The sequence below is a fragment of the Varroa jacobsoni genome, unplaced genomic scaffold (genome assembly GCF_002532875.2).
Source record: "Varroa jacobsoni isolate VJ856 unplaced genomic scaffold, vjacob_1.0 contig00432, whole genome shotgun sequence".
NCBI classification, from domain to species: domain Eukaryota; kingdom Metazoa; phylum Arthropoda; class Arachnida; order Mesostigmata; family Varroidae; genus Varroa; species Varroa jacobsoni.
In genome coordinates, this window is record NW_019214466.1 from 27,713 (window position 1) to 156,348 (window position 128,636).

The 128,636-nt window shown below is 40.2% G+C and overlaps 3 protein-coding genes and 4 long non-coding RNA genes across 13 annotated transcripts; 3 read left to right on the top strand and 4 right to left on the bottom strand.

The window, feature by feature from the left end:
* Window positions 1-14,592: 14,592 nt before the first annotated feature.
* On the top strand, window positions 14,593-16,182 carry LOC111271227 (uncharacterized). The gene is made up of 3 exons (XR_002686753.2): window positions 14,593-14,684; window positions 14,892-15,100; window positions 15,521-16,182. It is a non-coding gene; the product is annotated as an uncharacterized LOC111271227 (long non-coding RNA).
* A 40,380-nt stretch (window positions 16,183-56,562) lies between these two features.
* LOC111271228 (uncharacterized) lies at window positions 56,563-72,704 on the bottom strand. Of its 3 annotated transcripts, XR_015315241.1 has the most exons (5): window positions 71,781-72,704; window positions 70,900-71,027; window positions 69,063-69,313; window positions 62,863-63,031; window positions 56,563-60,627 (listed from the first exon to the last, which is right to left on the bottom strand). It is a non-coding gene; the product is annotated as an uncharacterized LOC111271228 (long non-coding RNA). The 3 variants fall into 3 exon arrangements; XR_015315240.1 differs by having other exon boundaries at window positions 56,563-63,031; XR_002686754.2 differs by lacking the exons at window positions 56,563-60,627; window positions 62,863-63,031 and having other exon boundaries at window positions 68,462-69,313.
* On the bottom strand, window positions 64,355-67,121 carry LOC111271229 (uncharacterized). The gene is made up of 2 exons (XR_002686755.2): window positions 65,113-67,121; window positions 64,355-64,728 (listed from the first exon to the last, which is right to left on the bottom strand). It is a non-coding gene; the product is annotated as an uncharacterized LOC111271229 (long non-coding RNA).
* Window positions 72,705-78,209: 5,505 nt separating the features above from the next.
* LOC111271224 (large ribosomal subunit protein mL62) lies at window positions 78,210-82,186 on the top strand. Of its 2 annotated transcripts, none has more exons than XM_022851894.2 (6): window positions 78,210-78,441; window positions 79,268-79,313; window positions 79,800-79,859; window positions 80,970-81,052; window positions 81,484-81,648; window positions 81,955-82,186. In XM_022851894.2, the coding sequence occupies exons 1-6, from the start codon at window positions 78,298-78,300 to the stop codon at window positions 82,051-82,053; spliced, it is 597 nt and encodes a 198-aa protein (XP_022707629.1). In that variant the 5' UTR covers window positions 78,210-78,297; the 3' UTR covers window positions 82,054-82,186. The 2 variants fall into 2 exon arrangements, with proteins under 2 accessions (XP_022707629.1, XP_022707630.1); XM_022851895.2 differs by having other exon boundaries at window positions 78,212-78,441; window positions 81,484-81,653.
* A 1,102-nt stretch (window positions 82,187-83,288) lies between these two features.
* On the bottom strand, window positions 83,289-87,862 carry LOC111271225 (tubulin alpha-2 chain). Its single transcript, XM_022851896.2, has 4 exons — window positions 87,506-87,862; window positions 86,035-86,896; window positions 85,189-85,298; window positions 83,289-84,674 (listed from the first exon to the last, which is right to left on the bottom strand). Exons 1-4 carry the CDS (start codon window positions 87,748-87,750, stop codon window positions 84,542-84,544), a joined length of 1,350 nt encoding a protein of 449 aa, XP_022707631.1. The 5' UTR covers window positions 87,751-87,862; the 3' UTR covers window positions 83,289-84,541.
* Window positions 87,863-89,970: 2,108 nt separating this feature from the next.
* Window positions 89,971-98,598, top strand: LOC111271226 (glutamate receptor 2). Of its 4 annotated transcripts, XM_022851901.2 has the most exons (11): window positions 89,971-90,398; window positions 90,664-90,731; window positions 92,182-92,231; window positions 92,400-92,576; window positions 93,070-93,231; window positions 93,761-93,911; window positions 94,953-95,167; window positions 95,282-95,383; window positions 95,667-95,854; window positions 97,010-97,101; window positions 98,469-98,598. In XM_022851901.2, exons 3-11 carry the CDS (start codon window positions 92,217-92,219, stop codon window positions 98,480-98,482), a joined length of 1,116 nt encoding a protein of 371 aa, XP_022707636.1. In that variant the 5' UTR covers window positions 89,971-90,398; window positions 90,664-90,731; window positions 92,182-92,216; the 3' UTR covers window positions 98,483-98,598. The 4 variants fall into 4 exon arrangements, with proteins under 4 accessions (XP_022707636.1, XP_022707632.1, XP_022707634.1 ...); XM_022851897.2 differs by lacking the exon at window positions 98,469-98,598 and having other exon boundaries at window positions 89,989-90,398; window positions 97,010-98,391; XM_022851899.2 differs by lacking the exons at window positions 89,971-90,398; window positions 90,664-90,731; window positions 98,469-98,598 and adding an exon at window positions 90,749-90,967 and having other exon boundaries at window positions 97,010-98,391.
* Window positions 98,599-112,195: 13,597 nt separating this feature from the next.
* LOC147752022 (uncharacterized) lies at window positions 112,196-115,808 on the bottom strand. Its single transcript, XR_015315242.1, has 3 exons — window positions 115,621-115,808; window positions 112,786-113,065; window positions 112,196-112,381 (listed from the first exon to the last, which is right to left on the bottom strand). It is a non-coding gene; the product is annotated as an uncharacterized LOC147752022 (long non-coding RNA).
* Between the last annotated feature and the right edge of the window lie 12,828 nt (window positions 115,809-128,636).

Consider the following 128,636-nt stretch of genomic DNA (forward strand, 5'->3'; position numbering starts at 1 on the left):
ACTTCCGTATTTATTTAATTTCGCTGAAAAGATGATGAGTAGGGCCTTTCGTCATAAAATAATAGTAAGCTTGCTAGCTTCTCAGTCTTAAATTCGTTTACGGGTCAGCCTCATCCAGAGTTCAAACCCCCTCCCCCCTCCCTCCCTCCCTCCAATTTATAGCCATAGTCTTGCCTACCGTTGTGTTCTTCACTTCCCACGTCCGTCTAACTGTCGTTTTTTCTCTGGGAGAAACCTGCCGACTGGCGGAAGACTGTCTCTAACTCTGAACTGCCGTCTGTGGAACGTACACATTCGTGGCCTCATCGCGGCAGTTAGCGTCACCCAGATGGCTGGCTTTGCGTACACAAAGGTACGCACATGAAACAGAATAGGACTATGAACGAAAAGCAACATAGGTCGATTCAGCGGGCCCCAAAGACCGAACGTTACGAAGACGGAAAAGCAGGAATGAATCTCAGCGATAAACAGCACGAAACGCCGGCACGCGACACGTGACCAGCATGAATCTCCTCAAGATCTTTAGCTTTTAGTGAATGTCACACCAAAGAACCCACTTTAGGCAGTTCATTATTATTTTTGTGTTTATATCTGGTTTTCATCTGTTGCTTCTACACTGCCGGGGTACGTAATTGGTTATGTTGGTATACAACGATATGTTTGAGAAGAGCGTAGCATGAGCCAGCCTGTCTCAGGTGGGTCTCGAGCTTCCAGTACGCTCTCCTTAATCATCACAGCCTTCGTATAGAGACGAAAACTACGTCGGAGCCATCGCTACTGTCAGATGGGGGTGATGTTACGTGACGTACGCCGCCAGATGATAAACTGCCATTGGCATTTACTCTCTCCTCCGATTCGGATAGCTCGATCGGCTTCGATACGCTCGTATTTAGCGACGTCTTTTGCGCCGTTTGGTTAGGACCGCCACAAGGCGTTCGCCTGCACTGGCCTGTCCTCTAAGAAGGCCACATTGGAGCTCTTCATAGTTTGCTATATAACTGAATTGGTCTTATAAGACATGCGTGACGAAGTGTCGTCGACCAGCCGCTGTTTGCCGTGGTACCAATCGGAAGCCGTGGACGCTAATTTCGATGCCGTTAAACTCGTTCGCTACAGCATCTGGGGTGCGAGCTAACGGACGTGGGACGACTCAAAACTGAAAGGATATGATTGTCATCGTAAAAATTTTTGGCGTAAATCTACATAAATATAAACACGATAAGTAATTACTCGACGTTTTCGTCTGTTCTTTGAATTAAATAGTCTTCAAGGGCTGGACGATAATATTCGGCAATATCAAATTTTCGATGCAGACATAATGTTGTGTTAATAGTTACAGAGACGCATCGCTATTGATGACTGTGAGGATCTCTAACTGCTAAGGCATATCTTGGGTAGTGAGGCACAGTACTCGATTGCTCTGAAAGTTTGACTAGTTCACTGAGAAATTTGACTTCAACTTACTGTGCAACAACTTACTGCTTACTGTGTACTTACAAAATCAACTTACTGTGCGAAAATAGGATAAAGTTTTAATTGCGTTTAGGCAATCAGTTCGGCATTGAGGATAATTAATAATGACGTGGCAGTCCAAGAATACGCATGAACGGATTTGTACTGCCACAAACCCCTGACAGATTGTGATACCACTTGTAACAACTCCCACACTAAGTTACTGAGAACATCCACTTAACTTCAGCTATTTAAGAAATAGTTGGAAATCTAGCCTCAGTCGCTTCATTAAATCAGAGCACTCGAAACCATTTTCTTCTACGTGAAACAACTATGTTCGCCCATCACAACCTTGAAGCCCATTTCTTGAGAGCCAAACACAACAAAAGTAGGAACCCGTCAAAACAAATGCGAAAGTAACTTCGGGTCAGTCAGAAATAACCTACGGGCTTATTTCGGTTCTAATCCCTAACAGCTCGTATTTGTTCAACAGGCAATAGAGAACACCGTCTCTCTATTATACTAGCATTCTATACGGTGTAGCGTCAGCAGGAGACGATATGATGCCGCGCTATCTGCTTCATTCAGTGACGGCTGCGCCGTCACCCGACGCATCATAAACTGTCAAAGCATACCATAAACTAGTTGAGTAATAAACTTTAACGGTCGACTTCAGCACGCCTTCAAGTTCAACCTCGTCTTAGTATAGCGACAAGTAAGCAACGCTTGAGATTTGTCCGACACAACAAATTTGAACGCTCTTATGTGTAAATAAATGTATGTCTGTGTGTGTGTGTGTGTGTGTGTGTGTGTGTGTGTGTGTGTGTATGTGTGTGTGTGTAGTGTATGGGGCTGATCAGGGAAACGGGTCTAAAGGAGACAGCACAACGGCTCTCGTTGTGGCTGAATCCAGACGAGAACGGCAGGTCTACGCGTGCCTGTCGGCAGACGATATGTCTTGAGTCATCTGAAGAGGATTCATTCTATTGGACGTTATCGTCGTTGCACTTTTACATGAATATAGTTCAGCTTCCAGTGCAGCAACGAAACGCAAAAACGCACGAAAAAAGACAAAATGTCTAACATTTCTTAGAAGTGATTAATATAACTATTTTAGCAAGCCGAATAGTACGTGTCTGGCCTTATGTTTAGATGAGGCTAAATAAATCATGCAAGAAAATCGTTCTAATTTGTTTAGAAAATAGCTGTTATAACGTTTTCTACTTGTCAGCCTGTTGAAATTAAGCATGTAGAAAGCACAAATTGCTATTTGCTTGCACTCATTGACCTTAGAGGGGACGAAGTCGCCCTTTTGCTACTGTAATTATTTCGAATACTATATGGTTCGTATATAGACGTTTTAGGTACGAATGCCGACAGGGAACGACTTCACTTAATCATTTTAGTCTACCTATAGACAAAAATGTTGAATGAATACTGGCAAATGGAACGCTACATCTTTACATATAAGCTAAAGATAAAGTTATCTATCTAACTATGATTTTGGTAAAATTTCGATTATTTTTGTAATATCAGTATAAAATTCAAGTTTAGTCTACGACCTACTGAAAGACGAAGTGACATTACTTAGGAGCGCAATAAGCATTAGTGTACATTGTGAAGCATTTGCCCACCTATTCAATAACAGCCATTAGATTTCATTTTAGTTTTGCTCGTCTATTTATCTATCGCATCCTAACATTTCACACGAGAAAAACGCGCACGACCGGAAAGATGAGCGTAACGGTAATTTTGTCGCGATCATGCGTCTGCATGTGGCTAGCGTGAATGGCCGTCGTCAGTCTGTCAGCTATGTCGCAGTGGCTCATTTAGCTGTTCCTCATAAGAAATGGAAGAAGATACAAGTGATGATCATCAGGATGATGCTGGTGGTGGCAGTGACGATGATGATGATAATAGTAATAATGAAGCCAATAGTAACTCCACTTCCCTGCACTGCAGCAGCAGTCGTAGCTGAAGCAAGCAGTTGCGGCATTCGTTCTCGAGGCAAGTCGTAGTAGGAGTGCCTAATCATTTTTGCAAACATCGTCGTAGTGAGTCACATACGTGCGGTGCTCAGACCGAAGCAAATACTTATAGCCGCATAAATATCGCATACACAGATACACGTCTTCATATTGAATATGCAAAAACACCTTTGCACATTCACTTACAGCTAAAAATCTATCGTTTGCCTTCGCCGCCAAAACCGCCATAAAAAACAGCACGAAACTAAGAACTCTCCAGCCCGACTGTCATCTGTGCTCAGTAACTAACTGACTGTTGTTAGGCCACCCTGTAAGCTATCTTTGGGGGGAGTGGGGGCCCACCGGGTGAGTCGGGGGAATACTAATTCGCTCGCTCTTGGTGTTCTTGCTTTTTTTTTTTTTTCGTTTGCGGCTACCATCGTCGTCGTCGTCATCGTCATTGCTGTTATTCAAGAAGAAACCACCAACGGAATCAAACGGCGAACGGATATGTTGGTGTTGTTGCTATCACAGCATTGCTAGCCTGGCGTACCGCAAGCAAATAGACCAGTCTACGGATATGCGTAACGTACCGCCGCACCAACTACGAATGCTAGTCTTTCTCTAGTGGTACGTTGGCGGTACAACCGACTGCCCCTTTCGTGCGGCTATACCTATAACGGGATGCGATTGTTAAGTATATCATTATTATTACATAGTCGTTCTGTCTATTCGCCGTAGGGGCTGCGAGTAACAGCATGATAATCGTCAAGTACCTATCCGTGTATGTTTATGTGCTTTCGTATGTCCCGTAGTAGCTATTTCGCAGTCAAAATTAAACGGACGGGATCAGTAATAGCAGTCACATCCTTCACTACATACACTATATACACGTGTATATACATACAATGCGGGATGTAGTGGCATCAATGCGATACTAAAAAGATAAGACAATACGAGGACAGGTAGGTGGTGGGCATTGTATTGAATTAAATTTCCATCCACTTGTGCGCAAGGCCTTAATATATTGACCGGCCGCAGGAATTAAAGGGAGCCGGCTTGATTTCGGGCCGCGTAAAGGGTGACCTTTCCGCCATGAATCGGCGAATGCTGCTGGCAGCTGTACAGAGTCTTCTTTACTGTGAGTATTGCTGCTGATGTCATTGGTATGTCTAGCAGCTACAAACGAAGTGCTCGACGGTGGGCATTCGACCAACGATTCTCCTCTTTCTTTACTAACCAGTTGTATAACCATGCTAGCCTTTTTCCGGACCGTTAGCATTTATGCTGGGGATCTATGCAAGTAGATCCGTCGCCAAAATCAGCTATTAACAGGTCAAGCAGAAGGAATCAGTCTGAAAGCCATTAATGAAAGAGATAAATAGTACGCTACTGATGGGAATAACCGCTGTTGTGAATATAGCCCAGCAAAAATTCATTAAGCCTTCTTAGCTTGATAGAGCGGTCGCACCGGCACGAATCATTGTCTTTTGCCTACTGTCCCGTAAATTCGTTGTTTGTGTTTTTAGCTCTAACGTAGCTGGAAGTTGCTATAAACCCGCTTTTTTTTTTGTTGTTCTAGAATTAGCTCCGTGATCGACAAGCTCTTGATCGTTCGCCTACGACGTCAAGTCGTAGCAGTGGTTAGGCTACGGACTAGGCGACGATCTGACAAAGGCGTTAAACAAACCTTCGTTCTGAAGATATATCTAAGTAGATATATGGGTATACTCAGCACAATTCCCTGCTGTGAATGACGTACTCATTCAAACGATATTCAAAGCGCAGAGACTACAGTCGCCGGTAAAGGCCTAGCAAGCTTAGACATTAGCCATCACCAATTTCGACTAACTTATTTGCCTCTGCGCAAGAATAACTGGTCGAAGTTAAGTTCTAAAAATAAAAATAGCAGTGTTTAAAATTCAAGGCGCATAAAAGAATTACGTCCAAATCAATGCTCACGTCTGGTATATCAAGGTCTTCAAAGCCTTCAAATGTGTTTTAACTGACAATGACTTCTGCGAGCACTCTTTATCGTTCTCCCTTGGGGTAGGCTCAGTTGACAGTATTGTTCTATCGGAAATCGGGATCTGCCCGTCATCGGAAGACGCAGCACCGTAAATCTACCACGTAGGCCATAGGAAGAAATTGTAAATATCATAGAACACGTTCTGATCTGCTGCGATGCAATACGTCCATAAAACCGGATCAAGAACGTAAGATAGGCAAGTTACGATACTTAAGCTTTAATGTAATAGTTGTAGTAGCATCAGTAACAACCGTCTAATGAAATGCCTCGCGGCGGTGCCAAATGTAAAATTTAATCAATTTAGTAGCAACATGTTTTAGTTTCGACAACTGCTGCTACATGAATAATATTAAAGTAATCACTTCATTAACATATACGAACAACCAACCTTCTGTACTGTTTTTATGCAAACGTCGGCAAGGCATCTCAAATATGACTGCTTTTCGCTGTTTGCTGCCCACCGTTAAACCTGGGTTCCCGCTCGGCATTTAGATAGAATGGTGCACCAAAACTGCTCCACTCACCCCGAAGTATTGGAATAAACCGAATTGCTACTACTAGCAATTGTACTTTTGTAGTGTAATGTTTAGTTGAGTTCATAATTTCACCCCAGCGCCTCGCCACTGGTTTCCAGGGCTTGAAGACTAGTCCTCGGCCTTCGTCTCAGCTTATATTGTGTTTGCTCCACTTAACTGGTGCACTTATCGCTGTCACCATCCGACATTAGTTCTATCTTCACCATCATGATCATCACCATGACGATCGTCATCACGATCTCAGAGTAATCGTTCGACTCCTTCTCATCTAAATAAGTCGAATTAAAAAAATCTAAGCGAATTTATTTCCGAGCCCGCTCGGCCCTGTCCACTATGCTTTCAGTATGGGTCGCTGCGTAACAGAGATTCAACAGAGACAACCCTGGCGGTGGTTGCGGTGGGAACGCTTCCCACAATTAGCTCGTGCTCGCCAGCGGCAGCTGACTCTACTGACTTTACTTTGGTCACGTCTTCTATTCAGACGCGATAGTCCCGTTCACACTGTTCCCGGTGGGACAGTGCTACCTCCGGTGACAGCAGTGCCACCAGCATCATCAATGCGACTTGGCAGACACCGTGCAACAGTTTAGACAAGATGAAAAGCTAGACCAAGTAGCGAAATCTCGTTCGCATCTCGTGCCAGCTTTGCTCAGAGGTTCGGTGGCCTGACGGGAAACATCGCTTTTTGCATGAGCTTAGAAGGACCGAGGTGCATTTCAGTAGAAATAAACTGCGTCCATTCTTAGCTCTTAACTCTTGAGGTGCTTAAACAATGTGTCTTTGAGCGAAAAAGACGGATAGGACCTGGGACGCGAACTCACTTCGTTTGCAGAAAGAACACTACGTAGTAGACAAGCCCCGTGGCTTCCGTCAAACGTCGAACAGAAAACTAAAAAATAATCTAAATAAAAGAGCAACTAGAGATATTTTGTAACAGTGTTGAAATTTCTAAGTGAAGTCAATCGCAGGCACTACCCTAGCCTTTCTAAGCGCAACATCTTGGAATATACAAATAATTTATAGGGCGGTTCGGAGCAGCGTTCATTATTTCGTTAAACTCTGCGGGGGTGGACAACATGCTTTGCCTTTGCTAGTAATTATTAATAGTAGCCTTGGGTATCGGGTTTATAAACCGCTTTGATTTGTCTCTACGGTCGTCGGCATCAAGCACCCTAAGTTCAAAGCGAACGCGTAAAAATTTTGTGGACCACATATACGTGCTATTACTCAATACGTATATATATATATATATATATATATATATATAGTGATAAACTTTGTTGTTTTGAAACGTCTCTTCCACGGAGCAGGACAAAAAGAAAGGACAGAAAAACGTACGACGTAAACACGAAGTGACACGAGGCAAGCGCAGGGTCATTTATATATCCGAAGCGTTGTCTAAAGGCCATTGAAGAAATTGGCCTCACACTTCGGTCGTTATCGTCTGGTCGGTGGGAACGCTAAGTTTTTGATGCCAATGTCCCGAATTTGCTTCACTTTTCTCTCTTTTGAATCAACGCTTCACCAATTAGCTATACAAGCCTGCCACGGTGATTTTTCGAACAACCGCGGAACTACTCTGAATGGCACCGCATCGCGTCTCTACCGTACGGAACGCATAGCACTGTCTGATGCGTCAACGACAACGATAAAATCGCGTATATTCTGTATTCGATACTTTGCACCACTTGCATACAGTGCAGCAGCGGCAATGAATGTCCTTTGGTTCTGCCATAACTTTATTTTATTTTTGCTACTTTGGATATTGCAGATTCTGTTGTTGAAACAATATAAAGAGGAGACCAGAAAGTGGCGTATTCATACGTTTTGAGTGTCCCCACTGGTTCCCATCATATCGTCGGTCGCCGCTGCTGTAATGGCCGCTAAATCGGGGGTTAAAAGTTCAGAGCACCCAACGACGGCGACGATGACGGCGACGACGACTGCAAAACACAGCAACAATAACAACAAGTCTCAGAGTAGCCATTACACAGGCCGATAGCGTCAACGTCTTTGTCGCAACTGAAGCAGTACAACAGGAGTGGTGGAACCGTAACAAGTGTGGTAGCAGACTTTGACAACATATTCAAATATAGTGGAGCACATGGATAAAGAAGAAACTAGTGAAGATTACGACGTCTGGAAAACTGGACAAATATCGTAGATGTGTGTGAAGCCATGCAGAAAACGAATATTGAAGGTAACAATATTTGTTGAAGTCTCGTTAGACGTTATAGGACCTTGTTTGCTATCATTTGCCAGTGGTAGTCAACGACATGGAACGGCAGATGGTCCGGGAGTGTAGTTAGCGAAATATGTAAAATTCGACTTGGGCTACAAAAAACATGATGGCCTCGTACAGTCGAACAATCACTTCGGAATTATAAATATGGACTAGTTAACATTTAGAGTATAGTCTACAAATGTAGATCGCCTATCGTTTCTGTTGATTCGACATTAATCGGAGAGAAATTATTCTTAATTGTCTTCTAAGCATATATATATATATATAAAAGTATCCTCAAATCAGCCTCTTAACAAGAAGGGAAAGTTGTATCTATGAGCAGTCGATTTAAGGACAGCTAGCCTGATCAATCCTGTAAATACGTTTTTAGAACGAAAATCAACAAAAAATTATCGTTGGTGGCGTACAACTTGTTCGAACTTTACGGAGAACTTCAGCCATAAGTTACTTTGTGATTTTTTTTTCACGTTGTGTACTCTGCTATCGTGAAGAAAAAACTTGGATGGTCCCTCTGACAATGACATGAAAATTCTATAAGCGTTATAGAATATTATAGAATTATTTAAATATATAAAATAGATTTTATTTCCCATTGCTTATTTGCTCACAGCTAGTTAGGTTCATAACGCCTACATTCGACCAGAAAAACGTTCAGCGATTCGCTCATAAGGTTAGGTAGGATACTGCATAACAGTTCATGTCTATGCATTTCCATAATTTATCAATTTCGGTATTGGCCTGTCAACTGGTTGGAGTGGTCAATCAAAGCGTTGAACATGTTCTGTTTTAAAAAGGCCTTGCGACCGCGGAAGTAAAGATTAGGCACCTTTTCTTTTTCGCTAATAGTTTTTTTGTATTATTTTTAACGGCTGGACAGAAATTACGCGTTATTAAGCTCTTGGCGATGTTTCACTGAACATTAAACGTCCATAACTTCCTCTGTTGCAGTAACTAGAATATGGTATTTTGACGGCATACAATAATTTATTTCAACAGCAATCATAGCCACAGTGGTTGACAGAAGCCGTATTTTCGCCGTGAGTACGAGGTATATTTTAAAATATATATATAATTTTTTTAATCCCGTCGGACAGCCAGAAACAAACATTCAATGAATGACTCATAAGGAAAGAAACTCAAGCTATTTCAAACCATTCTTTTTTATCACTGAAGCAAAGCATGTTGAAGTGTCTTGTATGTATGGTATTTTCGCCATTCAGCGAAATCCTGTTTCTGGTGGAAGTCAGCGCGGGATTAACAGTCGTTTGAAAGAGAATTGCGTCAATATTGTATTCCGGTTAATTCTAGCTTTTAGTAACGTATAAAAAACGTTTTTATGAAATTTTCAAATGTCATTTTTATTGACGTTGGGCGCATTTAGGTATCTTCGTATTTAGTATGGATTACACTTTTGATTAATACCAATTACAGACGACGCACTTATTTAATCCGCAAAAAGGACAAACTCGTTTGATCAAAATGTAAAACCTCAATATTAATGGAAACTGTATCTATCATCATCGTGTAGAGATACAAAATAGGACAGCTAAAAAAACAGCCTATTTTAGCAACAACTCGAACATAACACTGACTCGACGAGTAGAAGCGAACTTCTTAGTCTCCAAGTTTGAAAAAAGAACGAGTGCATTTCTAAGCTCAGTCTTGTGTTAAAAGGTAATGGACTTCAGCTGGACACAGCTGTGGCCTGCACTTCCTTGAACTTCCCTTATAGTCCATAAAATAACTTCATAATCATGCCAAGTAAATATATCTAGTTTTATCGGATAAAATGAAGACGTATTGCATCAGGTTATCGACAAGTCGTAAACCTGTAACAAAATAAGGACGTGTGAATCTTTATTATGAACGATACGGACTGCAAAGGCGTTTTCAGGATTTTGTAAAGTTATCAAAAGTATTGGCTTTTTTTTAAGCCAAAATTGAAACAATATTTTTTCTAATTAAGGAAATCTTAATAAACTAATTATGCGCCATTTTAATTGATGGCTTCGTCCCATTTTTCTGGTAACAGCGTAATCCCATTACTGTGAAACTTCTAGTTTCTGGGCAGAAAAAACTAAACTGGCATTGTTAAGGGAATTCTGCAGAGACCGCAACAGACGCCTACTTGATATCCTTGATTTACTCAATAGCCTGATGGTGCACGGTTCGGGCTGTATGGCAAATGCATTAAAATTTCCTATTCAAGCTCTCTTAACGAGCTCTTGTCGGCTAGCTAAAAACGTACGTCGTATGACATTGTCATAATGAAAGACCTTCCCTGCTAACTAGTTCCGGTCAATTTTTTCTAATGGCTTGTTTTTATCCTGTTACCTGTTGATCGTAGAGATTCGAATCAATCGTCGGGCCAAGCGGCAATAGCAGCCCAGCCCACAATGCGCGACTCGTTTCCAATTCCATAGCATTGCGTCAATTCGTATAGCACACAAGTATCGAGCTTCATTTTTTAGTCAGTCGTTTGGCCACTTCAGGGCAACGTACGTGTCGTTTTGTTATAATTTAATTAATTTTTTTCGCCCATTGAAATTTCTAGGATGAAACCGACAGAAGCATGTTTAAGCCATATTTCCCAATCGCGCATCCTGACTGCACGCATTTTGCTATGAACCTGGGTAGCGTCTGCGGCTTTATCGTAGTAAAATTAACACATAGCAAATTTTTGGAGAAAGTTGACCCGTGTTCAAAGCGCAGCTAAGTTTGAATAAAACCGTTCCAACAACATAAGTACGTCTACTAGTGCCGAACCTCAGCTTTCAAATGTTACTAACGCGTACCTGACGCGATCCATATTACCTGAAATACGTGACTTAACGACCCTAGCAAGAGTATTACTTTTCATCAGAGGGTCATTACCTTTCTCACAACCCAATATTAGGTAGAACACCTGTGATGTGCTTGTACGCACTTGTGATTTAGGATAGCGGTTTCCAGTTCTGAATGGAAGACTATGTAAGAAAGTATCTGTTACAATTGAGGGCATGTGATCTTTCAAGGGGTAACCTTTTGAGAACTTGAAAGACTCAAGCGTGTAGTAATTATCTGGCTTTCAATATGCTAATACAAAACTGTCTTTTAACTAAAGAGAAGTGCAAGTTACAACGACAATTACTAGCGTACAATCTTCTTCTAACAAGTTCTGATTTTAAGGACTTACTTTAGATTTTAGGGTTTTATGCTATATATTTCCTTCGGTGAATGTGTTCTGTCAGGCAAATCTACCGTCACGGTTATTCGATGGAAACGTCAATAAACTATCCTTAAAGCTGGACAAATGTCGCGCGACCATCTTAATTTTCACGGGTTTACTTGATCCTCTTCGAATTTAGATAAACTACGATACTCGATAGGTATACAGATGGCAATAAATTATCCGTCCTAAAGATTAGCAGCCCTTAATCGTAGATATAAAAATGGTCGAATGGGCTGTTTATGACGTATACCAGTGAACTCGTGGCAAGGAAGCACGATAGGCCATGCGTAGTCCTATCTTGATACACTTGCTTTTTTGTTTTTGGACTCGTTCCTGACCGCTTCATACTGACCTAACCCTTTTAACTCGATTTCTGCGTGTACTACAGTGAACGATTGAGTTCACCCATCAATTGATTTTTCTTAAGATTAAGTTATGTAGGTCATATTATTAGAAATATGACTTTAGCCCTATTATTACATATAACGGCAGGTCGGAAACACGGAGCGGGTTATTATCGTAATTTTTTAGTGTACGTGTCAGTCCGCGGCCGATATGGAAGCGGTGAAGAAAACATGATCCGCTAGAGGGATTTCTGAAAATGATTTTACCATAGCTTCACCTAATGCCTTTTACGAAATACGCACCGTACAAAAGCCATTAGTTCAAGTTATATCACCAGTCTAGACGCTATATGGACCACGGTAAGGTGGTGTTATATAGGTTTCGAAGAGATATGAAATAGAAGGACATCCAATGCTAATCTTCCAGAGAGAGAGAGAGAGAGAGAGAGAGGGGGGGAGAGAGAGAGAGAGAAATTAAAATCAGTAATTTACGTCTGACTACATTTCGGCCTAGTAGAATATAAAAATATACAGAACGATATTGCCAACAACTGCATCATACGCCTGGTAATTACGATCATAAATCGTTGTGAACAAGGTATTAATACCAAACCCAGGACTAACGAAGATAGTTATACGGGGTTCAGTACTGTCAAACGTACATTGCAGAATAATACGTACATTGTTATAGTACGCTTTGACTTTTTGATTAAAAAAAGTAAGAAAAATGTGAACGATGCGCCACCATTTGGGTCATTTGGATACCGACTTCACACTGCCTACCAAATCTTAATAAGGCGCTGCGGTGGTCGAATGATGACCTCTGAACCAGCTAGCTCGACATTAACCATTATGAAGGACTGCTTCTCTTGATCAAGATTACAGCCTTTTCCAGAAAGGCAAGCGTTTTTTTCTCAGCCTTATCGAATAACTAAGTCCTTAGCACAAAATTACTAGTGGCCCATGTAGCACGACCAGCAGCGCATATAAGCTCCCCTAGGTATAGGAGAAGGTATATCTATCAAAAACATAGTTGTTCTAAATTAAGGATTGAAATGTCGGAAACAAAGCAGCGCCTGCCTTGTTGACCAAAAGATAGAGGAGTTTTTGGTAAACACATTGGTGCGCTTTTTTCCTGTGGCGTAAATGTGGATAGTACATATAATTTTATTATTTCCAATCTTTATGCGACGACCCATATCACCTCCTCAAGATTGGAACGTTTTGGGATTATGTTTTTCTCGTCAGACCAACTACTGCCAACATCACTGGGTTGTAGCTTCTAATCGTCTATTTTCATGCAAATCTCTGTTTGTTCTTGACGCCCAGAGCGATACGATTGTCTTTGCTATTACATTTTGGTGCTCTAGCCAGCGTCTTTGAGCACGGCCTCGTTCGTATCATTAACATTGGCCTGTTCTCTTTTTATGTTCTTGTCTGCTTGTGTGTGTGTGCTCGATGGTATGGTTTTGCTTGAACGTTGTTCCATCTTATCGCCCGCCCGAATGCGGTGGGCGGCGTCAGTCGGCCCAACCCCGGCGAAAGATTACAACCAGGACGCAGTCGTCCAAAGTCAAAGAAACAATAGATTATGAAACTGTCCGCCAATTGACAGTGATCTCTCTCTCTCTCTCGCTCTCGCTCTTGTTACGGCCGCGCGTATCGATACTCGTTAGAGTTGTCAAAAGAGGCTGATGTGTGTGTGTGGTGTCTTTTCCACAGATGCTTTCGCGCGTCACTGTTAAACAAACGGCCCATCGTTATCAGTGGGCAATCAAAACGTAAACTGGTACGGACTGTTTTCTATTGGCAGTGGCACTGGCGGTAGGATAATATGGGACGGCCAATGGAACGACACGACCGGCGCTGGTGTCTTGTCTGTCCGCCCTCGTCGACTGATTTAAATGAGATAGTGGCAACGCGACGTTATCATTTACCGAGAAATTCGACGCTGGGTTGTAGAAGTAATATATATTAGTATAATACATAGACGCCAGTGATATACTGATAAACGTTCAGATCAATATATAACCTATTAATTTTGGGTTGGGTAAGAGTTTGGTACAACACTACCTGAGCAGCCACTCGACTAATAGTGAATGGGTTGTACTTAACCAAAAAGTATCAGATTTTTACCGTACCGTATAGTAGTTGATTGTAGCTAATGGCTTAACAGTACTTTATCATAGCTTGATTTTAAGTTTTGAGCTAAGGGATTTATTGATACAAATCAATTAATTCCTTATCGATTGATTATAATGTGTCCATGTGACAATTATCTATCGTTTCACCTACGGTCACGTCTACACAATGAGATCTCTGTAGGCAAATTATATCTACGCCAATTCCAAGAAGTTTTTCTTTGTACCTATCCAATCAATCTTGTTCAACTGTATTCGTTACTGTTTAAAAGAAACCGCCTAAGAAGATGCTATTTCTACCGATTTTGTCGCATTTTTTTTCTCGAAAAGAGCACATCTTTAACAGTTTGCTTTTCCCTTTTACGCTAGATTCGATCATTTCTCTTCAGATCCGATGCAGAAGGCGTCCATACGAACAGCTGCGCATGCGACGGTTTGCTGAGACGGGCGCTTAACGTTTCGTCGCTAACTCTGCCGCTGTCTCGGCTGCTCCTGCGTTCTGGTCGTCGGCGGCGGTAACAACGGGGAAAGAACAAGCACAAGTAGAGCAGGCAGCCCATCACGGCAAGCGGTTAGTCGCTTGGCTGACGCGCTAGATCGAACGATGGTTGGACTAAAGACGGGCGCCTTTTGGGCGGGCCATATCAGACAGACAGACGGACGGAAGTTGAAACAAGATTCTATTATAACGTCCAGTGTTAATATATTAATTACGAGAAGCACAGATATGCTAAGTGCATGCCCTTCCTGACCTATTACGTAAGTATAAGTTGAATAGAAACGCTGATGGGATGCACGAATTCGGTACGAAACTATTGGAGGCCGTGGTTAAGTTTTCGGAATGCTGATAATAATAACAATCACCGTATACGAAGGTTCACTGTGGACGACTCTGAGCAAACAGAAATGTTGCTTTGTCTACTCAAATACCTATTGCAATCCATAACAAAGATTTTTCTCTTCCAGGTTGTATAAGACGCGCCTAGAGTTGTTGACAGACTGTTTCTGGAAGGAGGTCATCTTAACATCGCCGGTTTCTTTTTTAAAACCATTGAAAAGAGATTCGTAAAATGATGCTAAACATCTTTTTTCATGGAAGACAAGCGCTTAGCGACTGCCTCGATAATTAACCCTCCATTTTGGCCTAAGTACGCTCAGATTCGCATTTGCTTCAGGTAAAAACATCAGATATTGTTTTATATTGCAAGTGAATCTTTATTTGAGCCATGTAGTTTTTGAATTGAACGAAATCAGAGCTGGCTTAATTTCGTAGCTGGCGCGTATTAGCGGCGAGACTTTTTCCTCTGGCTGATCGACAGGTCACCCTAGAATCATATGCTTATTGCTGTTGTTATGTTAGTGACTATGCTTTCTTTTTTGCGCCGATTGTCACAGGACCAGTACTTAAAGCTAGACTCCTGAACCGTTCTATGCGCATTGTGAGTTTATGTGTGGCAACCCGCACGTGCATGGCGATCAGTTTAGATACTGTATTATTCGAATGGGTTACCGAAATGATAACTCGTCAGAATGATCTGAGCACAACAGCCAAAATGGAGTCTTTAAATATTTTCGACTCAAAACCTCACTTTCAGATATCCCGTCCACAGGAACCCGCATACAACATTGCTTCAAGAAGCTGTTAGAGTCGGAAGTGTCTCCTGAAACCGGACCACGTTTACATTCGTCTATTTCATTGTACTCCTCTAAGGTCATGTAGTCGTTGCTGGGGGAGGCTAGTTTCCGCTCAATGACTGGCCGTCCTTGATTGAAGGCCCGCTCCCACTTATTATTAGGGAATAGTAGGACAAAAGTATGGGTAATCTCTTCTCAGTGTGCAAGCATAATAGAAAAGACGAAGGCGGGATATGAGCGATCTTCGTCACTGGCCGAATTTTATCGACCAGTCCCGTTAATCCTATCGTCCGAATTGGTCTGCTTGAAGCCGGACATCGCATCAGCTGGGCGGGTCTCCGACCACTCCCTATAGATTGACTGCAGTAAAGAGGACTGCTTGGGCCACTGGCTTGGAGGCTTGCTTGTTCAGAATGTCTACGTCGTAAATAGTTGTTGTGACATCGTAAACAACGCACTGCCCCGTGTTGTTTATACGTTGCACAGCATCATTATGTAGGTATAAAGAGCATGCCTTTCTATCATACAGGAATCTAACTACTGATGTAGATATGAAAGCTCGGTAACGGTTCTTGGATATCTGCAGAACCTTGTTATATGTCGAATTGAAAACATAGTTATGCCAATAAAGAACATTGTTTTTGCTATCTAGTATTAATCCTGTTCTCATTTTTGAGTTATTATTGGTATTGCAACAACTTAACGTAAATATTATGAGACCACAAATATTCAGAGCTCTTCGATATAGTTAGATATCCTTTGTACTTCATAGAAAGGTTTAAGTATTGTGGGACGATGGCTGTTATTTCACCAACTCACTCTTGCATAAAAATCTTCTGATGCAATGACATTAAAGACTTTTAAAAAGGCCATGGTCGACCAAAAATGGCACTTGAAGCTTGATTTTCGAAGGCATTTTTTTGTAGGTCAATTGTTTAGGAATATTACAAGGTTATTGACAAGGCTCTATTGGATACTGAAGTCGGCCCCTGTAATGTAATGAGGCCTAATGATTTTTGCGAAATGCGCCTTTAAAGAAGCTCATCAGTCAAAGTCAATGATTATCCTTTCATTTTACTAAATGGCCTAAAGGGAACTTCTAGATTTTCTAACCAAGTCCATTCCGTAAAGCATGGGGCGCAAATTAAATTTATTATGTAGCTCCCCCAGTACATATGCAGCATTTTTTTTTTCTAATTACTGGCGTGTATCTCATATATGATATTTCTAATCCAGTATCGCATTAGCGTGAGGAAGTCCTTTGCCAATTGCCCGATCATATTGCCCCGATTACCATGATAATCATAATAAACAAGCAGAATCCATAGATTTCGTTTTTTCGATGATTCGAATAATTACTATTAATTAGGAAACGTTTGATCCGTCGATAGCATCAAACAGAATAAGAATACGTGAAATGTAAGGTATTGAAGAGATGCTGCACGAGAAAGTCAGAACTTGATCGGTACCATACCACCTACTAGGAAGTGATGAACCAAAGATTTTCGTGATAGTGGCCAGCTTTTTTATTTCCAGCTACTACGAGGTTTAGCATAGCTATACTACATTTATTTCTATGAGACGTCTACTTCAAAGGAAAATATCTTTCATTTGCTTCCCACACTTTAAGCATTCACAAGACATAACATGATATTTCTATTTCATGGTAGTTGATAAATTTTAAATAGCCTCAATCTATAATCATCTCTCAAATAATCAAATATCACCAAGCAGTCGAGAAAATCATTCCTGATTCATCTTCACTGGGTATTTATTCAAAGACTATTGTCGCGTAGCAGCGTCGCCCGATTGGTGGGTTCGACACTCTGTACATATACCCCAATTGATCTACCAAGGGAGCGGACCCTATCAACTGCGTGTCCTGCCAACTAAACACCTGGCCTGCACTACAGCGTACGATAGGTTAAGCCAATCGTAATTTTGTGGTATGCGTCTGTAAGCATTTTATGTAGATATTTTGATTCTATTTGCACATGTGTACATGAATAATGATCGGAATTGGCTTATCACAGATTTTGCCTTTTGTATTGCGGCGTTTTAACAGCGTCTTATGTCAAGCAGCGACTAGATATTGATGCGCGCCAAACGCATTTAGAATACCCCTCAGGAAGATCCCTGTGTCTTTGATTCGTTCTGCTTGTTTCAATATTTTCCATTCCTGTTATTTGCTTCCGTCTCTGTCGCTGTCCTCAATTTCTTGTAGGCCTGATGCCAATTGCACAGTAATTATAGTCGTAGACGTAATTTATAATAATTGTTGAATGTTTTTTTCGGTTCCGTAATTTGCCTTGTATTCGTCGATGTCCTCGGTCGGCCGCTACCTCGAGTACCCGAAGTCAAGGAAACGTAGTCGAGCTGAATAGTGACGTTATAAAGCGAATCCTAAGCATGCAGACTGTCTGATACGATGACGCAGACGTCCGAAAATGGAGAGGATAAGTGTGGAGGTCGTCCGCAGGAATTGGCCGTGAGGAATCATCGGGGGCAGAAAAAAAAGACGATTCGTTCTCAAAAAGCGTGTGTTTGTGATGACGAGCGTTGCACGATAGAAAATATTGGTGATTCACCCTAACCACCTGCGACAAAACATTGATTCTATTGCGGTTGTTAGAAACTAGCGACCTAAACAAGGTGGGTAATTGCCAAATCTACCACCGCAATTTATAAAAGTAACGATAGATACTATCATAGTCTAGCCACCTCAGGCAATGCTTAACGGCATTATTGGGTGAAAAGTTCGAAACATTTATCCGTTCATAGAGACCAAAGCATATCGCTAAGGCATAACAACTTCTTACTTTAAAACTACGCGTAGAGATAATCAGATGTGCCTATTGGGTGTTTAGGTTATTCATTGTACTTCTGGGCTCTTCTGGGCTCAACCTTGTTCGCACATCGATTTGCAAAATTTCAAGTAAAAAAAAAGATCATCTTCCTTTTAGAGCCACAGGGCTGCGATCTTCGTTGAAGAAGCTAGGAGATATCACTCGAAAGTCGCCTTGAGGGCATATTTATTTAATCTGTCACTATACGAGATTTAATTTTTCATAATGGTCAAAATGGATTTTGACGATAATTTTATGTATTTAAACATGCGGTTCTGTATCTAGATGGCGCTGCTGGCAAAATTCGAGCATAAGGAACATCCTATCATTATACGAGGTGACTTAACCTAGGTGTTCTAATGGTGGAATAACTCAAGCGTTATCTCTACGACGGTCATGTCAAATGCTTTATAGCATGTAGTTCTACATACGTAAATTATTATTAGGTAGAAATATATATATATATATATATATATATATATATATATACAATCAGCTAGAAGAAAAACTATAAAACGCATTTAAACAATTTTGATTGTTTGGAGTCACGGCATACCCTGGCACTACTACATCGATAGATAATTGCAGCCAAAATATATAAAACTTCCCCGTACCACAGAATTCTCAGCCAGACACATGCTCCGCTACGACTTGGGAATGAATGACTTTTATATGGAAACTCTTATATGGACTCATTATGGAAAGAACGTAAAATACCAATTATTCCTTCATATTGATTTTCGATTAAAACAAGGACTGAAATAAACCAAACAGTCAAACATGGAAATGTCAAGAGCTCAGACAACGTTTTAACTCGATCGAATTTTGGGCGTAACTGTAGGAAGATTATAGAACTCACGCGAGAAGAACGAGGTACATAAACTTAGTATTTCAATTGTGCCAGCAACCTTTCGCTTCTCATCAGGAATCATAAACAGAATTTTAATTGATAATTGTAGATTTAAAAGCCCCTAAGGAATCGACGTTCTAATTCAACTATGAGCACCCATACTCGCCCGAAAAATTGGCAGAACATGCCGAAATATACAGTTAAACGAATAAAGCCTCCTGTCCCCTTTTGGCTCAGCTAAAAGTTTAAGAACGCGAATTGTTTTTTGCGTACGAAACCTGAACAAAATTTCAGACCCGAGCTCAGATGAAAAATATCGCAGCATCAAGCAATGTACAGCCTGGCCGAGTTTATGCTTTGTAAGCAGCATCGTTCGTCTTTTGATATGAAAGCTGTTCGTTGTTTAGCAAAAGTGGATATTTATACTATTACAATGGTCACCAAATATTTATCTGTGTATGTATTGTAGGTTAATATTATTTATCTATTGGGCCATCCTGGGCTGTAAGCGTTCCCTGTTGAAGGTTTTGATAAACCGGACACATGCAAACGTCGATAGGTAGAATGAGATGCGTAAGTGACTGGTATACTGTGGGGTCGTTTCTTCAATTACTTTGATCGAAGTCGAACTGAGGAACGCAAAGAGCGTGACAACACCTAGTTTTCTTCTATTATGCCGTTAGTCTAAAGCATCCGTTTCACGGTCTGCAAAGAAACCAGCAGCTAGAATGAAATGTTTCCTCTATTGAGACACAGATCGGTATTTGCGATGTCCGCGTCACTGTGGTATTCGGAAATCCGAACACCGGCCTCTACCCACTTCAACTTCTCTCTACTAATTCGTAAACTCTATCTAGCTCTGTGCTTCTACAGAAATGATAGCAGACAGATCACAGCATCGTTACTACTAGATGCATTTTCAAGTTGCCAAGTTATCAGTAGAGTCGATACGATAAAGGAAATCTCCATATAAGCAACTACGAACAACGTAGGTAATTACGATAGGTTTAACGTCCGTGACGCTTGTGGCGGCTAGATTGCACGATGCTTCGTTTTTGCCCTTCGTATCGATATATGAAAAAAAAAATATATGGGTGCATCTAAGAAAACTGTTTTACTCTTTCGCTATTTGGGTCTAAATACATACAACCCTTGGTAAATCCAACCGTGTTAAAAAAGAAAAACTCTGACAGAGCATTTCGTTGATTTTTTTTTTTTTGCTACGTCAAAAATAGCGGTTTCTGGTTACGTTCGCGTCATATAATCGTCGCACAGATACATAAATTATGGGTTCTGACTGGGAGAAATTATGGGGTGTACTGTTTTTAGTCAAATTAGAGCTCAAGCGTGACTCAGAAGCACCCTTCAAGTGTCGGTACTGGATTATACCTATCTATCAGTGAGAGACAAAATGATACACATTTGCCCTATTTATCGAATGAAATATATAGAATGCAGCCCTCTTTACTGAGCCTATGCCGCTACCGCTCATTCTGAAAGCTTTTTTCACCCTCATATAGATCGCTTTGTGGTAACCAACTTCTGAATGATTAGAAATATCGTGGCCATCGCATTTCAATATGGAGACAATTTTTAGTGAGTGGTTCGGTTGTTTATTTCAAGTGTGGTCACCTGGAAAAATGTGCGCTAAACATGTACTTAATTGAACCTGTAGCAAACTAATCAACGAGTACAAGATAAGGTGCGTAAACCTTCATCGCAGTAAAATAATTGATGAGTGTGTCTGAGTGTGGAAATCATTTAGATAAATTCACCCTGCCCTTTGGCCGTCAGGTTCAAACTAATCGTTTCGATAAACATAGACAATATCAGTGCTCGATTGCAATTACCATAAATCGATCAGGCCTCAACAGCTGAGCGAGATCTGATAGAGATTTAAATCCTTCACCGATGCTGAGTGTCAGATGCACCGCAGATGTAATGTATATTTATTGAGTATGGATTTCCGCGGTGACTTTAAATCTGGTTGACAGTGATCCAGAAGGTGGTTTCTATCACAGACTTTCATCTACAATGCATTTACATTGTACCCGTTGGATGGAGAGGTTGTGTCAACGAAGAATAAACTATAGAGATGAAGTCGTTCGTTCACAGCTGAATCAATTTGACTTATATAAAGGGAAACTGTGTGCCGCGACAGCTGCTGAAAGCAATAGAAATGCAGCAATATCGAATAGATGTATCCGGAGGTCACGAAACGAAAATCCAAGAAACAGAAAAGCAAATCACTATGACAAAACAGCAAGGACCACAGTGCAACAGTAATGAGTCACATGACACTTGGCCTATTAGGACTCTGGCGCGCGTTCATCTCTGAACCGATGCCATACAGCTAGCGAAACTGTTCGACGCGTTTGAATCCTTTAGACCCAACACTTGAACCTAGGCAATAATACACTCGATATGCAGCGAAAATCGCACTCTATTTTATAATGTTCGTCACGTTCTGCTAACATGCCCTGACTGCACCAGAGGAGTTCTTGACTCGATTCTACTTAGATACATCACAATTAATACAATACCTGAACTATACTTATTTACAGAGGTTTAGCACAATAATCACTTTAGAAACAGACAACATAATTTTTCAACAGAAATCAGCCGTGAGATCCTTTTAGGGCGCAAAGTGCGGTAGCCTTCCACATGTGTGTTTCCACCATTCTTATGCTCGAACCTCGATTGGTTTGCGACCGATCCGCGATATGCTCTTTAATGTCAATGTCTTCTGTGTCCGCTTACGCAAATTGACATATACTCGTTGATTTTCCTCGTTCTCTGTCCTCTCGTCAGTTCGCGTGTCCGGCGTTTGAACACGCTCGTTGTTGTTGCATTAGGCGTAGTACTGACTAGCGACTCATAGTTCCTGTTGCTTGATGATACCGTACACAGCCGCCGTCGTCGTCGTCGTTGCTGCCCGGACCAGAATCAGCCGAGGGTTGGCTGCCAACGCTAGAAAGCAGCTTGGCGCGCTGCCGCTGTCTGGAAAATATACAAGTACTTCCAACGACTACACGAGAAACGGCAGCATCGACGTCGATAGCAGCGACAGGTTGCAACAGAAACGTACAGCAGACACATCGAGCAGTAGAGGTAGCGACGGCATGATCCATGCGCCCATAAGCCATGGCCGACGCGGCCAAGTGTTCGATAGGAAATCAAGCACCGCCCCCGGAGCAGTGGCCCGCCAATAGGGACAGCGCGCAACGGCCCCGGAATCTCCGACGGTTAGCACCATTATTGTAGCCATGGCACCTGCATTGATGTTGGCATCACTTAGACGTATAAAAGATTCACAATGCTTGTACCGGCAGTGCGGCATTTCACAGCGTCTGTGTCGGCAGCAGAAACAGGTGTCGTCGTAAAAGCTGGGACCGATGGACCAACGCATGCTACATACAGGTAGGGTCTGTAGACACCCAAACACGCGATCCAGTCGCTGCAAGAGTCAACCCACTTATTGGCTGTTTAAAAGAGAAATCCTGCCCAGAACACTCAACACATTCGCAGGTACGCTTACCTGCGGCGTGTGTACATCGTATTTAGAGAAACACCAAATTGCCAGAGTTCACTACCTACGGTCCCGCCATTTTGTCGTTGAAAATTATTTTTTTCTTATCGAGCTGCGCTGCTGCTTTCGATGGCAAGCAATCGACTCTATTAACTTAAATTCACTAGTAGTTCCTGAACTACGTCTTAGTTGGTACAAAACGGTGTCCACGCCGATCAAATCGCTACGGATGTTGCAGTTGTCGGAGCACAGCATCTAGTAGGTGGATGCCCTCCTGTGGGGCGCGACAACAGGTATTGAACGGCTGCAGGTAGCCATGATGAGCTGGCAGACACAAAGTCGGCCAACTGAAGACAGAAACGTTCGCCGGTGGCAGTTTGTCTTGTTGGCTGGTCATGGAGGTCATTCGTGAAAGGATGCTGAATCAAGATAGTATTGTTCACTTCATTCACTTCGATCGTAGAATTCATTCGGAACCCAAACCTCTTGTAAATTAGTTTCAAGGAATCCTTCTTTAGGTTGGCGGATAACTTCTAAATCGTCATCGTGAGTAAAACGGTATAAGTATGTACAGGCTTGCAGGTCACAAGCAGGTCAGACACAAGAGAATCTAGCGCATATAATTTTTAGACTAATACTAGGGCAAAAAGTCTTCAAAATCCAAGGCCCGACATGTATTGTCTAATGTCTTCGCTACGGACGAGCTCTTACGTATAGTTTTTTCGTTGCCCTAAAGTACCAGTTGTTGCCACTCTCCATAAGGCTTACGAAGAGTGTTTTATGAGAACATCCGCCATAGAGGTTATGTCAAAAGCTAGGAAATTAATTAAACTAGAGTAAAAGCCATTTAGGATAATCAAAATTTTTGATAACGAACTTCGCAGTTATTTTAGAGACTGGAGTTTATATCGTCTGTCAGGTTCTTTAGATAAACCTCAGCGGTGCTTATACCTTTTGCGCTTCTTGGAATATACATAGGAATACACATGTGGAGATATATATATATCTCCACATGTGTATATATATATATATATGTACTTTGTTATCTGCTACGAAGTATCATAAATACACAATTGCAGTCTTCAAGGTCTTTTGAACACATAACAAGCTAAACGAAAAATCCCCAGCCAGTTACACTAAAAAGATAGGTCGAAAATAATTACTTTTAGCGATACTGACTTTTGATATGTTGCCCGTACTCTGTGAAAGCACATGTATAAATTAGCAACTGACCAATCAGCAAATAACATCTTAGTAATCTGGCTAAGTAATCGAGCCCTAAATTGTTATTGGAACAACGAATGTCTACTACATGAAGAGGCATATATATGGAACGGTACGCATTGGGTTTGACGGTCCACTTACAGCAAGTCGACCGAGTAACTCGTCTTCTGCGTCTAGAACGCATCTCCAAATCGAGACATTGTTTACACACGTCAGGTCCATTTTAATATGTATTTTCTCAGTTGGCAGAACATATACATTGTTAATTAATAGCCCTTGTGCCGAAAGCAAGCAAATATTATACCTTGAAAGGGAATTGTAAACGCTTCCTTTTTCAACATAGGGACGGTTTAATTCCAAGTTCTACTCATATGACAGCGCCGCCGACGCATGTCGCCTATGGGAAAATTTTCAGGGACACAAGATGCAACACTTTCTGGAAATATATATATATACACACACAAGCACGAAGTGGATGAGCGAAACGGCATTTCTTTTTTCTTTCCGCATGAAGAACGGAAGAGTTTCATATACGCAGATAAGCTTTTCTTCAACGTCATGAATGCCGTTCCATACCTTTCAACTAAGAAGAATAAAGTTCCGGTTTGGCATGAAATACTCGATCGCTAAATTCAGCCACAATCAGCCCACCTGAGCAGAACAAAAATTAGCGAAAAAATTCAGATATACAACAGGAGCAATCCAGTGTGTTATATAAACTTGTGCGGTCCTCTTTTCCAAGGCGATATTGAAAAACTATTATTATTAAGACCTAAACCTCCGTAAGTCTTCAGTTGGGGCATACAGGAAACAGCTGTTTTTGCAAACCTAACTCTGCTGCAACAGTTTCCCGTAGTGTAAGAGTAGGTCAAGATGCGACTCACTCATCTTAGACAAACGGTGATGTAAGTAAAGTATGATAAGCCTATGTATTATGCGCATATCACCGCTTGGAAGGGTTGCTTCTTCTGTGGTAGTGTTAGTAGTAACGTAAAAGCTAAAGTCCGTCAAGGAAGGATGGCTCATTATGACGTCCGCTATATTAATAATTCTCTCTCGTTTAGCGCCGCTGGCGACAAGTCCTTCATCTTCCGAAATTCTGGAAATTCTGGTCCCCGCAGCAGCCGTAATCGCCGCCGGCCTCGTCGTCTTTAACCATCCCACTGTTTCTTCCGAAAAAATCAAAAACAAACACATCATTGTAATTGGTGTGTCTAATGTAGGATCGGTAATTGCATTAAACCGGATATATAACTGCGCAGATTATCTAGTTCTGGGTAAGTAGAACATAATGATAAGGAAAATGAAGCGCAACGTTGTTTGCTATATTTGGACCTAGTTTCTATTTTAAGGCTTAGCACTAGAGTGGAACGTTACGGGATCTGCGCTTGGTGGATTATCTCATAGTTTATGCAAAAGTAATCATAGTTACTGCCCGTCATGTGAATGACGTGCTGAAGTCCTTTCCGTGACGGCAATTGTTGGAAACAACAATCGCCGTGTATTCCAATACTTTGTTGTTGGGTCTTTAATAAATCTCTGTCTATTTATTTGTGGTCCCTAAATTATTAGCAATAGTAATAATTTAGCATTTCCGAATTTAGCTCAATACAAGAGATTTCTCGCTGTTTTCGATACACGTTGAGAATCCAGCCCGCCGGAGTAATTAAATGACGTTTCGTCAGTAAATCAGGCTACGGGGACAGCAAACGTGGCATAATAAGCGCTTGCATAAAGAAAGAAGAATCTTTCTGAAATTTCAAAAATTAGCCATAAAACAATACACACCGTGTGACTTTTTCCAAGGGGTCTAGTAAAAGTACTGCGTAAATAATAATTACAAATCTTCACGTAAATGGATCACATTTGCGTATCACCTAGTGGTAGCTTATGTAGATATGCCTGACAAAACCTTTCTCGATTACGCCCAACATCGCGTTCGCGCTTACGAATACTTCAGGCCCTCTTTTCTACGAAATCCCTAAACGTACTTTTAAGGCCATTCTCATGTACACCTAAACAATGTTCTAGAACACAATTAAAGGAAACAACACATATTATCATCCACTGATTGTAAGTGAACTAACAACGTATTGCAATATTCTGCAATACATTCATTGGGCCTCGTTGGCAACGAGTGAACTTATGTGAGTTACGACGACTCGTCATTAAGACATAATATTACAATGCAAGATTTATTCGCTAGTGATAACTGAATCAATATTTGCCTTCGCCATGGTAATGGATATCGTTGTTTATGACGGCTACGAAGAGCTATTTCTATTTGAAGACAAAAAGTTAACAGGCTAGGAATCAGCGCTTCGCTTAACAGCGTGTGCGATTGTCTGAAAATTATACCGCCAGATGAATAGAATTCAAACGGTGGACAACTTCATACTTGAAAGACAGTTAATCCATCATTTGCATTGAAGGAGAGCCATCATAGAGCAAAATTGAAAACATCGCAGTACTGACTATTCACGTGGAGTATTATATATGCGTCAAGGTAGAAATCAACTGTCGATGGATCTATCTAGTATACATGCCACGGCTATTATTTGTATTGTCAATATATGAATACGTATTAAATAATATAGCTAGATAGCTATCAGAATCGTTTTTAGTTTGTTAACAATCGTCGTTTTTGGGGTCGCGTTGGACGTCATCGAAGCCGAAAGTGTAGGGACAGCACTGCAGCTTAAGTCCGGCTTAAATCTGTTGAATATATCTTATGTCTGAGTCATCAAAGCGCGCTTTTCATTAAACAACTACACATAATTTATTGAATAAGGCATTCACTGACAATGTAGTAGAAATATCGCAACATTAGTAGACACGTGTAACCCGTTGAATCATAAGTACGCTATTATCTGGTCACATCGGAAGCATAAACGTGTAGGGCGTCAAATTTATTAATGATTTAAGTTCGAGCCATTGCGTGAATACTCAGCAAGGCGTTTTCTCAGTGAGCCTTGCAAATACTTGCTAACGTGACGTAAAACGAATAAACTTTTAATCTATAATTAATGTTTCCTTTTATCGTTACGTCGTCCTTAAAGATAAGCTTAAGCCGTTTGCATCTGTTACTCCTATCCATTTAGAAATTTCAAACTCGCTTCTAGATCAAATTGACGCCATCGCCAACGTAATCAAATCCGATAGGAACGAAGCATCCGTTGTTCTCGTTGCCTGGTCCGCGTTCCACGAATCAGACGGATTTCATTTATTCGATCTAAAGCCAAACGCGTCGGAGTCGGATAATGCCAAACGTGACGCCTCGAAAATGATGAAAATAATAGCGTACTGCACACCCCCGCTCGATGGCTGTACGCTACCCCTGTGCCGAAACCAGGCGCGTCGGTTAACATGGGTGCCACTACCGATTTCGCTTCAAGAGGATTTTACTCGAATCGTTCGCCTAGTTGTCTCATCGGCGCTCGTTCCCTCTTACCCTCCCGTATTGCAAACGGCTATAAGAATCAACGTCTTATTCTGTCGATGAGAACAAGTGGATTTGTATTGGTCCTGTTTTGTTAACGCTATCGTCGATGATACCGCTATTGCGGTGATGCACTAACTGTACTGTAAAAAAGCGAGCGTTGCGGGACGATCAATGTCCGGTTTAGCTGAGTCGTGATCCGTGTGTCCCCTAGCACATGTCGCAGACCCTCCAGCGTTCTGAAGGCTCTGTAGAATTTTACAAGGAATCATTAGACCGTATTGTAGTAGGAGTGTAGCTGAAGCTACAACACGAGGCACAAAGAAGAACGCTCTGGTCGATACATGCACGCACACATTATCCACTGTACACGGCGCTACTTAAGACGTAATAAAGAAAATCAAGATAGGGTAAAATAGAAAAACGCTGAAACCATTGCCTGGCCGATATTCGCTTCCAGTTGAGCTTGATTCCTGGCGAATCGTCGTGGCCATCGTCGACGTGTCACTGCTACCGTATTTTAGTAAGACAACATCGCGGATCCTGTTGAAAGTGTCGGTGCAGAGTCATACCGATGCGTAGTAGTTAATGCCGGACATCAGGCGCTAGTGTTTTTTTTTGACAGTGTCTTGTCGCGTTTCTTTATGCGAAATACAATGGCGGCGTCCACAGGATGGCAGCAATGTAGCGGCAGCGGCAGCCCCAGTAATAACAATCGCTTTAATCGTAATTGTGTCGGCATTTTTTCGTCGCTCCCCATAGTGAAATCGGCATTACGACCCTTTACTGTTGTCACCCAAGATGAAGGATGATGTCTGTAGGACAGCTAGTCAGTGTCACTTGACCACGAAGGAGAACAAGCAATACAATAACAAAAACTATCGGAACACACAGATAAGTTCGCCAGATCGTTTTTAGCTAAACAGATACATAGTCTTATCTTTAGTCATATCTTTAACCCCGCACTTCCTCCCCCCGCCCCATCGAGTGCAACGGCAGAAATCAAACGATAACAACAAGCAAGCGGACTGGTTCGTGACAAATTGGAGAATATATTGTGGTAATAACGAAAGCAACCTCTACAGATGTAAGTGCAATTACTATGTACACTTAGACAGAAAGCTGTACGTGAACTAGAATATTGAAAGTGAGACAACTCAGATTTTTATTGTTCAGTGACTTGGGCCTGTAGAAGGACGCTGTAGTGCGAGTGACCTATCGTGTTATGCGTTCCAACTATTGCTGTTAATAAACTTTGTTGAACTCCATAGTACCTCCATAGAGAGAAATAGTTATTAATTTATAATATTATTATTTATTTTATTAGGTTATTATACCGTTACCTCTTTGGATTCATTTTCTTTTGGGGGGTTTTTATAGGAACAGATACTTCGTGAATCCGGTTATATAAATATTAGATAGTGAACTTACTTAGAAGTTATTTGAAAAACGTCAACGGCACCAACTAGTATTTTAATTATTTATTTATTTAATGTTTTCATTAACATCACCATATATATGCTGCTGCTTCATCAACGTCTATACAAGCGAAACAAATAAAAAAGAGGACCCATTTCAGGCTACCTGACGGCTGAATGCTTTCAATGGTATATTAGTATCATTAGTAAGTACTGCACTACATAGTAGCTACGGTCACGATCACAATAACTGATATCGAGTCAGGGCACATCGACGGGGGTCAGCGTATCTCAATGCTCTACTCTTAATAAAAATTAATTAAATAAATAAATTCATATCCATATGAGAATGATGACACAGTGCTGTGCAAAAGGGCAACGTGTAAATCATTGTAAGTTCACATCGAATCTAGGTATAGATACATTTGACTGTTACAGGCCGCAATTAAGTCGCGCTAGCCACGCGCAAATAGGTAAACAAGGGCCCTGACGAAAGTTCAAACACGGACAAGCCTAAAAGACGTATGGTGCATATTCTGCAAAGAGAAATGCTCGCGCGCAAAAATCGATCAAACGGGAGTTTAAATAGCAAAAGATTCTGGATATTACTGCATGCTTCTATCGGACGGATTAGATCATCCCATTTAAATTTGTGTGTCATCATGCGTTTGGTGCATGCGAGCAGTGAGCAGTAGTTCGATCTATATATATGTACTACAGATAGGTTTAATTATGTAAATGTGCTGCTTCATAATACATTCTACATTATTCATGATGATTGTTGAATTGATTTCATCAAGGTCGTGTCCGATGATATCACAACAGAGCCGGCGTTTGTTACGTCAGAACAGAGTCGACATACGGTACGATCGAAGAAAGAAAAACTTCCACATAACGAAATCACTGCAGTTACTTAATGGGCGATCTAGGCCAGGATATTTCCGCAGGATTTCATATTTAGCCCAGTTCTCCTACACTGACTGTTTAAGGAAAAACGCAAGCCTTCAAATAGAAGCTGTTTAGGAAAGCTGAACGAGCGGCCCCTATGTGGACAAGGAAACGCGGACTTCGTCTGCGTTTCCTTATCTACGGAGAGGGCACTCCGCAAAAGCAGACTCCGTTCAAAGTGAACGAAACGAGCGTTCCTGTAATAATTCGAGACGTACTGTATGAGAAAATTTCCAATTACATAACGACTATGAACGTATTCAACGAATACGTCCAGCTTAGCTGGACGTATTCGTTGAAGATTGCAAAAAAAGTGCTGACAGCGGAATTACAAATAGCGGTACATTAGTGTATATATATAATAAAGCCTATGTTTCAGCAAACTATTCTTTCAAATGATATCAGCGCAAGACGTACCGGCGATATAAGTCGTACGCGTGCATTATAAGAGACATTTATTTTATTACTTACGGCTGAGCGGTCGAAATAATTATTATGACGATACTGATGACTGAAATTCTGAGCGTATTTTTTTTCTATTTGGCGACGTCGTTTAAAGGCGCATGAGTATCCGTATAGGCAAAGACTGTCACTCAGAAAATTACGTTACGAATATTTCGATTAATACGGAAGAAAAGGAAGAAGGGTTATATTGAACGTCCATTACGCGTCGGTTGATTAAGAGGCCTATTGAGACGGCATAGCACTGACTATGCGTTCAATTCAGATTCCGATAACAACACATGTTACGCACGTAATAACTTCCAACGGGAGCACAGACGTATCTATAAAAGCTCTACTGTTATACGAAATGTATTTGACTGGCCGGCCGGCCGGCCGGCTGGCTGGCTGGCTGGCTGGCTGGATGGCTGGCTGATACGCGGCATCCATTTGGATGAGTTACAACTTTATTAGCATATTAATAAGACGAAAACATCACGTCAGAACATCGAAGTCAAAGTGATTACGATATGATGCACGTATCGGCATCAACGGCATCTCATGCACAAAACGAAAACGTGCACAAATTCGTGCCAGATGGTAGCATATAGGAGACACAAGTAAGTGAAATCTGTCCTATTAACTTCGGTTAGTTATGATTATTAACAGGTCTCCCACTGTCAATTAGACTTCACCCAAGCTCTCGTTGCAACTCGTCATAACAATCAGCAGATGGCGATGTTGGTCCTGTTTGCTATTGTCTAATTCAGACATAGGCACCTTCTAGAATAGTTTGCGTACCAAGTTTTTGCTCTGAAAAGATACCGCGTGCACAGCTAGTAATGGTAGCGCGTTCAGAGGTCCGGCCTGATACAGAAGACGTAATACGTGAACATACGCGAATAATCCCTCTGTAAGCCGTGCTCAAAAAGCCCGCCTCAATTGCGGCTGAGTTTTTTTTACGAGAAAAAGTCATACGGATAGATTTGGGTTTCAAGCGTCCAGTTTCACCTTCAAGCGCTAGTGTTAGGCCCTAAGCCGTCGCTGGCAAGACGCTGGTTCCAAGGCTGTGTAGCTTCCGCTGGTAAGCCAGCGACCCGATCCCGTAGTACATATCGATCGTATTATGAGAACGGTTTTGCTCATGCGTTCGATGAATCTTTCGAAAGCTCACGTACGTCTCACCATGTAAAAACCTAGAACATAGATCTCTTGATTCTATGTTATCGTCGGTACTCTCTAATTGCAAGGTTCATTATCATTACTACAAAGCTTCCGACGCTGTACTCACACCTACAATAGTACAAATACAGTAGATCCCTGTGCAGACTTGGTATAGAACAATGCGGTCTAAAGGAACTCTTACATTTCATCCTCTAAGGGAGTTTCTTCGTATTTTGCATTAAAATTAACCAAGACCATCGGCTACACACTGTCGTTTTCGATAACCGCTCGATCATACAAAACGTTGCACTACGCTTGGTCAAGGCTGAATTTCAACTAACTCATACATACAATGATAGCCTTTTGTATTGCTTTGCCAAGCGAGTGTATTCACCACGTCGACCCACAGGGTAATTGGTGGTTCGTCCTTTTTTTTTTTTTTTTTTTTTAGAAGTCCCGCACGACCTAAGTTCAAAGTGGCCACAGTGATCCGAGCTCGACACTGGAAAGTCAACTTCTGATGAGGCACGCTTGAAAAAAATCAATACCAAACATACTTCGTCTAGCAGCTTGAGGTTATCACCTTGTAACGTATGCGCTGCTGAGGAAGATATTGCCGACGCGATCGACGCGAAGTTCTCTTCCATATAGCTCAAGAGGATGTTTCATAAGCCGTATTCGAAGACAGATTTTATTTTCTCACTTAAAATGAAAGGGTCTATATGACAACAAAAAAGACAAAGACAATTTACGGCTACCAAGCTACCCTTGAAGTGGAAGTAAACCAGCATTTGTTATGTGTTTATTTCACACAATCACACCTGTCGTGTGAACGTTTGTACATTGAGGAGGTCTTCCATTTCAAAATTGGTATAGCATATCTACACGATACGCGCATGCGTGCGAAATGGTCAGCTCTTACAATGTATGTGCGCACAGTAGGTATAGACCTTTATTGTATAATCAGGTTACATTAGGTACGTCGTGAATGTTTATCCTATTGAATCCAGTTCAGTTAGCTCGACGCGCTCTTTTAGTCGTCTGCTTTATTAAGTGCAATGGCATACGTTTAAGTTCACCCACTCTGATTTTGGTAGAACAGCTACGGCGAACATACACTGGGGCACGCCCAGAAGAAAGGAGCATTGACAAATTATCGCAGCGTGACGTTTAACCTCTTGAATAGCTGCCTCTACCAACCCAGTTAGTGTTTCAGATTTACATATGAAGTCTTTGACAATAGCAACAAAATAACGCATGTTCAATATCTAGAACCGTTCTCTAACACTCGATTGATTTTAGCGATTTATCTAGTACATTACAAAGACGCTCGGATAAACGAACCCATCCCAAACTACTCTATATATATATAGATGACTATTCAGTTCGATTGGCTGACCATAAGGCGGAGATGTTAGCAGAATTATAAACGGACAGCTTACCATAATGCCTGTCATCATAAAACTGTGTTGTGCTATAAGAACGGCATAATATTTCAGTAGTGTCTGGTAGCGATAGCGGAATCCTCTGTTCTGCCAGACGCGGCTCACTCTATGAGCCCGTGAAAACCAAGCTTTTCCTAGTGTTAATGCTGGATGGTCATTTTTGGTAAACGAACAGGACGATGATGCTAATACGTGACAATCCTCCAATGAAGCGAGGATCTCTTACTGTTATAACTCGAACAAAAAAGTGAAACTGTTATATCTGCGTTTTACTTTAGACCGATAAAACCAACGTCATTTTTACGAGTTGACCGAGACTGGAGTTGTCAGAATGAGGCACGCCCTATAGCTGAACATTACCCTTTTGCATTTTTTTTTAAGGCTTCCACTCAATAGTCCCACGCATTGAACACAATATGAACATTTACGAACATCTTCAAGAAGGGGCCCACGTGGGCAGAAACTTCAGAGCCTCCTTATATGCTGGTCAGCCTTTACAGAAATTAATTTACTTACAGCACGTTCTTTGGCACGTAAAAGATGTGATCTATTTCGGTTGGTGACTGTGCAAACATTTTCTCGTCGAACACGATCAGTTATCCTGATGGATATATACGCGTAAAGACGCGTATAAACACGCCGTACATCAATCTAAAATACCATGAAATAGCGTGTCACGGACCAAACAGACTTTTAGTTGGGAAATTTAAGCTGCTGAGAAGTTTCAGCTCTATGCAATAAATATTTTATGAATTAAAATGGTTTTGTTCTTTATATGCCTGCCAAAATAGTGATTTATCCAATAATTTTAAGCAGTACTTTTCCGGCCAGTTGATGAACTTGTTCCTTCTCTCTTTGTCTTATAACGAGTCTTTACACCGAAAGGTTTTCAGAAGTTCTCCGAGATTAGCGCCAACGAATCGAGCTACGTCACTCAATAATACTACTACTTGTAACAAGCATCATCAGCCGGTTAGACTCAGCGAGAAGGGATCACCATTACTTGAAATACACACGCGTGCGTTATCCATTCACCCTTCCGCGGCAGTTCCGTTACATAAACGGGTCTTATTGTCTTGTGCGTGGGCAGCTCCCGTTCCACCTATCCGCGCTGACGTAATAAGTTACCGGCGAAATTTATCTACACGATCTGATAATCGTTGGTGAACAGTGATAATAATAACAGCTGTGTTTGATGCTCATCTAAAGATTAACCATACAGGTAGGTAGGTGGGTAGGTAGGTACTCAGTCCGCCGATGCCATCTTTTCTCGTTTGCGTAACAGGGAACACAATTGAACAATTCTTATACTCAAAGGTACCCACGTAGTAATCTGCCTGCCAAAAAAAGAGTAGCCTGCCAAATATGAGATAGATAGATAGATAGATAGATAGAGAAAAACATTTACTCGCTGAAACTTTGCCAACGCGAGAGTAGATCCTTGAACAATTCACATATGTGCCTGTCGTCATATCGCTTTGTTTGTCGAATTAAAGGGCCTTCTATTTAACGAAAAAATCAATACGAACGGGAAAAGAGTGTGCTCGAATACTTGCATGAGGCTCGTATGCACATCTTGTACAATGAAAAATCTCCGTTTACTTAGAAACAGCTAGATAACGACGAAATTAGTGCGACGTTTTCAGCTCTATTTCTAGGTTTTTGATGCTTGCAAACGATTTGCAATTAGCATGAAGTAGGTATGAAAAAAAAACGGCAGCTGTTAACAAGGGACGTATTATCGGTGATGGCAAAATTTTTGTTCCTCGAATGCACCATTACGTACTCTGAACAGCATAATTTTGGAGAAAAATTATTGGCGGGTATCAGTTCCGTCAGGAAGTAAACAGCAAACTCGAGCAGAAGAAAAGTAGAACGTGACAACTTATTTATTTATAATTACGTGCCAGTGCGTCAAATTAAGCCAATCAGCGATAGTTCTCTTTCTTTTCCTCCTTCCCTTTCCCTTAAAAGCGGTATAGGTCGTTAGATATATCTAAATGTATTGATTTTGTCGTAGTGTTTTTTGTTCGTTTTTCACGGCTACATTTTTCCTTGTCAAATATTTATCTTGCTAAACGTGCGTCCATTTTTACCACTGGCTCTTTTTTACGTTGTTTTAAATCGAGATTTTGTCCAGTTAACGAGAATCACGAATTGATTCAGCCGTAGCAGCCGTAACGCGCTTAGTCGATGCGGTCGATTACCATATAAAACATAAAGATGGCATACAGGAATTGTAGATGCGACGATTAACTGACGCTTTACAGTGTTAGCAATAATGATGTCACGTAAAATACGTAACGTGTGACGCTTTCAATATCATACAGAATCATAAAATGTATTACTATAAATCCAATATTTACCCGTGTTTACTGGTCACTTTCGGCTTTTTCACCAAACTTCGTAGTTTTTTTTTTCTCTGCGCAAAAAAATAAGGATCCCAAATTAGCTAGGAAATTGTAGAGATTCTTTAGAAAATGCCGCTAAGGTTATCTTCTACTTGAAAGCGCTATCTCTAAGAAGTCGAGCGCTTCTGACTAAACTAAATTGTACCTTTGTTTATTCAGAACAAGAACTAGAGTTCGGTTCAACATTAATTATCAGATATATAATATATTGTTCTAGTTTTTAGCGTAAATCATATAACCTTATCTATGTAGCAAGTCGAACGAATGTATGCTACACAATAGGAACGTTTCCAAAAAAACTATAGCTAAGCTTTAGCTTTTTTCGAGAATGAATCAGCCGATCGAGATGATGCGCAGATGATAATCGGCTTCCGTCAAAGCTACACAAGTGCAGATATGTGATAATGAAGTAGAGCAGATCACCTGGATCTATCGCAGACGTATGTTGTTTGCTAGCCGCCGCCGCCGCCGCCGCCGCTTCTAGTCCACATAAAAAATTTACAGGAAGGTGTGAATAGCAATGGCAATCCGGCATTGGAAGCCGTCGCTTATATCCGATGGTTACAGTATCGCGAACCTGGAACACAGATATCGATCAATCCGATCGTCAACTCTAAACATATGAGGAAGATGAGAAGTTACACATAGTCTCCCGCCACCTGAAATGTATTCAAAATGTCTCTACCTATAAATCGGTCAGGTGCAGGCAGAAATTACTGCGCGCTTAGTTCACGTCTCGGCCGAGCGGAAAACTTCTGTCTGTCGGAAGTCCGAAGCGCACAGCAGAAGGCCTAGCCTACACGGGGTCCAGTTGGAACAAACTACTACAATGGACGTCTACTCAGTAGTTTCCTACAGCCCTAACTGGTGTCCCTTTAGGCAGCCTTCTTCCTAGCTGTGGCATTGGGGAAAAAGCGAAATGTAGGCTTCCTTTTTAATATGAGATAATGTCAGTTTATGTAGATCTGTCTTTTTTTTATGCCAGTCCAGCTGCCAGAACCAGATAAATTTACTCTACTAGAAAAAAAAGCGTGTTGACCGAAACGACAACACCATTACGACGATATGATATCGATATTGTCTCAGTCAGGGATACGTTTGCTTTGTTTTGCCCAATAACTGACTGTTTGTTTTCTTGCTCCCGATGTTTATGCCATAGCAGTAACTGTGCAATGTCAAGCTTGGAATCATTACGTTAGCCGAAGGCTGCGAGCATTCGAGTCGTTCAACGACTTCACCAGTACCCGTGTTATTTTCAAGCGGCGACTGACCAGTAGCCAATTGACGGGTAATTTATATCTGAGAATCGAGAACATTTTCCTTAAGTGGGGTTGTGTTCGACAGCTACAGTTTTCCTCCGTCGACTTCAGCGCGAAGGACCCAGAGACCTGATACAACACAAGAGCATAATCGGTGAATGATGTTCGATCAGCTCTAGCTTACCATTGAGATGAGAAAGCCATCGAAACGATGATGCTGACAGCGACATACGTCCGCAAATACGTACGTATGCCTGGAGGAAGTGAAAAATCGTTGCTTCGTAGAGAATATTTTACAATGGCTGCTAAAATTAGGGGTGCACCAAATTGGTGGACTGAAAGGACACCATTATTTTGAAGCATGAACACGGAAAGGTTTAGAGAAAAAGAAGAAAAACGCATTTGTATGTGATGGAATAGACCATATATATATACAGACAAGGCTATCGAAATAAATCCCACGTTGAGGCGCTTGTTCCATTGTAGACATACACTATAATATATGAATTGGATTACCGTCGTGATATCCCAATGAAATTGATATATTTTGTCTCACGTATTGTCGTTTTTGTGATGGACGATTGCGTATGATCTCGAGTGCGTCGGCAATATCTTCACCGCTGTGCGGCCGTTGTGACGGCCGTGCGATCAGGCAAAACAGCACCGACCTGTCAAGAAATTACATAGAACATCCGCTTGGAATAGATTCGAGAGCAGCGATACTGCAGAACTGAAATGATCGTGAGGTGAGCGCACCATTACAAGCGATATTTACGAGTAACTACTGTCTACGGCTAAGTATTACTAAAGGCTGAGGGATCGCAAGGCTGGCCTACCGGCGCGTATTGTTTACTATATAGTTAATAGTTCGCACGGTCACTTCCAACGTCTACGTACTTCTATTAACCGTATTTGTATTAGGAACGAAGTAAGTTTCGTTGAGCAGCCATTGAGCAGTTGGCGATTTTACTAGTCGTCCAAGGAGGCAGTCTAAGGAAAGCCACGTGTAGACGATTGTTTGGATGTTCGAACAGCTTTTCGCTATCCACACGGGGCCATGGAAGTAAATTAAACATTTTCGATATACTCCTTATAGACCCTTATCCGTACGCTTTTCATATTGCGGATTCATTCATATTCATGAGGATTGACTATGATTTAAAAATGTGTCAGTTAAATCAATGATCACACACAGCCGCTATGAGGTTTTCAGCTAATCGCTATTATTAACGTCGATCTTTTCGGCCAGCGGTTGAAGTAACGTCAAAATACGTATCGGCATGACGTACAATGTGAGTCAATAGATATTTTTCAGCGCGTGATCTAGAATATTCACTTTCGAAGCATGATAGAAACTGCCGTTCATTGCACATATGGGACTTTTACCAACAACAACTTGTATCTCCGGCGACCAGTTTTCTTTACTTCTATATTGACACTTTATCGCTATGATCATCTACCATCTTTTGTACGCTGACGCAAGGTACACATAATGAGATACGGGTTGCTTTTGACGCTGCGGCATACAGAAAAGGGACGAAAGAAAGATTTCTGCCGATGGGGAACTAGTGGATAAATAGGTTAAATGGGGCTCATAGAACGTGTTTGTTGTTCTGTGAGGATGAAGGCTACAGTGTTTGTTTTCAACAATCGGCCGCGCATTATCAAAGATCGTGTAGGGTTTATGGCCGTTATTGATCTGATAATATAGTTCTGCATGTATTTACGTTGTCAACACAGTTTAGACTTATATGCGCAGCGACTTTAATTTGGGCTTCCGGCTGTTGTGCATAGTAAAATTAAGTCACACGCTTGACTCCCCCAGCGCTGCTTATTTTTCGCGTTACAGAGGGAAAACGTTTGCAACAGTTACCTGGTTACTTTCAGGAAACAATCGACAAAGAGACCTGTAAAAGGGCACACGATCAACGTACCTACTTATAGCTGTTATAATACATGAGATTTTATGTACTGTTCATATACCATGGATGTACTCTTTTCCCGGTTGCATCTTCAGCCTTGAGGTCGTCTTTAATGACTGCGTATCAGAATATAGACTGTATTTGAACGCATATAGTCTACACAGAAGCGGACCATCTTAACAGATCAGCATATACGAGGAACTCCGCGTCATTTACGTACATTTGTGACTACGGAAACAGCTGCATCTAACGAGTACGACGACATCACCATTCTTTCTTAGTAGAAAAGTTTGGGCATATTACTCCCGGGATTCAAGTTCATGGCGTTTCGTGTTAATGAGTACGGTGTGTACTGCTACTGCTATGTAGCGATACTTTCCTTCTTCTGTAGTATATTGTTACTTCTTATCCGTATACAAAGGACCAATTAGCAATAATACAAGCTTTGTTTAAACCAAATGTCCTACTTTGTCAAAAATGTACAAGATGTATATCAAAGATATACAAGCTCCGGGAGGGTCGTTGACTAGAATTTAAGGCGGCGTTGTGCAGTAGAAAGCGTTACTTCTGCCTTGATTTCTCACCCATTGTGTAGGAGGCGTTGTGAAGTAGGCCGTGACTATGGGCAAAATAACGAACGATAAAATAAATTAGCTGTCGTCGGACATACCTTTAGGCGCACACTCGATAGCAGATAATGCTCTGGTAACTGGAACTTTGATCAACCGGAAAATACTGACGGAGCTGTTTCAGCGAAAATGCGTCGACCCGCTACAGCAAATATGTCATCAGCTTTAGTAGTTCAGATGAAGGAATGATGGCCTAATCAATCAAATGATTCATATCGGTAAAATTTTGCTGATGCTGAAATCACTAGAGGAGTCGCCAGCGTTAGCACCAACCTACCGCCACTTTCAAAAGAGCCCGTAAGGCTGAAATTGTTACCCTATCGAAATTTGGTGCACTTGCGCTTCTGTCCATCCTACAGGGTTCTGCGTAAGGTCTTTCTTGATTGCGAATTTAAAGGTGTACTGGCAAGGGAAGGCTGTTTACTACCAAAGCACTTGTGGGGTTGCAGGTACCACGAAGAAAGCACTACTGAACATAGCACTGGATAAAGGCGTCGACATTCTCCGATGGGAGTCGACACTGGAGGTAGTGTAACTAGTACTATTTCGCATCTTTTTTTGGCACTTAGAGAGACGAATGGGTCGTTTAGATCTATTTCTCTCACTTCTTTGGTTCAAAGAATATCCGCTGAAGTGGTAAACACGAATGTTCGGACGAACAGATTAACGCTTTGAGCCCACAACAACTGGGAATGGAGGGAACAAGGTGCTCTTGAATCTCCCACCGATAAAGGCAAAGCCTTCTTATGAGGAACGTTAGAATCCATACTACTTGTCACCCTCAGTCTTATAAACGCGTTCCATTCTAGTATTCTCTAGCTATACGGTTTTGTAAGATTGTGGCCGACTGTTAAACTTGCCGCTAAAGTGAAATTTTTGTTGATAATTTAAAGCTTGTTGACATAGTCGAATCAATGAATCTCTCGCATGTGATTTCCCGTTAGTTGATCTCTGAGTAAATGAAAAACAAACAGTATTCTTTTCATATAAAGCTCGACGACATTTTCTGCTAACCCAGAGATGCTCCGTAGACCTCTTCAGGCAGCTGGAAAAACCGTGGTCGATCCTCTACTGTACTCACCGGTGTCGTGGTCCTGCAGTACCAGGCCATATCTGTACGTTAGCAGGGCAAGGTACGCCCTGGGAACACCCTACTTTGCAGGATAAATACTTTTTCTATGCGTCGGCGTTTGGGTCTCGGAAAGAACCAGAGCTTAGGACTACAAATCTTCTGTAAGGAGGTCCTGCGATAGATTTGAGAAACTTTTTGGGGAAGAGAAGGGGTAGATTTTTCATGCTGCAACGGCCATCGATGTATGTGCACCGAGGCAACAGGACCGCCGTCGTGGGTACGGTGGTTGATCGGGTGGAATCCAGACCTAGCGAACGATCTGAATAGCACATAGGTTCACATCTCATAACTATGACATTTTATAACACTACAATCAATTACTGGTCATGTATCGAACAAGCAAAGCGGACGCCAGAAGCTTAACAATCAATTACTAGCAACATATGCGTACTCAACTATTCATGTTCTGTTTCAACGATGTTTTATCTATTCCCTATATTGCCCTTTCTGATTGTTCCTGTTTCGGCTAGCGTCACTTCACCACGGACATATGTGCGAGCCCAACGACGGTAACCTTTATGCGCCGCAGGCAAAATCCGTAGACCAAGCCATTTTACCGCATTACCTTATCAGTTCATAGTCATGTCCACCGCAAAAACAATATCGTTCTGGCTCTAGGACCCTTCGCTCTTCTAGTTTTCTGTCCATCTACCCTTGTTTATCTATTTATTGAAAACGCGCATATTTACGTATAGTCTCGTTTTCGCCCAAGGTTCGGCTGCTGCTTTCTGTTTTTTTTTTGTCGTCTACTTCGATTGCCGCCATTGGCAGGAGAACAACGGCTTTTCGACTGCTGTTTTCCGTCATTTGATTTGCTAAATAATGTACATATATACATGTTGGTTTAAACAGTGTGCCAAGCGGCGTCAGTGCTTTGTAACAGTAACAGCGCGACCCCTTTCTATTGCCAATGCAGCACACTAGGTTTCTCCTTTCCTTCTTCGAGCTATTGCCATAAACAAATTCAGCTATTGCTATCTCTGCAGCTGATGAGTTGACTGAACAAATAGTTACTAAATATCGTCCTACCTTTATGTCTATCCAGTGGTACGTCAAGATAGCATAAATATCCTACCATATTATTTCTTTATGACGGCATTTATACATACACGCACACACAAACACACACACTGTACACAATTATCATATTTGTACATACAACGATACATGATACCCACACGGCCATACTTATACAGGCGACAGCGACGGCGATACGGTACGGATCGCCTCTTAGATGATGGCAGCGGAAATACCAAGCAACCACTTGGCCACCACGCGTGATTTTATGGATGGTCGTTAGCCATTACCTGACCAGCAGTATGCGCTGGGTTTGAATTAATTTGTTAGCTACAAAGTTCTAATTATGTTTCTCGTTATTTTATCCCATTTGCCGCTCGTATGTGCGCAAGTTTATGAACGTGTCGACTACAGGATGATGGGTTAGACGTGGCAGTGCGTAACGGTTCCGCCAGGAGATGTGAAGTAGCTACGTAAAGTCAGGGTACGGCAACTGATATCGACGGTTGATGATTGGTCTCGTCAGAGTTGGACCCCCCCTGATGCACGATGATTTGAATCGAATCATCTTCCTTTAATCCGGGTCAGATGGCGATCGCGGCCGCAAAGGTAGACATCAATGGCCGGGACGACGGATAACAAGGCCAAAAAACCCGCGCCCAGGCCCAGACAAATAACAAAACGTCAAATAAGACAAACCTAGCTGAAACCATCAAATATGATTGCATAGCTGGTAAAAAACGTACAAGGATGGGGAGAGAAGCCCACGAAGTAATTAATAACATTTAGCATCAGCAGCAGCAGCAGCAGCGTGGCTTTTCCATTTGACTCGACGTCTAGACGCAGGCTCACCGCCAAAAAACCGCCTAAGCACTATATTCTATCTGACAACTAAGCACTAGATCTGTGCTGCCTCACCAGCCTAAACCCTAAGGAGCTGACCTGACGTTTACATTATTTGACGATTATCTACTGATGGCTTCTTTCGAGTACCATTATCGGCAGCTTGCTCGGCAGCGGTCAGAAAAACACCGGAAAAAAATGCTTTAAACCCTATATTTCTAATCTTCTTACTAGCTCGTACAAGTAGAACAGCAGGACATCAGTATTGCATTTTTATTAAACTTCATGATTGGCGTATAGGAATAGCTAGCAGCTCGGCAACATAACACGCATTGTTTGGCATCAGATAACACAAGAGCTTGAATTTCAATCCCTATACAAGCCATCTTGGGTACTTTCCGTAAGCAATGCAAACGATCGATTTTCGAGAAGCCGTATTCGTAATATCTACATTTTCTTGTTTTAACTTCGTTGCGCATTGAATAGAACTACTCTCTAGAGAATCTCTCTCGTACTTGCTATAAGGCCAAACATTCTTCTATTTCAATGTCTAAAATTCCTGTATCGAATTTTATCAAGCGTATATGTTGCATAAAGCAACGAAAAACTACAGCGAACTATTAGGACTAACTAGTCCGTTTTATGGTTCGTAGTAGCAGGCCACGAAATGGGAACCTTGCAAACATCAAAGTTCGTCCCCATGGTTTTAGACATATGAAATCGACACACAATTTGGCCATTTGGACCAAGCTTGTCGTTGGTAGAGCAATTCAAAATATCGTCACGGCTAGCTGTTTTTTATATCTCTCAGATATAAAAAATATTGTAAAATTAAATTGTCATCGTATGCAAGCAGACGGCTTTACTTGCAGTCGGAAGCGAAACATCAATATGCCTTATTTGCATTTTACAGGTAAATAATTTCTAATATTTTTGAGGCTGATCCCTCCCCCGCGCTATTCGAATAAGTTTTTTCTATATACGTGGCGTGATTTACATAACAATTCACAAAATCAAATATACATTAGTACATGCAGTACGTACGTACGTACGTACATATGTATGTTAAAAACACATTATATTGCGACAGTCATGTTAATTACTATCAATGTTTTGTATGCTATTGAACCGGATAGCAATACATATACTAAATGATAATCCATCAATTTTCATCATTAAATTTTCCAGTCCAAGTTAGAAAATTTACGAATCAGTGTTAATGTACTGGCTTCTTTTAGTTACTCACATGATATCAAATAAAAAAAATTAGAGGGGTTTTCTGCAACGATTCGAAGCCTTTGTTGTTTTTGTGACCAAAAAATCGTCACGCCAAAAAACAGGTTCTAATACCGATAGTATAAAGGTCACCAATCTAAATAGATCTAAACGTTAATTTGAGCACATTATATAGATATAAACAATATGCGAACGTTTTCTTTTAAAGTTTTTATTACTTATGTGGACCTCCTCCCCAGAAACGTATTTGTGAAATTTCGGGTTTTTATATTATGTCAAGAATAAATCATAGTGCCATAGCGGGGTACATATAGAACGAAAAGTTGTAAATTTAGGAGAAACGCATTCATCTGAAGACGACCAAGTGGTAGACCAAATTTTCGATGTAGTGTTTATTGGCACCGTAAGGGTCAGAGGTGAGCAAAAAAAATGGCTAGGGCAATAGAAATATAAAAACAAACAGAAGAAGATTCAAATATAGACGACAATACAGTGACGCTAGACGAATGTTTATTGAAAAATCTATTAACATTTCACCTTTTATAACAGTTAACTATACCTCTTATGCAATTAGCAGTTCTAAAATGCATAGGTTGTAAAGGGGTCAAATTGGACGCTTAGACGATGACTAACTGATCTTCTAAACAGTATAAAGGCAACTTTGGCAAAACATTCTAGAGCCTTATACTGGAAATGCAACGCCCTATCGCTATTGCTTGGTCATATAGTATCTGTGTTGAAGACTCGAACTCATAGGTGCCGACTCCGTATTAGAACGCAATAAGACAAAACTTCCAAGTTACCCTATTGTAACTCGTTAGGCCGAACTCGAAAACATTCTTCCAATAGCAACGAGTTTCCAACTAGTCAAGAATTTATGATTGAGCTAGTATAAGGTTCCTAGTAGTATAAGGGGTTCAAACAGCTCCCATTGACCATATTGCTTTTGCGTTTGCTTTATCTTGGATAGCACACGTTTTTGATCAGTGGACACCGCAGCTTCTTCGACAGAATCGGCCATCCATTCATTCTCCTTTGACGTAGCAGGACACTTGCGAGCAAACGTTAACAAGGGACTTGTTTTAGAAATGCACACGTTACGTAGCTGTTAACATTATTAACCAAGCGTAAAATGTCGCTAAACACATCCATTACATCTTTTGGGAAAATAGTTCTTCGACACCTAGGCCAGTGGACCACTAAGAAAAGACGGTGGTACGATTGTTACAAGTTATATATGCTGCCATCACAACTAGATAGATCGGTACTACGACTGTATGACGTAGAGAAGTAGTGAGAGAGCGTGGGAACCTGTGCCAGGGTCCAGGGCAGTCGGCTAGCGACTACAAAAGTCCAAGCACCGACGACGCGACAAGAAGCGAGTGCGGCTCTACTGTAACGTTATGGCAACGACCGACATTTGAACTGAAATGAAAGACAGTATGGCAATCTAATAATCTCAATGTAGTTTCAGCATGAAAACAAAAAAAAGAACAGAGAGTGCATACAAAATAGCTAGGGGAACGGCTACATGTGCCTTGGATCTATTTCAGATAATTAACTCTCTCTCACTCTCTCTGTATATATATAAGTAAGTAATGGTCGATTCGTTACGGGATCCACTTATCATATTGATCAGCATTCGTTCATTCTTCACACACTTGAGTTTTCTTCTTCTAACTTTATTGTCACTAAGTAGAGCCTACTCTTACGCTGTATCAAGTGCATGTATTTAAATTGTACAACGCGCCACATTCATACGAGGCTGTATATCGCTCCCCAGCTTTATAGCTCTCAGCTAATATATATGGACAGTACCATAAGTGCGAACTTCACACACATATACTTTAACGAGTATATATATTGCCACAGTGGCATGGTACTTTAGGGGGCAAACTCCACTTAGGGAAATTTTGCTGAATGAAACATTTCAGCTATAATCTTCGCTGATATGATAAACTGAAAAATAGTCATTATGAGGATACCCTATTAAGCTTTGATAACACCAAATGTTTATGGATTCAATTGTTCTCTTTAAACTTTAGCCGAGTAAGTCATAGTGGTCTTGCCTTATTCCAAGCAGTTGGCGTATTTGGAACCTCTGTCTGAGTCACACAAGGCAGAGGAAGATAATTTCACGAGAAAAGCACTTAATCAAAAGTCCCAGAATAAGCAAACAAACAACGGTGTTTGTTTATATTCAAATTCTTGGAAGGTCTTATAGGAGAAAATCGGAGTTGCTCTACATAAATCAAACTAAAGATATCTGGTTTTGTAAAAGGGTATTGTAGGGGTTCTGTGGCCGATATAAATGAGTCGTCCACTTCAACCTTGCTTGACAAGATGATCTATTTGGGTTGGATTTTAGATTTGTCGGTGTATTAGTATTATATATTATTATTATTATTATGATTTGTCCTACTTTAGCGTTGTATGAAACGGGAAAGGTATTTATGGCAGATATTGATCCGTTATTATAACCTGTATCTGTAGGGCACGGTCTGTCAGTCGTTCAGCCGCTGTCCAGTTTTAAACAAGAATTTGGCCACGAAATTCCCACGTGACGTTGCGGTCCACATCACCTGCCAGGGGTTATCTCCATTTGCTAGTATCATCAGCCGATAGTATTAAGAGCGTGTCGTTGCTGTAGCATCGTCTGCACAGATGCATACTCACAGCTTCGATTTGTTTTTTTTTTTTTTTTTCGAATTTGTGCCAAGTTCCATCCTGTGCTTATCTCGTTAACACTTTATCTACTAAAACAATGGTCGGTGTTACCAAGCAATTGTGATTTGGGCCTTTGTTATTACAGTTACAACGGCAGTGGTACACTGTGACGACCTAGCTACTCCCAGCCTATTAGTCCCAAGCTGCAATTGTATCTATTACTAAGACCGTGGGCTTATACCTTTGACGATGAAGGCTATCGTTGAGAAAGTCAGACTGTAACGAAGTTCTATGGGAAGTAAATCACAAATTATCTTCTCAAATGATTTGTCTTTCAGGGCTGCGTGAACTGGATGGCAAATGCGTCAGACTATTAGGTGCATTGCTATAACAAGCGTGATTAAGCGGTTACTACTGCATCAAATTTTAGCGTTGGCAGATTGTTGCCATACCGCTCCATAGACCTGCTGAAAAAGCCCCCAGTTACATCTACCCCGTAGAAAGTATCGTTTGACAATTAAACCTGAGAAAAAAACTTGTTAAATATAATTAGTAGGAAAAAAGCGTATAGCAAACCGTTAATACCGGTATAAAAACAAATTAAATTGACCCCCTTTGGTTAACCCTGGAACTCTCATAGTGTTCGCTGTACGCACACATATACGTATATATTTGTAGGGTCATATAGATGATAATGTTCTATATCATCCGCTGTTTGCTGTTGGGGGGTCTGAGGATGCGTTATGTATGTACATTAAGGAAATTTTGCTGCATTACTCAGTACAAACGTCAAAAACGTCTTTCAAATATCGCTTCGCAGAACAGTGTTTCCGTTGTCTTATTATAGACTGAGCCGGAGTTACAGTATGAAAAATAAGCAACAAAAGATCACAAAGCCAAATGAGCTATACAATGGGAGCCCTTCTTGGCGACTCTCTTCGTATCAGCTACTTCGTTGGTTCCGCTTGGAGACATTCGCCCGTCAGCCACACATTCGATAGCAACAGCGTGACGGCGAGAAAGCTTTGTGCCATCCAAGCCATTCTCCTTACAGCAGATTCTTCAATAAGGATTTTGGACTCTTGTCTCGGCTAAGGAAGATGCAGGAAACTGAAGTGTAATGAACTTATTCCCCGGATCGGCCAGCAGTAAAATATTGCCGTCGTAGGAAGGAAGAGCTTGAATGAGAAACCAATATTCAGATAACGATTGCAGCTGAGATTATGAAAAGGCCGACTCTATTGTAATAGCCATTGACGGACAACACCCAACTAGTCATAGGAAATCACAGTCGCAAAAGAGGCTGAAAATTGAGTCGATTTCTCGCGCGCTACCAACGCTCTATCAGTGCCGTCCGCAGACGAATTCACAGTGCAATTAAATGAAAGAAATGCGACCGGGGCCACGTTCCATTGCTAGATTAGTCAGGTGTATGGGAGTTTAAGGGGGAAGCAATAGCAACGGGGTTCGTGCAGTTCGGACGAGCCTCGTAGACATCGATGATATGTTGTTACTTGGATGTGTTGTCCCTATCCAGTTATCACTACGGCAATCTGGCTTAATCTGGCCGTAGTCGACTGGCAGACCCGGTGGGAGCTGCTGGAATGGACACTTCGATCGAGAGAGATCCTTGGCAAGCCCAGATATGCCCAAACAACCGAATACTGAATACAAGAGGACCCAACAAAACAGTAGCATTACTACCGGTGACCAGCGCCAGCAACAGAAGCCGGGCGCGAAAGAAAAATGAGGATCAAAGCAAATACGGGTCTCTACAACGACAACAGTTATCGGAGCATGAGCAGTGCGTAAACGTATGTCGAACATATTAGGAACGCAGACGACAACGGCGAGCAAAAGACGAACGAAGGTAACAAGGCCCAGTGTAAATAAGTATCAGCGAAGGAAAGCTCATATGGAAAAGGCAGCGATCTCTTTCAGAGAACTGATGATCGAAAGGCAAAAATTAAAGTCAGTACCCCAACAAACGCGCTGCTTCCACTCGAATAGTATCGCCTTTCCTAATATTGATAGCCGAGTCTCGCTTGTGTATGGTCATCGTATGGGATGAACATAGAATGAAAAAAATCAGGAAATAATGCAAAACAGCCTCATATCAGCGAGGGACAGGTTAGTTGAATTTTTATTGAATTTTGACAACGGGACAATGAGATTTCCGCATTATATGACGCATATAATGATTCTATATGATATAATGAGAGATCGAGTGTGCGGGAGCAGGAATGATTGCGACATAATAAGCAAATACGTGAATGTGAAAGCGTTTGCTTATCTCCCAACGGAGGAAACTTAGCAGATGAAGACCGAGCTCAGTATAGCAGATTCACTGAAATAGAACAACATGAAACAAAGAAGCTTCCCGCTAAGCTAGAGAGCTTAGGGTCGTTTTTAAAAACAAACATGCAATTACTAGGCGACCCGTAATAATATTAATTTAGTACCTAAAAATGAATAGCTGTAATAATTTCTGTGCTTAAATTACTCACAAACGGACTATGTTAAACGCATTTGTGCATTGATTCGCTTAAAGGGGATGCCACTAGAATCATTGATCACATTTTTATCGTCAATTAATAACGCATACGTTATTTTTTTAGGCATTATCGCCAGTTTGCTTCTTCGTTATTTCAAAACAATATCCTGGGTGGTAGCCGAGGAAAGTGTGAGGCATTGCACCTTTGTAACAAGAGGCAAACTCATCAACCTCAGTAGCAACAGGAACCCATCCTACGATATCTTAAGATTGTTATGGTAACCATGAACAGAAGTGACCGTTCGATCTGTCTAGATGTTTTTGTAAAGGTACTGGATCGTTGAGTAGAGGATCTTAGAAGAGGAAACCACTACACAGAATAGCCAGTAAGTTCAGTTGACGAGCACACACAGATGCCCGTTTATCATTGCACCGGTGTCACCGAAACAGCCCAGGAGAAGAGAGCTAAATGCCACAGCTTCGCCACATTTTCCGAGTGGTTGATCGATCGTGGACCTGTATAGCATATATCATTATGATTATCGAAAATGATTGTCAGCTATGAATATGTCACTTTTAAATAGGAACTCATCGCTTTTGAACTCGAATGAGGAATCGCGCAGCCGATTAGTTCTCGCTCAGATCGTTCTCATAATGTCAGATCATAATCAGAATACATGTCGAATGAGGAGGGATGCAGCGAAGCTTTTGAGTATTTCGTTGTTAAATATTTCTAACAAGCGTATTTATTCGATTTAACTACGTACTGTTTGTATGAGGTCCTGAATAGGTGACAAGTCATTTAGGGAAATGCCCTCTGTAGATGCACAACTAGCTCCTAACTAGTAACTCAATATAAGGCCACATCGATACGCCTAAGCCCGATGAAGTCCGGCTCAATGGCGCCGTCTACAGTGAATTGACGTCTAAGTTGTCCAAAAACCCTGCCCTGGACAGAGGCCCAAACTGCGATCAGAACTTTGTTTTTGAAATTAATGTTGCTTTTACGTCTCACAGAAACACTTATAGCTTTCTGTTCAGTGTACTGAACTGTAAATTCATAGTTTTACAACGAATTCGGTTCGGCCTTTACAAAAGAGGTGCAGCGATCTAATGCTACAGTTTAGATTTCCTAAAACATTAATACACGAAAAACAGGTGCTCAATTCAAGATGGAGACACTCTTGAAGTACTGTATCAAGCAGTGGCTCTTTTTTTGACCCATCAGGAGTAGAACTTTTTCTTTGGAGGATATGACGGTTTGATAGTCGACGCTCAACATTTTTTCAGACAGGACGGCAGCGAAAAGGCCTCTTAGTCTTTGCCTTGCGCAAGGGATTCGTTTTTTTACTCACTATCAGAAGGCAAAAAAGAAATTTTTTCCAAGAACACTGTTTATGTTTGCAGTGGTCTTCAAGTGTCTCACGACAAAGAGCGGCCTTACTACCCAACGACTCTAAGTTCGGTGTTTCATATTGCTTTAAATGTTCGCCAGGTGTTTCGCAGTTATCAATATTTGGGTTAACTCTTTGCTTGGGGCTGCTTACTTTTGACATTTTTTTTGTAAGCATCTTCTCTTCATCTGACTGTCTGCTGTCGTTCTCAAATTCACCTTTCAGTTCCATAGAAACTGTTACAAATCTCGGTCCGCATTTCCATCCTATTTTAGATATTATTATGCTTTTTGGCTGAAATACATTTTTGTCCTTAACCATATACGTTCTGTTTTTGATCTTGAGCAAAGTGCTTGGCTGTGGGTTGCACTGTGTACCATTCCGTCCACTCCTTGAGTTTATTAAAGGTATCTGTTAGGGCCTTTGCAGTCCTTACTACGTAAGCTTGGAATTATCTATGTACATCTATCTAATACCAACATTTTTATAATATACCAGTCTCCCCTTCGATTCTGTCGTACCGTTTCGAGATATCTAGAATCAGAAATCTTGTCCATTCATCTCGTTTTTGTCAATATCTATCCTATACCCATTCTTCCCGCCACAGTTCAAGGGCAGGCTTCTTCATTATCAGATTTAGCTTAGCGCTCGCAGAGGGCTCCATTCATTCTTCTGCCAACATGTCTCACGGTGGTATTACTCATTCGTTACTTATTCAAGATGTAAGGTAGCGTCTCTAGAGACCGTCCTGTGAAATGTATTGCTCTCATTACCACTGTCCCCTGGGCCTAAAACAAGGATCCTAGTTCTTTCTACTTTTCAAGTACATGTTTGCGATGGATGGAAATGCGCAATTTATTGAATGCTAAATACTTTTACCTAGTATTTACTGGTTTTCCTTCTGTTCATGGTGAACACACAATAGAGAGCACGCACGGCGACTGATATTCCGCTAATTCTGTATTTGGTTTGTTACAATTGATAGTTGAGTATTAAACTACGACCTTAAGCAAATCCAACTCGTTGTACTACTCGGAGATAACTGTTGCATTGTACATTTTCCATTCAGTTTACTGCCAATCATAAATGTAAATTATATGGCCTATTATCGATATATTGAATGCATAGCCCACGAAAGACTACTGAACTCAAGCGAAGTACGAAAAGGACTCAATCGTGTATTCGGACGTAACATCTGATTTTGTAAGATCAGTCATATTTCTGAAGCGCAAATTGTATATCGCATAGATACTATAGTAGGATAAGTCAAAATTTTGATTTTTTACCGCAGCAAAAAATATGTTTTTTCTTTTTTCTAATTGAAAGATATACATACGCGTAGTATATGTCACCTCGGATAATTGAAGATAACGGCCGGTTATGAATAGAGATATTTAATCTAATATTTCATTGTACGGGAGCTACTGTCATCGGTTGAATTGGTATCGCTCGATATGCACAGCGTAATGAAATTTGGAAAGGCTGAATTCTTCATTGAGATGCTGCCCGCTGTTAAGTATCTTCTATGTAGGGCATAATAAAAAGTTCACCAACTTCAACAAGTTCGCAAGTGCGCAACTGCTTTGTGGATAAGCAATGTGATAATTAAGTTTTACCTAAATTTCAAATATGAAAAGGTTTGCAGAAGGGTTTAGCCTCTACCTGTATAAGCCCGTTCATCTATAAGGAGGAGATACGCCTTCTATCTGATTCTTTCAGAAGTCCACATTTGAAGAACGAAATCACTCATACGGGAAATTCTGCATAGGATAAATATTAGCATCAGAACGAACAAGAATCTCGCGGTCGTTTTGTCCGATTCACACCTCGACGCATCCGATTGCGAAGGCAAACAAATCGTTCGAAATACTTCGATCCAGCGTTGACGGGCGCCGTACTGTTGGGTGGAAATCCGGCCGGAATGGCCTCACCACAGGGGGAGTTTTTAAGTCTGATAAAATCGGCCGATACTGATGAATGCTTTGAACTGCTGCGGAAACGTAACCAGACGACATGGAGGCCCTTAAGCAGCCGAGCTGGTATTCCAAATAAATGTTGACCGTATTGATTAGCTTCGAATAGCGCGAAATGATGCGGGACTGCGATACATTGGCTAGGAAGCAGCGCAGATGTATCATTAACAACATCTTATTGTTACTACTAGCGTTTAGACGTGTTCGGCGCTTCATATATAACAAGGACTCTAAGTATTCTGTCACCGTATGTAATATTCATAACAAGCGCCCGTAAGTATGCGATGAAGCTTCGTTATAACAGGTTTAACACAAGATTTCGATGCCAGCCCTTCCGAAAAGGATAAATACCGGTTATGTAAAAATCTGTACTGATTGGCAGTAGATAGCAGCAGAAGGGGGTAATAATGGTCCCGACCGGCTTTGATATCACATGCCTGGCCATTCTAATTGGGTATACACCAGTCATATAGTGCAATCAACAGTGCGCATATGAAGAAGTACCCCATTGGATTGCTTTGCGTTTGACGATCAATCATTACCGTTCTATAATACTAAGTCTAATCAGTAAATCTCTATTAGTTCTCTTGACGTCTGTAATTTGAAGAGATCGCGGAGGCGTTCTCACTGTTTGCATGAGCGGCTTATTATGCTTCGTAAAGATGGTATTGTATGAGAATCCTATAATACCAGTCTTTCCCAACTGTGAAGGAAACACACTGGCATTATAGATGTCTGAAAATAGGCACGGTGGGTTCAACACGTAGAGGTAATAAATGTCGTTCAAAAGCACTCTTGGAGATGGTCTTTTTATACTAGAGAATGTCACTGGTAATTACGAAACTCGGAAAAATCGGCTCTATACGCCTGACACCGAAAACCCAATTACAAATATGTTCGATTGCGCCGTCCGTGCCGTTCGGTACGATGCGACGTTTAATAGTATCATTGGTATTGCCCCGGGCGAGGGCGGGCATCACAAGATCTGCCTAGCTCTCATTTTGATATGATACATTTGATAGGCATACATCAGTTTCGATTCTCTCCAGCATATGCTCGATCAAGCGTCTTCGATTGTTTGATCGGTCACGATTGTCACTTTTGGAGCATGCTTAACCAATACTTAAACGCTCTTCCTTCTACGTTTAAATAGGAATATAAGCACTACAGAGTAATGCTACATAAAACCTGCATTCATATGGAGGTTGGTAGTCTCACAGAAACGTATGAGTGCTGCACGGTTGGACATGTAACTCACGTGGATTTCAATGCGAATACAGGCGCCCCCTAGATTTTGGCTTAGCCCGACATATACCTGTTCGGGTTGGGTGAGAATAACGAGCCTGGAGATAATAAAGAAACCCAATAGTAGTACTGTTATATTATATCTGATGAAAATCTGAGGTCGGCGGTTAAGGTGGTGCCAGCGTATCGCGACAAAGGAATTATACTAGGCGCCCTTGTTGCCACTGTGAGTATTACTGCTGCAGCGGTCGCTGATTCTTACGGTTTTAGCTATTTCAGCAAGTCAAGCCACTCCTGCGTGTATATAGAAGCGGACTAAAATGTTTAGAGACAAGATTGAACTTTTAGGTACGGGTAAATATATGGCTGTTTACATTGTTAGTAACGATTGAGAATAGAGTTAAGACTATGGTGGCTACATGTTCTTACCGTACGACACGAACTTTCAGAAATAACAGTTTGGCGTCATTTTGAATTCGCAGCAGTATATACATTAAGCTAAAAGTGATTTGTACGACTGTAAAAAAAAAGCATGCTTGATGATGACGTAGTGCGTAGCGTGTTCGCCTCCTAAACCGGTGGGACTTGTGGTGGTCTGAGTTCGAATCTAAGCGTAGATACAATTTGTTTCGTGTTGAAGGTTAACCCCTTAGTGCAGTGGAATCGGGCGTAAAATGCCACTCATTTGAAAGGAGCAATTCGTAAAAGGATTGATATAAATTTCAAGGCGTTTAGTTGATTTAAGAAACAGCAAAAGATAGCGTCCTGAATAGTTTGTGTTAGAAGCACGAGAGGAACCATATAGTATCTGATAATCGGCATTTTAGCTTTGAGTGAAGAGGAAGCCACGTTCCTCATATACAGTACGAAAATCGAGAAGCAACTAACCCGAATCAATAAAACAACTATGCGGAAGAATATTTTCTGAAACAGCTACATATCTGGACAGCTAAGTGCCTGTTAATGTTGAAAGATATCAGTTGATCTTTCAGCCTACCAAAGTTTATATATCGCAGATAATCCTGTTATCGTTCTATGGGGCATACTCTTGGAGCATCTCCACTTGTTGTGTAATTGTAGATTATCCGCGAGCGATAACAAGACAAAAATGCAGCCAAGGAGTACTTTCTCAAATGTTACATAGACTGGTCAATTAATGTCAACATCCGACAACATTAAAGATATAACGATATATTGGCCAACGTATTTGGGTACAATAACATCCTCGTACGTTCCGATATTAAAAATTCTATTTTTTTTTTTTAATAGAAACAGTTATCTTGCACTTGCTTGGTGACTGCTTGATTTCATCTGTCGCAATTTGAATAGTTGCATAGTTCCGCACTTGATAGAAACGTGGGATGAAGCGCTTCTATGTGAAGCTCAGAAATTGATAAGCGAAAGCTGTTAACGTACTTTGTTTTTTCGAAAGTATGATTTGATGACTTAGAATTTTGTACCACCCGAATAACTTCTACGAAGTCTTACAATCAAACCTTACGCTCGCCCCTCGTAGTCTGGTTCAAAGCTACTCACACTAGAATATTTTTCTTTATTATCCTGCCGTTCGTCCTAACATATAGCTTGTTTTTCCGCTGCCGATACCCATTTCAAACCAACGCCGTCTTGTATCGACATGGTAAACTCGGTGCGTACCCCTTTATCGGTAGCTGATTTTTTTTCAAAGTGCGAACTGTTACATCTAATACGCTGATCCAAAAAGAGTAATATGGCAAAAATATAGAATGTCAATCACACAAACAATACGGAGTTCGTCCGAGCATTAACAACAGGCAAAGCAACCTTAATTCGATTATCAATTTCCGTTCCTTCTTGCTCCCGATCCAATATAAATATACACTGTCTCCTATAGTTACCCTATCGTAATGGTACGGTAACGGAACGTGCGACAAAACAAAAGTAGCCTTTAAAGGGCCCAGCAGGGGCACAGTAACGGAGCAAAGCGACGCCTCTGCCAGCCACCGGAAATCGTCTCCAACAAATCCCGTCACATACTGCTGAAAACCAAAAAAAAATAGTATCCCATGAACGCACCTGTTGTTTATAAGCGACATCGGCCATCAACCGAACACCGAATGTTCGACGCGTTGCTCTGTTGTCCTTACCCGCCTATACAGTAATCTGTATTTGTTTGAATTGCTTTGTAGTGTTCTTCAATTTATACTTCATGTTTCGCCTCTACCTAGATCTTCCTCTCCGTCCGTTTCTCGGTCTATTGGTTCGGGGACACGTGTGCTATGGGAAGATCTTCTTCGTATGCGTGCCTGACGAACAACGTGAGGCGCTACCGTGTAGATATAGGGGAACGAGGACTGCAGCGACAATGAAATGGTTCGGTCGAAAAGTGGATTTGAATCACATAGGATCGGACGTTATCGACATACAGTATCGCAAGCGCACCGGAACGAGCCGAAGTGATCGCTTAAACAACGACAGTGTAGCTCAACGGTGAACCTGGACAAAGGATGTAAAGCTACTGTGCGGAAAGAAAACAATGGCAACAACAATCTGGTAGATTAGTTTGCCATCTCACGGTACAGCGTCTTCACAGTATTAACATAGATTTTTTTTGTTTCTCGTTTGTAAACATATCCTGAGAACGGATATCGCCGATTGATAAATAGAGTAAACGGTGATGCCGAAATTGGCCTCCCTCCAATTGCTTCCTTTGTCTAAAGAAAACCTAAAACGATGTAATTAAGCAAAACCACGATAAACAGATAAATTATTAAACTACTTATAAATAAATAGGAAAAATTTAAGATCGCTTTTGCTTTACGTTACGTAAGTCTATTGCACTGGATATTCGAAAAGAAAATGCTCAATGTTCACTGAAATGAACTGATTCACAGTCAGAGGCCAAGGCTTCATTAGCAGCGTGTGACCTAACCTCGCCTAGCAACCTAGCTTTCCCTTTATTTGTTTGCTTCATTCATCCTGAAGTACCATAATCAATCATATCTGTGCAGTATCTCTTACCTTATAGAAAAACGCATCTAATCAATCCTGTCGCGTATCATTATTATTATTAGCCGTATCAAAATTAGTTTATTTTTTTATTTTATTTATAAAAAAAAAAACGCTTCAACAGTATCGTAGCTTGTATTCGCTTAGGAGTGATTGTTGGATAGTCAATTTTATGGATCATATCTACGATGAGATGCAATAATTATTGTTTTCAAACAAATATCATCAATTTATAATACAAGAGTAGAGCGGTCGTCACGGATGAACGGGTCTAACGAACGATTCAGCCATCTCAATCAACGAAATCGGTGATTCAGCTTTGGCAGTCACCTGCGACTATTAAAACACGAACCGGACACGTAAAAGAGCGGCCATCCTATCAGCATGGACCACCATCATTAGCATTAAAGATGGTATAACCTTAAGTCGTGTTTTGACCTTCTTTCAGCTGGCAGCTTAGCCTTAAATAGGTTGAACGAATCGGACAGTTGTTTTTATACAACACGAATTTATTCCATAATCATATTACAGTACAAGTATATCGTTAAGGCTGAATGATAGGTACATTGAGGCTTTAAAGCTTTTCGACGTCAAATCAATTACAGGCAGGAAACAGCTTTGCAAGAGCCTCTCACCGGCAGGGTTAAACATTGCTAGGGATACGTAACCTTGTCGCACGTACGATTGAAACAGAAATCCTTGATATCAATCAATAATTCCATTAGGGTGCTCTTCTCGGATAAGATTCGTAAACCCATATATTAGAGGCCGGCTACGGTTTGGTATCAGGAAGGCCTGGGGTATGATAACTGTACATTTGAAAAACAGTGGTATCTCTATATAGGACAAGAGAGTTAGAACTCATTTTAGGCTGTTAAAAAAAAATATTTATCTAATATATGAATCTGTTAGAGTCACCGGCCGTATAAAATGTTTCCCTTTACTTTTATACTATATATTAAATGAATGTAAACACAATTTGGCACAGGAACGCGTGATACGAACAACTTAGTGACAGCGCAACCTCGACATGAGAAGACCCTAATCGCACAAGCAGTTTCATATCTAAATTAGATGACTCGGGAAAAAGCGCCTTTCCCAAGTTGTGTGACAACGGGCTTTTTTTCGCCTGAAGTACAAAAAAATAGCTTTTTCTATTTTGATTTGTTTGCACATTAATCATCATCAGCGAGCAGCTATAGGTGACTAGTGAAGGAAGTCCGCGCGAACAGACGCACTCAGAACGTAACTTCATCCATAGCCGACGAGATACACCGGCCGCAGTCGTCATACGGCTATCTTTTCAAGAGAACGGCTTTAAATCGTTTTTTATTGGCTTTCATCGCTAAGCTCTTTCGTTAGGATGGCATCTTCATAATGGACTTCGAATATTGACTCACGTCCCCGTCTGCTAACAAACAATCCTTCCCTGGCTAATGTGCGTGCGGGTACCTTCATTTATTGCACCACATACGTACAATATATAGGAATATTAACACGTATATACACACAAGTGCGTATCACCGTACTGTCACTACTCCAGCCAATACATTACAATAGTGAACCGCTACAGCTGGAACACTTAAATGAAGCCATTAATCTTAATTAATTAATAATAAATTATAGCAGATTTGCGGACGTAATGATGCTTGTCTCGCCTTTAATATGAGGTTTCGAAGTTGGCAGCAGTTCTTGGTCGTAGCCTGTTGAACGTTAAAGCTGATAAGTTAGTTGAGATTATTTACAAACACAACGTTTATAGAAGTTGCACTTTAATTATGTATCAGTGGCTATAAATGATAAGCAAAAGGGGGATGGATTCAATTAAAGGGTTACGTAAAAGCTGTGGAAAAACAGCGCACGGAACCAGTAGCGACGCATTTTACATGTCTCAACGAAAGAGGAGATGTTCGTATAGCAAAAACGAGATTTTAAAAGAATATATGGAATAGTTTGTAAACTTGTAAATAATCAATCCGATAAATCCATTTATTTAAATTTGCCAGATAAAATTCGAAATATATATATTTATGGCAACTTGGCGTACTAAGCTTTATACCCTATCCGATACCATATATATGATTGCTTCACAAGCTTGGCTAAAGATAACGTTTCTAGACTGGTTGATTCAACGTCTACGGGGTAAGTTGTTTAGGGCCCACCAATAAGTGCGTTATACAAGTGCCATTCCTCGGTTAATTACTGCGTCAGACTGTTTTGCGATTGAGTTTGTGAATAGTCGAAAGTATGATACAAACCAAATGGTTGCCTAGATTTAATACAAACGCATAACAGAACTCCTGTATTTTCAATAGGTGATGGTAGAAATTGTGTACTGCATTGCCTGTTACCACATGCTTGATAGGCCAGTCAAATCCTTTCCACGTCGTATCTGTGATGGCCCCCATTCGGGGTCAACCTCCGCCCCTTTCGGTTCCATTTTACAGCTTCTCTCACTTGCTTTTTTGAAGCGTCCGTGTTGTGGGTAGATTAAAACTGCGAAGTAGGTGGTTGGTAAACGGTGACGTCGCTGCAGCCGCCGCTAGGTAAACATGCCTGTTACGGGTTGTCCTGTGCAGTTCCAAGATTCTTTTGAGGAAAAGTCCTCTAATATTATTAAGTGTTTCTAAATTAAGCCCACCCCGCAAGTGGCAACTGGTGAAACCTTGAGGTGGAAATGTCGTAAAGTGTTTAAGAGGTGCAATCGGTAGGTATAAATATTGAGGACTACGTTATCAAGACTTTCTACATTTTTTCGTATGTCTTTGAAGAAGGAAGAAAGTTTGGTCTGGTTTGGTTTGGTAGGAAGAAAGATCAGCAGCTTCAGCGGGGCGAATATACATCTTATATATGTCGGTGGCTGACTCGAGAGGTATAGCGTGTCACAAAGCGCGACTCTGATATTTCTCCTGATTTCAGTTGCCTCGGCTTTGATTAGACTGATGGTTAGACTCAATTCCGAGACAACGGAATCTGGTCTGGCTGTAGCGTGCTGCAGATAGAAGCGACTGTTCCTGTAAAAATCCTGCACAGAGGCAAATCCTCACCATATTTGTAAACCCCCGCATCTTGCCCGGGATAAGCAAAACCGAAAAAAGGAGAGGGCTTCAGTGATCACCCCGGGCTAAACCTGTAGTCTGGATTTCAAAACACCAGCATCGATTATAGATAGCGCTGTTCTTTTGCAGTATCGCTGCTACTAAGTACTTTTGCAGAAGCTCGTACGTCGGCAAGGATACTTTAGGCTATATTCCTTGAGAGAGAGTCGAAAGCAGCTTTCAAGTCCATAAAGTCTGGCCGAAGTTGATATCGGCAAGGGGGGACCTTGCACGTCTTTTTCCTATGATCGTGTTGTTTCTTGAATGTTGCACTCATACTCTCTAGGAACGCGTCCAATCTTTTTGCCAGCGGATAGAAAGGCAGTGCATAGCAAACACGTTTTCGTGACTCCTCGCCTCGGCGTCGGTTGGCTTGTGTCGCCTTTGCTTTTTGGGATAACGAAATCCCGCATATGAGGACGAAACAGTCCGGAATAAACGTTCGTTAAACAAGGCCGTCCAGTACAGTGCCAGCCCATTGCAACAGGCAAGCCATATGGTCTACATTGCCATTGTTTTGCTGGCTTAGCTTAAGGGTCGGTCTCGTCAACTAACTTTATAGAACACCCTGTTGCATTTTCCACAGTGCAGGCTGAAACCCCGCAGTCTTCAGTCATATTGCGCACGTACGAGGCGTGATTCGTTCAAATATGGCGCCTTTGATGTAAGATTGTGACCTTTTTTTGTCCCCTCAGAGGTTGAGAGACTGGCGTAACTGCGTACGGTTCACCTCAGTTGTTCCGGCGGTCGTATTGTTATTGTTGTTGGTTTGTTTCAAACGATGCCATCTACGATCGTGGGGTTTACAAACAGTTAGTATTAGTGGTACGTAAAACTAATTCTGGGGGAAATCGTTGTCAATGTAAAGGATTTTTTCAAATTTAAGTACACTGCAAAACAATTAAACGGTAAGAAGTATAATTCTAAAGACCTTAAGTCTTCCTTCGCTCATTGGTGTTTTGCCACTCGTGCATATCTGCGTCGGCTACTTTTTTTTTTTATATCAACTCGTAGAGTGACAATTGTGACCGACGCATTCTGTCCAGAGCTCTTCATTCCTATTATTCAACGAACTTTCCTCCAATTGTACATTCCTACATTATAGCTGGGCATATGCGCAAAGTGTTTCGTTCTTAAGAGTTGTGCGTGCAGGTAGCTCCATTCATCATCGCCGAACTGGGGTTTAATTTTTCCCCCCGGAACCCTTTTTCATTAACAACTCCTTTCAGCAAAACAGTCTCATTATCTAATCTGGAACAAAATGCTAACCTATCTTAGGTTAGCTAGACAATACTGAAATTTAGAATAAAACTGTGCACGCCGCTATTATACAACAGATACGTGTCTCAGAGAACAGAAAGCATGTCTGATTGTGGGGCTTAATTGTACAGGACCTTATATTTGTCTGCTGCAGATGAGATCTTCATATTATCATGCGACGAAATAATATATCACCTATAATAAACATCACATTAGTTAGTAATTTATGATAAAAAAAAATATAAGATTCAGTCCTTACAGAAGAAAAAATAACGATAATTGTTACAAAAAAGAAAAAAAATGTTTTGAGATAGTGCAACTGGCAGATCACCTTAAACATTAGTTTGATATTTATCGATTATTCTTATTTACATTATTATTGTTATGTAGCAATTAGACGCGGAAATCGTAGTTTTTTTAAAACGCTTTAGCATATGTTCTTTTTATATTTAAAAGATATTTACCATACTTTCATTACTGTCTAGGTAGACAAGTCATGTACTATTGATATAGTAGGTATCAGTATAAATTATTATTTACTTTTTTTTTTCTACAGAAGCTTCTATATACTAAAGATGTGAACAAGAAGTACATAATGGCAAGTTAAAAAAAAAGGAAGTCTTTACTAACATTAGATGACATGTGCCTGTCATCATAGCACGTCATAGTTGCCCCTTCACCCGGCTTAAGTTAAGGAAGGCACTCTGCACAAACGAACGCATCTATCGGACTATCGCCGTAACGAAAACGGCACAGCGTTGTTTCTACTGTACAGACCTTTAATAATTACTGCTATTTTCTATTTTTCGACTGTCTGACGGCCTCGAACGGCGGCCTTTTTTAATTGCTGTTACCTTAGCAAGCTGGCAGCGTTAGGTCTGCCAGAATTCATCGAAACTTAGTTTTAATTCAAACTCGCTACTCTTCCTGTCCGACAGAGCAATAAACAACAGTGTTAACAGCAGGAGCGCCTTTAGCTAGCTAGCTTTTATGAAGTTGTCAGCACCTCACGAAGCCCTCGTAGATCAACTCGTTGTTCCCGTGCCGTTCGGTACGGACCCCATTACAACAGTGCCTATAGGATCTCGCACATGGACACGGGCCTTTAGGAATATTAACTCATCACAACGGCATAATATGATTTTCCATTGGCAAGCTGAAATGCTCACTTTCACTCATTATTGAATTTTTACGCCGCCGTATGTTTAATTGTCCACTGATTTGTAACACCCCATTTAGAACGTGCGGCTGACTAACTTTGTTATTGAGCGGTTGTCGGTCGTTTTACAAATTTCAAATCTGTATCATATATAATGATTATTGGCAACAGCGTCATTTTGAACAGAGTCGATCAACTGACGAGGACCAGTTGGGTCGAAGGCATTACCAACGAGCAATCAACGCCAGCGGGGTGAAGTTTAGGAGGGAAATCAACAGGTCTACAAAAAATAATCACCACTTGAATCATTCGCTGATTGGTAACGGACAATGAACCTCGAACCCCGAATGAATATCAATAGGCGATAGAAGGGTAACAAAGAAAGTAGCTGTTGTTAATGATGATGGTGTTAATTTTGAATGGAAATTCGTGATTCTTACCGATTAGACAAAATGGACAAAGCGTGTTGCTCATTAATAAACGGCTTGATATATCAATAGCAGAAAAAAAAAGAAGTAGGAAAACGACCGATGCACCAAATGGCCGGACGCAGAGATTACAGCAAAAGGTAGCCAAGGAGGATTCAACGGGACAAATATAGAAATTCACATTTTTTATAATTTATCTATGGCCGACGATTGAATTTTTGGACAGCATCCCTTGGATGATCATACCACTATTGGGCCAGTACGGGATAATTGCATTTTTATTGAAATCAATAACAAATTGTTAAATACTGATTATTATCTTGGCCAGCGTCAACCCTCAGTCTTTTCGTTTGGTCCAAGCGCCTTCAGTATCTGACCCAGCTACTGATCCACAACATTCAGCGACACCTACCCTAACTTAGCATAATTGAACATACATTTTTTACTTTATTGTTATAAAGGGCAAACGATAAATTCGCCTTGTTTAGCTGTCGTCGTAGGTAAGTTAATATGTCGTGAGACGAAATTGCGACACTGACTATGATGCTTTTACAAATACACCGAAAAGTTCAATCGATGTCTAACTTGTTCTGAGACAATATAGACCAGACATGAAGTTAAGAGGACGAGTTTATTCTTGTTCGTCTTTGTTTCGGGACGCAAACATAGGACATTTCGGTTTGCTTAGAATACGGACACCAGCTTCATTAGCGGACAAAGTTAGAAAACTAGCTAACTAAACAACGAAACTGAAATCATGCTAATTCTAATTATTAAAGATTAACAAAAAATGTACGAATTACCACTAACTCGAAAAATCGACTATTATCTATTATATATTACCTCGATAGGGGTCCATGTAGTTTTCGATAGTTACTTTTATATTTAGTTTGACGCCACCTGACTGAAAGCGGCCCTCGTCGTCGAAGACCCCAGCAATCGCATAAGTGTATTCTTTACGTATGGTTGACTCAAGTTAACTTCTCAGATAATCGCCTTCACTGAATATTTGCTAATTATAAAAAAAAAAAAAAGAAGAAGAAAAAACTATTTTTAAAGAGTCACTATGAGTTAAATATCATCGGTGGTGAGCATGCACTCGCAGTATGCTTAGTCCGAGGTCGGCATACTATAGGGAGTGTGAAGAAAACAAACGCGTACTTCTAAGTTTTTAATTTCTCTTGACTAGTCAGACATTGTTACGCATGCTATGGACACAAGGTAAGCTGCAATCAAAAAAACACTTAAAATAGAAAAGTTGAGCAGAGAAACCAAAATTCGTCTTAGTTATTGAACGATCTGGATATTCTACGTTTTCTGGCAACACAGCCTTGCTAGCCAAATCAGTTTGAACAACCCATTGACGATCATAGTCAGCCATGGCAGAATACACCCCCTTTATTAGAAGACATCAGGATAAAGCACTTGGCCATGGCCATCGCGCACATCGCTGGCAATGGAAATCGAAAACAAGCTGAAATAAGGTTTGCTTCACTCAAAAGATCTGCTCAGGAGCTTTGGACGACTACAAAAAGGTCAATGACGGAACGTTCTACATAGATTTGACTGGCGTTTTCGCGGTAGTTGTCGCAATCGAAAATTAGAAAAAATAGTGCCTACAACGAAATAATTTTTACTACAATCGAATACTCTGCTTCTGCAATAAGCCAGACGAGGGGTCGGGAAAGAAATGTAACGTCATTAGGTACATAGGCGAAGATGAGGCTGTGGAAAAACTGCTTGACTTTCATATGATTTGGTAGAACTCTTAATTCTTAAGCTAGTCTATGGCATGATACTACTCGTTGTTATTAGCAACATCATTGGCCTCCTTTTTTTCGCATTTAATTATCCCTAGTAGCTTTGTCTTTAAGTTAGCAGGAGTACAGCACAACGGATTAACTGTTTGCGAAAGTTGGATCTAGGCTGCGCGATCCGTTGTCCTGACAGCAAGGTGCCTCAGTTATCAATTCATTGCGCTATGAAAACGTGTATGAAAACAGTTTTCTGTACTATCATTTAATACAACCGTCCTGCAGTGTTATCATGAGGCAACATCCATCGTAGCAGTGCACTAGCCTTAGAGTGATTGATAAGACGAAGTTTCAGTATTGCGCGCCGTCGTAGGAAGTGCCCCACATATAGCAGGGGTCATCGTAAGCCTCCAGTAATTTCGAAATGGAAAGTGCCTTTTCCCAGGCATTTCAAATATGCTGTACGAAGGCTAACTATGAAGACAATATTGAGCAAATCCTACGACTTATTTTTAATGCAACCGATACAAACATACATATTTCGTTCGCTTTAAATGTTAGAATATTTTTCAAGATAAAAATTAATAATGGAAACGAGCGAATTTATTACCTTTAAACCAACTGAAAAAGATCATAATGTGGTTCCATTTTTCAGTGTTCTACAATATGTAGCCTCGTATTTAATTGGAATTATACGCAACAATAAATAATAATGTTATGTATCAGATATACCCTTTGTATATTCGGGTAATAACAAATCGCTCTTTCGTCGTATTGCGTCGCTTTGTGGGGTTTCGTTGCCTGCTGATGGTCAGTTACGTCCAGCAGGGTTTGGCACCGGATTGGCCGAAAATGTCTACTGAGGCGACGACTCTCAGGGTGGTCGACGTTCTTGAATAACGTTGCGACAGCATCAACTGCAGTGAGCATTATACGTCCGACGGCTCACACGAACCTACGAAGGTACGGTTATAGGGCTTCTAGAGGCTGGCAGATGGAATAGCGTTTTCGAAACATATTTTTACCTTTGTTTGTCCATGTATGTACATATTTGTGTAAACTTCTATGTGCATGCCCGTTAGGTAAAAATAGCTCTATTGGAGAGTATACGTATTTGATCCTTGTCTCCTTCTTGCTTTCAATTTGTATCTAATATGAACTAAAAGACCGCTAGTATTGCGTCTACATGCGCCATCTCTGATTATGATAGTTCGTTGTTATTTAAAAAAGCAATATGGCGCCGGTACGCATATAGTGAAGCTGGTAATACCGATGCTCGTGATACGAAAGTCACTGTAATTCTTTCATTTCAGAGATCAACTGACGAGACCATACGTACGTTGGCCATTGGTCGATTTACTGTGAAGCTTTGCGTATCCTCCACATATAACCCGATCTGATCTGTTAGCCATCACGCATGGCGACATGACCGCTCGACATTACCGAACGAAAATCGACAATAACGATAAGAATAGCATTTTGTATTCTTGCTTGCTTTAGACCCACAGACCGCTGCCTGTACTCCTTTTATCCTTCTTAATGCCTAACGTATATCGGTTGTTCGCGATCGCCGCCCACCTCATCGCACCCGCTACTGCTCCTTGCCGTTGTTGATATTAGAGTATTACCCTCTTAGCCAATAGCGACTCTGCCTCTACTATCGCCGCTGAGTATCAGTATAGCAACTTCCAACTGACACTTAAACATGAATAGCGATCAGTCACAACAACAGAAACACCGTCGTCGTCGTCATCAGTAACAACGTCATGGTAATCACTAGCAAAGATGATGATTATCGTTACCAATACAACTTTATTATCCATTCATTCAGTCATTGACGGCATACGATGGCAACAACAACGGCACGGCGGCGGCAGCAGCAGATCGGAACCATTACCACCTTAAGGCAACATCGTATCGCAGGCCAATCCAATAACAACGGGCTTCGTCATTCACCCAAGAACGCTCACTTACACGAATCATTCATTCATAGGAGTTTTCGCTGCTGCCCGTTTTTTCACAGAATACTACATCGGTATGCATTATATCAGTAGTATGATGTCGTACTATGGTGATCGGATCATCGCGGACCCCGATTCGCGTTGCTCCGTGTTCGCACGCTCGTGAGACGTGCTTCGTTCGATTACACAAAAATTACACACCTTCCTGTATTTTTTCTTTTTTTTTTTTTGCTTTTGCTTATCGACTTAAACCCGAATCCGCCCCCCTTCGATGGGGGGTCAGAGGTTGCCGGCGCGCGTGTGCGTTTAAGAGAAAACTGTGCTGTCGTACATTGTTGTTGTTATAGTGGTAAACGATAGTTGTGTCCACTGCAAAGCCGTTAGCGGCTGTTCACTTCATCGCCAAGTCGCCTGAGTGCTGGTAATAGTCAATGACGGTACTGCTGGTGTTGCTGAAAATCGCGGTGACCAAATCTCCATCGTCATTATGATCAACATCAGCTGGGACTCACCACTGCATTTCGTACTCATTCATGATCAATAGAAGCGGCTACGATGACGCAGGCAGCAGCATAAAAAAGAAATCAGCCGCGTGCCTTGTCGCGATGGCCATTGCCATAACCGATAGGCATACATATGACGTTCATATCTTATACAGGTGAACGTGCATCTGTGCAGCTTTGGTCGGTACGTCGTTGGTCGATAACCGCACGGACATGCCGATCGCAAACCACTCACTATACTTATAGAAGGGGTTATGACAAAATCGGTATGAGTGCGGTGAGTTTACGAGCCTACTATAATACGAGTACGTGTACAAGGGAGCGCGGTCAGTTGTGATTTACTTGCTGGCTTAAATAAAAACCTAATACACTATAGCCGTTTGAATAACTAAACCAAAAAGACTTCCATAGATGATCTCACTAGCAGCCTAATGATAATCTGATTCGACGCTATAAGCGACTCATTAAAATACTACATAGGTTTTCTTCCAAACAAATCGACGTACTTAGGTATTCGCCGAGGTTTTGTACGGCCTTTTCCTATTCCTCGATCGATTTAATTTGAAAGAAACCTTCTGATCCGCTATTGAAGGCCTTGTGCAGCCAGTTTTTAAGATGAGTTTCCTTGTCAAATCTATAATCACCAATGGCCCGCAAAAGAGATTATCCATCTACACGAGGTCCGGTCAATATGTTGGATGTGGAAGAACTTTGCCATGTAAGCTCTGGTGTTGTCGTCGAGAAAAAGAACTTTCCCTTGTTCACCCTGTCCTTTTTGTTGGGTAGCCTCTAACTAGACTACGTACAGGTTTTTGTAAACTGGCTCGTTTTTCGCAAGATACCCCAGTAAGTGAGCCCATCTCAATCCCACCAGACGTAAAGCATAAATGAGTACCTGGGCTTAGTCGTATCCCTAGAGATTAGCCGTATTATTTACCTCGTATTAAAGCAGAGACGCCACTTTTAATCACCAATAGCAGTTCTGATTAGGACCTTATTGAAGTTTTGTGCTATCCAATGCTGGGCAAGATGCTCACAGCCAATAATGAATAATGTTTCTTTGCGCTTTTGATCCAGTTTATGGCTCACTACGGTTGCTACCCATAGATTCAACATGTCTGACCATAATCACAGTTTATCTTGTTGGTCATTTCGCTAGTTCTTTACCGTCTTCTATTAGGTAACCTTCACCAGCCCTGAGCAAAGCACATTGTTTCAGCTGCAAAATGTCAAATTGTTGAACTTCGCGAACCACCCGTTTTAGGAACAAAATCCACATCATACATGGCACAAAGATTCCGGGCTGTTTTTGACCCCGGCATGAAAATGAAATAAGGCAGATGTTGAAAATTCACTTTTCTCTTTGCGCCAGGGGCGTCCATATTAGGAAGCTTAACTCGATACATTTAAGCAAACCTACGAACTCACCTAAGAAAATGAACTGGAGAAGAAATTTCGTTGACTGTATTGTGAGGTCACAACGGATGCCTAGAGGAGACAGGACACTTTCCAATAGTATGGAGTAGAATGGTGACGAATCGTTTAAAGGTTTCAATATAGGCCCATTGTCGGTGTCTCAGACAACGTTAAACGTCTGAGCCGAATTTGGAGCTAGAAACAAAATAGTAAAATTTGAATCAATCGACATAGTCACGACGAGCGCCGCGAACAAGTTGATCCTATGACAATCCGAGATCACAAACGACTGTTTCGCAAATACCAAAGGATCCGTTGAATACTTGAAAAGGAAAGCAGTATGCTACCCGCTAGGCACCTAAGCTGCTTAGGTATACTCGGTACATGCAAAGAGCCTTTCTTCATCTCCCCACGTACCTCACTCGCAGATCTAAATGTATACTGAGAAACGTTAAACCCCCCTGCTTAGCTACCGTTTAGAACTTTGTCGAATTGAAAAAATAAGAAAAAGTGGCAAAAGCATCTGGCTTGCATGCGTAGTAATGAGTTACAGGAAAAACCTAAGCAAAGGTTTAACACATTTTTAGGCTTATCGTAATATGGATAAACGTATCATGTCAGTAAACCTTAACGCAATAATTAACCGGCGATTCAACACACACTTTTCGATTATAATTTTAAATTTTCTAATGCTTTTCGGGGTCCATAACTGTGGATATACGGTGTATGTGTTTCTTCACTCTTTTTTTCCTATCAGAGGAACGATATGATATACACACGAATCGCGTAGTAAAAAAAGAACAAAAAAAAAATGTACGCGGCAAATTTATTTAGCGCCTCTCCCGTTTTTATGCTAGGTGATAACGTGCATTCCATTAGAGGTTATACTGCGATAGTGATCCAAGTGGCATTTTCAAGCCTTTGAACCTGAGCAAATCACTAAGTCAACCAGCCAGGCGATCGGCTTTCTTTTATGCGATTTTTCCTTTACAATCCTTTCACAACAGCGACAAAAAAGAATCCAAATCAATTTTCACGCCCGAATCGATCCCGGCTGATCGCCGATATGGCCGCCGACGCTACTGCTCTCAACGTTGCCGAGGCACCAGCAAAAGAATAGAGGGGAAGAATCCCAGAGAGTCGAAGGAAACGAAGAATGCCCCAAGAAAGCGAGCACGAAACTGCTTGTTCCATTCTAGTTCATAGTAGTTGGTGCCTTTTGCCTGCTGGCCAGACCGCACATCACCAACAGCCATGCATACGTACGTTTGCGACTGCGTACAGAGATCACAATTGGCGAAACACCACTCTGTTAGGTCAAGCTCTGTTTTTTTTCTATGTTCGGCCGCTGTCGGCAACTGCCGCTCGGACTGCCGAGTCGTGGCCATTCTAGTATAACGTTAGCTTACCGCTGTTGACGCACTTGGCGCTGATGTTGTCGTCGATAGTCGTTCTTGAGTGTTATGTAGTTGGTCGCATTTGTAATAAAAGATGAACAGCAAACTTCCCCGCCCTCTCCAGAACCCGTTGTCTTCTCGGCATTTTTTCCTCTTTGCTTCGATATGGCAGAAGCGGTAGCGGCGGCAACTTGTTTAGAAGCTAGACTTCACGCGCCCTCATCATGATGATCGGCGTCAGCAAACGGCAGTTTCTTGATCACCTGGTGAGAACGAAGATCGGCCGAGATGTGAGAGGTGACGGCGATAGTGGCGGTTAAACGAAAAAAAGTGAACACCACTAGCGGCAGACGACTAGGACACGAGAAATAATAACGAAAACAGCGTCAACAATAGTAGCGATACCATATCATATTTCTATCGAATAATTCACTTTAAGTTACGATGTTTTGAGCGCTGCTATCGCCGCTGCCGGTACTATAGCGATATAGCGCGAACGGTGGTCGACGATTTGGAAAGTTTTTTTTTGTTTTGTGTTAGTTGGCTAAAGGAATCGTTGACGGCGTCGCTGTGTGCGGAAAGCTGTTACTCCGCTTGGATTTGACTACGAAAGTCCGATTCGATCGTGCTATAGCCAACAGACGCGTAGCGGTACGCATGAGTGTGGTGAGACGATGCAAACTTCATCAGCACTCCAATGAATTTTGCAATAAATTTAACCACAGCGCCCTCTCCCTCGTAGCGTCGGTGACCCGAACTCTTTTAGCCCAACCGGAGAGTCTACCATAAGCCTCAATATACGCTGCTATTCAGTCGACTTTATTTACAGGTTTAGGGAGGAAAGAAGAGTAATTGTAATGTTGTAACTCTTCTTTCCTTCGGGACAGCGCTACGCTTACGTTCTAGGTTTAGGAAATTTTTTGGACTGCATACGCATATAAAGGTCAAACTCCTAACCATCGATGAATGCTCATTTTCAAGTTGTTATATATAGTAGAACAAGAACAAGTTGTTCGATAATGTTAATACGAGAATTACAGGTGGCACGAAGGCAAGAATGCATGTAAATATTTATCGTAGCATCAGTTGCTTAGAGAATGTTCGTTTGAGAAGAGTGGCTAAAGTATGATCAGAGCGTTCATTTTAGATTCAGTTGGCACTTGAAAGACAAAAGGAAGGGAAAGCCTTTAGCCAGATGCTCTTTTCATACAGCTAGAGAAGCTTAAAAAGCCGGTTGGTGCGCGGCTGACCCTTGAGGTCAACTTGATTTGTCTTCGTCTGCTGAAGTTATGTGAAGTTCTTCAATATTGTCGAAGAGGAGAAGGTAATGCAGTGCGTTTTCCACCCTCTCAACCAGGTCATGCATGTATTTATCTTCCTTACGTTTCATTGTGTGGGTTCTTCCTTCTGATTTCGTTATGTCGGCTGACGACTATAAGAGGAAAGGCCTGGGTTTTTCGAATCGCTTTCATTGTTCACAGTCTGAAGCACAAATCGACTAACACCCCTGATTAGATCGATATGCAGGTGTGAATCAGTGGGAAAAATGCGACTTAATACCTCGTACAATATTGCAATAGTCAATTTATACAAAAATTCTATATACTACACTTTGCTTTTCACAGTCCTCTTCACCGCTCGCACGTATCAACGATATTCGCGAACAGCAAAAAAAAAAAAGGCCGAAATAAGGTCCGAATGCCAATAGATGGAACGGACATAGAGGCCATATCATAAAAAATATTACGGAATTTTTTGCGCATATCTAGTTGATTGGCAAAAAATCAATAACGAACAATCAATGTATAGAGTTGTGAAGATCGTTGTACGTCAAAAGTAAAGTACTCACGATCATTGGAAGCATCTATGCAGGAAATCTGTTCGGCTGTAAAAGCTCTCAAATAGATCTGCATCCCTTCTGTTTGCGGTGGAAGATTTCGGCGGTCTTGACATGAGCGTTTTGGCTGATTGCAGATCCTGTGTGGCGTTTAGAACATCAATATACACACTGACAGTAATTAAGTAAGAACTCCAGAACCTCTTCTCTTAGCTACATAGAACAAGTTCATCAGTAAATTTCAAAATGGATATCGTCAGGTAAGTTTACTTCAATGGACCTATGCTTTTCCACCGTTGTCATTACAAACTGGCCATACGATAAGTTATTAAAGCACCCTTTCGAGACTCCTGTGTCCTACCTTGTACGAGGTGCTATAAAAGCCAAGACTAATAATAGTTTCAAAAAGTGCCTAGAATACGAATCCTAATCATATAGGATAGGCCGGTATAGGAAACTAGTAACGGTAGCCCTCAGTTCAATGACGTTCACAATGGTATACTGTTAATCAGTAAACATTTGCTAGTTAGAAAAAAAACAACTAAGAGCTAAGGAATCGATTTGTACCGGTTATGAGTATTATCAAAGTGATACCTTGTTAATTCTTAGTGTTGTATTATACTTTTGTAGAACCATCATCAATCACGGATTGTTGATATTTCTATTAAGGTTATAGCTATTGTTTGCATTGGCCTGTTGTGCATTAGGTAGAGAAAAAACAAAAGTAAACAATAGTGCAAATTGTTAAATTACTCTTGTCATGCTTCAATCCAATTCAGCTATTAGAGGATGTTGTTTATAATGTATGGATGCTAACTCACATAAAATCAATGGCTACGGTCATCTCGGCAATATTTGTAGATTAAGTTATGCGTGAAGTAGATCTCGCTTACCATTGTCGTAGTAACACACGCCGGCATTTTCTTCGCGCTAACTGATATTAAATGCACGCTCAACCATGTGTCATTTTTTACATCTGCAGTAACATCTCGTACTCGTCAGGCAATAACCAGCTGTCACGGTTGGTAAATTTTTACGTCTCTTGTTCCTACTCTGATAGTCGTGATGACAACTTAGCATTTGCTTTTGGACCTTGTCTGTCAATACGTTTGCCAAATCGACCGGCATCGTAAACGGTAGCGAACGGAACCATCGATAGGTCAAACAGGTTGAATCACTATTGCCGCTGCGTGTGCCATTCGTCCCGTCCATAGGGCCACCTTTGTACGGTAAATGGTCACAGCCACATAGACAGAAATAGAGATAACATTAGCCATATTCAGCGTTCACTTGATTCCGTGGCGTTGGGTGTGACCCGCTCGATGTCGACATCCGAAATCTGCTTGCATGCACTGACCTGTGAGGACCCAGTTGCCTCGACGTTCAAGCAATTGATCAAATGCATCCCATACATCGGGTACGATGCCTTAATCAGTACGGTGGCCAGGACACTAACTGATCAAAGTCAGGTGACACGGGGCTAAAAATCCGGAGGCAAACGGCAAGCTATGCATAACAAACAACCGCGTGCCGTCGAAATCATATGGACGCACGCTAAAAATATATGACGCTACGTAAGATCTGGATGGCTGTGTACAGCCGAGAAAAGACGATGGTGACGGTGGCGTCTTCTTTCTCTGAGGATTGGCACAAATAAGTAGGCAGGAAGTAGAATTCTGCCTTTGTTCCTAGTGAATAGTGGTAGCGAATTCGACAGGTGGAGAAAAATTTAACCAGATTGACTCCTACTTTTTATTTTTTCGTCATTGAATAGTGATTTTGCTTTTGGATTTCAGCTATTTTCGTTGTCATCGTTTTCTTTTAGTTGATTTTACGAGCCTCTTGTATCCTCCGCTTTTATCTGTATTGAAATGCCATTCTCTACTTGATAATGCTCAAATCCAGCGCTGGTTTGTACATTTTCTCTCATACGGTTTTTTTTCGTCTAACCCCCGTTCCAACCTTTCAAGCGCCCTTTGTTACTTCATTACCCTTTTCTTTGAATTGTTTGCGCTTGCTTTTTGCTCTCTTTGGACAAATATCACTAGAACCTGGAGATGGCATTAGTTTGGTTATTATTGTTGTGACCACTGTAGCTGACGGTGGCCACGTTGCTCTTTATTCTAATGATGATGATCTGTGCTTGCTGACAGCATCGCTGACCATATTGAATGAGAGACATTACCAGGCAGCAGCTTGACGTGCCGCGCATGCCATTTTGAGCCATTTCTATTTCTCACCTCGTGCGTCCTCTCCCATCATTGATTTGCCCATTATACAATCGCTAATGGCAACAACTAGTATCTCAAACGGGTGTCAATCAAGCGTTTCTTCGTTGTAAGCATGGGGCGTATTAGTCCACCACAATCAGACGCGAGACACCGTGCGGTAGTGCGAATCTCTTTCGCAGATACTGCTGCTGCTGCTGCTGCTGCTGCAAATGCGGTTGCCTACATTCCTGCCCTGCGTTCACCCGCTTGCTCATCACTACTCAGTAGTATATACGGCCCATCAACAAAGGCGTTTGTATAGACTGCGATTGCGAACGGTAGTTTCAGATGAAATACCAAATATGCATACATTCTTGTACTAAATACACAATCTATATCAAAACATTCATATACGGTAATTGTTAGTATAGGCTAACTTCTCTGCTGATCGGACGGAGCTAAGGGATGGGTTCGATCGCCTACTACGCTAGCTTTGCTAAGATTGTTATGCTAGGTAGGTACGAGATCGAGTCAATGCACGATGCTAGAAGTCAGTTTCTGCGATTATTGAAAACCCGCCCTGTTGCCTTCTCATGCGCCCCCTTCCCGCTCCCTCGCTGCCGCCAGATGATGACCTCCATTCGGCAGAGGTCAACGGGGTGGAGGCAATGATTGCCATTATTGATGATGATGATGATGACGATGTTGTTGGCAGTGGCACGAGTGATGTTAGACGGACAGGAGCATAGCTTTCGTTTTATTCGGTCTTCTTGTTCTGCTTCATCTTCGTTATCGTTCTCCGATTCGCCGATGTTTTTTTCGTTGTGTTAAACCTGCCTTTTTTCTTCGTTAGGGCTTTTATCTGCTGCTTCTCAGTTGGTATCATCCCTGTTGTACGCAGTACCTGACCGGTGTCTTCATACCACCTCTTGTTGCGTCGCCTTTTTCATTTCTTTTTGTTGCGGCTGTAGCTCGCGCAAGCGAACAACGTCATCGATGACCACCATTATCGCAACAGCGACCACGACGTACGCCCTCTACCGCGTTCTGTCACATTGTTTCCTTAAGTTTTTCGCTCTTTTTCCTTTTTCTTCCTTTTTGATTTTTCTACTTTTTTTTTTTTAATGCACGCTTCTTGCGTTCGCTAATGCGGCACGTTAGCTTTGCCGCCTATTCCTCTGCTTCGTACTTGCACATATGTTACGATTTATGTATACTACTACTACAGCATAGAAGTGGTCGTGTACGTCGACAGATGCTGGACGCAAAGTCAGGGGCAGCGGCAGATTCAGTATAGGTACGCAGTAAATGCCTACACGGGTCTAACTAGCAGCGGCTGTCGATGTGCCGAAACAACGTCAGCGTCAAACGATGAATCGAACCGATGACGAAGACGGTGCGAGTGAAAGTTGAAAATTTGACGAATGCCTTAGAATGTCAGGTGTCGCCCTCTGACCGTCCGTGGCTGCCAATCTATCAACTCGTTGATCCGTTCATCAGTTTTGTTTGCGTCTATCGAATAAACCTAACAAAACAATTATCATTATCAGCAGTAGCATAGACGTTCAAAGCATGGGTGTACAAGCGATGACAGCGATTGGCGTACGAGTTTTGATCAGACCAACAATGGCCGCTTCGACGGTTGCATAGTACATATGGCGTCGATCGTGGGTACTTGCACATGGACAAGTACTAAAACCAGAAGGCTGGTATAATTTGACTATACGATACTATAGGCAACAACTGGAAAAATGGCGAATTCGCTAAATCTGGATAGTTCTGATGTCTTTGAAATTGTCTGTAACCGAAGGTTAGTCAAGAAGGTGTATTGGCACGGCTGATCATCATCGCAAGAGACCATAGTGATTTTCAGAAATATCAATTACCCACGTAAAGACACGCACACAGTGGTTCTAGTAAAAATAATCGACAGACCGCGAAATGCAATAACTGTTATCATCTTTTCGGGTTGTTGACAACGACAACGAATGTGAGGTTGTTTATTAAGCTATGTATTACTGACATGTTAACTGTATCCGCGTTCAGGGTGTCAGTCGTCTGGAAAATCAGTGTCTATTCAAAATTTAGTCTTCAAATGTAAGTTATTAAACGCACGTGATCATTTCAATCTATCCTTTCTATAACTTTGTGTTATTATTTCTTTTGGATATTTATTTTGTCTAACTCTCCCGGTCCTATAGTAGTACTGAGTATCGAATGGCCTCTAATAATAAACATCTATTTATGTATTTTCGATTTTATAAATTACAAGATCGTAAAGGTCGATTAAGCCTTGTCCTTTTTGTCAATATCGTTAGTGCTTAAAGACATATTGAGTGTTTTTTGTTGGAACGCTGCCAATGTTCTATTAAGGTCAATTTGCAGGTCATTGCATAAATGCTAGCCGAACATCACGGTATTGAACAATGTCATTTATAAGTTATAAAATCTTAAAAACATCTAATATCTAAATGCAGAGCTAGTTAAAAAAAAAGTTCAAAGAATTATGAATTGCGTCGTTACCAATAAATTCGTGTCCTACCAAAGTACCACTGTGGAATTTATCAAATTTGTTTATTCATTAAATTTCATAGATCAACATTTGCTAAAATAAAGTACAGTTGTTAGTGATGACAACGCTTTTTTACTGATCTTTAGCAGTTCTTTATTGCGTAAATCCTAGATCTTTCTTGTACTGTGGTTTTGTGGGAACTATTGCAGCAAGATGCTCTCAGTGTATTTCCAAGCTTATTCAATACGATGTGCAAAAGCCCCTATATACTTACCGAGTTTATATAGTAACTTGATGCGTTCCAAAAAATTGGATCGATGTTTTTGATTTTTAAAAAATCATTTTGTGACAGAAACGTCATACGAAGAGTCAGTTACTTATTGGAATGTACTAAACTTAAATAAGACTAGATATTTAACTTAGGGTTGTCAAAGGAGATGAGACTTATATCGAATTAGTCATGAAGGTTCACTTACGTCTGATTCATCGGAATGTCTTTAACTATCGCTATAATCCGACATATAACATTACGTGATTAACGCTTGTTCCTTTGCCAGAACCCTAGAACTAAGGATTTTTGAAGACAGGGGGACACAAATTTTGTTCTGCTGTTAACATGCAAAAACCACCTCTTATTACCGATGACAGAAACTAATCACTGCGGACTAACTTCCAAATTTCTATAATAGACCAAGAAGCTTTGAGGCGCTTAACAACAGTTTTGTGGTCCCTAATTTTTCAGCCGCTTTTCATCAAAGATGTCTTCAGTTGATTGTCATCAACTCAGATAGGGGGCATCCTCTAGCTCTCGGATACGCTTTTCAACTTGGCAAACTACTTTGGAACAGTCTTCCAAGCGATAGGGCTCCTACTTAACATCTCAGGCTATTTCGGCAGCGTAGTACCGTTAAAACAGGCTGACAGAGCATGGAAATAACTGAGGAAAGTAGGAAAACGAAAAGGAAAAAAACGCGAGAATTTATTACCCAACCCAAAAAAGGAAACAATGTGTATATATATATATACATTCAAGGCTGATTCAAGCGAATAACACATTTTGCAAACGCAGGTGTATGTAGAAGCAAAAACGAAGATGAACGTTAATATTTGAATGTATCATTAACCTCGCCCGTGGTTCTAAGGACACGTTTGCGCCAGTTGCGTATAAAATAAGCTATTGGAGCATGGTTCGCTGAGCTTCTGCAGCCCCTCTGCAAAGGTCCCATTTCCTTTGCCTAACCATTATTCTATCCTTGCTAAGACCATCTATTTAATTGAATGGACGGATACTTAATCTCATTTATAGTTGCTTTGTCGTCTTTCTCTTTTCATAATTAGTTGTAACCGAAGTTTTGACTCTCGGTATATCTCTTTTTGTTCTAAATAAAGTAATTCTTAGACATATGTGTGCGCCACAAAACTTAATGCCAAAAAAAATATAGCCATGTACATCTTTGAGATAACCTCTTTTTGATTTTTCAAATGATATGTTAAATTTGTCTGCCAGAGACGTTGTTGGACACTCGCAGAGCTTATTGCAACGATTGAGATTATTATTATCATAAGATTAAGTTCGATAAGGATCGTAAGGAAAACTTTACGATGAAAACAAGAGGGCTGATTATATCCAAAAAATGTTTGGATAGGAAAAAAATGAAAATTACTTCCATCGATTCTATCACTGGTGAAGTTCGTTGCCAATGGACGTTGGTCTAATAGGAACAATACATCAACCATTTAACTACTTCACCATAGGTTGTACTCAGTTATGTTTGGGTTTACGAATTCGCTTTTTGGCAGAACTCTTTCCATAGAAACTTTCTTTTGCCTTCATTGTATTCGGTAATATCACTTCTTCAAGTTAATTTCGACTATTGTAAGGCTTCATGCGTTAAGATTAGGAGGAAATTTTAACAACATCTCCGGACAAGTATGATATTAATTCCATTAGCGCTTAGGGTGTTTACTGAATACTAGTAAAGAATCGTATCATACATAGGCGTAAAGGGCGGCTTTATACGTCCTCAGACGGCTGCCAGCTCCAAGCGTATATCGCAGTCGACCATCAATTCACAATGGTTTATTTTTTATGAGAGCAAACATAAATATTCACAGACTTTTGACACCAGCCTTTTTTTAAGCCAGGACTACCCAGTAAAAATAATCGAAATGCTTCTTTTTAAGACCTTCTATACTAATTTATTTATATATTATACGTTATGAAAATAAGGCTAATGGGTTTTGCACATATATGTATATATATAAAGAAAGTCTCAATAACAACTTTAACAGTTAAGTCAGGCTTTACTTGACGAGAAGATGCTACCCCGAAAAAAAGCTTATGCCTGTGAAGTTTTATTATCATGAGCCTAAAATACAGGAAAACTAACATGGCAAATGTGGTACAGTTTGGTACTATTAGTGTCACGCAATAAACATTTCAAGCAAGCAGTTTGAATCGCTTCAGCAGGTGCTAAGGAGTGGCCGAAGACACAGACTTTCAGATACAAAATACAAACTTATGCTGGAACGGAGGGTATTCATGTTGCCCGCCCGTCCCACAGACGCGCCAAATCACTGCCGTGTGCCGTAAGCACACCGCATATTCGAAATTCGCTTGGCAGAAGTGCAACTGTTGTGCGCGCAGAGTTACTGAGCCCCAACGAAACAAGACACAAAGGGGCAAACATGGCCCATTGTCTAAGGCACGTTTTAGGTGTATTATTTAAACGAACTAGTTTAACTGGCGTTCGTGAAGCTTCCTTCAAGTCACCGCTTAATATTGAGAACCTATACGGTGCGGGACCCGAAGCTATAGCAGATTCCCCTCAGGTAAAAAATGATCATCTGCAATTAAGCATAAAGATTTACGCAGACTAATCATTTCGTGGAGGATGAAGTAAACCCAAGGCTGAGTTGAGAAGTTAATATCAATTTTTAGGCAACATTTGTTTACTTGAGCACCTTGAATACGACTGCTGCACATCTTACATAAATGTAACAATGGAATAAGCATTACGGCATTGAATGGTTCAGCAGCGAATTAGAATAGTAACTAATAAAAGAGTCATTACGATAGAAATAGCATGAATGGCTTCAACATCAAATACAGTGCCTTATGCTTAAGTACGGATAAAGCCAAAATTAAACGACAATGGTAATATCATAAATTAATAATTAAATTGGTTTATAATAATTTCACTATATGCAAACCATTTTATAACGAGTAATTTCGTAACATTTATGAAGTGCACGAAGCTTCGTGTTGTTAGTACGACGAGCAACAAGGTGTACTGGAATCATATAAGGATGTCAGAGTATTCTGTTACCTCATCATTTTATTTGTGTATTCTTAATGTTTATTAGTCATCATTATTTTTTTCGAGCAAGATGTATTAAAACTATTCGTTGCAAGCATTAATACGTTATAAAAAATAAAAGGCTATGGTTCAAAATGTTGAAGTGGCTCAGTTGAACCATTCACCCGATGGACTAGAATATGCAATAGGTACTTCTTCAAAAAAGGATTTTAAATGTAACTGATGAATATGCTGTAATTACGACTTTTATCATCGAACTGTTGTATGTGGCAGATGTCTCGAAAGCTTGGATAATTCATAGGTAAAATTCTCAAATTTACATTGACTCACATTTTCAGCCCCCCCAGTCAACAGAATCTACATTCAGCGGCTTTATTCCTATGAGTAAGTAGTATCTTAGTCAAACATGTGTTCGCATGCGATTGATGCCTCCGAAGCCCTTCTTCAACATGATGGCATTTCCTGCAATCTATGATTTCGTCTTCTTACATAGGAAAAAATGTTTTGAATTATGACCTAACTTTGGCCTGATACATACTTATGGTCATTTTAAATGATTTAGTATTTTTTGACTAGTTACAGAGGTTCCAATATTGAAATACTTGTAGCTTGATATTACAAGTATTTCATTCGATAATATAGGACTACCCTATATACCGAATTGAAAAACCTCGGTAATGCATTCAGCACTTGATACCCTTTGAACTCAGCTTATTATCTGTAATATTTGACAGTGTACATGGTCACAAAAATAAGAGATAGTAGATCGCTGGACGTTCAACATATCCAACACACGTGCTCCAATTAAAATCCGAACATATTGCAATGCTATTTGTATTATGTTAACCATAATTTGCTAATATTTTACAGAAGAGCTGAGTGTTACCTACTCGAGAAGTAGCGGTCCAGGAGGTCAACATGTAAATACAAGTAAGTTATTCATCGTATCATTGTGATTTAAACTGAATTTATTAAAAAAAATACTACTTATCGTAATTTGTGTGCTTCGAATATATTTGCATGATAAATGTTCTAAAGCAAGTGAAGCATATATAGATCGTTCTTTTACTAAAATCTTATATATGTGTTTTGCCGCCGACAGTCTTTATTAACATCTTTTTGAGCAAATACTAGTAATGCTATCGTATTGATAATACTCTACGTAAAAAGTATCGATACTTTTTTGATTTTTTGATAACTATTTTTGAACGCTTTGAAAAAAAGATCTATAGATGTACCGTTTTTTTCATAGATGTAAATGTACTACAAATTTTGGGGTACTAATTCTTCATAAATACCTCATAGACTGAACTATTATAACGTTGTATTACAACCTTGTTGCTATGGTTAGTCTGCTTCTGGTGAACGAGCTCTATGATTTGCGATTAGAGCCGCCGCGACAGATGAAACGAGATGCTATTTAGGGTGCCCATATCTTTATCATCGTGCAGTGATTATGTGCTTGCTTATTAAACTAAGCGATGCCTGAGGTTTTGATATTCAAAGTTGGACGCAAATACGCTTCGTTTCATTCTGATGAATGTCAACCGTCTAAAGTAATTTGGAACTAAGGCAGTACCGAATATAAAATATAAGACATTTAGGATATCCCTAGAGCAGCTAATGGAGGGTAAAGCGCTTCGAACCATCCAGTATTACATAATGGCAATTTCGCGCTTCTGAGCATTTGAAAAATCTAATGAAGCTGCACCATTGCTAGAGTCAAGATAAAAAGTTCTGAAAGAAATGGGAAGATAACTTTTCACGTCGTTTGAAGAAAAATAAGGTGAACGTAAACAAGCTCAAGAATGGACCGAACAACCTGACCTTTCTAGGTCAGTTGTGTAAACAAAAGGTTGAAGAATAAGTAGCAAGTGGAACATAAAAATATAACCGTGCAAGAAAGGGGGAAGAAGGGGGGTTTGAATTTTTATGTTAATTAACGCTCTATTTATGTTAACAACCCTACCGCAAAAAAATAGCGTAAGTGGCTTTCAGGTGAATAGTATGATCAATTAATGAATATCCACATCATTTCAGCAAACTCTAAAGTGCACATACGGTTCCATATCGATTCGGCGACGTGGATTCCTAATAACGCGAAAAAAAGGCTCAAAACCCAAGTATGAATTACGTTCTTTTGTTAGCAATATGATCGATAAATATTTTGTTGCCGCGCCGACAACGAATAGATATTAGAGGGCCGCTTATTTATTTTCATGTTTAATATCAATTAAATGTAGTGCGATATAAAATCGTTTCAGCTGGGAGAGCTTTTGCTATTAAGCCTTGGATAGTATTTTCTGCTGTAGATATTATCTTTTATACAAATGCATGCTATACGTCAAAATAGCATACCTTAATTGAGACCTATATATAATTTTTTAAGTCAGCCCATATTGTTAATTGTGTGATATATGAAAACGATAGCGACAAAAAACATAGCTATTCATAATTATTTAGTAAAGGTATTTTTGTGCTATAACCGCGTGATGTTTTATCATGTTCTAACCTCTATGTATTAACGATGGCGTTTGTGATATGTACTTTATAGTGTGCCAGCTCCATTACGAAGGATGGATTTTTTGTTATTAGTTCAGACCGCACTCGAAAGCAGATCCTTAATACGGCTGATTGTGTGGATCGCATTCGGACGATGGTGTTCGAAGCATGTAAACCTCCGCCAGAGGTCAGCCAGGAGACACGACAAATGCTCAAGGCAAGGTATATATAGGTTTCGGACTTTTGGCCTTGAAACCAACATTGACGAACTAATTATGCACGTACGTCATTTTTGTAGAAAAGTCATCCAGTACAGAGCGCGGTAAATATAGAGAATTATATGCATTGAAAATGATTGTCCACTAAATATATTCGAAGCGCTAAAGATATACAGATTCGAAGCGCCTTGATAACATTTTTTAAAATTTCTACTTGAGTTTTCATTACAGAGTTACATTTTTAAATACTTAATTCATGTGCAATCTTTAAATAGTAGGTTACATTTGATTTTGATTTTTTATAGACTGGACCGCGCAGCTGCCATTCGCCTCCGACAGAAACGGATCAAAAGCCAAAATCGCCGAAACAGTCAAGCCGATCATGGCTTTTGAACACACTATGACATTGCTTAAACTTCATTACACAAAATGATAGTTGTAGTCATATTTTAGCTTAAACAGTATGTGAAAATGTATATTTTACCGTATTTCACATAGTAAAATTACTAAAAGTAAGATTTTTATTACGCTCAAGAAGTTCTTTTTCTTTGTACCGTTATCGTTATCTTAAACCAAGTCAGCACTTCCGCTTTGCGTGCTAATAAAGACCAATGGCTGCTGTGGCTAAATATTTTTTTAATCCGCGACTAACGGTCTCGAGCAATGAAATATTATGTCATGTTCCTTTACATCGGTTGCTAACTGTGCGGTCTGTTGTATCTGAGGGATAAGAACCTAAAATGCTTGTGCCCCTTCTGGATGGAGAGTCGCGCAAGACATATTATTGTTGCGGTGGATACGCCCGTCGCCACTACCTTATTTCGCTTACACGTGATGATCGGTGCCAATTGCAAAATCTCTTTGACCCCAAGCGCGAATCGAACCCTATCGATACCAGGCTGGCGCAACGTATAGAATACGCTGTGGACAGAGTACTACCGCTCGGTAGCTAAATCTGAGATACGTTTGTTCCTAGAGCAGGTTTTTAAATGTTCATATAAAAGTGTTCCATCTCTGTCAATATTTGTATTAAAGTCACGTTATTTATTATTATTATTATTATTATTAGGATAAGTCAGTAAAAATAGGTTATTCCTTTTTGTAAAAAAAAAAGATATACTATAAAAAACCTGCTTGGTTGTAGTATTCTTACATTGAAGTAATAACGTCTGACTATTGGACGAACCTCTTCATGAAATCAAATTTCGAAATCATCATTTAACAAATTTATGTTGATGCTTTCAGCGGATTACACTGAAATTACAGTCAACTCTACTCGTCAAGGCCGAAATAATCACAGGCACTTCTTTTATAGGTATTACTCAACAAGTTAACGTTTCGCACTGGTTGCTATCAATACACTAATGTAGTTAAATGGCAATTTGATCCAGTTTCACAGAATTTTTAAGGGTTTTCATTGGCTTTTTGCGCTCTTCCCATCAATTTTAGTTTTATGTGCCGGCAAAGACGCATTCATTGCGATAGGAAGGCGAGGACATATACATAAGCCCATTCATGAAATACTAATTGAAGCAACAACTCAGACATAACTTAGCCTATTTAGCATTGTGTTTTGTACGTCCTAACTACTGATATATCGATTAATTGCAAGTATTGGGAAAAAGAAGAAACATACAGATGGTTATTGAAAATTTAATGCGCATATTATTAGAGCTGGTCAGTTTTGTGGTGCAGATTTTCCGAAAGTGGTTCTCGAATTGCTTCAGTTTGAGTTAAGCTATGGATTTGAAAACGTTGTTTGTATTTGATTAAAGGTAATATGTACTACGATGACAATCTTGTTTTAAAAAAGGCTGAGGCAACATCTCGACTACAATTATAGGAATTTTTTTTACATTATATATAGATGTATATAATCTAAATATATATATAGATATATATAATCTATATATATATATATATAGATGTATATAATCTATATATATATATAGATGTATATAATCTATATATATATATAGATGTATATAATCTATATATACATTCAGGTATATATATACCTGAGTGAAACGCTCTGAAATAAATCGTTCTTTAAGCAAGTCATGTACTTCAGAACATAATTTTTTGCGATAACGCGATTATTGGGTTTTTTTTTACCAAACCTGGCTATCCGTTTGGATGAGCTTGTTTGGAAGCATTCTTCGCACTTTTAACGTGTCACATACACCAGATCTAACCTGTGGAATTTCGACCACTTCCCACTGCGAACTATCTTAGATATTACTTACTAGACATTAATAGCACAACGGAGTAGTAGATCCAAACATCTTCGTTTATATTGCGACATAAAAATACGGTTTCCAGATACTTCGTAGAGAAGCTGTAGGTCTACAGCGATTGTCTCGGGTATTAACACGTTGGCCAATGACTACCGAACATAATTTTCACGTATGCAGATATAACCATAATAGTAGGCAAAAGCGCATCGAATTCTAAAACCGATACCATTTAACAGGTCATTAGATATATATTAGGTATAGGGTAGAAATGTAATAAAGGTAGGCTTCGTTTAGAACGCTCTAATCAAGCATAGGTCACGTAAAAGTAAATAAAAAAATACTATTACAAACCGTTACTGTATCGGATATATCAGTAGAAATAAAAAAGTAATAACTTGTTAAAATCATATTTAAATTAATGAAATCGCTAAAACGTATCACAGACAATAACTATGTACATATAATCAACGGCGTGTTAATCATAATTACCTATATTACTCCTATCAAACATTTTGGCCATGAGCAAAAAATACTTGCGAGCCACAGTGTTTATTAAAGAACTGCTTCTGAACGTTGTTCAGAGGTAGATTTGCTTTACAACCACCAACAACCAGAAAGCTGGTCAATGTAGCAGAACATTTATATGGGACATTTTCTATAGTCCGTCTGATCGTGAAGCATTGTGCTCAATCTGGCTACTTTCGAGATCCGCATATTCTTTTTGCATGTCGACAACGTTGTCATAAGCTGACTTGAATTCATTTTCTTCAAGTCCCTCATTATAATACCTGTAAATTTGAACAGTCATTTATATTGACGTGTTTTCGCCCCGAGTTTAGTTTTGAATCAATTTTTAGGACATGTACTAAATATTCTTATAAACTAAATAATTCTTAGAAACTTCCTGGATTTGCCAAGCAAGATTTGCAAGTTGATACGGCAAAAATACGACCAAAATTGATCGGTCCCATCTAGCTTTTCTAAACTTCCCATGAGACACTAGCAAAACTAAAAGTTTAAAATAGTGTTAAAATAATAATAAACCAACTTATTTTTAATGTCTTCGTTCGTTGAGTTTTTGAAAAATTAATTGATTTATTAAGTCATGAGCGGTATAATCCTGCATATCCAATAGAACCTAACATAGTTAATGACGAAAACAACTACTATTTTTATTTTTCCAATTTATCGACTGATTATAGATTATGAATACCATTCGTTTATTTATCAAGCATATCTGAATATATTTAGATAGGACTCATTCTCGAATTAAATTCTCAGGCAAATGAAAGATACACTTACCAATGTACGAAAGCCTTCTTGCGATACAGGAGATTAAATTTCCGCGTGACCTTTCTCCAAACCGAAGCAAGCGCCGTGCTGTTTGCTAACATACACGCGGAGCGCGGTACCTGAATTCAAAGTAAACATAAATACCGCAAAAAAATGCTTATTTGAATAGCATCGCCACATGTACTACAAATCTAATTTTTAAAAAGTTCTCCCATCTGTAGCAGTTTTGATAACAATTTAATCAGAACGCGTTTTGCAGAGCTGCGTTAATCGTATGAACGTGTGTGATTATGAACAAACTGACTAAAATCAATTTACCAGAAAAACAATATTTTTATAAACTTTATTTTTGTGTTTTAAAATTTGGAGTTAGTATACGAAAAATTCAGTTGGCTAGCAACTACGCTGGCCCCTTTTACCGATACGGTTTGTCGCAATATTTAAATGGGCATACCGCTCACATGTATAGCAACAAATGATATCATAATAACGATAAGAGAAGAATCCAAACGGTGTGTCAGATAACGTTTAGCGGCCCATGAAATTTTGTTTAGTATATGTTGTGCCAGTTGTTATAACGTTACGTTAGAATAAAGGCAGCTAAAGCGCCGTCTGGGTGCAGCCTCTTAATAAATTAATAATAATTCAATAAAAAGGAAAGTGATTTAACTACAATAATCAAAATTGGGTAGGAAAACCACAGAATTTAAAAACAGGTGGTAGTGTACCAAGTGCTACTAAAGTCTCAAGCGATTACATACACAAAATCAAAGCATATGTAAATTACTGTAACACATTGTTTCTGGCCGCTTAGATGCGTGTTTGACCTTAAAATTAACTGTTGATTTGACTAACCTTTGTGAAACCACTGTCGGTAAGTACAGATGGTTTGCGAGGGTTCACCCCAAGCTTGAAAGCCGCCGGGCTCCAGTCAACAATACTCAGCGTCTTCTGAGCGCGTATATTCGACAGAGTTTGCTGCACATGACACAGTGAAACTTCCCCACGGTAGAGGATGCCACAAGCTATATAACTGCCCTTCTGTGGGTCGCAAGTTAGGAATCTGTTAGTTGACTGAAAGAGGTCACGAGTAATCTCCACGACGGACGTCTCACGGCTTAGATCGCGGTGTCCGGATGTAACGAATGGACTGTAGCTCATCATCGTAAAATGTAATCTTCCAAAAGGGACGAGATTTGTTTGGAACTCGCTGAGGTCCACATTCAAGGATCCATCCAGCCCCACCGAATTCATGATTGACGAAAAACCCTGGGAAATGACAGCATTTGCGTTGTCATAAGATGGACTCCTAATCTTTAGCCGGTCTCGACAAAGCTTGAAGAGTGTTTGATTATCAACCATAAACGTGCAGTCGACATTTTCGAACGTGGAGTCTACGTGAAGCACAGCGTTGTAAGGCTCAACTACAACCTCGCTGCAGTCTGGAGAAGGTGCGATCATCAGCTGTAGGCGGCACTTATTCGCGTAAAATTCGTGCAGCTGCTGTAGAAGGGCAGCCGTAAAACCAGATCCTGTACCGCCTCCGATAGAGTGTGATACTACGAAACCTTGAAGTGAGTCTAGAGTTTCAGTTACGCGCCTTAATACATTGAGAGTATTTTTTAAAAGCTGGCGATTGTCCGATTGGTAACCGCGAGAGTAGACATCTGCAGCATCTTCTTTCCCAGAGATCAAATGCGAAGGGCTAAAAAGTTTCCTGTAAGCAAATCACATGCAGATTTGGCATTGTATTCATTGGCATGTTTCTGCAAGGACGCATATATGTATATGAACGTATTTTTGATCAAGGAAAAATAGCTTACTTCAATATTCGTATTCAAGTAGCTCGGAAGGTTGTCATGATAAGAGTCCGCGTTTTATACACTTTGGCCATCGCAATTGAATGGATTAATTGTTCCAAATAGAGAGAAACACAGCGTCCATAATATCTTCCAGTAAAATTAGCGTTATTTTGTTTAAAAGGAATCTCCATAGATAAGGTGTGGGCAGCGTGGCGCGTTAATTCTCTCGCGGATCCAGGATCTTTGCCCCGTGAACTTTGAGGGCTTTAAACTTATCAATTTCTGTACAAACATATCGAGAAACGTGTACCATTGCAGGTGAACAAACGTTATGTATTCCATAATTGTCAGTGATTTGTGAGCGTAAGATGATATTGATCAGTGGCACATTGCTAATATAAACTAAATTCATTTTAAGACAAAATGAAAAAAAAGACACATATTTATCGATTGTTTTTTCCCAAGGTCGCTGATGCTGCTTGAGTAGTGTATCCCATTGTGCACATCACATTACTTGTACATACCCGATAGGCTTCTTGCTCATTGCACCAATAACTGAGGGATCCGTGTCGACAAAAATCGCTCTGGGAACATATCGGTCTCTTCCTGTATCAGTGAAGAACGATATCAGTGAGTCACGGAGCTTTTTGTCCTCGTAGACCCCTGTGCCGTCATTGCCGATTCCGTGTTCGAGACAGTAGAGTTTCCAACACTGCTCGCCCAATTGAACTCCAGCTTGACCTATGTGAAGGTTGAGAATCTCTCTCATCTTGATAGGAGCTCACTTACGTATGGTACTAGACTTTTTTTTGATAAGCTTGCTTTTCTCTGTGCGTCTTGCGCAGTGACCTGCGAACCGAAGTCATCTGCTAGACAACGCCAAGCAGCCGATGCAGCTTGCGTGACATTAACATGCGTGCGGATGGGCTTGGCTGAATGAACGAATAGCAGCTCTACGTGCCGTACCACTATACAGCCGCAATGTAGTTGACAGCTGCCAGCGATCTATTGTATATCATGCTGTAGTCTGAGCGAATGACAGATCAACAGCGTCATAATATGATTCAGATGTGGGACTAGTTTTTGATTGACATGGGATCTGCGCTACTTTGTTCATTCAGGCACACCAGTTTATTACCCAGTGGAAAAACTGTAACCAAAATGAACTGGTCGATCCGTCAGCGTATTGGCAGAGAGTCAGTGAAGACGGCGTTGTTGAACTCTTATTGGGTTTCTCGGTCGTATTACAGAGTTCAAATCGTGCCTTGTGTTTCTACCCTGAATGACTGAAACAGCATGTTTGCCATAAGAAGGAGTTGGTAGCTGGCTGCACCATTTGGCTATCTCGTATTCTTGTTTTAAGTTTTGTCACTCTTTTTCGCCAACTGAAAAGGGCATGATGTTGCAAGGACCACAGCCTGACTTCCAGTTGAGCTGGTGAATAGGTAAACAAAGGCTCGCAAACAATCGCACATTTCTATCGCACAGGTTTATCATCTGTACCTCAGCGATTTTTTTTGTATCCTAATATGAATGTATGTTTTTATACGTTCTGATTAAATAATTGAAAAAACAACCATACAGCAGCTACTATATTGTATTTTTGCTCAAATTGTTCTAGTAACGCGTAATAGAGATCTATTCGTCTATTCCAAGTCTATTCAAGTTCTGTAGTAGCTCACGGTATTCTAAAGCAACCCGCTGATCCGCCCGTAATTCGAATATTTGTAGACCTCGCAAGTTAGAGATGTTATCTATACAAATAAAACAAATTACTCTTGAAATCTAGATAATAAAGATTCCGTGTGTTCTTACAGAGGAAGGAGCCTCGGCGACTGGTCTTACACCAGTATAACAGGTTTAACCACAATGCAGGTCGAACAGGTCCAAGAATATAAGTCCGTCACAGCGGTTGTTAAGCTTGTTATGCTCACCTCTTAAATAGCATTGATAATTAATATATTAAGGCTGCGATTGTAATGTCCATAACAGAAATATATTATGACCGCACAAGATTTTTGAAGTCTTTTAACAGATATCGAATCCATCGTTTGAAAATCACTATATAAAGGTATGTTTTGCATTAGGGTGAGTACATCTTGATAACGATATATGTTTAAAAGCAATTCTGCCTGCCGAAATATACATGGAAACGGACCGTCTTTCTGTCCTTCATATATTTCGCTGTTTTAGGCGGAAAAATCTCTGTGGTCGCTCTATCATTATAAGACACGGTAAACGTACATTTTTGTACGAATCCAACACCTGCCCTTCGTACAAGCCCTTTCTACGTTTTTACGTATTTAGGTTGGATAAGAAGTTCCTGCGGTCTTTTTTAATATATTGAACACACCGTATTTTCTATTACTGTGACAATTAGTTATTATGTTAGGTTATTCTCAGTCATTGTTCACGATTTTCTCCCATCTTGTTGGATTTAGACGCTTCATGAGGAACCCACGTTTCAAGTGTTTGTATTGATCCAGAGAACTCGAAGTGGTTGACACCGGTTTTGTGGCTGCAGCCCACCTTTTCGGCTGATTCCCGACTTACTTGCTAGCTGTTTTCTTTCAAAGGTACCTTCAGGTGGTCGTCGTCAAACTCAGAAATGTCATATCGAGCGAAGGGCATTCTTTTAGGTCTCTATAACCATTCCCGAGTTTGGTTCACCACTCTCAGGCAGTCCTTCGAATGATGCCACCGTCACCGTACACAAAGCGAATGTTCTAGGCTATTTCAGCTAAATTTTGGCCATGAGGAAAATCATAATACAATAGGTATTGAAAATACATTTTTTTGCACCTAGTACATCCAAAGTCAAGGAGCTCTTTCGGGTTGAAATTGCGCTTGCAACACGATATTGCTATAACATGCTGACAGAACAGAAAAATCACTTTTGAGCGGTATATCAATGGTAAACGACAAGCGAAGGGAGATAAACTGATCTTTTAAAAAAGAAGGGCGGGAACTTATTGCTCAACCGGCCACCGAGTGTTAAGCAGGTGATGGCAATGAACGCTGAATGACGCTAAGCGCAAAAGAGATAACGATAAGTCGGATCCTAGACCTAAGAATTTCAGAGCGATACGCTTGGAAGCAGGATAAGGTCGATAGCTCAGAAAAAGGTTGAAAGCAAAACTGGTGAAGAGTTCGTGCGTCCAAGTTCGATGGCTAGCGGCACTGATGATCGATAGCTGCGAAGTTGTGGACCGAACACTGCAGAATCATTAACAAGGGATGCTACATCGTTTAAAGCTGCTGACTGCTTAATTTGTAATGCCGGCAAAAAGGACGAAATAGATGTACTGAGTAGGCGAAAGGGCGGCAGTTGAACGCCGTAAGACGAAGGCGCATGAACGATTGCAGGTGTTCGTGAAGAGGCTGTTGCCCAGACTCAGTTAAATTGGTAGTGACAAAGTAAGTATAATACCTGATTTATTAGTTTTCTGATCACCTATAAATATATACATTATGAATGAAAGCCTAGTTACTTCATAACTTATACTACCGTACCCAGAATTTTGCGATATATTTAATGAATTGTGCTATCTTTTTGGCACTAACGATAAATGGAACTTTGTCGCACGCCCCCCACGTTTTGAGATATGAACGTGTGCGCTCTCTTCTTGAGAGGAACGTGGATAATGCACTCTCAAGTTTACTTGTGGTGCTGTTGTTTCAGTGAAGCAGTGTGACCGACGGCATTTCCGATCAACAATTAACTTTGCGAAACAGCTTTCTAATGATCAGGTGAAGCGTTTGTACAGTTGATGCGAAATCTATCGCAAAGGCTTTGTCTGAATGTGTATGCCAAAGAATCCTTAGAACCCATTCAGAACTTGATAATAACTAAATACGTATTATATTGCTTATATGTACATTGTTTATTATTTATACAGTATTTACTAAAAGGCAGAACGCGTTGCGGTATCTACATCGATCAAAAAGGACTGGTTATAGCAGCGATTTGTATGGCGATGACAATGGTAAACTATTTAGCTGGCGGAGAAGGTAAACGCGTTGTTAAATATTCAACCAAATGGCCACTGTATCATTAGACAAATCATTCGTTAAGTTTGCACTATATTTACGTTTCTTGTACAATTTGTGTGGGCCAGTTGGCTACTTGGCAAAGAGGATTAAGGTCGTCGTACTGTAGACAGGTTGTAGGTGGAATATGGTAGGGTTTAGTAAGTATTTTCCTTTACGACAGGCTTATTCTTAATAACTACTGGAAATATGTAATTTAATTTACGCAAAGGGTTTTCATTGTGAGCTACGAGCATGATGTGTCACGAACAATTATATTGTCATATTGGATGATTTTGCTATAAACTGCTCTAATTCTAAATAGTAAAATCCAAGCAAGACGTAAGCTCAAATATGAATTTGAGGCGAATTTTATGAGGGGTTAATTTGCTGCGTTTAGATGGTGAGTTGCCTTCAATAGTGAACCTTTCGCCTTGAGTTTGTCCTGTGCTTACTTTGTAACAATACACTGTGCATGTGGCCTGTCGAACAGTGATTTTTACTGGGAAGGCGTTAAGGAAAAGGATTTTTACTGCAATTGGTTGTTTTTGTCGGCGAACGAGGTTTACTCCTAGTAGCTTATGCAGTAAGCCCGCTAACCCGACCTGCACTTAATCGACGCATCATATTAAAAGATTACAGATCTAATTACAGTTTTATCACTTCCTAATAATAAGGTTAATGAGAGGTATTAGTCTTTATTATTATTTATGAACCTGTAAAATAAGACAAGGTAATTTACGTTGCGATCTATTACTTTTCAACTGTTTGCTTTGATACGAATGAAGTACAATATCATATGGCAAAGAGAAATGTCAGTAAGCTGGGTGAACTACTGTCCATACATTTCTAGTGATTGTTTTTTATTTACGTTGCAACGTTTTTGCTGGTGCGTCGCTGATTTGCGTAATAGGGAAGTTTTTAATGATGCTCATTCGTGCACGCATATATGTCGTTGAGGTTAGTACGCTCAAGCCCAGCTGGCGTTACTGAACAACTCTGGTCGTATGTGTACGAGATATTGCTTGACAGCAGTATCTATTCGGAAAGGCCATAAACTAATGAACCAGTAATAATTAAATAACATGCTATATTTGGCCAGGTTGATTCCTTCCGTTTTGTTCAGTATTTGTTAGTCTTGAACTTAATAATAATAATGCCTTTCTTTCAGACGCATCGGAATTTTTGACAAATGGCTTACTTAAGATGACGGCAGCCCACGTAAGTAATACGTTAAACAACTGTAATCGACGCTGAGTGCGATACTTTATCTGTCTGCAGAAAGTATTTCTTGCGATCTGTAGTTCCACCATCGAATAGTCAAAAATATGGCCAAACGTTCGATTGTACTACTACCAACTCTTCACGCTGCTGCCTGTTCGATTTAAGTTGCCTCCATGGTTTTTCTCAAACGGAACTGCTTCCTGGGGACCTATGCAGAATCTAGCGGACACCCTAGCCGAGACCTTAAATTACAAATACAGTATGGAGGCACCCGAAGATGGCGAGTGGGGCGTGAAAATACACGATAATTGGACTGGGCAGATTGGAATGCTTTATAACAATGTGAGTTGTTTGCATCTAGGAGTTCAGGAAAAGCTTATAAAGAATTCGCTCTTTTTTCTAGAAAATAATTTTGCTTACAATTCTTTTTTACTACGCACCTTGTTTATTTAGCTTGCTGGTTCTACCAGAGCTCGGGGGGAGCATGTGCACTGATTTCGAATTGCACACACTGTCCACGCCAATTGTATGACAATAATTATTCTCAAGGCTACACTAACTTCGTCAACCATAAACATGTACGTGAAATCTTATATGCCGCACGGATAGTAGTAGTCGAAATCAGGCCAAAGGCTGATCACACACTGCCGAAGCGCTTAGATAGTGCGAGTACGTCGGCCAGCTTATTTTTATGTGTTGTGATTAGCACGATTGCGATAATGATCTCTTTTCGTAGCAAGTTACTTGACGTTGGGGCTTCGTCTAAAAGCTTCTTTGACCTTCTGCTACAAACATTTATAGGCATTTGAAAGATAATTATTGGTTTACATTTCAGAGGACCGATATTGCTCTGGGTCCTATCGCTCTTACAGAACAGCGTTTTGCGGCGGTCGACTTCAGTTCAATGCTCACAACAGACTACTTAACAATCCTATCAGGATATCCTACCTACACGCAAGTAAATGCTTTCGGATTTCTGATGGTCTTTAACTGGACGGTAAGTAGGCATACTTTGTACTGTAGACAGGATATGAAATTTCTCTATAGCCAACAGCACATGCGAGCACTTTACTCTTTTCTAGGTGTATTTATCAAAAAATAAGTTGATACACAGATAACTTATTTTTTAGTTTACCTACATACTACCTATTTTCGTAATCAATACGGCCTATTCTGTTTTACCAACGCTAATAATAATAACAATAGTGAGACTAACTAATACATACATCGAATGAAAAAGGATCATTTTAGTTTCTCTTAATTCTTTTTTGACTTATATAAACATCTTGCGATACTGAATAGCATGTTTTGTATTAGGTATTGCATGATCGTTTACGACTTTACTGCCTGAGTACAGATAGCACTGAATCACTACAGTATAGTATAGTACATAATCGTCACCACTTTGACTGGTCGCCACTAAACAGACAATGACTTTATTTATTAACTACTTCCTATTTAAAAATTTTGTAATATGATTGATTTTTTTTTGATAATGTTTAATACACCTTAAATATATTTTGCAGGTTTGGCTAGCCCTGACCATTACAATAATTGGGATTTCTCTTTTAAGCGTTTACTTTGAGAAAGTGTCTTGCCCCGAGAATGTCTTTAAGCACTACCTCAGAAGATTCAGTCACTATATAGAGACATACCTAAAAGCTGTATTTGCTGAAAGTAAGTAGAACCATTTTATCGCTAACGAAATATTAGCGCTCCGGAAGTCTTTTATAATCTTTATCTTTTTTTATGTGTAATTATTCAACACCTAATAAAACATGTTTTGATAGGCTCAGTTGTATCTTACGAACAAAACAGGGTTTGTAGTAGGGCATACGCTGAAAGGCCTAGCAATTTCGATTACAATGTAGAGATTACTAAATATAAGATAAAGCCTCTTGCCCGTTTTTCAGGCCGACGCTTAAATAATTACAGTAGACGTTAGGTAGACCAAATGAGTTCCAAACCTGTAAAAATGGACGCTGTTGCGAAAGGCGCACGTCCGAATCTGGCCGTACAATAAAACTTTTCAGGAAGATCTTTGTAGTGAACAGTTTGTGTACGAGACGCAAAGCTGTTGGCGCACCGACTTTTCCGAAGCGGACAGAAGTGAAAAAGCCGGGAAGCGACAAAGTGATTTGAACCTACAAAATGCAAGCATGACTAATACAGAAAATACATACATTAACGCAAAGAAGTATCTCTGCAGAGAGAAATTCGTGTGTGCGGGTTAATTCACGCGCCAAAATACGAATGAGACGGAAAGGCCGATATAAAACTGCATACGAGAGCGAGAAATATTCTACCAAAACGCGCACATACCCCAAGGGGTACATGTGGGCGGTGGCTACTTGGAAAATGTGAGAGTAAACCCCCCACATGGTTTGCTGCTAAGATCTTTGCTTACTGCACTTCAGAACAGTGTGGCTAGACGTGAAACTTATACGTGCAAAATAGCAACAATAGAAATAATTGTAGAAAGTTAAATAAATATAATATTTATGGCAATACTCCAGAAACGGACCACTTCATGGAGAAATGGTTTTGAGCCTGTTACCGGAATTAGTTTGGCATCATAGATCCAAACGTTTTAGTTTAAATCCGAAAATAATTAAATAGCTTTATCTGATAATGAATGATACGAAATTATTACAACAGAAAAGCGAGAATGGTTTTTAATAAAATACGTAATGATATAATATACCTATAATTTCCCAGGTTCTGTACACCTGCCTCGAACGGATTCATTGCGTGTTTTGCTTCAAGTTTGGTGGCTGGGAACGATTGTACTTATGACTGCATATACTGGTCACATGAAAGCAACGATGATGATTGAACCCGATCCAATTAAAATAGAGTCAATGAAACAACTGGCAAAAAAAGATATGCCAGTATTCGTCTGGCGAGGAAGCGCTTACGAGGCATTACTGAAGGTACGAAGAACATTCCAGTCCCCTGTTGTCCGCGCTGTCTGATCAGCTTGATTATTGTCGGATACTGCGTATGCTCTGCGCAAGAAATTAAATTGCGTCCTATGAATATTTCAGACATCAGACTCAGTCGACTATTTGAACGTGTACAACTTGGTTATGAAATACCAATCGTCTAAAGAGACAAGAGAACTGTACAGCGATGCAACGATGGATCAGGTTTGTTTTTAGTTAGAATATATATACACACTGAAAAGTTGCGTTGAATTAGTAGGTCTGAAGTCACAGACATAGACTTCATCCCACAGCGGTTTGAATAGAAACGAACAGTCTGATGAATGATCGTATCAGTGATTCGTACTTTGTCAGTACTATTGGATTTCCATAGGGGGCGTTCGTCGTCCAATGATAGATGCGTTAAGATTATTATTAGTGAAATTACGTCAACCTAATACACGTTACGTCTACGAAGTACTAATCTGACGAAATGCTTTATTCGCAGGTAATCCGCAGTAAAGCGGTAATTATGTCAAGCGTTATTGTGATGCGTTATCACGTGGCTCGTACTTGTCTTCGCGCAATGCCAATTGGGAATTATCATTTTGCTATTGAAGGTTTTCTTCCGCATGAAGTTGCAATGTGCTTTCATAGGAACTTACCTCGACAGATTACTTCGGCGATCAACAAAAGGTAGTTTTATTATTACTAAATATTTGGTTGCAAGCACGCTTTATGTACTTTTCATTTGCCTACAGGCTGATTACGCACATAAAAAAAGTGTTGCTTTATAAATGCTTTTTTTAAAAATGCTTATACAGAGGCAATTAGCAAACGATCGTATTCTGCCTATGGACATTATCAGTCACATCATTCGTAATGCGAATGGTTTATATATTATATATATATATATATAAATAAACATGTTGATTCTGAGCTTCAACAAAGATATATACGTGGCACATCCTTTCCCTTAATTAGGTAGATTTTCTTATTACGGCACCTTTTTTTGTATGCTAAATAAAGTGTTGCTTATGGGATACTCTTTTGCAAGCGCACTTTTGTAAATGTTAAGACAATTAGAAGTTTGCAGGAATTCATTCCATAACACTGGACGAAAAAAAATTACCGTTAATTTAGCATAAAGGGTGATAAAGCTACTGGGTTAAGGTTTTCATTAAAGACAGAATAAAATCATCGTTTTAGGTGTTGTTTATTTACGTTGTACATTTTTCGGTAGGAGATAGACGATAAGGCACAAGGGCCTTTCGACTCGAATAATTTAACTTGTTAATCCTGGCTAGAAATCATTGTTGACTGAAACTATCTCGTTTCGTTATTTACCTCAATCTTCTCCGTTTAAGTGTCTACAGGTAAGATAATCGGCGAAAACTGCGTCAGTCTGGTCAATCTTTAAAGCCTTCGTTATCAGTAGCAATATAATTTGAAAAGTTGCACACAATGCAATATAAAATAGGACAATACACGTGGTCGTGTACAATGTCGACTTAGGCCATAAAAAATTAATTCGTTCGGCTCATTATATCATATTGGATGGGCTAATTGCGACATGAAAACGAATGATGATGTCAAAAGCCTTTTATCTGTGCGGTCTGTGCTATCTATTGACCGCAAAGTCCGCTAAACGCGTTTTTGCTCTCACTTCAATCGGTGACAACGATGACGAAAGCAATCCAAACTATTAGACCGCTACCCAGCTGGGCATCAGGTTGTAGCGTGTAAGGCATACATCGTACATGTGCATATAACACTTATTGCGGAGAAAACCATGTATCTAGTGAATATCGTCACTAACAATTTTTCTCTACGTTCTCTTTTTCATTGTAGGATTCGTTGGATGGTTGAGCAAGGCCTTATAAATCGTTGGCTATACTCACAGTACGGTGGCCTAGATGAATGCAGGGCAATGACTAAAGCAGGTGATCCTGTCAGAGCCTTAAATCTTAAAGCAACTCAACCCATGTTCTTAGTCTGGCTGTCCGGCTTACTCTTCAGCATTTTTCTTGTGTTGGTCGAAAGGTGAAGCAAGTGTAACTATTATGCCTCTCGCGGTTGTCTACCTTAAAAAAATAAGGGAACAATAATATGGATTGGAAGATTATAGTCGAATTGATATAGGGCAAATTGCAGCGGGTCAATAGAAACATGCTATCGAAATAGAAAGAAGTCTAAATGTTTGTATTGTTCTTGTCGAGTAAAGGAACGCAGCTTACAATTTCCAAATAGTCAACTGAATATGACATCGGAAAAGTTTTTCATTACTTATTATCATGGTAATACAGTTTCAATTGCGCCTTCGGTTAGAAATTAACTGGAGGAAAAGATGTGTGCATATTTCTACTACTGACTAATGCTTTTCCTAACTATTTTGTCGGGAAGCACACCATGCAGATAATACCCAGTCAGAAGAGGCAAAGGGAAAAACCCGGTAACATCGACTGCCCAGTTTCACATAGGGAAAGCAAAATATCGTAGCGGCTGTAACTTCATACACCGATGCCTCAGTCCGAAATAACGTTTGCAAACATAATAGTGTCACTCTATCGGCGATACATCCGCTAATGCTATGATAAAATGCCCAACGTCATTTGAAGAGCTTTAACGACAATAACAAGAGGCAACGTAACGGACGTCAATTATTGTGAGAGAAGCTTACCCAACACATAGTTAGACGAAGATCGGGGGAAGAGGGGTGGTATTGTTTTTGGCGATGGTCCATCCAGTAGATCTGTCTGGAGAAACATCGAATGCAGTCGGAAATATCACACTTCTAAGCCTAGCAGTGAAATTATACTCTAAGCACATAAATGATCTAGCCGAATCTCAAAGTTGGCCGTACGGCTTCAGAGCAATAGAAGGCAAAAGCAATGCGTTGCTAGCGTCCACTTTTATAACTATATGCCAGTCGATCATGATTTTATATGATAATAGTTAGGTTAAGTTATTTGTGTACGGATCGAGGATTTAAGTGTGTACAATGAACCGCACGCACTCCAACAAAAAGCCGCTAATAGACTGGAACCTCACTTTCGTTTTGCACAGAGCAGACGCATTTAGCCAAACTATGATACAACTGCTCTGTCAGCTTATGATTCAGCGTCTGATAGAGGGCTTCTTTATAGGCAAAGGAAAAACAGGAGACAGGAGCACAAGGTGAATTGCAATCATTCATTCATTCATAGCGTCCAATGAAAATCATTTCTACAACAGTTGTGTCAAGAACGTGTAGTCAATTCATCGATAGGTACCTAATTAAATTATGGTATGGGTATTTTCTGGTTTTCAGATTTTATTCATTAGCAGGTAGCGCAACTCACAGGTTCGTAAGCGATTCTTGTTCCGTCTATTCTCATTGTTTCACTCGCTAAGCCCTCAAGTTTTTAGTATCATATCAATTTAATATGCTATAAAAAGTAGGCCAGAAATAGAATGTTATTTTCACTTACTGTTTTTACTTAAATTACTGCCGTATATATATATATATATATATATATATATATATTATGTTTGAAAACTGCGTCAGGCGTTTAGAATTTTAACTAAAGTTGACATCGTCTGAGACACAAAATGTTGAAAAAATGTAAGGTTGAAGGTTATGAACATTGTTTAGGATGCGCTTGCAAATACAGTTAATCAACACACGTTTACAGCGCTAGGCTTGATGATACGACTAGCTACGAATAAGGGTAACCAGGCAGATGAATCCAATTCGTTTTACTAATATATATTATGTTTCACCCTTTTATTCTGGGCGAAAGATAACATAAGACATGAAATTAGCTGTCCATACTCTCATGTCGTCTGTAGATTATGAATAATTTCTACTCAGACCACAATGTTCATTGGTATTTTTTTCTGTTTTATCAGGAAAAAAAACACGTCAAAACGGATGTCTTATGATCTGCTTCCTTTAAATGATAATGAAGCGCAAGCATACTATACACGACATAAGCCGATGCCAGGGGTATTGGAAAGGCTTGTCAATCCATGTTTCGATCTATTAGCTAAGCTTCCATTCAGACAGGATACATCGAAGATGGTTACCTCTTTAACGTATACCCTTTATTTACATAACGAGAGGAATCCATTTTTCTATCTTAAAAAAGAGTCTGCACTGAAATCAAGGCTTAGCAAGGTCAACTGAGAAATAAGGCCCGGCACTAAATGAATTTCCGATAAATCCATAAACTGCTGCCGCTTCACTCCGAATCGAGAACAACCTTGGGCCAACCTCGAATATCATTAACCTAATGCATGAGGCTATTTTTCAAAAGGCCCGTTATGGTTACGGTAAGTAGTGATAATATAGCCCTTGTAGATACTCATGTTTTGCTTGCATAGAAAAATATTTCATTTATATATATATACCTGTAGAGTTCATCTAGATCGAAACTAAAACTATGACTCGGTTCATATTAGTTTTTACTTAGCTTAAACTTGCCGCGTATACCTTGCCTTGAGGAATCTGCGAGTATCGTTAATATTTGAACACATTCGCTCTCGGCATAAAATGCCATAAACCCAAAATGGTAGAATTTCCAAGTTCGGGTTGCCAAATTTAAGTAGAGCGTCGCTTTTGCCTCAATTTAGCTATGAGTTTTGTAGCTTATCAACAAAAGCCGTTCGTTTAAATCTAAACGTGGAAACTTTTAAATAAATTTATCATTCTACTTTTAACTGGAATGTATATACTTGGAGTACAAGACTCGATATTACACTAGCAGAAACAGTATCTATGTGAAAAATTTTCACATTAATGAATATTACATCGTATGTTACTACGCTATCGTAGTTGAGTACGTACGAGCATACAGATAACTTGTTAAATTATCACTTAGAAGGTCCTTGAACAGAAGCCAAGATTTAAAGATGGAATTTCTACATATAGAAATGCGGCATAACGGGGGGTATCTGCAAAATCGGTGATCGGTAGCAAAGAGCATGTGACATGCGAGGTTGCTAGGAGTTGAATATTCAATCAAATTAAAGGAGTTGTTATGGACAAAGGGCTCATTGAAGAACATCATGAAGGTCATCTCGGTGATAGACCTCAGTTATAATGTCCTGAAAATACTGACAATGCCTCTATTATATTAATGCGGACCATTAGTTGTCTAGCTTAATATTTGTACATTACCTAGACAAGAGGACATTCACACGTTAACGCTGAAACGAATACGGCTTTTGTCAATTAATGTAATTTGTCCCGTAAAAAAGTTTGAATGAATTTAATTTTTTTGAAATCAATGTAATTAATTTTTGAACAGATTTTAATAGTTAACATTTAGTATTGTAGGATTATTATACAGGATTATTTTTTGGAGAGCTTCAAAGTAGATTTAGATTTTTTAGAAGATAATACGCTTTAAAGATTGAGTGAACATGTTTAGTTAATAGCGATACGATTTAAACTGCCTCATCCTCTTGACAACTTTGTTGTCAAGGTATTAACCTTTTTAGAAAGATTGTTAAGGAATATCCTGTAAGGCCTCTAATGATCAACGTTATAACGGCCACATTTAGGAGGGTGGATGGGGATAGAAGGTGCCAAACAATGTTGATTGCATAATTTTATAGTAGCATCGGAAATAGAAGCTCGCTTTTTCCTATTCAACAATAAATTTTCCTCTGCCGTTACTACATGGTTGATCAAGGATATCTTGATTTATTTATATAAGCTCTTCGAGGCACGTTCCAAGACAAAGTGGTTTAGGTATTGGATCTGCGAACATTCGTGTCCACAGCTACTTTACATTGGGAAGACGTATTTGGTGTCCCGAATTTGTAGACCAGTTCTGTCTGCATACGAAGGCCGTATGAAAGGACCTTAAGAACTCTGAGCCAATGAACTTGATCTATCTGTTTCGCCTACCTTGAAAGCTCCTGTTTTCTTTTGAATGTTAAAATTTCGTTATTGTTTCACACCAATTTCAGAACGTTTCCGCAGTGGCAGCTTTAAGAGGACATCTATCTCCTCGGATATATTATGATTCAAATTAGTAGCAATTAATTAAATACTGACAATAATGGATTAGGGTTGTTTCAACGGCCGTGACAACGGCTAAATTCACTCTTCTATCCTTTGAACATAACAGGGAACGTCAATTTATATTATAAGACAAATATGTTTTTCTTATATTACAAGGAAAAGCGCTAATATCAATATATACATACATGTTTATATAAATTCATTCTTTCGTTAAGGTAGATATAGCTCGGATAAGTATGTGCCTAAGTGAGTCGTTGACGCCACAATGCAATCTTCTTATTACACGTGTTTAGCACCTGCACCGATCGAGGAACGCAGATTCCTCGATGGCTGCGTCTCTCCAGCCGACATTTTGCAAACAACTAGGCGTGCTGCTGTGGAAAGATGTTTGGGTATCAAAAGATCGCCTACCGGAGCTCTTCTTGAGTTCCTAATCTCTCTGGAATTGATTGGTATGCAATTCATTTCCTATAGAGTTGTTTTCCATTAGATCACACTCGTTTATTCATACTTCCGCACCTTTCACTTTGTTTTAGATTCGTACCGGAGTTCATGCGAAAATTTTATCTAAGCGCGATTCTATAGAACAGCTTCGTAAAAGCCAGTCTTTGTGCTGGCTACGTTGCCACTATAACACCAGCTTGCACATGGGAGGCACCAAGCGGTATCACTATGTCGATTTACATTCACGACATTTCAGACCGCCATCCTTCAGAAGTAGCAGTAGCAATGGATGTGAGCAAATCTGGGATCAGGGACTAGGTCAAAGGTTAGGATCCTGTACTTAGTCCCATCCTAGATTTAAAGAGTTGATATAACAAACCACACAAAGGGCTGATGGACCAAGTCACATAGACGTTTACGAACCACGATCAATTTCAAACGTATATGCTCAAAACAGGCAAAACGTAGGTAAACACGTGCATTATATGCGATTAAGTGGAAGTGGATAGGACCGAGCACACGGTTTTTAGATGCTCAGCTCTGCGGGACATCCGACAGGAGTTAGCACGAGAAATGGCATCATAGGTGACGATCAAGGACGGGTTCGAAGGTATGATAAGAATGAAAACAACGTTGATAGCGGGTTCAGTTTTCCTCGAAAGAATCATGAGGAGGAAAGAAGAGCTGAAAAAAAGCACGTAGAAGAATACTAGTTGACATGAAACAAGCGTAGAATGCTGGCGGCTGCCTTGTTCCCTCCTCGAGAACCCCGAAGTAATGCGAGAAACGGTGCGTAACCTTTGCGTGTCGTCACAACGGCGGATCGTGCTTTAGTGGGTACTAGTTTAACCAACGGCCAAACCTTCAGTGGTCCCGAGAGGTCCGTTAACTGAGTCTCACAGTTGGGCTTCAATTATGGATTACTGGGGAATTAGCTCCAGGTGTTCCAATCGTGCGTAAATACATTCGGCCATACTTCCTTAAAGTTTGAAATACTGAAAACGAGCTGAAAAACTACTGGACATTTTCCTTAAGTACTTTTTACGAGTTTAGAGAAGACGAGCGTATGCTAATAACCACTGGGCTCTAACCACATGTAAGATGCACCTCAGGATGAAAGAATTACTAGTATGCTGCATTCTCCTACAGGGGTCTTGGTTTTTCTTCGAAGTCAAAATACCGAATTTGTAAACCCGAATGGTTCTCTTTGGAATAATAAGACTACATACGGCAGTTTCGCAGTACTGCGTGCAAGCCGGAGTTTCCTAAGCAGCCAACTTATTAGTGGAAATACTCGTGTGCTCATCACTCCAAAAACGAACTACACTGAAAATGTCGTTCAGGAAGCCTTTGCAGATTGTTAGTACCTACGGTAACAACCCACACGAAAACCGCATGTTCAATAGACGTATAGCGGTAGAAATATTTCTGTCTAAAAAGACCTGGTCTCACGTTAACTTCATCTCTAGCACTACGATGCATCACTTTATAGGTACAAAGCTTAAGATACAGGTTAAGAAAAGCAGAGTTAACGACAAAGCAAAATGGGACAGGGTCAGATTATTAAATTACTTTGCATTTGCTCCAGGAGAGCAATGGCTTCTTTGGGCATCCGCCATGATTAATTATAAACTATATGAAAATGGTAGTGTGCGTTTGAAATAGCCATCGAAATAATACGATTGAGTACAACGTATTTTTCGCATTCGCCCCTCTCGTTATCTAGCATGTACATGGGCATACATATGCCTCTTTCTGTGGAGTGTCTGTGGGGCGCTTAGGCATTCTGACAGTCGTGAACTAAAAACAATCTTAGAATAACATCTATATTTATATATATTTAAGAGAGCACAGTGTTAATAACACAATACTTGATAATAATTGGATCAATTTATGCCTGCAGCCGGACTTTCGAGTGAGTCACTCAAAGATGCGAATGAGCTCAACAACGAGCTCAAGAAAGGTAAAATGGCGCTTGCAATTGAATTTAGGAAGATGGACAAGAGAAACCTTAGCTATAACGTAGCTTAAAGTGAAGGATGCCGAAGCATTGGTTGGTGGTAAAACATAAGGCAAATCTATTTACCACCAACTCGAATATTATAGTTGTATTTAAGTAAAAAAAAATACAGTAATTGAATTTCTATTGGTAATGGAATTGGTAGATGTACTTTTTCAAACTCGTTAACGATTAAATCATCTGTAATTAAAATAAGGCAGCTTCGTGTCTAGCAATGCGTACTGATGCGTGCACAACTTACGCAATGATTTTTTAGACACAGTGTACATGCGTAGATAAACGTTAGGTGCGTCTTATTCTATCCAACGTGGGACCAGTGTGAAACAAAACGTCTGTTCTGCACCCCAGTAAGGGTTCAAGGCATAGGGATAGTAAGGTCTTGCCTGAACTATTATGACATCGGAGTTTGACCTGTAGGTAAACTTAACTAAGATTTAGTGGAACTGACAGACGCTCTGGAAAAGGCACATATTATATAATATAGTAAAGTTAAATTATTGAAGGCCAAAATCGTCTCAGTCTATCGAATAGACACGCGAAGACTTGCTTGTTTTTGCTGGCTTCCTGTTGCGGCCGCAATTTCTCATATATGCGCATTTTTCCCTTCGTTTATGTATGTTGTATAGAAAAAGGTACAAGTTAGAAAGGGAAAGCCATTTTCGACACAAGGTAATGATGCTATAGTGGATCCATGAATTTTCCAATATTCAAACCTGTATGCGCCACATTTAAACATAGCATGCCCACCTGTTCCCTATAACACTTGTACGATATGATACTAACCATCTCCTCGCTACAAAGTTGCGCCCGTATTGATCACTGTACTTTTTTATTCATTGATTTAATATACGTAAACTCTACGGATTTACGTGCCTCGATTCCTGTACTCGAAATGGCTAAATGGTCGTTCGTTTAGCGTAGCGTGGACCCTGTTCGTCGTACGATATATTCGACAGATCGTTCATGGTAAACATTCACGAATAAGGGTCTGTTGCATTCGATTAGTTATTCCCTACTTCTATAATAACAGTGTTTTTATTTTTCATTTGTTCGCTTCGACAGGCAATATAAACAATTCCATAAAGTAAAATATCAACATTTAGTGTTTACTATCGGTTGACATAAAACGAATCCCGGAACGATTTCTCAATGGGTTCTACGAAAATCTAGACTTTGAATAAATTTAATACAGACACTTGGTTCGCGTGAATGATTCCATCAGTGATTTCATAGTTTTCAGTTACACTAGTTTTTCGTCTACAGAGTAAAATTGTCTAGTAATTTTATGAGTTTATAGAGGCATGGTCGACATAAATATAGTCCTCATTTGTGTACATATCTGATTATTTCTATCTATTAACGAGAGATCGTTTGTCGTTTCGATATGATCTTTTGGCAATTTAAAGAGTATCTTCGCATGATGAGACTGTCAGGCTGGGCGTACGTGTTCTTTAATGAATTCGTCACGATGCTGCTGGGATTAGTCGTAGTCGTCATCGTATTTACTAGGCTTTCGGCCTGCTCGTTACGACCCAACGCTTTTGAAATATGTCTGTCATTCATGACATAATCAGAATGACAGGGACCTTTTAAAAACAGTTAAAAAAAAATTACCTACTGTCAGATAGCTTCATGAGTGCTATTGGAACTAGTGTAGAAGTGAGTGCCATCCGTATGTGGATACACTGCAGAATGGCGGAACGTCGTATTTAATATTTGAAAAGCGACGCTAGGGATCAAGCAGTGTAACATTTCGCGCAACTTACAAGTTACCGACATCTGTATATTTGTAGGGCCGAGTTTGAAATCTCTTGCCATTAATGGTAAACCGGTAGATGTATACTACTAATCAGATCAGAAATTTACCATGCGACACCCCTAACTGAATTGAAAACATTATTAAATAAAGAAAGAAAGTTGGTTATGTTTTGAGGTAATTAACGATATTAAGTATCAGACGTTGCTAACCTAGTCCTTTTAGGTTGACGTTCTAGAACCATTGTTTATCCGTCCGTTTTTCAGGCTCCTCTTCGAAGGGGACAGACGGTTCTTACAAATTCGGATCCTTCCTTATTCCTTTACACTGTGTGCAGTTACTGCCACGTTATATCTTATATTTCTCACAATTAGATCCATTAGAGGCCGTTAGTAGTCTATTAAAAAAGGAAGAAAATTCGTTTGAACTTAGCCCTACAAGCTTGGCAAAATAACTATTGTAAAATGCTATACGACACGAAAGAAAAAAAACATCGATATAGTAACACCTCCATTAAATACAACAGAACCATCAATAGATATACGTGTGGTATTCGACGCACTTGTCAGTATCCTGTGCCGGCTTCTTTCGCTATTTATGTTTTTTGACATTTTGGACTTCGTCCAGCAGAGCCGATACCGAGAGATTTCGAGATCAACAAAGCCACTAAGCACGCTATTTATGCCGAACTCCGAACTGTATTGGTTTTTCAAGCTCATTATCTTCTGTGAGGCTGTCGCTATCTTTTGAAGACCATTAGTTTATGAATATTTTTTCTATAACTTTCAAAGCTATAATTATAACATATCACCATACGGCAGGGAGCCAAACACCCGCTGTTGTTCCGAGGGATTCTGCGAAGCGGTAATTCTTAGAATGAGTGGCACAGAATCAATGAAATATGTGGTTTGCAGATATATTTTCTTAGGGAATAACGCGGATTTGTAATTACTTTACATACAGTCAGACGTGGGCGCTCAGTAGCCAACGCTCTACGAGGCAGCGATCCTCGAAGGTAACATTGTCCTGGATGTTGCTGTGGAAGCGCTGTTTGCAGCGTGCTGCATTTATGGACCTACCTTGACAACGTGTGGCCATGGCAGATCGAAATACCTAAACATCTCTTTAAAGTGGGCGAATCAGGAGGTACGAAGAGAAAATTCAGCCTACCAGGTCTTATGACTATTCATCTGTACATAAAAACCTTTGAGTATATTTAATAACATAAAAATTTTACCTGCTAACTCGGTCAAAGGTTGTGAATTGGGCTTCTGCTTGGGTAAAAAATGATTTTACAACTAAGTACACCCGCACGCAGTAAATGCTACCGTTTAATGTCTTTGGCACTTTGGCTTATTTCTGTTGTTACTTAGTCTATACCTACATAGTATGATTACTCCGAGACAGATAGGAGGCAAGTAATTCATATAATATAACAATGATATGTACATTGCTTTAGAGTTCCACAAGGTGGGTTGGGTGCCGTGACTGATATTGTTGCCAGAAAGGTATTTATTCGACATTTACGCTCTGACAAAAATCTTGATAATCTCAGTGTGTTATGTGTGACACTCTAATGTAATAGCAACATTTTAACTGCTTAACAGTTCATCTGTAAAGCTCAATGAAGTTTTTATTGTGAGTGATTCTATCCAAGGAATAGACAACACGTTAATTAAACGAGTGATGCCAATAATAACGGTTCGTTATGTCACATTACTAGTCTACAAGAAATCCTACTCAATAAAAAAAAAGTCTCCTGATTTAATCGATATCGAGGAAGAAACAGACTCGTGGGATCTATTTGAAAAGCATTTATCGAATCGTGCGCTGCCAACTGTACCGCTTCAAAAAGTCCATAAATCCAAAATTTTACATTTTCAGTCTACTTTTGAAGTAGGATGTTCGCTTCTAATTCTGTTAACCTGCATGACAGCATCTTCTTTGTTCTGCGAGATTGCCGTTATCGTCTTGTTCAGCTCACAAGATACTAGCCTTCTTTGGTTCAGGCATCAAGGATGGCCGTATCAACTGGCGAAGAGTCTTTTTTCAAACGCCTCGTATTTGTGTTCCATTAAAATATCCGAAAAAGCTCCAAAGAGCTTTCTAATGGAAACCAACAGAACTTCGACCGCAACTTAACATCTATGATTGTATCAAATTGGCGACGCAAGTTATTTGTATCTAGGACATTGGCTAGTGTCTTCGGCTTATACAGTGATAAAAATAATAACAATAATACTATGGTAACCCAATGAATTTAGGTTACAATGTGTCTGATGCATTCAGGACGTGTATGGCACGCTTCTGCGTTAGTTTGAAGATGTTTGGGAGCGAGATCTGAGTCGTACTTGGGCACAAGGGCGCAGAGAAAACTACCATAATGGACGTCCTTACCGGTGAAGTATAGCTATGATACTAATTGTACCAAAAAAAGAAGCAATATTTGGATAATTTGTCAATAGAAGTGTCCGATGCGTACCTTCAGCGTGCGATGTCGCAACCTAAGGAAGGACATAGTTTCCGGTTTCGATCTGACGCACAGTCGAAACAATACTATGAACGCAAATTATTGTCGACAGAGTGAATCACGCTGTCACCCCCCATCGGTCGTCTATACTTCGGGGTAACATAGGTATTTTATTTGCATTTTAGCTTACTTGAACTTTATTGATACACATGTCGGGTCTCTTTCCTCCTAACTTTACGTTAACGGATACGGGCATTCAAAAGAATACAGTACTGGCACGCCATGGGGTGGCATTTTGTGTATCAAAATCATTTATTTTGGTCGTATAAGATTACATTCTGACTGACTTATTAGTCCACGTTTTCTCGTAGTTCCCGTCGCTATTGTAGCGTCTGCAAATACTTTATTCAAAGATGCTTTACTCTAAGATAAAGAGGTTATTCCTATGAAACTACGTTAATTAACTGTTCACTATTCCAAAAGATTCGTGAACATCTTCTGTTCTTTGGCCACATCAAAGGTGCAACCATTGCAGCCGTTAGAGAGGAGACGGCTGAGCTAGTGAGAAAATTCTAGCTAAAGCCCAAAGTGGACGTTCTTTCCAAGAAATTATCACGAGGAATAAAGCGAAAACTGTCGACTGCCAGTGCGCTGATTGGGGGAAGTTCGGTGCATTTACTTAAATAATTAACAAACGACGTAGCTTCGAACGCTTTCAAGTGAAGGATGTGCATGTTTTTCATTGAACAGTAAATCGGCATATCTTTTGTCAACCTTTAAGAGTTAATTAACGGACTCTGTCTACTGCTACGATGGGGTTTTTAAGACAGGCGATAATCCTGGATGAGCCAATAGCAAGAATGTGTCCTCAGTCACGACGAATCTTGCAAGACCTTCATCGAGAAAAGACCATCTTGCGATGGAACAAGTCGATGTATTGGGCGACCCATTACCTTTCTTTCAGCTGGAAGTATGATATGCTCTGGATCGTTCGTTATCTAAAAAAAAAAATACTTAATAAGATAATTAGTTATCTATTCTCATCTCCCCCTTAGATAGTCACCGTAAATCCCATGTGGTTCGAATGTAGGGGTTAGGTTTATATTGAGAGATGACATGCACTACAAATATTATGTCTATGCTGGAGCCTGGTAAGCTTGTTTACTTTGTTTCACTGAAGATGATTGAGTACAGGGGGAATTGTTTGTTGCTTAAGAATAGTCATGTATAATAATGTTGTTTACGCCGATAGCGACGCGCTATAGGATGCGTGTGATCAACGAACGCTGATATGAGCGCTGTATTGGTGAAGTGGCAAGACGTTTTGTAGGAGGTTTCGTTGCGATAGAAGCTGCTATGAGGTATGAATACACTATCAGACTCGAACTTCGAACTTCCCAAACTGGACAAGATGATCAACTTCCTTGAATACTTCGAGCAGCATTTGATTAGATTTATAATTACGTATCTACACACGAAAACGACACTAATTAGATCGCACAATTCATCCAGAGATCGTACTACTAAATCTACGGTATCGTATACGTAGACAGAGGGTTTTGGTTTACAGAATTTAAAATAAACATCAAGCTGCTACTAAATGTAACCCGTTTCTGAATTACACGAAACGATATAGAGGAAACAAAAATTTCTCTACGTGATATTGTGATCTCTGCTTTATCTCTGTGGGTTCGTCACCATCTCACTGTCCTACACTTTTTCGTACCGTCGGGATTCTTATCGATAATGTTTTTTTGTATATTTGCCGATAAGCATCGTTGTGTCTAGTATTAGTAGACAACATTATGGAAGTGGAAGCATATCTAGTAAGATCGATATTATTATAATTATTTTAGCTCTTGAACTGGTCTCCGTTTAGGGTTACTTAGGTGGGTTGATTTATAGCGGAGCTGACAAGTCCCATTTTCGTATGTGAGACGCGAAGGTACTACAGAATTCCCCTCACTCGAGCCGCCGCCGCCGCCGCCGATAGACCAAGTCCGATAGAGATTCTGATGCTCTCTTTATGACATTTGTCTAGCTACACAGGAATGATCGGTATCCTCATCATCGCAATGCTATAATTGCTTGGTCGACTGCGTGGGAATCGTTATTCTGCAGCTTTGAAAACATCCACAGATGCTGTATGTTTCATACCGCAGTTTGGTCTAGCCAATCTTCATCTTAACGTGAAGCTCAAGAGAGTATGCCAAGAGATTCACGTCGGCGGACAGAGCTTTGCACCCGCGAAGAAAACAGAGACTTCCTTAACAAATGCTGCTCTCGTGGGTAGGCCACGTTTACGCACTCGTAAGTAATATGTATACATATATATGTAAAGAAAATTAATATTGCCTAGAACTTATGATATTTGTATGGATAATGCTGTTTATATGTAGTTTATGAGTAGAGAGGAGCTTGTAGAGAATATAGAATATTTTCTTTATTGCACTGATTCGACCAAGCCATTTAATAAGCATCCTGATTAAGACAGAAAATCAAGATCAATGAAAATGATCGATATATTCATATGGAACGTACTCCCTCAAATGCGAACTACACTTATATAACAACTCCGCCAGATCTTTGTTTTACGATAACAGCCACTTGTATCGTAGGCCCGAACAATAGGTAATTTAGCTGGCTGTGCAAACATTTCATAGATAATTGATGCATTTTTTAGGCTGGTACCCGTTTTGATGTGTCCTAAACATGGTTCACGTTTGGTCCTAAAAAACCTCTTTTCGACAGATTGATATAGTGGTAAAGTTACTTAATATTTCAGTAACTTTGACTTTCATGTTCTCATCTTCTACTACACTATCTTTTCAAATGCGAATTTTCACTATGGGAACTACTCGCTTAACTCAGATCGTAAAGCGTTTTGAAATTCAATTATTCATGCCAACCAAAAAAGTAAAAACAACAATTGTAACTGGATTTTTATTTATGTTTTTAAACGCTAGATAGAAAGCACTACAGATCTTTTTTGCGATAGTTATAAAATAGTCCAAGACATTTCGAGCAAATTGCGTTTTTGTATCGAAGAAGGGCTGGTTCACCGGACTGGTTTCACCGAAAAATATACTTTTCCAGTGTGTCCGACCGCGGAATACAGCGAGGCGATGTGTTACCATCGAAAATCGGCATTTGTTACGGAAGCTGGAGCCGGCCGGAAGATGATCTTACTCGTTAGTGCTTGTTTTTAGTTGCTTTTCATCACTATTCCTGTATGAAGCAACGTTCAATCTTTGCTAAAAATGCCATTAGCTGCTCAAAACGTATAGTAAACGTCCTTCACAATAAATTTTCGTAGATTTTCTCCTTTCCCATTTTAATTTAAAATAAACTGGATCACCTAAACACGTGTCTAAAAAATAACTAAATAAATCGCATGATCTTGAATCTTACAGTCAAACTTTGCTAGTGAAGCAAATCACAAACATATTTTCATTAAGGGTAGAAATAATAATGTTACGCTTCTATTTGTTATTTACTAGCCTATTAATTTCAATGGACTTAGGTATATTCCTAGGGGCATCGGAAAAAGAAGCTAATCATCCACGAGCGGCGGATGCACGTCCGTCCTTCAGGAAAGCAACTTGGTAGAAGGAATAATCACTGGGACAATAGATCATGGTGTTGCCATGGCAGCCCACAAATTGTCTAAAACATATGTAAGATTAGAAATCGTCAAGGATATTTTGTTCAGGTAAATGCACAAGATAACTTTCAGCCTGTCTTGTATAAGCCGTGTTTATCAACATGTAAATCGTTAGCTTTCCGTTATCCCTTAATATTGCGCCAATAATCATAACCTTAACGCTATATGTCAGGCTAAACGGACTTAGTTCTAGGCTCTCGCCAACAGTAAACGTCATACCGTTTACGTTTACAACGTTCTGCTTCAGGGTTAAAAAAACGAGGGCTTCGGGTTACTGGGCGTTAATGGAGCCGGTAAAATCACGACATTTAGAATGTTCAGTGGAGATCTGTTGACGTCGGGCGGTGACGCTTTCATCAGCAATTGCAGCTTGAAGGCAAGCGTCAAAAGGGTAACCTGATAATGACAAACCCTTGATAAGATTTCTTGTTTAAAATGGTTTTTGGACGCTCTACATTATTTTTGACCATCTATTAAGGTCAAAAGCCGTTTTTAGAATGCTGCTCAAGTTGTTCACAAGCAAGAAGAAGCTCAGGAACGTGGAAGACGCTGTGGCCACAAAATTGAAAAGTCGATTGCGATCATTTTAAATTCATGATAATCCTTAAAGAAGGCCCTTCTGATTACTAAAATAACGGCTTGCCAATTGGAGATATCCGGACGAAATAAAGCAAGTCTGCTTTATTACACTATAAGGCTTGTTTATATATTATATAATGGGCCTTTTATTGATGTATTAGTTTCAAAAAGAAATTGGTTACTGCCCACAATCCGTCGGGCCTGTTCTGCCTACTTCGTGGCGTTTCATGAAGTAAAGCTGACGATCTAGCGTTATTCCTTATCAGGATTTGTGATCCTGAAATGTACGCCGACAAACAAACTGATAGTTACAGGTAGGAGTCTTCCAAGGCACATTCACTTCAAAGATGAACAAAACCACTGTATAAACGGCGGCCACCGTATTAAATGTTGTCACTTTAATTCATCTAGATTTATGGAGAAAATCAACCAATTAAATAGTCACTTAGATGATGACAAATACTAGGCTGGTTAAGATAACGGAACGTTCAACTTAAATTTGTCACCTGGATCCTCGATCAGTTGTGTGTTTCTTTTTCATGCTTGGTCTATGAACTTTACTAGTATATTATACATTGTAGTTAAAAGTATTCGTTTTGATTGCCGTTCCATGGTGCGTTCTTGTTTAATTATGTTTTTTTTTTTTTATGTAGTTCAGTGGCGGGAACAGGCGAAAGTTACCGGTTGGCCTAGCAATACTGGGAGGTCCTCGAGTGATCCTTTTAGACGAGCCGACGGCAGGAGTCGACCTTGAAGCTCGACGAGAGATCTAGCTTATCCGGGTACAAAAAGAGATGGGGAGCCTTGTGGTTTTGTGGCATAGTAAATCGGTAGGAAACGTTTTTAATCCTGAGATAGAAAAATAGCTGAAGCACTTGTTCAATTCGAATTGTCCTACCACTTGAGCCACAGCCACCCGGAACGCTACTTGTATCAACTGTGTACTGGAATGGCTTCGTATCTGGAAAAATTCATGGCACAGAAAAAGAACTTAGTGGATATACGCATATCGTTAGCTTTTGCCATTTATCATCGTTAGATTAAGGCGATTTGCCCATCTGCTCTTTTAGACAGCTCCAACGTTCTGGCTATGCATTAATAGTAAAAGGTGTATCGGTTCGACGCAACGGCTGAAGTCGAAATATAGCCAGGGTTTTACGATCCTCCTTGATACGATCCTCCAACCTAGAAGGTGCGCAACGACTTCGGGGCTTTAAAGCAGGGTCAAGCTGTTCAGCTGGCCAATACAGTGAGGTCATGGACGAGTTATTCCCGGGTGAAAGCAAGCTAATTAGCAATCATCGGGTCAGCGCTTTATTGATGTAATTCCAAATAAATATAATTCTTGATATTATTATTAGTTATCAATCTACCTATAGTTAGCTCTTTCAGGAAAGTGTGCACTTTTTTTTTTTTTAACTATTTAGTGCTAACGCTGCTAAAGCTCATAACCCAATTCCAAGTTGCTTAACGCATCGATTCCTAAAATAACACGTACAATATATGTAAAACTGAGCGGTAAAAGTTGTTCATGTTCCAACGTTGAGCCAATGCGAACGACGGCCTGGTTATTGCTATTGCCTTTATTGCAGTTACTATTGCAGTTCGACGTGATGGACACCTCAATTAGCTGGAGTTCGCTGTTCTTTTGCGTCGTAGAAGAGAACAACAGGTTCAACTTTGAGGATCGCTTGTGTCCGATACGACCCTTGAGCAAACTTTTTATCATTTGGCCAAAATGTAATTCATTACAACCGATTAGGCTACATTGCAATCTAGAGAACGACGCGGTAGTACCTGGCGACGCCCTACGTAGCAGGCACAAACAGAACGATGCGGTGATACATCTCAAGGCCACGTATGCCCAGTATCCGCCAATGGCTATAGCCTGAGTGAATGTCCCAAAGAACAACAGCCTTTATCCTTTTTTTAAATATAAATGGACGAAAGCAGCATTCAACCTATGCCACCTGCGATTTCTCTGTGCAGTTTGTGCCTTCATTGGATAAAAATCATATTTCGGTACGAAAAATGGAAACCTAACAATGATAGTAATATAAAACGTTTATCCGATATTCTGAGCTCGTTCGAATGCCGTCCAACCGATCTCGAATCTTTAATTCAAATTCTATCTAACGAATGTCGAATTGTATCTTCTCCATTTACTGTGAGCGTTTTAAGAGGTCCAAGAGCTTTTAGGCGCGTGACAGTAACTACATACAAGGTTTCGTATCTACTGCTTCTATTCGTGCCTAATTAAATTATTTAGTTTAATAATAAATTAAATACTATCGTATGTTTACATAGGTCAACGTGAACAAGTCATAAGATAACGAACCATAATCTATATATACACATGTTCTCCTATGTGTTGTCCGAGGAGAAATACCTTTGTTGCAAAAATTGTTATAAAGGTATATAAAAAATATTATAGACAATAGAAACAGAAAAAATCTAGAATCTATATAAAGCTGTTTTGCATAACAACAAGGGGTCGGCTGGGTGGCTTTTGTCTGCGTAAACACTGAGCCATTTCCGCTGTGCAAATGGTATTAGAGAACGGCGGACGAGCCAAAATGATGAAGTATACTAAATGGAGCACATTTGGCTTAAACGGTTCTAACCGCCTCTGATCGTCATCGTAGATATTGTTTCCGGCGTATGTTCATGTATAAAGTAAAATGAAATGTTTTAATCTAATAAAGTATCGTTTAGATGAAGCTTGCTTGGACTGCGATGATCGAAAAATGCAGATAAAGTTGATTACAATGCTACTAAGTCTGCAGCCTGATTTATATGTTGGTCACGTCTGTCAACGGTTTCGGTGTACGTATATTTGCAAACTGTCTTTCTTTCCCATAAACAGATGGTGTCCTTCACAGTATCTGACTATACTTCCGAGGTCATGTCCTTAGTGTTGAAGTTGCGCTATAAATGATTATTGCCGACAATTTATGAGTTCTCAAGGACACGAAAGGACAGTTTTTAGAACATCCGATCTGTGTACGCACGTAGCACCCCTATTTAACCATATTTTTCACGTCGTACTCAGACAGCTGATATCTAACAAGTCTATCGAACAGCTCAACTAAATACTTTGGCCAGCATGCTTCTAACAAGTGTTACTAAAGAGGACTTTAGAAGCCTTGCGTAGATATAATTTTTCTTTATTTACACAGGTTATATAGTATGCGTCCGTCGTTGACGGGTGTTGGAAATTTAAAGTAATTATATTCGAGAGATGTAACGCTGGGTGGGTAATCCATTAATTAGGGATAGCTTAAGAAGCGTGTAGAATGGAGCACAAGTTTATTAGATATACTCTAGGCACTTCTAACTTATTAAAGACGTTTCGGAAACGAAAACGCATATAAAGATTTGGTTTCGTTAACTGTTTTCCAGCCTCATTTCGTCTATTTTATAGTTTATTGTATAGTGAAACCGATACATCAAATATAACATTATTGACTGCGCTTAAAAATCATTAAATGTGACGACAAAACAATTGGTAACAACCTTTTCAACGACGTAGCATTGATGTTTTCGGAAATACCAAATCCATTGCTTGTTCTTCGCCATCAAGAACTCCAACGATGCGCGTCTCCTTGAAAAAGCATAAAAAACCCCTTGATTCGTAACCACAGCTTCGTTTTGGAGTACCAGCTTCTCATAGCCTATATCACAAACGTCAAAGGGGCATCGCAGAGGGGGGGGGGGGGAGGAGGTGCAGGCAGAAGGCAGACAAAGTGCACGATCAATAGCAATTCTGCCCTTAATTACTTTTGTCACGGCTGCTTTAAGTGGAATCCTGCTTTGTCGTTAGTGGAAAGTTACCATACAAATGTATCTTCTACCTGGAAAGATAAAAATATCTTAGAACGATGATATAAAGTGAGAGGATTACTTACCAACTGCTCTAAAGTGATTTCTTCTTATCTGCATTCTAACCAGCTATAGGCTAATTATAATAATATTGACATAAACGTGTTGCAAAATACCTATCTTAAACGACCTTTAGCCTAAAATCAAACCGCTAGATTAAAATGATCAAGTGAGGTATGTTGATTTAATTAGAAGCTTCTATGTTTATGTGTCTTTGTCCGAAGTTAGCCAGACCTGGCATCGGCAAGGTGAATACTGAACAGTATCAAATGCAACGGATCTTTATTATGTATTATATAGATTGCTTAAGGTCAAAGTCTTAAGGCGGTCAAAAATGATCGAGGAAAAACTTATTTCTTGTGCACTGTTATTGTTAGAATGCAGCACAAAATAAAGTGCTCCATTTAATTTTTTACGATGATATTGTTATGAATATATTATATATCATATATATAATATAATAGAATACACTTATTAATAATAATGAATAATCTTATAAATTTTTAATAGTTACTTATGTGCGAGTTAAGATACCCATTGCTCTCGAGCATTCAGTGCACCAGAATAAATCCCTAGAATAAAAATACATGTTGTCTCAGTTAGGACTCAGAGAAGGCTTAAAAAATGTTTTGGACTACGTACATTTTAGCATTGGCTTCCAAAAATGCTTCTATTTCGCAATCAACGGTCCAATTTTCGTGTGGCTATAGAACATTATTGTCATATCTGTTTGTCTTATGACAATTGCATTCAAATAGTCTGGTGACTCATCTCAAATTTGTTGTACCTCATTTTTGTATCCAGTTGTAGAAGAGTTTGTCATTTTGGATATATGGGATCCATTTGAACGTTCTATTCAACCGGACCCCCCAGATCGATAGAGATCTACATTTTATGTTAGTGTCAAACTCCTGCCTGTCGTAAGCAACATTTATCTCCCGTCTCATGCCATCGTTTGACACATAAGCGTTTTAGCACGAACGTACATATAGCAGTTTGATTTCGAGTAAACTATAATTTGATCTCTGGCTTTTGACTGCACGGAGACCAACATAATGTAAGTCCAGTCTGCAACAAAAGTAACGAAACGATGACGCGATGTCCTAACTAAAATAAATCTTTTTAGATATTATAAATATAGAGTCTGGTGCAAATCGATTATGGTTTAGCAGTTGAACGAATCAGATCGTCATTATTTTCGAGAATAGGTTAGAAAAATGCAGAAATAGACCCCGCGCTAGCGCATCAGAGACACCGACAAAAACTAGCCAACCACTGTTACTACATATTTGTTATTAACTAACACAAAAGGAAATGTCAGAGAGACTTATTTCTGTCTTATATAGAAGAAAAAAAAACTTCATATAAATCGTATTATAATTTGAAAATAAATTCTAATACACTTAGTTAAACATCCCTCGCCTCCTAGCTCTCACTGGGGGGTTTGCTGGGGTTCGTCCGGTTTGTGGCACTCATTTAGCCTCATAATTGAGGATACAGGAAATTTACTAATTTCCTATGATACTTTTGAATAATGTCAAACCAAAACGTTAGTAAGAACGTGTTCCTTTCTTGCTAGAAAATCAGGTAGTCATCCAGGCGGACAAGTTCCGTAGCAACAAGCACGACCTCCACTAAACGCCTATATATATATATATATATATATAAAGGTTTCGGAAACACGTTTGAAGAACATTTGTAACATAATTTTATCGTAGCTTAAATTACAGGTCTTCGCCGCAATTACAACTAGTGCAAGACATCGTTCAGTCATCAATGAAGCCTAGATTAACACGCACATTCACATACAGATACACATGTGCCAATATACGTAGTTGTATAGACAAAATAATAAATTGAATATATTGTTTAATTCGTAAGAGATAACTCTTTTCGTATACGTAATTTGAAGTGAAATATACAGGTTATTAAATGCAAAACTCGGAATTGTTACAGAAAATCTGGAACAATCTTTATACTAAAACTCCAGTTAGTTTTTTTTATAAACGTCAATAGTTGTATGGTTACAGATATGGTTTCTGAGCCATTACAAATATTTAGATTATCACCGTTGCAATGGCTGCTGTTAATAGAAACATATCCTAAGTAATAACGTTTTCGTTGCAGCTGAAATGACGCAAACGCGGTATCCGTTTGCGACTTCGATCCACCAAGTTGCTATCCCGTCTGAAATCTGCGCCTCCATGCCCCCATCTCTCCTGTTCAGCAGCCAACCAACTCGCTCTGGAGCCAAAACTATTTTCTGCTGATCGAACAATCTCTAAATTGCTTTCATCAGTAAGCGCTTATATTAATCAGAATTTCTAACTTCAATCGTCGTCTCGTTGATCTAAATGAACTGATACTGCACCTTTGAAAATAGCCGCCGTTCGGATGTCCATTCACCCAATGACTTCTGAATCAAATCTTCAGTAAATCCGTAACTCAGGCTAGCTATGGACCGTGATGAGACATCTCTATGTTCTGCGTTAAAAAAAAAAATAGATTTTGATCGTTGATTGGAGACCATAACCAATTTCTTTGAACTCGGCGTGAACTGTAATAGATACGTATTCGTCTGCCGATAAGTAAATATAGCTGTTTAAATTAATAGGAGGTCCAGAGCTTGGATATAGTAAATATCATAGAAATTATATAAAAAATCTATTTGTCGACATTATTAATTAGGCCAATGAATTAATTCGATTTACAAATTTAACGATAGGTCACTATAAGTTATTATGTTTAACACGACAAAGACCTTAGCAGAATCACTCGCATCTTCTCCAGATTAAGACAATCTTCACGTGATATTATCATTATATATATATATATATACATTTTTTTTTCTAAAATTAAAATAGTATAACTTAATTCCATGTATGCTTTGAAGAGCCTCACCATTGTGGTGAAACAGACAAACCACACAGATCAGACCGACCCACTCAGGCGAAAAAAATATCGGAAAAAAAAAAAAGAAGCAATCGGCGACCCAGAATTAACTGCGATCTCGTGCTAGCTATGGAAACGAAATTATGGCGGTGGTGGAGCTAGGTAGGCCGAGAACGATTTATTTTACCGACTTACATATAAAAATCTCTGCATATAAAAACGTATGCCTGTGTCGCATTGCTATTCACTTGCCACTACCTTGAAGCGCAACGATTTGTCTCTTTATGCGGATACTGAGGAGATGACGGGCTCGATTTTCAGGGTAGTGAAATGCGCTATTTAGTATAGAGGAAATTTACTTATTTCAGCTTGATCTGAGCATTGCATGCGATAAATCGAGTTTTTAAAATTGCTTTTATAGTGTTTGTGATATACAGCCCGGTCTATTTTGCTGAATTGCAGCCCATTTGTGTGAGCTCTAATTGTTAATCATTGGGCATCTCCCTTTATGTTTGTGAAAACCTTATGGCTGTGAATTTTTTCAATAGGGCTTGTTGAGTTTCTGTCTCTTGTTAAACGCTTTGAAAGTGACTGGGTGCTTGTAGTAACGATACTATCTAATATTGAAAGCAGGTCAATTTTTACCCAGGCCACTGGAGCAGGAATCTTCGGCTAGGCTGATCGAGGCCTGCTATTTTTTTACAACACAGAAACCCAGCTAAATCGGTTTAAAATATTACTGTATTATAATATCATTGCAGAATATTCGTTTAGTTAAAATTTCATTATAGGTTAATACATTACCAAATGCAGCCTGACAAGGTAGTGCGGTCACTATTAACATACGTATATTTAGACGTCCATTGGCTGGGCCTCATTTGACAATTACGCGTGACATTCCAACAAGACGAAAAAAGCTAATAGGTTCTGTGACCATTATATCACAGCTCTAAACTTACCTTTAAGGCCACGTAATATAAATATATACATATATATATATATATATATAAATCAAACGAAACGGCGGTAGCCGAATAAGGTTAGGTCATGCAAAATATGTGCTCAGGAGCGCATGGTGGGCTATTACAAATGCTGGCAAGGAAGAAGTATGGAGGCCTTGCAGCAATCCGAAAACGATCACAAAGCTTCACTCCCCAACCGGAAAACGTATCTCACTACTCGGCTTTCAACCGCTTTCACGCTCAGCCTCGTTAAACAAAAAAAATCATGTCAAGTAACAGCATACATACGAGCGGCGAAGGAGCTGTCTGTGAATTCAGACAGGACTTCTGGGTAGTTTAAACGTACTTTCTTACCGGTTCCGGGATTCTACTGAATTAAACGTTGTGTTTGGATACAGTTTTATGCGTACTTTCACGTTGTTTTTTTTCGATAACATTTAAAGCGGTCCAATCTACGGAGCTACACTCAGTTTGATTCCGGCAGCAGTACTCATTTTCCACGATAAGGTAAGTCCGTAGAAGGTCGCGGCTGTAGAATTGTTTAATCAATTTTAACTTGTGCTTATTTCAGTAGCAGTGGATGATGGCTCTCAAAGAAAAGCATATTTTTCACATGCGTCTACGATATTCTTTAAACAATATAAATTACTCCATCTACCAGCAACTTTTAATACTATTAACTTCACAAGTGAGATTTAAGCTTTTTGACTGTACTATATTTAGAATGTGCGTTTTCCTTAGAAAAAATGAATCATCTTCTTTGCTAGTCGATCACATAGGATACTAAGTGCCAGAAAATCATTTTACCTTGCTCACTGATGTTCCGAATGGAATGCACGCTTCAAAGAAGGTTCTAATTTATTATAATGTGTGGCTATGACACCAGTGATTTTTTCTTGAAACCTTATATTTAAAGGTCATGTAAAATTTTCGAGACGTCTGTTTCTGGAGTACATCGTGTCTACGAATGACCCCGACCAAAGTTGTGGAGAAGTACTACATAGAAGAAGTCCTTCGTTGGCGAGGGTACTAAGGAAAGGAAGAGCTCCGACCCCGTCGGTGCCAAACGACGCGTTGCTTTGGTCAGTTACAGTTGCTGCCACCAACGCCATACTGGCTGTTGCGGTCGCTACTGTGTCAGCCATCATTCGCATCCGCACAAGAGGTCTTTTGTCGTCACCGCCTGCAAAAAGCCTTTTCGTCTAACGTTCGAGCTTCACGTCCATATGGCCAGACTACAGCTTCCAAGAAAGAAAAAAATAATGCCAACAAGAGTGCGTTCAAGTCGCAAAAGGTGGGTCGCTCCAGAATGGTCGTACCTGGTGTATATCTCTACTTTGTTTGTTTGTGTATACGTACAAATGTGTCCACGTAATTCCTCTTGGAGGCTTCTGCCTTACTGCGGTAGCTACGGTACAGTTCCATAGGGCTAAAGTGGGATGGAAAGTAGGATGCTGGGAACTGCTGGCAGAAGCAAACAAAGAGTAGAATGACGACTACATGTTTCTTCGCTTCTATGTCCTCATACGCGTAGTTCATCATAGCCTGCTGTTCCCATTACTTTCCCTCATTACCAGCACTTTCGCCTCTGGTGGCACACTTTCCACGTCACTTTCCTCACCGCTATACCCATTCTGGTCATCATTTTAACTTTCCGTCATCCAGACACATGCAAGGGTGAAGGAGAAATTGTGTGTTTCGCGCAATTAATTGAGGCTATTTCGGCGATGGCAGCAACACCGACGGTACCACTAAAATAATACCAACAATAGTAAAAGGTCCATGAACATGGCATGAAGGGTCAGGCGACCAGGTGGACCGAGGACATAAATGGCGACGCCAGGAAAACTGCAGCGCTGACGAACCTTGCCAGCGAAACTTAGGATGATGCTGACGGCTCTGACGTTGCCGGCTTTATTTCGGACGGATTTGGACCTAAACCTGCTACTGGCCCTCGTACGGTTGCCTGCCATTATGAGAAGGTATGTTCGCCACATAAAATAGTTTGATGATGAAAGCCCCCTTCTCAGCTGTCTCCCTTTTTCTACTCTCGCTTTCCTGTTAGTCCGTAGAAGGGTCGTTCTACCTCAAATTGATAGGACCTTGACAAGACGCATCATCCGAAGCCTTTTTGTTCTCACTTTCCAATCTCTGCCATTGCTTTTTCTTACGAACAGCAAAGAGCTAGGAGCCTTGTAAGCGCCGCGGTACTAACCCTTTTTCAACGTTCGCGCTCTAACGTTCTTTCAATTAGTAGCCGCTGGTCAGGTGACAAGAAGGAGCGCAGTAGCCCCATAGACACCCATACAAACTCAAGCGCAAGTACACAGAGACTAAGGCCTGTAGAATAGGACCACGCAGTTTCCTGCGAGAATGGCAATTTTCGACAGCGCGGTGACAGCGAGGCCTCATCGAAAACGGGACAGCAGGGATAAACGAAAGGGTGAGTATATGTACAGAACTGGATCGGTATACACAAACGCAAGGGATTGACGCAACGTATGGAGGACGTAAAGTAGTTGTAGATGGGCTGGAGTGGGAAACGCAGGTGTCACTTGCAGAAGTCTCCGCATACAGGGAAGGCCCATAGATACACAAAGCCGAGCGATATGCGACTCAGCTATCGGGTACCTTACCAAGCTTCCTCTAGTAGCACCTTATAGGGCTATCGTAGTGGTGACCAGTTGTCTCTTTAACTCCATCGGCGTCCTGTTAGTGAGAGATAATGCTAATTATCATCGACGGCGATGCTCATTAATCATCCACCTAATAGAAATGCAGACCTTTCTATGATCATGAGTAGAAGTAGCTAAAGAATGCGCCCAACGTAACAACCGCGTTCCTTCTATTTTTGATTGCTAACAAGTCCACTACGTTCTAATCCCTAGAAGTTGGGAATGAAAACGGTGCACCCTTTTAAAACCTGCCGCTAAATTTCATCATTCAAAGTGGTAGGTATGGCCAGAAAACAAAGTATTGGCCTTAATTAATTAAGTATTCTAGGAGCGATAGACAAGATCAGCAACCCCGTTTTTCAAATATGAAGAATTGTATGTTTGTTTAGACTGTTATGATCGCCTAGAAGAATACAAAGAATTGTTATCATAGCAGTTCCTATCTGCTTTCATCTTTACACGATACTTGAATCGACAAAATGCTTTGTGTTCTATGTGATATTGATGTGTGATATAGATTGTCACTACAATTATTTGTGCTTTACGTTGTGAGCGATTCACGCTTTATTCAGATTTTTATTTTACCTTGTTATTATAAGAACATGAATCATATTTGATCATTTTTAAGCTGCACGTTTTCGGAGACTAAAAAACTGAGTGAAGTTTTTCTAAACAAACTGAAAAATTCAAATATACGTAGAAGTACAGCATACTAAATATATTTAAAATAGGTTTGTTAGGATGCATTTAGCACATTTTATTAAGCATTACTCTTCTACGGCTCTGATATATACCATCCATAAAAAAAAAAACTTCGGAGTTTTAAAAAATCTAAAATCACGTGCGCGTTAATCATCGCCAAAGGAATGGATGATGCTCTGAGTTGCGTTTTTATTAGGAGCGCCATGTCAGAGTACGTATCTATGTTTTCTATCAGAATCTTTAACTTCTTTTTACCTTGCAATAGACTTGCGTCAGTAAACAATGGTAAAGGGTGCTGAAGGCTCAGACAGGCTAGATGAATTCGTATTGAAATGAGTTTTAACAAAGTTACTCCACAACTTTCCTACGCGCTGAGCATTTTTGCGATGGCTAAGAGATCAAGTCAACTTGAATTCTTATTGTGTGCTGTGATACCAGTATTTCTCCAAGATCGCTGAAAGAACTATGTTTTTCAGTCCTATGCTAGTAATATTATTATTAAAATAGCTCGGCATAAACTTCCCATTAGCCAGCAAGAAGGGTAAAAACGAGGACATGAACAATTGGAACTCTTTTTTGTTTACAAACAAATGTGTTGTATCTGATGCTTTTATGCTGCAGATGTTGGCAATGGGAGGCCAGACTAGTCCCGAGAGACCTAAGAACCAACGAGAGCTAACTCAACATTAAATCTTAGGCAAGAAGAGAAGCAGTTGTTCGTTTGAGACGAAAGGCAATTTCTGTTCTAAGCAAGTCAGATCAAGTAAAAAAAAAACAGGCAACGTAGGGGGCGGTACAAAACTCTATAAGCAAAAGCTATTTACTAGCGATTACAGTAAACTGTAGCCCATCAATAGTCTTCAATATTACTTATTGCTATATTAATTAAGGTTATATTTTGAAGAAACAGGAATTATATTACTAGAATATGCCTCATCACGCTCAAATAAAAAACATTCACTTAATGCTTTTTTAACTTCTAAATTTAGAATTCTATATATAGATTACAAGCTAATTCGGCCAACTTTGAAATTGAAGAACTTTCGAAATACGCGCCGCTAGCAGACAAAATTTGGCTAGCAACTACCTCAATCACCCGAAAACTTTTAGGCAAAAACCAGTGGAGTTTAACCCAGCCGAAATGAGTTTAGACAGAAAAATATAACTTAGTCTCGAAAATCAACACCCCCTGAGTAGGTGTTGTTGCTCGAAGGCCGCAGTGCAAAATTCATCGAAGATTGGTGAATACATTTGGTAAGAGAGCCTTAAGCGAAAGCACAGTTTGTAAACGGTAAAAAATTTTTGAAATGAGAAGGAGATCAAAGATCAGTGTAAAAGTGATCAGGCGTTGGGTCTTGAATGACAACAGCGCATTTTCACCGTCGAGGAAGCTTTTCACAAACAAAGATCATAAAGTTAAATTATTAAAGAATTGTAACTCAAGCACTGAAAATGCCGAAAATAAGTAAAAATGGAGTCCTTTATAGGTTGATTGCAGGTCAATTGGAAATGCATACGGTGTATTCTATGTGCAACTCACAGAGTTCCAAGCCGCCTGGAGCATATGATCTCCATAGACAAAACATGGTTCAATTTCTACCGCCAATCAAAGAGAGATCAAGCAAAAGGATTGCATAGCCTTGGAGAGAAATCAAATTCGGTGGTAATGTCGAGTACGTTCGGACGTAAGGTGATAGCAGTACTTGCCATTAACATAATGGGCATCTGCCGCTATAAGGCATTTGCTGAAAATGACACGATGAATGCAGTTCGCTATCTCGGGTTCCTCAGAAGACTCATGAATTGTTGGCATGGCAATCGAGAGCATGTAGTTTGGTTACTTAATGAACAAATCATCATCGTTATGCTTCAATTACTCCTGGATTGACCAAAGGAATATTGATCATTGACTTCAACGCGCATAAGTCCTTGTGGTTGAAGGGCTCTTCATGCGATAGGAAAGATAGCAGGTGGGTAAGCGTATCTCACTATCGACCTACTACTAGAAGAATGGAAAGGCTGATGGTTCAGAAGCTGCGTATAAATTAAAAGTTGTCAGAGCGCTGACATAAATCTGTAAAACGCAAAAAGTATTTTTAATACAACTTAAAAAATCATCGCTATAGCCCAGCTAGCTCGAAGGTTTCTCCTCAAAAAAAATTCCGCCGGATTCATTTGTAACAACCTAATATATTGTAATTGTAAGATGACGTCCACCATGAAATAAGAGAATAAGTTTGCGTAATACTGATAATTCCCGTAGAAATGCGTCAGTGTGTGATGCTGTCTGTAGTAACGTATATGCCTTACTAACAAAAATATATGAATATAGACATTTAGATATTAGCGGCAGATTTTATACATGGCAAACGGATACAGAGAGCACTAAAGTATAATTAACGAGTTCAGAGGTCCAATAACGCTGCTAGGTCAATTACTCATATACGGACCAGTGTTACGGTTTAATGTGTCCAACTTGTCAAAGCCCTTAGCATCCAGGTGGTATTAAATTTAGTATAAGTCTTTCAGTTTTTACGTTATTTGTAAGCAATTCACCTTTATTACACGTATTTCATGTATTTTTCGTACATCCACATAGACATATGTATCCAGACATCAAATTGTGTTACAAAACCATTAAATTGACAATGATATGATATACCCTATAATGGAACCAACCATAGCAATTACCAGACGTTCCGTTGAATTGATCAACAGTGACTCAGCAGCTCCAACACACTGACTAATTGCGGAAGTCTTTCACAGCGACTACCACAGATTAGGGGCTGTTTTGCAGACAGATGCATTGGGTTGCTCTAAGTCAGTACAGAAGCGTAGGCCATGGATAAGCTTTTTATGGAGCTGGAAACAGGCCAGCAGAAACTGTGATGCTCGAACGAATCAACTGCATGATGCCATGCAGATATGCCCTTAAAAATGCCAAAAGAGTAACAAGAAGTGAGACCAAGTCCGTTGGTGCACACTAAAACCCGGATAATATTGCATTTATTGGTAGAAAAAACGATTGGCTAAAATGAACAATCGAAAATTAGCCATGTATATAAATGTAGTCTGTACGTATGCAAATAGGATACTGCGCGAACTTATTTGGATCAGGTACTGTCCAACGATATACAATAAAGAGCTCTGTGTATTAAGCTTTATGCGATCGAAAGATACTGACAATACTATATATATGAATATAATAGACAACGTCGCCCGTTTGTGGCTTCGATTAACTAACTTGTTTGATACGTTTTGTTATACAGATAGAATATTCTATAATATTATTGTGCGCGAGAATCGCATTTTACCAAAGTTGTCTCAAAAACTACTTTACTAAGGAGATAAGAACTGCAAGCAGTTAGGTAGTGGACGGATAGCACAACTTTAATAGGATCGTTAGCATTATGGAAACATAGTTTCTGTAGTTCGTTACTGGACTCCTTTCCGCTCTATACTTTGCCATTAAGGCAATTTGATCTCTTTGGCCATGTACAACAGTACGGGACCAACAAAATAAGTTAGGCTGGGTAAATCCTGGACTACATAGTTTTAATCCTCGGTTACTACAGTCAACCAAGGCGAAAATGTTTTTTCTTGAATTCACTTTTCTCAAAAGCTCCACCCATTTTCCCTTTTTACCCTTCAGATCTCTCCATTAGCGCAGATCCCACATCTTGTTCCGCCATCATCGTCGTTTCCATAGTGGTTCCCCTCAATATTTCCTTAAATTCACTCTACCTTCTTCGACAAAAATGTATGGCTTTCCAAAACATGCCATTGTTCAGCGAATACGGAGATATATACAGCCGCTGTCTCTACAACGATTTCTCACCTATAGTCTAGATGACTATAGTCGAAGTGTGGTTATGAGGGCTATCTTATTACAAAAAAATTCGCCGGGATATGAGCCTAGAGACGCTTGGAATGGCCCACGCCGGTAGCTTGCTTTTTCCCTCGTTCGTAATATGCCTGCGCACTTCATGAGCGATGCAGTCGCATGTTTCAACAGGACGCAGCGAAGAACCAAACCACACTCAGGCCGGCTTCGCGCGACCGGGATACTAAGCGCTATGAACGACTTATTTTGTTGCCGCTTTAAAGCTGGCCTTCTCTTCCACTTTTAGATAAGAAGTAGCAGTACGGCCATCGGGTCCCTCACGATTCATAGCAGCACGGGCACTTAGACCACATGAAAAGTCTTGCTCCATTTCTTTTTTTCTGAACTTACTTTTATACGGCTTCAGAAGAGTTCTCGTTTCTAGGGCTCTCTTTGCTGTCCGTTACCGATGGCTGGTTCGATTGAACCTAGCAAAAGTAAAAATGGGAGAAGCTCGCCGCGACAGTGGCGGGCACTCTACAAAGTAGAAGCACGGTGGCAGGACCAAATTTAAAGTTCGCGGAGATAGTTGCAATGACAGAACTGAGCATGGCCTAAACAAGCAGGTTACTTCCTATCCCTGTAGTTCTATCTGCTGCGGCGGCGGCTCATGCTATATCCGTCCGTTTGCTGGCCCGTTTGCGCAGCTAGAGTTTGAGCACCTGCACTAGTGTATTGGGAGTATACAACAAATATATATCTGAGCGCTTCGTTTCATAGTGAAATCGGTCGCATGTTGTTCCTTATCGACTGGTCCGCCGACGACTTCCCAAGCTTTTCTGATTCCCTTAGTTTTTCTCTTTCCTTTTTTCTTTTCCTACCTTATTTTTTCCTCCGTTTATGTTCCAAGGGTGCGGATAAAAGATTGGTTGGTGAATGCGCGTATAAGAGCGACAGAGAATTTTTGCTTCGTCAGTGATGAGCCCTATAACGCTCTGGGTCTTTCTGCCATTATGCAAAGCAAGTTTGGCCTATACGTCCTGGGCATGGTCACAGCCGGCAGTAAGAACGTCTTTCTCATTACAATCACACCACTGCTGCCCGTTACCATTACCGCGGCCGCACTACCATCATGTGCCGTTTCGACCGTTGCAGAGGTACCGATCAAGCGGTATTTACCTACATCATTGTAATCTGCCCCTCCCACGCTTCATGCAACCAATTCACACAAACAGACGATAGAGTAATAGGGCCGACCAAGCCGACTCTTACGTAGAAGTGCCACTCTTTTATCCGAACCTCACTAGTTTTCGTCGCTTTCAGCGGCAGCGGGCTTTTCGTGGGTTTTTTCTTCGATCCAATGCTTTTTCTATTTTCCCATATCCCTGCTCCCTTCATTGCCACGGTATTTCTTGCTGCTTGAGTACACTCCGCACAATGGTAGCAGTAGTCATCCAGAAGCAGAACGCAGACGACTAGCCTCTTCCAGCACTCTGTTCTGTCAGCCTGAATGAGGCAGATTGTGTGGCCAGGAGCACCGCCATGAGGTACAAAAGTAGAGAGAGACACAGAAGGAAAATGAAAAAGGAAGATTTA

Excerpts from the sequence above, each read along its gene's own strand:
- LOC111271226 (XM_022851897.2), top strand. Across the intron at positions 93,232-93,760 it reads TGATGGTCTTTAACTGGACG|GTTTGGCTAGCCCTGACCAT; the intron begins GTAAGTAGGCAT and ends TATATTTTGCAG. Across the intron at positions 93,912-94,952 it reads AAAAGCTGTATTTGCTGAAA|GTTCTGTACACCTGCCTCGA; the intron begins GTAAGTAGAACC and ends ATAATTTCCCAG.
- LOC111271224 (XM_022851894.2), top strand. The coding sequence starts at position 78,298 with ATGGCCCATTGTCTAAGGCACGTTTTAGGTGTATTATTTAAACGAACT. Across the intron at positions 78,442-79,267 it reads CTATAGCAGATTCCCCTCAG|CCCCCCCAGTCAACAGAATC; the intron begins GTAAAAAATGAT and ends TCACATTTTCAG. Across the intron at positions 81,053-81,483 it reads AAAAAAGGCTCAAAACCCAA|TGTGCCAGCTCCATTACGAA; the intron begins GTATGAATTACG and ends TGTACTTTATAG.
- LOC111271225 (XM_022851896.2), bottom strand. The coding sequence starts at position 87,750 with ATGAGAGAGATTCTCAACCTTCACATAGGTCAAGCTGGAGTTCAATTG. Across the intron at positions 85,299-86,034 it reads CCGACAGTGGTTTCACAAAG|GTACCGCGCTCCGCGTGTAT; the intron begins GTTAGTCAAATC and ends CTTTGAATTCAG. Across the intron at positions 84,675-85,188 it reads AAGAAGGCTTTCGTACATTG|GTATTATAATGAGGGACTTG; the intron begins GTAAGTGTATCT and ends TCAAATTTACAG.